Here is a 115,122-nt window from a genome sequence, read left to right as displayed (position 1 = left end):
AAATGCATCAAAGGATTTGATTCTTAATAATAATGAAAACCTGTAAAATATCTAGTCTATATTTTATAATTTCAATTTTGATAGGGGGGATTTCATTTCATTCACAATTACAATCGATCATTTTTATACCTCAAAGCATGAGTTAACGCATATTGTTCCTACATAATAAACAAAGTAAACCGACCCGTGTTAGTAGTATCGTTGAATTCAATAAAATTATTTTTTTAAACAAGAATGGCAACATTGTAACTTTTCAATTGTTCAGGAGTCAATTGAAATTTATATTCATTTATAAGACAAATTTGTACATGTCGCTAATTCGTCGATCAAGACATGGTGACGAAGTTACGTTATATCTAACCAGTTTTAAAAGAGATTATAATAACATCTTGCTTTGCATTTAATTGATATTTGAAAATATGAATCCCGAAAGAAAAATGTATGATGCTGATGATTCCATTCTCGTTTCACCCATTGGCCTAGCTGTCAGGGAATCTCTCGTCCGAACCCCTGGTCATTTTACAGACCATGCGTTATAGTAAATCACGTAGGGTTTATTTTTTAAATAAATATTGATTTAGAGATTATATTTCGTAACGATTTATTCTCAAAAGATTGGTTCTAAGTTTGTTATTTACCGAGAGACTTATGGCCCACTTATTTTTTCCCCAACATTACCTTTACTATAGTAAATGTACATTGAAAGGATGGTTGGCCCCCCACTTTTTACCAGGGTATAGTGATATGAAGGAAATGTAGGGATAAAACTTTTAAGTGAAAGTAACTTGCCTTTGAAAAAGTTGGCCACTACCCCCCCCCCCCCCCCCCCCCCCCCACGAAATAGGATTTTCTAGTTTGGGCAACTTTTTCCTTTATTTTTTCTTTTATTATTTTTCTTTTCTTTTTTTTTTGCTTGTCAACTTTTTCAGGTATGTTAGAAAAATTTTTCTCAGGTTGCCCCCCCCCCCACTTTCAAAAACGATGCTACCTGCCTGGTCCGCAAAAAAACATGCTTTATTTCATGCATTTCAAATGAGCTGCACATGGAAAAAAACAGCTTCGTTTTACAATGTCGTAGGAAAACGCATACAGGTAATACACTAAGGTAACATTCTGTGTATATAGGTAGTATACACAAGCCAGCGTCGTTCCCTCAGGGCTTCTCAGCCGCTTCAATTAAGCTCCACCAGACACCAAACTTACCTGAGGAAAACCTAGGCCTTTAAAGTCATCATTTCTTAAGTTTCATGGTCGATATATGACATTGTAAGCAAATACAATTTATCATGGAATCAATTGTTAACTAACGTTTGTTCTTACTAATTGTTAGTCCAATTATTTATAGTTACACTGAATTAACGACGTATTTTTTTCCGTTATTTCCCGATTATGACAAGAAGCATACGGCGGGATTGACCGGTCAGCGGGGGATGCTCACTCCTCTATGGCACCTGATCCCACCTCTGATGTTTCGGAGGTCCACGTTTGCTCTGCTCCTATTTTTTAAAATTGTTTTATGGACTATGGTATTGAATTCTGTTCGTTATCTCCGTATCCTACCAAACTAAAGAAGCAATATTAAAATAATTTATATCTTAAATATGATTAATCTGAAGTCACCTTTCATTTTCTAGGTCTTGACCTTAAGACGGAAATTTTATGAGCATCTTTAGCCTACTGCCTGTTCACAGTTTAAATGAGCAATTGCACTATTGGTTAAAATGCATGCTATTGACAAGCCAATGGCAAATCGATATTTGAACCAATGAAAAAAAAAATAGTGCATGCACCCACTGTGATATTACTTTTGAATCAAACCAGGTAGTAGTCATATTTGCATGTAAAGCTGCGTAGTTTTACCCAGAAAATACACAACCAATCATAATAGTTAGTATTATCTATATCCCCATCAATTTGTTTATAAATAGAAACGACTTTTTCTTCTGGACACCCATTTTGCGACGCAAAGCCACTATGAAAACATCTAAGGTAAGTTAATTTACATAGAAATATTACGTTAAGATTTTACAATTCCAGAAATAGCACTTCATGGTTAGATTTCTAATATAGTTTAGAATTTCTTGATATAATCGTTCAAGTTGAATAAAGCCGAGAGGACGCCAATGGTTAAATAGTTTTCGTTACATACCGGTATGCATATGCTTTATTATTTTGTTATAAAATTCATTAGGTTAATTTGCTTATGGATATACGCCCGCAATGCTATTATCAAACACCTCTTTATTTGACGTTTCATGTAAAACGGCTTCATATTCACCGTATAGTGTTTAAATAAAATGAATAAATAAATAGCCACTAAAATAATTTAAACCAAAACAATATTTCGTATCTAATTTTTAAGAAATTCATTTACACTTTGATAACTTACACGACCGTTGAGTTATTTATCTTATTTTATTATATGCATTATTTAATACTCTAGTACTGTAATATTACAAAAAATATATATTTAAAAATTGGTCTCCGGTGGCCATTATCTGATTTTAATTACAATTCACACTGGCCTTTGAATTATCATGTAAAGGAACAGCACAGCACGACTGCCGATTTATGTCTTTTTTAAGGCATGATCTAGCTTAGTACTCAAAGGTCACCGCATGTATTGAAAAATGGGTAAAAACGACAGCGTGTAAGAATATGAAAACACTTATAAAATATCAGTAATTGTAGTTTTCCACGTTTGTTTGAAATTCAAACAGAAAATGAGATTTGAATCTATTGCTTGAAACAATCGAAATAGAATTAACATTCAGAAGTACTTGACATAAAAAGCATATGTCTGAGAAGAGCAAATAATTGCATGAGCATAAAGACATATTTATTTGCCATTTTCTTAAATATTCGTGGTCTTTTTTATTTAAATTCGTATTCGGGGAGGCAATTTAATTTCTGCACAGAAAGCACAGAAATGGGTCATTAAATTCTGAGGCATTTTTGCATTAAACATAGAAATGTTCCAATGTAATGACGTCATAATTCCAGAACGGTCCTCCTTCATGTCATTTTTTAGCCGGGCTTATTGCTTAAAAAGCAATTACCGGCTTATGTGATCCTGTTCAAGGCAGGATGTTAACCCCATAGTCGCCATTTTAAAGTTACGTGCAAAAATATAGTTCTTACTCTCAACCCCTTTTGAGATAATACAAACGCTGAATAAAGCAACAAAAATAATCTATAGATTTATCTATATAAAATAAACATTAGTAGTAATGACTTTGAAAACTTCATAAGTCAAAGAACATAGTTCATTAGGCCGGAATTAAAAATATCTTTGTTTCCCCTAACCCGACCCTGAATTCTCAAGGTGGGTCGGTAGGTAGGTAAACAATTTTATTTTATGATAGAAGCTTTGAAAATACGTTCTAAAATTTAATAGAAAAAAACTTTTTAAGTAAGAAAAGTACAAAAGAAAGCGATTTGTGAACAAAATGCTGGGTATCAAACCTATGCTGTTTAAACATGTTAAAGGAAAATTCATGATTAATTAATTTACAACTGTTATTATGTTGAACTTCTGAGATATCTCACGCCAGAGTACATTCATATAGATCGAATAGATAAAGACAAGATTCTCAAATACGCAAAGACCGGACATCCGAGTATATTTTTTCAAACCATCCATCAGCCCCCAGAGCTTATAGACAATCAATGTACTTTTTGAGGGCCATCAGATTTGCAGTGTTTCTAGAGCATTTTGCTTTAGAGTTAAGAAGTAAGTGTCTAATTTTAAGTCGCAGGTCCAAATACCAATAAGGAACGTTGAAAGCAGTCTTTCAAAAGGGACCATAAAACTCATGTCCAGTCTCGCAAAAGATGCTGGCTCAAAAAAGATCCCTTACTGCTTAATGGCAAAAAAGTGCTGAGTACGTCTAAATTTGGAACAATGGGGAATTGTTCAAATGTCGTCGAAACAAATCTCGTCCAAACAAATCTCGAAGGGATTAAAAGCAAAGAAACAACCAATCTTCGAGGGCTTAATTAAAGAAAAATACACTGGGTGTCTTGGGAAGCTGAATCATGATTTCAAAACTATTTGTAAAGAGTATTTAAACAATATTTAATTGAACCAAACCGAATCTACAAATGATAAAAAGGCTACATGTATATACAATGTCATAGCCACGAAGTTTAACCCATAAATAAAGGCATTAAAGAAAATCTAAATTATATTGATCAGGATGAATATGCAAACATATTTACAACAACTCCTATGGTTCCGTAATGGCATATAGTAAACATAGGAACATAGATGAACTGGTTATAATCCAAGTTTGGCTTTCCAGAAAGCCTGAAATGTCATCTCTTTGGCTTCATTAATGTCACAGAATAAACAGTAAAGTGTAATATTTTCTCAACTACAGATTTTTCTATTCTTCTGGGGAAGGGGAGTGGCAGCTTACCTGAACAATTTTAGATTAGGACAAAAGACAGTGATCAAAATCATATGCTGTGGATGAGAAGGGAATATTTTGATTTTTTTTTTTCGAAAAACAAATTCATTTTGTTTAGTACATGACTATACTCGAACAAAAAGTGTGGATAAGGGAGGGGCTGGCATTGAACAATTACAGCAATAAAAAGTTAAAAGAGCTGGTACACAGATTTGTAGATCTGATTTTCTAAAATTGTTTAAATAATATCACGATTTATATGTTGCTATAGCATTTTACACTGCATGAAATATACTAAAATAATGTTTCAAAGTCTCTTTTATCTGTAAATTATCAAAACTACAAACTTTGAGACAAGTTTCATTGACATATATCCTAGCACTTTCACAAAGTAAGCTAAATCCATGATAGAGATAACTCTTTATGACAAAAGTGCCCATTATCCCTTTATAAATTTGTCAAATGGAAGATTTTTTGTGCAATTTTGCCCAGTAACGCAGTATTTGTAAAATTTGTATAAAAAAATCACAAGAATTACTCGGGTAAAATCTTAGCCTTCCTTTTGACGTTACATATTGCATGTATTTCGCAGCTCCTTACTCTATGTACTCTGACAGTGGACAGAAGCGCTAACTTAATCAACTCCAAACCTTCCCAAAGATTTCATGTTAACTAAATTCCCATTCCTTAAAGTGATATGGTCGTCAAACCCCTTTGGTTTTAAAGGGGGAGATGAACTAAACTTACATCAAAAAGTTAACTATTCAAAATCGACTTTTAACAGCACTGGTGGATTTAGAGGGTGCCCAGACTCACGTTTTTTTTTGTCCAAAATATACATAATATTTAATTAAATCATTTTTTGTGTGGCTTTGGGCCCCTACCCAACGTTCACATGCTTTTAAGCATAAGTAAGTAATAACATTTAAATGCTATCAGCTAAAATCAAGCATTTACAAATTATCAGAGAAAAGTTCTCATTTGCCAACCCTGAACTTACGGCTGTCTTCGGAATATACAGTATTGTGCCATTAGTGGCCGTGCAGTGCCTATATTTTTTTTGTGTTTTAGTAAACTTTATCTGCATACTAAACATATAACCTATTGTGTATTATAATTTGGTCTTCATTTCAATAATATTGGAGGAGTGAATTAAAGATGTTTTTGACATTTATGCAATTAAAACTGCATAAAGAAAATGATTGCAAGTTCTTTAATCATGATAAATCCTTAAAAAGAATAGATAATACATGCAAGAAAATACTCATAATAATTCTTTGTGATCTTTCATTCAATGTCTGTAGTTTTTTTTATAGACATTAATGTATCCGCTTATAACATGTATAAGTTGTGCTTTTAATTTCTCAATGCATTTGATTCTTTAATCAGACTTGTATTACCTTTTTTTAAAAAAATGACGGTGCCGCGTTATATAATGACTAATGTACCAAAACAGTGAAGTTTTCACCATCAATTCCTATTAGTCAGTAATGCGATTACTTATGTGAATGTTTTTTTTTGATGTTGTTTTTCTGTGAATTCTTGGATCCACGCCTCGGCTGCAGAGGATCTTTACACACGCGCTGACCTAGTTGGAAGATTCTATCGAGTTCTGGTCATCATTTAGGTAATAGCCAAGAAGACTTTACATATAAGAACATACAGTGTATATTTTGAAAAACCCCATTATTCAGGCGATTGTGTGTGTTGGTCTCTGTATGATTTCTTTGCAGCTTGTTTTCTTTATCAATAATAAGGCAGATCGCTCGTTGTTTACATCTCTATATTTAGAAAATCGCATCATCGCGTCAAACTGAGCAGTCGGTGATTTTCGGGTGGCCTCGAACTTTTGGAATGTAGCGTAGTGGAGTCAGCCGAGGATTGCAGACTGAAAAATAGCTGCTTACACTGGGACTTCACATCAGGAAATCAAACTTAATGTGTCATCTCTCGTGAGAGATGACAATAAGCATCGTACTGCTTTTCTAAATTTTCCTTGGCTTTCAAATTGGCCTAAACCGAAAGTAGATATCACACTTCTAAGCTAGTTCTTCTAAAAGAAAACCAGTTTACAGGCTACTTGGAACTCCTTGTGTAGATTCTCACTTGAGATATTGTAAAACATCGAGGATTCCCGAAAAATTAATGGAGGCTTACACTAGGACTTCACTTCCGGCATACAATCTTAATGTGTCATCTCCCGAGGGAGATGACAATTAGATCAAAACTCAAATTAAATAAAATGCAGTGAAATTGAATGACGTGTTCACTAGGTCGGCCCCTCATCTGCTCATTAGGCGGGCCTTACATTTACCATGTATTACGTACCTTACATTCAACAGACAGGTTTGTTTGTTGTTGACCGTCACTTTCGAAAATTTATTCACTTACATGGAGAGGCCAAGACACCTCCGAAACACTCTTAATTAGTCGCTGTAAATTTTATTATCAAATTGTTTCAAGAGTGAAGAATTCTAGTCAGCTAAAGGCATAAGATTGAGACGTCGTCGTTGTTTTATTAAGAACTTTTTCTCAGTAATCACATCTTGGCGCCATTTTCTTCAACAAATCACAGTAGAAAAATGTCGGCCGTTCTGCTAAAAACTTATTTTGATGAAATTGTATTTTATGAAACTTAATTAACAATAAAAAAAATAATTGAATTTTCTTATTTAAAAAAATCTTTTCAGTCGGTGCGATTTAATTGGGTCGGTCGCGTTAGGGGAAACAAAGGTATTTGTTATCTTGGCCTTAGCGTAAGGATTTTTGATAATCAGTGTTACCGTAGTTCTCTACACATTCGAGGTAAAGCAGGAGAGGGAACCAGAATGGCCTGTTTGTTTACAATCATTCAGCTGCGGTACCAGATTAATTCTGATTCTGACAAAATTGGACCGTGGCATTAGGATTGAAAAACTCACTGTCAATGTCTTATCATTTATATTGATAGTTTTAAAATATTTTTTTCATCAGAATATAAAATTGATTCATGTAAGAAATCCATTCTACTCTGTAAATGAGCCCGGCTCTTTGTACTTCTGAGTACTTTGATTTTAATTATTTATCATTTTCATCTACCCAACTCTTGATAAAGCCAATTTTTAAGAAAATTAAACTTAAGGGCACAATAAAGCCTAACTGTTCTTTTTTGGCGTGCTGCCTGCTCAAAGATATGCCAGATATGTTGGCTTAATTTCTGTTAGCTTACACAGGGTATTGCACATACATATAGGTATATGGATATCTGACAGTCACTTTTGTATCATATATATACCGGGTAGGTATGTGCATTAATGAAATAAACTTTAGAAATGCTGGACATCTAACTACATGTAGGTATTTGTTTAGAAGAAATGCCTTGGGATTTGTTATGAAACTCTCATAATTGGTAAAAAAATGTTTCAAATGATACCAAAAATTTCCTATATTTTAACGTGGATATTCTTAAATTTCAGATTTTCATCGTCTACGTCATTGTTGTGTGTATTGCACCTCCACCTTCATTGTCAATACGAATAAAGTCAAACAAGCCATGCAAGTCAAGTAAGTCCCCCTTGAGGGAAAAAATGAGAAAAAGGGGACTATTATTTTAATTCTTATACACATCCTTTCTTCCCCAATCTGCGAGAAACATATATCAGGGTCATTTTCTGTTGTTTTCAAGATATAAAGAGACCCAAGACTTTATGACCACACCGAAATGTAAATATTAATATGCATTACTACTTAAACAATTTCCAATCACAAATTCAAATCCAGACAAACCGATACTTTTTTCATATAACCTCGGAATTTTGACCCCACGAAAATATATGATTTACAGTTACATTGAAAAGTTTAAAGAATTCTCGAGATATTGCTTGGAAAAGTTCGTGATACAAACAAACAGAAATTGACAGGTTATTGTGTAAACATTCATCACAAAAGTTCTAAGGTTTTTCGCGTCATGGCTTGGAAGCGAAATTGTTACAGAGAAACAGAAATACAAACAGAGCGAAAAACAGACAGACAGCAATTAATATTCTCCACTTCCACCGGGAGACAAATTCTCATAAGCTTCTTGTGATATCACCTGGAAAATTTTACACTTACACAAAAGATTTCTCAAATATCGCATATTAAGAAAGTGTTTAAATAGACAGATATTTATATTATAAACTTGACCTTTAGATGTTGACCTTTAAATCAATTTGGAACTTAGTTAGTCCACTGGTGTTGTGTAAAATTTTATTGCAAAGTTCAAATGGTTCTCGAGATATCGTACAATTTATGGACAAGGGTTACAGACAAACAGAGCTATAGACAGACGGCGAAGGGACACACAGATAAAAATTCATATCCCACACTTTCAGCGGGGGACAAAAATTGTAAAAAAAAAATGTTTCTTCGCCAAACGCTTGGCAGTTTTAAGTGAAAGATGCAGATCTTAGACACTATAAATCTAATATCCGAAAGGCGTTGTACAGCTACAAATTCTTAGATTCATTTTTCTCGAATATGAATGAGGAAAATTAAACTATCAATTCTTTACATGTTAGAAAGTTGCTTGAAACTAAATATTCAAAAAAAAAATTTAATTGCATATAAGCCTTCAGTTATCATACTCACTCCTTTGTAGGATAATCCTCATGTTAGTATAAATGCTTTCGGGTACCTGCTGCTCCAATTTACTTATGTCTAAGACATTTCATAAATCTTTAAACTCTACAATATAATGAAAATCTTATTCATCAATTATCAACTAATAAAATTAATATCATCAAATAAAATTTGATGATTTCATCTACAATCATGTACAATTGAACAGTACTCTATTTTCCATTTTCAAGGCGTTGAAATACAAATGATTGAAAAAAGACCATGTGGTGTGGTACTTGTACATTAAAGAATTCCTCATATTTGAATATTTGTTTCCTTAGTGAAGGTTTGTGAGAACAATGATTGTCAGAAAGGGACCTGTAAAGTAGACAGATGTAACAAACGAGGGTACAGCTGTAGCTGTTTTCCTGGTTATGGCGGGGACAATTGTGACGGTAACTCCCTAGTTCTGATCTGAAAACATAGCTCTAGAGAACGAGCATTTCTTACAGTACAAATTGTTTATATTGCAGATAATCCTTACTCTGTCAATGAGTTGTTATACAAGTATTTTTATTATTAGTCGATGTTTTGACAGCTATGATAGTATGTTTCGTACATGTACAATTTCGGGGAAAATATCTACCTTGAAGACACACATATTTGTGTATTGCCGTTCCTCGGTACATTTTGTAGCCGGTTAAAAAGTGAAACATTTACAATCTTACTATCTCTGGCGATATTTTGTTACATATCTTCAATACAGATTACGACCCACGTATATTGGAAAATAAAGATTTTTTAAAGTATTTTTGCATATGTATTTATTGCGATAATTAACTCACCTTAGACGAAGGCTCAATGGTGCTTTTTCCTCAAAATTTTTCTGTTGTCTGTCTGTTGTTGTCGTTATTGTTGTTGTTGTAAGCTTTTAACATTTTCATCTTCTATGTTTTAAATCGATATTTTTATAACATGATTTTAATTGCCGTAAAACATTTGTATTTGTTAAAAAACGAGTGAAGTTTAAATAATTCAATTTAAAATTAATCTATCTTTATAGTAAATATGCTTAATTTTTTCACTAATAAAATAATGTGGACTTGGGAAGATAAAATTACTACTTAAAGAAATGAATCAATTACTTTGTATGCGGTTAAATCAACAAAACATGTATGTCCATGCCCCGGCGATTCTGAGTAAAATAGCCGATTTTTTATATTAACAAACGTCTGTTGACGTATTGCTTAAAACTCTCGTTTTTTTTATGTATTCTATATTTCTGCGTCTTTTGTATTCTTTATGATGAATATTTAGCTTACTTCTACATGTATCTGAAGACACTTCCCGGCCTTGATTATACTCGGTCAAGATGATGGAAAGAGGCATTTAAATTATTTGTAATAGATTAAATTTTCAAAACTAAATAAATAATGTTCTGTCATAGTTTTTATGAACAGAGAAATGTAAGAGAGAGAGAGAGAGAGAGAGAGAGAGAGAGAGAGAGAGAGAGAGAGAGAGAGAGAGAGAGAGAGATACCCCCTCAATTCTCAGATATCTGTTGCATCAAATAAAAATTCTTATTATTTTTCCTAAAGATTCCAAGTAGTAAATGGAATTCTTTTTTTAGATTGACAAATACTTTTGACGGTAATCATTGGGTTTTATTTTCCTTTATCAAGTTCACACGGTTCACAGGAAGTCCACGTGTTTTGCCCTGTCAATCAAAATAATTCGACGCAGTGGAGGTGTGGAAATCGCGTTTCACCGAACATGCCGAAGGCAAAGAGTCACTAAGTATTTCCAAGAAGTTGTAATATTTCTCCCTATCATTTATCGATCTGATTTTTGCATTACTGCAGAAAAAAAATAATTAGATTATATACATGTACTTGGAAGGATTAAGTTTTAAATTGAATTTGAAACATATTCCCTGGCAATTTAAAATTCTTCTGTCGGCACAAGTGTATTCTAAAATACTATTTTTTAATAACTGTTTGATGTTAGTTTTAAGACTAAATTTCTTATTTTCTTGTGTTACAATACACATAAAATATTAATCAAAATATACTGGAAATACTAAAGAGTTTTACTTCGGGAGAAAAGGCACGGGGGGGGGGGGTGTCTAATTATACTGGGGCCAGTTTCACAAAGCTATCTTATGACAGAAATCTGTCTTAAGACCAAAATTTGTCATAATTTTTTATCATTGCTGTTTCACAAGAGTGTCTTATCTTATGATAATCATATGATTGTTCAAAATCTTAAGACATCCAGATACTTGTCTTAAGTCTATACTAAACCTGGCGGCGGCCTATGTTTTGATGAGAAATAGGCAGGTTATCAGGTGTGAGCGTGTTTTCAGGGACAGAAACAAACCACTAGACTATATGGATGATTGTGACATCTTAGACAAGTTTCGTTTACTACGACATGTTATCTTTGATCTCTGTAATGAACTCAGTGATCGCATAGAACATCCAACCAACAGATCTCATGCCATACCAACTTCTTTGCAAGTTATGGTAACTCTTCGCTTTTATGCAAGTGGGAGTTTTCAAACTGTTTGCGCAGATCTTCATTGCATTAGTAAAGCTAGTGTGTCCAGAATCGTTAATGCAGTTTCAGCAGCTCTAGTCGCTGTAAGTCCTGCTTACATTAGATTTCCCCTTACTGACAGAGACATAAACAATACCCTACTGGGCTTTGCACAAATATGTAATTTACCAAATGTAATAGGAGCAATAGACGAGACACATATTCCTATTAAAGCACCTTCAACTGATGAGTAATTGTTTGTGAATAGAAAGAATTTTCACTCTATAAATGTAATGGCAGTGTGTAAATCCAATCTACAATTTTTGAATTTGGTAGCTAGATGACCTGGTTCATCACATGACGCCTTTGTGTGGTCCAATTCTGTCCTGTGTCAAATGTTCGAGAATGTCAATATTGCCAGAGATTGGTTACTTGGTGACAGTGCCTACCCCTTAAGGAAATATTTATTGACTACCATGTTAAATCCAAGTAACCCTCAGCAAGTGGCGTACTACGAAGCCCATGCAAAAACCAGAGCCCCCGTTGAGCGAGCGTTTGGTGTCCTAAAAATGAGATTCAGGTGCATCGATCATTCCGGAGGGACCCTTCTATTCCGACTTGAGAGAGCATGTCGGATTGTGTCGGCATTTGTTGTGCTACATAACATTTGCACAAAAACAATGTTCCTGTTCCCAGGAACAGAAATCAGCATCGGTTTCAACAACCAGACAATGTCGTGTACCAAATAATTACCAATGACGGTGCTGAAGTTAGGAGAAGATTAATTCAAACTCGATTCTGACAAAACTGCTTAAATACTATCCAACTCTATAGGCATTTTAACATTGTGTTGTTCATCCAATAAGTTATGTCAATTGTTTATAAATGTTCTGTTGTATACATATTCATTTGGTAAAAGTATTCTAAGTACAATGTATATTTAAATTGTTTTAATACCTCCAAATGCATTAGTTTATTAAATGTGAACCAATCAATAAGGGAAAAACACTTTAAGTGTTAAAAAAGCTAATTCATATAACAAGAGGCCCACGGGCTTTTTAGGGCACCTGAGTATCATGTAACAACTTTCCAGATTGTATTTTGGTTCGTGTTTTAAGCCAAAAGCCATGAAATTCACAAATTTTGAAAGGGGCACCATTGCTTATCAAAGGGCAGATTTCAAAGCATTAATTTATTTAATAAGTCAAATTACCCCCCCCCCCTGGTACCCCTGACCCAGCAGCCCTGAAATTATCTATTTTGAAAGAGGCTTTTTTCTTCATTATAAGGCCAGCATTTATTTTTTATGTTTAGGTTTAGCTATGAACATGAGAATAAAAAAGTCCTGAAGGAGAAGGAAATAATTTTTTTTTGATAAATCAATTATAAACATTTGTACATTCTTTTAAATGCTATCCTAATAGGCTCCTTACCACTGGAAACATATTGCTTACAAATAGGAAAGTAGAACATTTAATTGCTTATTTCATCATCTGTCAGTTTGGGCCAGTTATATAAATTTTGTGATGTTGCTCAAAATATATTTTAAAAAATCAATTCTTTAAAAGTATTTCAATATATCTTCATTTTTTTATATGTGTTAGGTGAATGTGTAGACATTGTTATATAATTTACTTGAAGCCTAAAATTATAATTCCCATCATAAAACAGACAGGGAGTATTGGGGAGAAGGGTGAACATTTTTTCAATTAAGTGAAAAATAATTTTTCTGGCTGATACAAATGATACTACATGCCTGTATATATTTGTATAGTATTCTTGCCTTTTAATAGTTGATTTTTTTTCTTTGGGTTATTGTTTATTTCTTCCTCAAATGGACTTCACTTCTCCCATAGTTTTATTTATTTCATCTGATGCATAAGCAACCCTTTTCTGAAGAATGGTGCTTAGACTGTAAGCTATTACAGAGACGTAAGCTATTACAGAGACGTAAACAATGTCCCTGGGAATATGCAATAGCTACCACGGGCAGTTTAAAACCTGGGGGAGGAAAATAATTTACAGTTACTTTTGAAACGAATACATAATTATCTTACCAGCATGTCATTGTGCAACAAAGTCATCAGCATTTTATTTGTCCTTGAAACGGGTTAAACGTTTTGAATGGCACTCTTATCGATGAATTTTACACTAAAACAAGCTATCTTCTCAGATCTAGCTTTATTTATTCACTGTTTCATCGTAAAACCTAGTTAGAATAATCTAACTGTAAACCGGTTCGGTAGGACAATATCATTAGTCAGCCCGCGGGCTGACTAGTTATGGTACGAAGAACTTCCAATGCGCTTGCGTGACCTGGAATTCTGGGAGTGGTTCTGCAGTAAATCACGCCTGCTAATTTTATTTCAGTAAAATCAATATAGATTGTAAACCAACAAATCCCTATTAAACACCAAAGTAAATCTGTAAATTTAACTCAAAAAGGAATTTCCCGATACTTATTTTTATAGAAAGTTTCAAACAGTGAACTGGTTCGTAGTAATTTAAGTGGTTCGCACATGATCATGTGTTCTACGCAGCGAAGCATACAGTTGCTACTGTTGGATGAATTTAGTGTTTGACGCGTAAATTGAAGCTCTTTTATAAAATATATTGAAAGTATTTTTACTTATGTATTTAAATCTACAGCACAAACATTGGTTTATTACACATTTTTTAGCTTTTCAGTTTTTACTGCTTTTACTTTCGTTTTCACTACAAATCATTTCGATCCCGATGCTAAATAGTGGACAGACTTGTTAAGTCATACAACAGATACTTCGGAAAAAAACGCAACTGGCTAAGCTTGCTCGTTTGTTGCCCCTCGCTAAAATTAGAGAATATCAATTTCAGTCTGTCTGTCCGTCCATCTATAGTTCTGTCTGTCTGTAACACGATCACTTCCCGGCAATATTGCGTGAAGTCTTTGAGCTATTGCAGTGAAATTTTACATAACTGTTTACACCTTATATGGCCTTTGGAAGACCCTCTTGATTTTGAGGCCTAAGGTCAATGTATTAAATTTAGAAATTCTGTCTGTTTAAACACTTGTTCTTGCGCGATATCTCTGTAAGCCATTGAGCTTTTGCAATGAAATTTTATACCACAACTCCATATGGCCATATATATGGCGTAAGGAACACCCCTGTTATTTTGAGGTTCAAACATCATTGTCATTAATTCATACTTCTGTGTGACTCTGTGTAAAACTTTCATTCCCAGTCAATATCTCAAGAAGGTTTTGAGTTTTTACAATTAAATGTCATAAACCATAACTCCCTATGGCCCCGCCCTTGACCCCCCCTTCTGCGCATACTTTTTATTATCCGTAAATTGGCTTGTTTTTCATAAACTACGACCTGATAATCTCGGTTGTGCCAATCATATTTATGGATATATTAATAGGTTTAATATATTATAAGAGGTCTAATAAATGAATTTGTAGGTCTTAGTAATGTTTGCTTTATTTCAATTCTACTTTTTATGAAACAATTTTAAGCCAAAATTCAGCTAGTTACTAGTAAGTCAAATGCAAGAATCTGCATGCACAAACGCTTTTGTTCCTATGCAGAAAAAATATTAAGACGATGTTTTAATTTTAGTGCCCAACTCTGCTACTGATTAAAATTTTGTTTAAAGCATTTTTTCAGTTCTCTATGATTCTTTAAAACATTATACAGAAAAGAAAAATCCACTGGCTGACTCTCTAAGCTTTTTTTAAAAGCTAAACTTGTTTTAACGATAGAATACGTAAAACCGGAAGTGTGAGTTCGTAAAATTGAACTCAAATTTGTCATCGTAGAGAAAAACATTGTTTTATTTTTTTTCTGAAAATTCAAAACCTTGAGCGGGGGGTTTGTAAAACTAAAAATAAATTAAATCCTGGCCTTAAATATGTAATTAGATCATTAGAATATTAACCAGGAGCAAAAGATAAGATGTTCAGGGAATTCATGCATTTCACTATATAATCATTAGAGCCCCACCCTAAAACAAGAACCCCTGACCCTGGGGCCATAAAATTCACAATTTTGGTAGAGGCACTCTTGATGATCATAACTATGTACTTAATTAGTTTATTTAATACCAAGGAGCAGAGAAGAAGATTTTCAGAGAATTCATGTATTTTCACTTTATAATCAATAGAGCCCCGCCCTAACACCAGAACTCCTGACCCTGGGGCCATAAAATTCACAATTTTGGTAGAGGCACTCATCATTACTATGTACTTAGTTGGTTTATTTAATACCCAGTAGCAGAGAAGAAGATTTTCAAAGAAATAATTCATTTTCATTAACTTCTTATTTAGCCCCGCCCTAGCACTAGAACCCCTGACCCCAGGGCCATGAATTTCACAATTTTGGTAGAGGACTCATTGCTGATCATAATCATGCAAACAGTTTGACTGCTTGATGTCCAGGAGTAAAGAAGAAGATTTTTTAAGATTGCACTAGTTTTAGAGGTTTTGGCCCCACCCCTGAGGCCCGAGGGGGGGGGGGGGGGGGCAGGGATCATGAAATTCACAATTTTTGTTTCCCTTCAGCCATAGATACTTTGTGCCAAATTTGGTTGAAATTGGTACAGTGGTTGCAGAGAAGAAACTGAAAATGTTCAAATGTTAACGCACGGACGAAAACAGATAACAATAGGTCACCTGAGTTTACTCAGGTGACCTTAAAAGCAAGATATGCTTAACTGCGACGGTCCAGAGGTCAAATTGGTACCGACATGTACGTGTTAACAGAAGGTTTACACATATGAAATATGAATGCTACACTTTCGAAGTTATGGAAAAGTTTAATTTTTTTTTGAAAAACAGACAGACCAGGCAAGAATGATATATTCCCGAATCTTTGATTACGGGAACATAAATATTAATGCTTCTCAGATTTCGGTTGCACGCTAAGTTGACACTGAAAATAATTCCCATTTGACATAAATACAAGTTGTGTTTTTGTTTTTGTAATCTTAAGCGTTCTTCTTCAACTTCCAGACGTTTACGTTCGACTTCCAGTCGATCTTATTCGACACGAAGACGCCGCTCTTCTAAATGTAGTCTCTCCTGCTCAATGTGTCAGTGACAAGTTTGCTGGTAGAATCTTCAGATTCAGCGTCGCAGCGTCTTTTAAGTTTTGCTGGAACTGACGTCATCATAGCAGCTTGTGCATCTATGAAAAGAAAAGACTGTTAGTTTCAGGCAAAATGATAAAATTCAAAGCAAAAATTAAACTCTCAACCCCCCTCTCTCTCTGTCCGTTTTAATATACTAAAAACATTAAATATGACATTTTGAACGCCTTAAATTGTTATCTAGTCACAAAAAAAGGATTTTGGAGTTTGGACGATTTCCCTTATTTTGGGTGGGGGTGCCATATTTATTTTTCAGGGTTTTAATTCTTTTCCTCTTTCAATCACCCCCCCCCCCCTTAAAATAAGATTTCGATGCCAATGTATCCCGTATTTACTGTGTAGTATTTATCTGAATCGAAAGATAATTAATACATGTACTGTACTACATAATGTTTATATTTTGTTGTATGGTGATAATGTAGGCTAAACTGGTAAATATAATACAATTATTTTTAACATATTTAGTGAAAATATCGTTGATATATGAATTAAATTATCGGTGACTTACCATTATCGGTATTTTCTATAAAAGATGTTTTATTTGTTGACTTTGCACTGTTTGATGTTGTTGATTTATCCAACAAGTCACCCCCCCCTCCACCCCTGTAATCGATGTTTGGCCAATGATGCCCTCAATCTTCTCGTCCATGGGGGTGATCTGGGCACAAGACGGGATTGATCCTCCACCGGTTTTTCTCTGTTCTCTTTTATTAAGGGACAATTTCTTCTCGCTCGAAATACAAGTCCACTTTTTTTTAATTTCCTCTCCGGAACATAAATAATTAGAACAGTTGACAGCATTCTTTTTTGTGCTATATGCTTCCAAGCCTTTCTTTTCATAGAAATACAGACGACAGAACTTTGTTTAGAAAATAATAATTGTTTCCTTTTTTCAACTTCTTCCGTTAAAATAGATATTTCTGACGAAGAGAAATTCGGACACCATTTGTATTTCGTGCATGCATACCAGAGCCGATACACGTTGTACTTGCACGAGATGTTCGTTGGTCAGTTTTTATAGCACGGCGAATACAATCGAACACTCGTTTTTACGGTAGCATGGATGATCTATATTCTGATATAATGATATGGGTGAAACAATTATTAATATACGTTTGTAACACCTACTCATCATGGCTGATCGTTCTTTTTATTATCAATATTTTTATGTATTAATGAAATATCAGAACTCAACTTAAATGTTATCAATGTTTTTTGGTCCCTTTTAAAAAATATATTTTTTAAAATTTATCAATACATAAAAGATGTTTAGCAATGGTTACACATATTTCATAATTAATAGTTATGACAATCCTTTATACTGTATTCAAACGAAGTTTGTTAATCAATAAGTATAAACATTGTCTTCATTATATATAAAAATTGCCGTATAAGAATATCTTAAGATAAGTCCAAGTTGTGATAATTTTGTGAAACAGCAATGACAAATCTTATGATAATCGTAAGTCAAAACCTATGACAATCTTAAGACATGTCTTAGGATAAATCTTATGATAGCTTTGTGAAACTGGCCCCAGATCTACGTGTAATTTAAAATACCTGTTACTGTAGAAAATTTTTTTTGTGTATTCTTGTCTTGTAAAAGAATTGGATTAATTATTATACATCCATTAATGATTTGTTTACAACAAAGTGTTGTCGTGCGTGAAGCACTTGTACACTATCCTTTTTAAAATTTAATATTTTAGCATCGTTCTATATACAATGTACATGTAGGTACTTAATGCATTATTTTCCAGAGAAATTTCATGAACAAAGTAACGGATGAGTAATAATGATAGATAATGGTAGTATTATTAGTGAATCTAGAACACACTGTCATCTTGGACTTCTTTTCCAAAGTGATGCCAAATGGTTATCTCATCTAAATTTATATGGAAAAGCTTGTTCTTGGCTAAATCTTTTAAGAATGTTGAAATATCTACTAGATAGAAGTGCATTGGTAAAAGTCTATTTTGCTTTTTTCCGACTCATTCTTGAATATGGTGGCATTGTTTGGGATAATTGCTCACAAGAACCTTCAAATCTTTTAGAAAATATTCAAGTGGAAGCTGCCCGATAACAGGACTTAGGAAAAACTCATCTAGAAAGGCTCTGTATTAGAATTAGGTTGGGAACCATTAAATAAGAGAAGGGAAAGACAAAAACTCTTGTTATTCTATAAAACTGTTTAGAGTATACCCCTCTCTATTTACACGAAATGGACCTTCCTTTTATACCACCAAATCTTACAATCTTAGAAATAGTAAGAATTTTAATTTTGTCATACCTCAAGCAGAGAAAGTCTCAAATTTCAACAGTTTTCTGCCTTCTAGTATTCAATTGTGGAACAATTTACCACTAGAAATAAAATGTATTGAATCTTATTCAAGTTTTAAGAATGTCCTCAAGAAAATTACTGTAGATAAAATAAAAGATGTCAAGATTTTTAATTATGGCAGTCGCAAAAAAAAAAATTACATTGTCAACTAAGAAATGAATCTAGTAATTTAAATGCTCATTTATATCATCAGTATCTAAGTGAATAGCATCTTGTACTAAGTGCGGATATCCGAACGAGAATAACTATCATTTTGTCTAAGAAGCCCTGCATAAAATAATCAGAGAAGGATACTTTTTGAAAGTCTTCAGAATGTAATTGAAATAGAAAGCATGTCTCCTGGTCAAATTTTGAATACTTTGCTATTTGGGGATAGGCAATTACCTTATAAAATTAACTGTTCAATTTTTGAAGCAGTCCAACTGTACATCAAATCTTCAAAAAGATTCTGTAGTATCTCTTAATCAAGTAAAATATAAATCCTGATATTTCTTATAATTACATTTAATTTACGTCTCAGCATTTCCATGTTCCATGTAAATGTTGTATTTATCCTTTGGTTAATTGTCTTTGCATTTTTTTTATTTTATTTTATTTATTTTTTTTATTGTTTTTTATTTTATTTTTCCTCACTCAGTGTTGTTGCTTGATTAAAATTTATTTGTCTTTTGTAAATTTTACTCTTTCTTCAGTTTGTATTTTTTTTGAGCATATTTATCCTTTGCACTTTATTATTTATTTACTTATTCTGTTTGCTGTTTGTTTGTACTTTTTTTACTTCCTTATCATTATATTTCATAGCGAGTATACAAACTTAGTTATGATTCTTCTGTATAACTTAATCTATTTTTTGTGTTTTGCTTTCCCATATATAGTTAAGAAAAGAAAATAATGTAACTTAATAAGTATTATTCCACTGTTGTAAATTATTGTCAATATTCTTAACATTTGTAACCTTGACCTTGGAGAGGACTTATATAGGCCATGCCTGATGTTTAATCAAATTATGTAATCTATCATAGATGATTTTTGCAATGAAATAATTATTCTTTAAACACGATATCTAAGTTTTTTTTAAATTAAAAACGTGTAAATCCTTACCGTCAAATAGATAAGTCCTTTCACTTAAAAGTTCCGAATGACAATGAAGATTGAACGATAAGTGAACGGTGAACGCAAGGTAAACGGAACGAAAAGCGAACGGAAAACGTTTTGTAAACGGTGAACGCGAGCGCATGGTGAATGGTTAACGCAATACTGTGAACGGAGTGCGAACGGTGAACGCACTCTGAGCGAACGTTTCAAACGAACGGTGAGCGAACGGAAAAATGGGAAAGTAGAACGTTTCAGGGACTGTAACATAAAACCAATAACCAATTATATATTCTTGCATGGAAAGAATTACACTTTGAAAATATTTGTTAATAGATCTATAGATTCACGAATATTGAAGAATCATATAAACAGATAAAAAGAAATCAAAATGTGTGCCTTATGTGTAATGTGGCGTTTGAAATTAAAATTTTTATGTGGCCTATGGTTGGGTAACTACTAAGTTATTATGTTTTATATTAATTTAAGAGACCGGAGGCTATTTATGTAATATAAAATGTTTTACAACTAAGATAATAATGTGTACACATCAGATAATTGCATCTATCCTATCTTAACCCCACTATTCTGTTCCCTGACTCATTGGATAATTTTTTGTATTCCACAACATATAATATAAATATTCGATTTAAATTGCGATATTTTAATGCAAAAATAATGGTATTTTTCCCTCAGGCTCTACCTAGTCCCTTCGAAGGTCTTCATGATTTGATTTTTTTCTAACCCTAACCCTAACCCTAACCCTAACCTAATTCCTGCAATCTTTTTTTTAATTAGTATTTCTTCCTGTGGATTGTAAGGATCTCCTCGACAAGGGGAAGGATCAATCAGGCGTGTACACAATTTATCCTTATGGCACCATTTTAAGACCCGTCAGCGCCCTCTGCGACATGGAAACACAGGGTGGGGGCTGGACAGTGAGTAGTTTATTTGTTGCTTGTAATTTTAGACATTTCTTCTGAATATAAACAATATACTAGTATATATTGACAATCGAGAGCCATTGTCAACCGAGGCACACTACATGCAATATCTAATACTGAATGTACAAAGTCATGTACTTGAGGGTAGTTTTCACAATAAAAATTGCGGCGTAAAGACGATTGATAAAAGTTTTCGAGATGTGAAAATTTTCAATCTTACCCTCTTAAACATTTATGTTTTACAGTAAACTGAATGTTTTATTCAAAAATATATTAATAAGGATATAAACAGAGAACGAACCGTATTCAATCTCAAAGTTTATTACCTTTGAAGATGATGTTTCAAGAAACACTGTGGGTAAAAGGATTGGACTGTCATAATAAATAGATAACAAATATTTTTTAAAATCATCCGTATGCATAGGTGCCTGAATATATTTCTTTTCTTTATATAAATTTAAAGGAAACACATCAGTAGTTTATCATGTAAGTTGTGTGTGTGTATTTTTTTTTTACAAATTCAACAGAGCTCGTCTTTTAAAGGTTATCCAGAAAAGAAATCGAGATGAAAACCTTAGCTTTGATAGAACATGGGAAGAATATAAAAACGGTTTCGGAACACCACCAGGAGATGTCTGGATAGGTAAATTAAAAGCATATATTTTTTGTTTTTGATCAACTCCAATGCATCCATTTCCGAAAACGTGAATGTTGCATGCGCATATATATTTAATAATCAAAAGGTAATACTTTAGGAAGTCGACATATCATACATGTTATTGTCTCTGAGTAGAAAGTTCAATTCATGTTGGTTGTTGGATTTTTATTAAGAAATTTTAGATAAATAAAAGTGAAGTAAAATCATTTTGGTTATTGTGTGATGTGATAGAACTGTTTACTTTTTAGAACAGGTACCTGAGATATCTTCACACACACAAACGATATATATGTGGATATGACTTTTGATTTTTTTCCCTATTCTATAAACAATTTCCTGTAAAACACGAAAATATGCTTTGTAATTGCAACACTTCTCACTGATTCAGAATATACTTTATAACAGGAAATGACGTTATCAATCAATTGACAAAGGGAAATGACTCATCTCTATATGTATCCATAACTCAAGAAGATAAAGGAACTGCGTATGAATTGTATGGTCGGTTCTCTGTTTCTGATGAAACAGATAAATACAGACTCTATCTCGGAGGACCGGCCACAGGAACATTAGGTAAGTAATTTTAAAATTAAAAGTTATACTCAGTACATGAAAATAACCTAGGACATAGAGTGTAAGAGAGAAAATACTATATACTTTTCATTGTACTTGTGCTAATGTAAGTTTTTTTCTTTATTTTTCTAACATGCTTTTTTCAGTTATAAAATTCTATAGATTTTTTGACAATTATACCATTGATATCTACACAGAAAGTATGTTGGTCAACATATTTCTTTTTTTGCACTATGATACATTCAATATGACCTCCTTGTTTAAATTGTGTTTAAAAGACATACAACACACTGGGTGAGGATAACTATTGCGAATTCATTTGAACGTTCTACTTGACGTCCAATTTAAGCGTCAAAATGACTAGCTGCAGATCGTTATGGTTTTATATATTTGTCTTGACCATAACCATGTTAACGCTACAGATCCTGTAATGCAAAAAAGGTGCAATTTACGGCGCAATATTTTTTTGCGCACTTTTGGGGAGAATTTCTCCACTTTCAAGCATTGGTCAATCAACTACCTTTTCACTCCCTGATTCTAGACACATTCTGTAGTCAATATGTATATTTTATACACCTCCCAACCCTTTATGTCTCTGCAAGTGATAAGCTCGCTTGATTAAAATTATTTGTTATATTGCTGAAATTTCACTTCTAGCGACTTTTTTGCCCGTAGAGACAACTATAAACGGTTGAAAGGTGGATAAAATAAACATATTGGCTACAAAATGACGAGCAATTATAGGATTCTGTTGTATTACTTATCAAAAAAAATATGGATAATTGACTTGATTGTGAATTCTTTAAGTACAATATATTCCTTTACTTCTATCACTCATTATATTACCGTAGACGTACTCTTTTCCCACGGGGTCATAATTGCTCGGAATCTCAATTTCTGTTGCGCATGTAAAAAGTTATACGCGGATTTCCTAAACTCTCACTAAAGTTATGCCTTACATTTATCACATGATTTATATTAAGTACCTTGGACAAATTTCCTTGGAAAATTTGTGACCTCGTGCATAGCGTAAATTAATACCTTGCGGAAAGTAGTACTTCTACAGTATTTTAAATTCAAGCCCATCAAACTAAATAGAAAGTAAGTCACGAAAGAGTATACCTTAAATTCATTATTTTAATATTATATGTATATCATATTAAATATCAAAGCGCAACAATTATTTTATCTGTACAATGAGCAACATACGCATTATGTTTTTTTCTTCTTTTAAGAAATAAACAACAGTGTTAAAAAGTTCTCTGGGAAAGGAATTTGTTGTTGTTTAGGTGATCAAATCCTGTGAAGCCCGAAGGGTTTCTCAGTAGATTTAATTACGTACAAATGTAAAGTTCATTTCCTCATGAACTCCGTAACATTGTTATTAATTACTAATATTTACATTTGAGACAAACAGATTTCGAGTAAAACTGCATTTATTTCACAAATGGACCGCCGTATTACTATGTTGTGATATAAAATGACCTAGTTATTTGAATGTTTACATTCATGTGTAACTGCTCAGTTCAGGAAATTTCTGTAAATAATGTCGAGCATCGCTTTGGAGCAAAGTTTTTAAAATATTTGAAGTCAAAAGCGGTGGTATCGCTTGCATAAGTTTACATTACTCCAAAGGAATGTTAGGTTAAAAAGATATGAGTAGTTCTAGGCTAATTCCTATAGTTCTCCCAATAAACAATGAACAAGTGATCAAAAAACTTTTTACAAAATTTAAATTACCGTTTTTAAAAGCTTTTTGAGCAAAGAGGAACATGCATTCTGAAAATGTAGATGTTTGTTCTCTTGCCCTTTATCGAGCCCCGAGGGGATCCTGGTTAGAAAAGGTCGATCCTCAGTACCCCCTTGCTTGTCGTAAAATGCGACTAAATAAGGTGGTCCTTCGGATGAGACCGTATAAACCGAGGCCCCGTGTTACAGCAGGTGTGGCACGATAAAGATCCCTCCCTTCTCAAGGCCGTAAGTGCCGAGTGATGTCTCCATATCAGTGAAATATTCTGGAGAGAGACGTTAAACAGTAAACAATCAATCAATCCCTTTATTCAGTGTTTTCCAAATACATAGCATGAAAAACAATTACCAGAAGGGGGGCGTAGTCAAAAGTTGCCTGAAAATCTTCATTTAAATACGCCTTCCACTTGAATACTCTAAAAATATATTAAAATGTCTTATTGAAGCAGAAGATTATTCAAGTTTGATTTTTTAATGCGTATTTGCAGGTTTATAGCTATGTTATTTTCTTAAGTCTGAAAAGGGTCCCCCTTTTTATTCAGAACAGTTGGTTTAATGAAAATACAAAAATATTAAGAAGATTGGTTTTGGTATCATCGAACTAAAGAATAATTAACCCATGACGTTTTATCTATTGACAAAATGTTTTTTCGAGGAAAATGAAAAGTAAAGTGTTTATGTAAACAATGAAACATATTGGATAGAACGAACATTATGCATGATTCATATTCAATAAAAGATTAAGTATTAAGCTCGCTGTTTCTTTCATCATTTTATTATAATAAGGCAGTTTTTTTCAGTCCCATAGAACCTTCTATCATTTTTAACAGATATGCAAAACATTAACCATATACATGTACTACTACACCCCTTTAACCGTATTTTTAAGCGGTTATAGTGTGTTCACTGGCCGCTTTATGGCATGTATCCAACAAGATTACGAAATTTCAAGAGCAACCGGAAACCTCGATCAGGCGCTACCTATGAGCAAAAATTTGCAGCTTTTGTGATCTTTGACGAAAATACCTGAAAACCTGCGCTTATTAACCTGGGGCATCTTTGCTAGCCAAGGGTTTCTGATACGCTACTCTCCTCATAAACCCTTGGCCTACGGAGTTCATAGAAATTGGGATTTTTTCCAGAGTTCTGATTGGATTTCAGTGCACCCAGGTCGACCTATCAGCGATTGTTTTTGTAAATGACGATATTTGCGTTCGGGATACATCTTCACTCTTTAATCTCGGAAATGAAAAACGCAAGTAAACAACGATAAGATAACATTTAATTCTATGAATAGCCATGGTGTCATCCCATATCTTCTAAATATGTGATTAAGAATCTATATTGAATTATAATTGTAATTTCTATATCTAAGTGCAGTGTCAAATTTACAATATATGTCTTTTTAAGTCATGTAATAGATGCCATAGTCTCTGTGGTGTTTTCATTTTCAATGTTACTTGGATATATCAAATAGGAATATGGATTGAGGTCCCTAAATTAATAATACGTCACTAATCAATATAAATGTCTTGTTGGATAAGCAAGCATTTCTTCTTCATGTGTTAAGATTTTGTATAAAGTCTGATTCATGTAAAAAGATTTTGTATAAAGTCTGATTCATGTAAAAAAAAATGGGTATGTTGATAACGGGGAACTATTTGTAACCATTTGAATTCCGAGAGATCATTTACATACATGATATAGAATGGTTGAAAACGGGTGGTTGTTCTTCCTTCTTTACTCTTGTAAATACTTTCGTAAACTATATTGGGGTAAAAAGGACTGTTATGAAATAAAATCATTTTTTCTTTATTTTGATAGGTGACAGAATATGTTAGATACAAATGATACTGATACAGACCTATCTGGGATGTACTTTACTACTTCTGATAGAGACAACGATAATAATCCGAGTCGTAACTGTGCAGTTGTTAATAAAGGAGGGTGGTGGTTTAGCAATTGCCATAACGCGTTCTTGAACGGGCACTGGGGTTCAGGGTCCCCCTGGTTCTCTGCATGGTTTCCGCCGATTGTAACTGGGCTAACTATATTAGCTACTACGATGATGGTAAAACGTGTGTAGAGACAACAAAGTGTGTAAACGGTACAGATGTGAGGGGAAGGAAGTTGCCGATTTAATTTGTTAAACATTTTTAAGTGATGTATAAGAAATTTGAAAAAAAAAACAACAATGTTAATGATTAAACATATAAATTGTTTTGTATTCTAAGAGTTTTATGTACATATGTGTGTTTGGCAATGTTGGTTAGACAAGTCTACGTACAAAGTTACTGAATTCTTGGCAAAGTATAAGTAGTTAAAAAAAAGTAAAGATTGAGAAGGAAAACATGATTCTAAATAATTTTCACTCCGATGATTTTTATATCACCAATGCATGCACATGTCAAAGAGTTTTATTAAAAGTATTTTATTAATTAATATGATTATTTAGGGTTGTGGTTCAGCGTATACACCTCTGACGTCTAGGTGTTAAAAAATAATCCTGAAATAGGTTTGAATAATTGTTTTCCTGCTCAGATACGTAGCTCGCTGCGGCCGTTGCAACCATTGTTTACAACGTTGTTCGATGTTTTGATAGTGATGTCACAATGTCGTTGCACGCGCACTGACCCTCCGGTGAATACGGCCTAAAATCCGGTGAATATGTAGTGTTATGAACTGTTTACGTTTGTATAGATTATATAGGGACTATAAAAGACTATATCATAAACTTTCTTATCTGACAACATATTTTTTTTTATATTTTGATGCATGTAACATTTACAAAAGCAGTATTACATGTAACAATAAATAATTAAATTTTGTGTTTCATCCTCTCATTTTCTAAAATAATATAAGCTAATTATTTCTGTATAATTATGGTTTGCCATGCGGGCAATCCCCTCCCAGGACAACCAGCTGATTCATCTGTATTCATGCAATCTCATAATTTCCAGTACTTTTGCTTCATGAAAAATTCCAAGATTAATAAATGTACCTTTAGCTTAAAAAAATATATCCATGTATCCGTTGTTACGTCCCCTTGCCTTCCATCATCTGTTATTTTGGTTGTATAATTTAGCGGCAAATTTGAACTTATAAAAAGTAACACAATTTTACACCCAGAGTTGTTTAGTTATACTAAAATTAAAAGAATGACTCTTATTTAAGCCTAAATTATTCGATAACAACCTGATTTGGGTCAATTTACACTTTTTCATAGTCTTTTTAATTAAATTATATTTATTCTTGTAACTTTGAATTACAAGGGGTTATCAAAAAGTTCGTGGACTGAGGCTATAAAATTAGTACAATGTAGTCTGTGCTTTCAAAATTTATATGGGACATAAAACAACAAAATATAAGGAAATGTTTTAAAACTTTAGCTTATTACATTCATTATTTATTTGCCTAATTATTATAAAACAAAAACGACATTCTATGATCACCCGGCGCTGTCGCCGTTTAATTTCCTGACGTCTGACAACGTAATTGTTTTTCAATGTCCGCTTCTTTGACCTATTACACTTTTTTATGAGAATCTCTGGCGCTATGTAAGGACTTAAACCCGCCTTGTTTATATGAATTTACAGTGTCATGAACACGGCTTTCAATGAATATAATACCGGTATTTCAAACAAAGTTATATAGTGGGAGAGATCCTCACTTGATTGTGCCAGCATATTTTGCTTTTAGTCCAGTCAATCTAGCTAAAAAACACCCAAACCTCAAACAAATTGCAACAGAAATTATTCCAGCGGAATTTTGTTATTTTTTATGTGCCTTTTGATGTATCAAAACTCTAGAAAAATATATTTGTCCAAACAACATTTTTTTTGATTATCAAAAAACCCCATAATTGTTCATAAGTGCCAATAAATTTCTCATTGAATATACATTATTTATGCTTAAAAATAGTTTTGCAAGGAATATAATTTTGAAATTTTTCGACAGTCATGCAAAAATGCGTCTGCAAACTGAAACCGTTGATTATTTCATTAGTTGCTATGGATTCCTGTTCCCATGGCAGCAGAAATAATATAGAAAAATAAAACCTTTCTAATTCTTTAGTAAGCTTTGTGCAGGGACAAAAATATGCAGCTATATAAAAATAAGAATGAATTAGTATAGTATTAATTTATTACTGAGGAACTTAGATAATTTGTATAAAGTTATAGGGAATATTATAAGCACAGATATCCAATATTTTTTTTTCAAGGTGGGGGGGGGGGGGCATCAAATCTCACAGATGTCAAGTCTCATAATATTTTGACAAGCAAAAATAAATAAACAAACAAGTAATAAGAATTTAAAATAAATGATGAATAAAAATAAATTAATTACAAGGGATAAGCGATTTTATCTATATGGTATATCGCAATCTTTTTTTGGGGGGGGGGGGGGTAATACGTATTTTGATGCAGGGACCTAAAAACTGGTATTTAGGTACATATCACAAATTCAAGAAATTTATTTATTTAACCTTTCAAATTAGAATTAAAGAAAGCCTACAAAAATAGTAAAATGATAAAAAAAGGCATCTCACCATCGAAACATGATCAATTTTATGTAGATAAAAATTTTTTAAACAGTAAAAATTTGTTTTTCTAGGTTATTTTTAAGAAAAATAATTTCATCTAAAATCATTGTAAAAATTGCTTGTAAAAATATAATGATAGTATTGTGATAATTTTGGAGGGGGGATCTTGATATATCGTGAAACGGAATTTTTGGCGATACTCATCTCTATATAAAATACCATCAAACTTCAAAACCTCTTTCAAGGGATGGGGTGATCTATTTTTATAAGGTATATGACTTCTTGACATTTTAATGAGTCCTTGTGAATGGGTTCAAGGCCATTACATACCGCAAGAATCTTTTAACTCTAAAACTTTTAGAGGGAGGGGGCTCTCCCCGACATATCTACCTTTATAGCAATGCATGGGACATTCATTTGAAATATGTTATATCAGTCTATATACATGTAGTTAAGGAATGGAATCCTTAAAAATGCATTAATGATTATCTTGAAATTGGAACTGGTTCCTTGCCTAAATGTTAACCTCAATATAGTATCCGAATTGCTTCTCACTGTATTCAATATAATGTCCATTGCTAGTTTTTATATTCTTTCGGATTTATTTTGTAATTGTGTGCGTGATGGTGGGATATCATATTATTAATTAAGCTCTTTGCACTTTGAAGTAAACGTTGCAGGTCTTCGGGATGAGAGCGTTTCATGTTACTTGTAGTCGTTGACATACTCAATGGCCCTAAGCACCGAGTAAAAGTCTAAATTTGAAGCCCTTTGGTACATGATGAAGTTTTTATTTAAGTAGAAATTTCTCAAGCGGGGCGTAAAACATCACACAATCAAGCGATCTTGGTCCTTTGGATGAGACCTATAAACCGATGTCTGAGTAGAGGAGAAAATGTGCAGCCCTCTAATTGCAAGTGCATGGTGGCGTCTCCACAGTAGTGGGAAATTCTCAAGAGGGATGTTAAACAACAATAAAACAAACAAGCGCTATAAATCGATGGCATAGAGTCTTTCTTATTCATCAATGCATACCTTAAAAAACTGTTACTATCAGACCAAATGATAAACCATGGATGGACTCTCTTCTAAAGAAAACCTTGCGTATTCGCAATAGACTAAGAAAAATAGCACAAAAAGCAAAAAGAGAATCTGATGAGGAAATCTTTCGTAAAGAAAGGAATAAGTTTAATAATATGAAAAAATATGCTATTAAAAACTATTATGACAATATAAATTCTCATCTTAAGGATGCTAGTCTGAACAATCAAAAACTATACTGGAAGTTACTGAAAGATACTTTTCACATGAAACCAACAAATGAAATTCCACCTATTCAGTTTACAGACAACAATGGCACTGAAAATTTTGCATTTTCAGATATAGAAAAAATAGAACTATTAAATGAATATTTCACATCAATTACAGAGTTAGATGACAGTAATCAAGAGCTCCCAATTATAGTGTCAAGATGTACGGATAATTTTCCACACATTGAAATACAAGAGCAAGAAATCATTGATATAATATCTATTATTCCTGTCAATAAAGCCGTTGGTCCTGATTGCATCAGCCATAAAATGTTAAAATCTTGCAAAGAAACTATCTCAAAACCTTTGTTTATACTATTCAACAAATCCCTATCACTAAAAACATTTCAAGACTGTTGGAAACTAGCACATGTTCTTCCACTTTTTAAGAAAGATGACCCTTCTATCACTTCAACTATAGACCAGTCTCTTTGCTGAGTTGTATAAGCAAAATTTTCGAAAGAATAATTTTTAAGCATGTTTACAATTTCTTGTATTCACATAATATATTTTATAAATACCAGGCAGGTTTTTTACCAGGTCATTCCACAGTTTATCAACTTTTAGAAACATACCATTCCATAGTAAAAAGTGTTGATGAAGGTAAATTCTGTTGTATGGTGTTTTGTGATTTATCAAAGGCATTTGATAGGGTCTGGCATAAAGGCTTAATTTACAAATTAAAAGTGTATGGAATTAATGGTGATATGCTAGATTGGTTTGATAGTTATTTAAGCAAAAGAACCCAACAAGTCATGTATAGAAATCATTTTTCCTCTGTAGGACAAGTAAAAGCTGGAGATCCTCAGGGCTCAGTACTTGGTCCCCTATTATTTTTATTGTATGTAAACGATGTGGCTGAAAATATGATATCTATTTGTAGACTATTTGCTGATGATAATTCTTTACAACAATGTTTAGATAATATTAATCGTATTGAACAAAATCTCAAGCACGATCTTAGAATACTAGATGAATGGTCAAAGAAATGGTTATTGAAATTCAACCTACAGAATACCAAAGCAGTATTTTTTAGTTTGAAAAATGTACAGCATTTTCCTAAATTATTTTTTGACAATTGCCAATTGGAATAAGTTACGGAACACAAACATCTTGGGATACTTCTGTCGTCTAACTTAGGATGGTCTGATCATATTGATACCATTATAAAGAAAGCATACAAAAAATTGGGGCTTCTTAAAAAATTAAAATTTACTGTGTCGAGAGATATTCTGTCCCAAATGTATATATCTTTTATTAGACCACAACTTGAATATGCTGCTGAAGTTTGGTCTGGATGCACAAAAACAGACATTGAAAATCTTGAAAAAGTACAATTATATGCTGCAAGAATAGTTACTGGGCTTACAATTATTGCTTCAAGAAATTCATTATATTTGGAAACAGGCTGGGAACCACTGGAATATAGAAGAAATAGGGCAAAACTAAAAACAATGTATAAAATGCACAATAATTTAGTCCCTACTTATTTGCAAAACTTAGTACCTGATACAAGAGGCAATATTTCAGGATACACTACCCGGAATTCTTCAAATTATTCTTTGCCAAAATATAAATTAGAACTCTACAATAAATCATTTATTCCCGATACCGTTAGAAAGTGGAATTCCCTTAGTCTAAAAACAAGAGAGGCAACTTCTATTAAAATTTTCAAAAACTATCTTCAAAATAGTAATGTTAAACCTCAGAAATATATATATATATATATATATATATATATATATATATATATATATATATATATATATATATATATATATATATATATATATATATATTATTTCAAGAAGTGACATGTAAAGTTACATAATTTTTTTAGTCACATTCACACACACATTCACACTTCCCCTCTGAATTTAAACAAGAATGAAATATAAAATATATAAAATTCGAGAAATATTTAAAGTTGGTGTTTAAATAAGTGTTTATAACTCAAAAATATTTATCCATTGTGACCATAGATTATCAAAATTGTTCATTGTAAAATTTTTAATTGATATACATTTTTCTACTTTGTACTTAAGAGTTAAATGATGTAGCAGTCCAGTAATCATAGGTATTTTATTCTGCTTTAAACAAGAAAAGATATATTGCTTTGTATACATGTATAAAATAATGAAATTTATCACCCTATTATAATAAGAAAATGGCGTTTCACCTAAAATAATATTGCATATGTTAAATCCAACTCTTTTAGAAGTTTTTGTAAATATGTGCATGCTAAGATTACTCCATAATGAAGAAATTTTTGTACAATTTAAAAATATATGTTGTATTGTTTCTATATCCTGTTTACAAAAGGTACAATGATCATCAGATAAAATACTTATTTTCTTCAAATAATATTTCACTGGGAGGATTCTATGTAGGATTCTATACTGTAACCATTGAGCAGAAGTATCCATAGTTGTTCTGAAACAAACCTTAAAAACATCTTGAACAGAAATATCAGATTCTAAAAGCATTGATAGTTCCTGGTTCCATCTAAATATTGATGTAGGAATGATGTTGTTACTATTCAAATATCTATAAATAATTTTAGTGCACTTTTCATATACAATAATATTTTCAAAATAAAAAGGAATAACAGGGGTACATTCCCTCTTAACAGATGATTTATCTACAGACATTGTTTTTAAAAACCTGGATATAGCACAAATAATACTGTTATATTGCATGATGCAAATATTAGACAAATGAAATCTATTTCCAAAATCAGTTACATTTAAAAAAATTCCTTCATTGTCTAAAAAATCACAAACACTTTTAACGCCATTTACATACCAAGTCTTTACAAAAATTATTTTGTTTTCTATTTATTTATTGGGATTATACCACACAGGTAAGTTCAGAAATGATCATCAGATAAAATACTTATTTTCTTCAAATAATATTTCACTGGAAGGATTCTATGTAGGATTCTATACTGTAACCATTGAGCAGAAGTATCCATAGTTGTTCTGAAACAAACCTTAAAAACATCTTGAACAGAAATATCAGATTCTAAAAGCATTGATAGTTCCTGGTTCCATCTAAATATTGATGTAGGAATGATGTTGTTACTATTCAAATATCTATAAATAATTTTAGTGCACTTTTCATATACAATAATATTTTCAAAATAAAAAGGAATAACAGGGGTACATTCCCTCTTAACAGATGATTTATCTACAGACATTGTTTTTAAAAACCTGGATATAGCACAAATAATACTGTTATATTGCATGATGCAAATATTAGACAAATGAAATCTATTTCCAAAATCAGTTACATTTAAAAAAATTCCTTCATTGTCTAAAAAATCACAAACACTTTTAACGCCATTTACATACCAAGTCTTTACAAAAATTATTTTGTTTTCTATTTATTTATTGGGATTATACCACACAGGTAAGTTCAGAAACTTAGTTTTCATATATGAATTGTTGTTGAGTGTTTTCATGAAATATAACCATGAATTAAACACATCTTTCCAAAAAATTTTGTTATTTTTTACAATAAAGCAAGACACATACTCTTCGCCAAAATCAAAAGCTTTATGCAATATGTCTTTACCATTAATTGCCAAAAAAATATCTAACCATGGTTGATTACTTTTTGTTAATCTTTTAATCCAGGAGCATTTAAGAGATGTAATAAAGTTATTTATATCCAACATTTTTAATCCTCCTTGTAAAAAATCCTGAGTAATAACTTTCCTTTTAATTTTATCACATTTTGATTTCCATATAAACTCAAAGACATCTCTGTTCAATAGTGATAGAGTTTCTTTACTTGGATTTGGCAAAGATATAAAAAGATGGTTAAGTTTTGGTAAAACTAATGTTTTAAGAACTGTAACTCTGCCAATAGGAGTAAGAACCCTTCTTTTTCATTGCTGAATTAATGCTTTGATCTTTGGTATTTGAACATTGTAGTTTAAATCAATAATTTTATCTAGTTCTACTGAAAAATTAATTCCAAGTAAATTGAAAGTTGTACAACCCCATTCAAGTTTCCAACGGGAATGATGGAAAACTTGATTAGAGAATTTTTTTGAACCTATCCAAACAATTTTAGTTTTTGAGCTGTTAATTTTAAGTCCTGTAAACTTTGAGAAAAAATCAATTGTATCTAATGCTGCAGAAATATTTTTCTTATGGAAAAAGGTTTTTGAACATAACTCATACAAGATTAAGACAAAATTGTATTTTAAAGTCTGATTTATATCGCTGTAACCTAATTACCAGTCCTAATTTTTCTTGTGGACTACTAGAAGATACATATCATCTGTTTTTTGTAAACATTATGTAAAAGCAAGAAATTCCTTAATGAATAAGCTACTGTCATTAAAAAAGGACATGGAAATAACGAACAGTATTCAATCTCAAAGTCCATTAAACAAATATACAAAATAAGAGCAGAGCAAACACGGACCTCCGAAGCATCAGAGGTGGGATCAGGTGCCATGGAGGAGTGAGCATCCCCTGCCGACCGGTCACACCCGCCGTGTGCTCGTTGTCATAATCAGGATATAACGGAAAAAATCCGTGGTCAATTCAGTGTATAAATAATGGACTAACAATTGGTATGAAAATTATTTACATATTATAGATGTACATTTAATGCTATGGGGCGATGATTCTTAAACTTTCGAAGAAAATGCTGAACTTTTTAAGAATATTCAAACTTTCTTCAATGAATGTGGTCGTTTTTCAAAATAAGTTTTTTCTCAACATCTCAGATTATTTTTGTATATTTAAAGAAATTATTACTGTTTATTGCTACAATGTATACAATGTATATAGTAGACCATATGTATATATGTTTGTTTTACTTTGGCAATTTTACAAAATGTTATATTAGGAGAGGCCTATCTAAGTTACAGAATTTGTGTCCGATCATTTTGACTTTGTCAATAAAATATGTTCAATTCAGGCATAAAAAATTTTCATGTCCTGGAATGTCAAAAAAAAAAAAAAAAGTTTTGAGACGGGCCATTTATGTCGGTCAGGAGAGGGTAACCAAAGATTGTTTTTTCAGATGTTCTAATCTATATTACATGTATTTTTTTTTTTTTTTTTTTTTTGAGAAGTTTATTTTAACTTTCACACAAATTACACAAATATGAAAGAGACGAATACATAAATACATATGCAAATAAAGCAAAAAACAGAAACAAAAAAAATAATAATAGAAGCTAGTGTGAAAGTTTATGTGGAAAGAGAGGGGGGGGAGGGGGAAAGAAAGAAAGTGAGCGAGAGAGAGAGAGATGAGAGGGCACACACTTTATTGAACAGCTAGCGGAAAGAAAATTTTAAAGTTTTTCAAATATTTCCTGCCAGTGTCTTTCAAATTCATCATATTTACAATTTTTTAACAAAAGAAATTTTTCTACTCTAATTCTTTCAGTAATAACATTTTTCAAAGTCTCAATGTTTAATTTTATAGTTTTGGCATACTTACTAGCAAAAATATATTGTTTTATGATCAGAATAAGTAGATTTTCTAACTTGTAGGAGTTTCTGTTTAAAAATTTACCAAATAAAATTGATTGTCTATCAAAACAAACAGACTTGTTTACTCTTTGCAAGATCCATTCTTCAATCTCTAACCATATTTCTTTTACAGCAGAACATTCAACAAAAAAGTGATCAATAGTTTCAATATCCTTCTCACAGAAGGAGCATAATGGTGAATCAATAAGTCTTAATTTAAAAAGATGGCAATTAGTAGGAATTATTCTATGTAAGATTTGGAATTGTAACCATTGAAGTTTTGATTCTTGGGTTGTTTTGAAAGGTAGCTCAAAAATTTTTTCCCAGTATTTTTCACTAAATTCTTCCCCATTTTCACTCCATTTTATAACTGAAGTTATATTGCCCTTTTTATTTTTGATAAGAACATTATACATATCGTTACACCCTTTTTTACTCTTTAAGAAAATTTCAAGGCTGGATGGAAGCATCGGTCTAGGCATTGGCTTTATTTCATAATTCTTAAAACAAGATAGTCTCTTTCTAATTGCTGTTCTTAGTCCGGCATATTCAACATAGTTTGTATTTACCTTCAAGTTATAATGAATAAAATCAAAACTGTAAAAGTTTCCATTTAAATCTAAGAAATCATTGATAAAAACAAAGCCCAAATTAAAGTAACTTTTGATGAAAATTGACTGGCCACCAATGGTAACTCCTGGATTATGCCATATGTGTTCTTGGAGAGGACTTAAATCAGCTATAGCTTTAGCCTGATTTACTTTACACCAGCTAGAGAAAACATCTTTCCAAAACTTTTTTTTCGTGGTACTACTCAGATTCTTAATAAAGTCAATTCCAAACAGCCAAAGATGATTTATACTTATTCCCAATTCTGCTTCAAGTAATTTAACCCATTTTGCACTTGAATACATAACCCGCCTTACCCAACTAGATTTCAATGAAGTAACAAAATTTTGATAGTCTATCATTTTCAAGCCCCCAAATTTATGCTTTTGAATAATTACATTTTTCTTAACTTTATGATTTTTATTATTCCATAAAAAATTATACAAGTCTTTTTCGAAAGCACTCATGACATCATCATTAGGGTTTGGTAAAGTGAGGACAAGATGATTTAGTTTAGGAATTAATAATGTTTTTATTACAGTCAGTCTTCCAAGAGGAGTAAGTTTGCGAGCTTTCCATTGTAACATGGTTTTTTTAATTTCTTCAATTTTTAATTTGTAATTAATATCTACCATCTCATGTAAATCAACAGAAAACTTAACACCTAGTAAATCAAAGGATGTAGTACTGGGATCAAACTTCCATCTTGAGTGATGAAAAACATCTTTTGAGAATTTTTTACTTCCAATCCAGACTAATTTAGTTTTAGAAAAATTTATTTTTAGACCCGAGATTGATGCAAAATAATCTAACACTCTTGTAATTCCATCCAATGAGCTTGGAGAGCCATCAGAAATAACAGATGTATCATCTGCATATTGTGACAACTTGTATTCTTCACCATCAATAGTTATACCTTTAATATCCTTATTTTTTCTAATTAAAATACCTAGAATCTCTGCACAAAGTAAAAAAAGGTACGGTGAAATAGGATCACCTTGTCTACAACCCCTTTCAGGGTAAAAGTACTGAGACACTATCCCATTTTGAATAACACAGGACTTTATATTATTATAGAAACATTTTATCCAGTTTCTAATTGACTGACCAAAATTGAAGAAACAAAGTGTTTGATTTATGAAGTTCCATGAAATGGTATCAAATGCTTTTTCAAAGTCGATAAACATTAAGAGACCAGGTATATTTCTTGACTCTGCTTGGTGCATAATATCATATATTAATCTAATATTTTCGCCAATAAATCTACCTTTAATAAATCCTGTTTGGTCCCCATGTATTAGCTTATCTAAGAATTTTTTAATTCTTTCCGCAATGCACCCTGAGGCTAATTTATATACAACATTTAAGAGGCTAATAGGCCGCCAGTTTTTTAAAAATTGTTTTGGCTTACCAGTTTTTGGAATACATGTTATTACCCCTAATTTGTTTGGTTCGGAAAAAGTTTGTTTTGAGTATGAGTCATTGATTGCTCTTGTAATAAATGTGCCAATATCCCTCCAAAAAAATTTAAAAAATTCACATGTGAAACCATCTGGACCTGGGCTTTTATCATTTTTCATCTGTTTAAGAAAGTTTAGAACCTCTGATTTTGTTATAGGACCCTCTATACTTAGAGCTTCTTCAAAAGACAGCTTTGGGATATCATTATATTCTGACAATTTTTTGCTGTAGTTTTCATCTTCAACAATTTCTCTTTTTTTATATAGATTTTCATAAAAAAGTTTTGTTTCATTTAAAATATCATATTGATCTGAAATAATAGATCCATTTTCTTTTTCTAATCTTGGTATCAGTTTACTTAAATAATTTCTAGATTCAAGTTGACTAAAATATTTTGACGGTTTTTCACCTTCATCAATCCATTTCATTCTAGAACGAATAACCTGTCCCTTTAACTTTGTCTTATGTATATCTTCAAGTTCTGTTTGTTTCATTTTAAGGGTATCTAATGTACTTTCTGTCAGATTTTTTTCTAAATGTAAAATCTCATTTTCTAAAATTAATTCTCTTTCATGCATCTTTTTCTTCTTATAACTTGAGTAAGATATAGTCTTTCCTCTAATTTCCATGAGTAAAATATCTAGGAAACATTGGTCACTAACAGTGAACATCAATAATGCATTATCGACAGAACAAAGATTATCTAAGTCATACACTGGGCATGCATACTGAACTTTTACGTCATTGATTTTTTGTTTAATTGAATCAATATAAGCCTTATCTGTTAAAAGAGAATTGTTAAATTTCCAAAATCCTTTACCTTTAATAAAGTCATTAATTTTCAAAGACATCACAACTGGAGAATGGTCGGATCTGTAACTGTTTTCATATTGAACACTACTAACAGAAGGGAGCAAAGATTCAGATATAAGAAAAAAGTCTAGTCTAGCCTGTTTTAAGGGTGTCTTTTTTCTCCACGAATAGCGCCTAACTTGAGCGTAGTTTTCCCGAAATATATCTTTTAGATTCAAATTTTCCATTAAATTTATAACTTCCAGTCTCGCTTTTGGATTGTTCAAATTTTTATAGTTCATGGAATCTAATTCCTTATCTAAAACTACGTTAAAATCGCCTGCTATGATTATTTGTTGCAACATGTAGATTTTTTCAATCTCATTCATCAAATTAGAATAAAAAACTAGTGTATCAGAATTTGGCCCATAAATATTTACAAGTATAAAGTTCATACCCTCAATAGTACAGTCCATTATTATGTAATTTCCATTTTCATCGCTTAAATGTTTGTGGATATCTATTTCACAATTATTATTAAAAAGAATAGCAACACCACGCGAATTAGACTTATACGAACTGAAAAATGCCCGATAGCCCCACTGTGTTTGGATAAATTTTTCGTCACTTTTAACGAAGTGTGTGTCTTGCAGAAAATAAACATTATAGTTCTTTTTTCTTAAAGTATTAAAAACGTCTATTCTTTTATTTTTATCTCCAAGACCCTGGCAGTTAACTGTAAGTATATTTAGATTATTATCTTTTACCGTAATCGTACAAAAACATCAATAAAGAATCGAATGAATGCCCAATGTAAAGGAAAGATAGGAAAAGGGGGATAGAAACGTGGAAGAGAGATAAGGGTGCATATTTACAAACAAGGTGAATGAAACTAATTGGCATCAGTCTATTGATCGTATTTACTGATGTAGAAAGGAAATTTGTCAATCTGCATTTACCATGTTTACAAAACTTCTGATAAGTAGTCCCAAAACAAGTACAATCGGAAATATTAATTGCTAAATAGTTTATGAGTCAGTCTTTGTAACTAATATTTTTCCGGAAAGAACTAACCAAGTATAAAAATATTCAAACTTAGAAATACTATTAGACCGTACATGTAATTGTACTTATGAATTGGAAATTTTAACAAAAATTACTTTTGCATGTAACACAGTGACATTGTTTATTGTAAGTGTTCATCTATAAAAATTCTTAATAACAAGTGTGGCTGACGGCTTTGTTTACCAGATCCTTCATAATGTCAAACCGACGGGGACCTAAATGTTTACCATTCTTCCTCGAAATGACAATCGCTACGTTCGATACTTCTCTCTCAACCAGTACCTTAAGTAGTCGACGTCCGGCCCCGTATTCCCCATTGTCGCAATAGCCGTCATGCACTCGCCCTTGGGCATCTTTGAATCGGTATACAAGGATATTATGGTTGGCACAGGCATAGTCCGGGTTGCGTAGAATATTTTTGTAAACGTTCCTAGCATGTGCATATGTGTGTATTTCGGCGATTAATGAAGTAAAGATGTTCCCATCTTCTGTTACGCTTTCGCACATGTATTTTTATTAGTAAAGTAGATCTCACTAATACACGGAAGCCCTGGAGGGACATTGACTTACTTGTTATGACTTATTTGTTATAACTTTTTGGTTTTAACTTATTTGTTATGAATCTTTCGTAATAGAGATAACTAAGTGTAAGAAAGCTATTGAAACCTGTTGCTTGGCTTAATTTACAATAAAAAAATGTTTAGTCCTATTTTAACTGTGGTTTTTGAATGAGAAATTGTCAAAGTAATTATTATTTGTGTTGTTATAGGCCTAACTTATTTCTTATTTCCTAAAAGTTATTACTTAATCTTATATGTAACTTCTAGCTTCCATAATGATTGAAGACAAGAGCATGACTTCTGTTTTATCTTGTCGTCAGCAATAAATTCAAGGACATTTTTTTTCATTTTTTTTCCCGAAACTATATGTTGCCCTCATCTTTCACGCCACTTTTTGAAGTAAACTTGTCGTTACAAATTTGAAATAACTAGAATTCAAAATTAAGTCAAAAGAAGTAAGTCAAAACACATAAGAAGTAAGTCAAAACACATAAGAAACAAGTCATTATCCTTCAAGGGCGTAAGTAATTGACAGATAAAAATTTAGTTATCACATCAGTTTTGTACGTTTAACAACAAAGCAACAATTAATCGTTCTCAATAGATTACCTACACCTAGTTAGAACTAACCCCCAAAAAATCTCAAAACAAATACGTTATAACAAATAAGTCATAACAAGTAAGTCAATGTAAATAAGTCATAACAAGTAAGTCAATGTCCCTCCAGGGCTTCCGTACTATTAGAATCAATATTCTAAAATAAAAAAAATCTTTAAACAAAGTAAAATAATAAAAGTGTAACTTTTAGATAAAAAAAAACATTTTTTTGCAACAAAACCATGAACGACTCTTCATAGATTATTACCACTAATATTTCAAACATCTAGTAAAGGAGAAGTTAACTCTACATTTAGACATATATATATAAAATTCTCAAATCTTTTATCTCCAATAAATAGGTAAAATATAAATCCGGGAATGTTTACAAATGGAATTATTAATTTTATCATGCTTGTTTAAAATGAAAAGAGGTTTGTTTACAGTGATTAAAATTGTCTCCCTTGTTACATATGGTAGCACATTACTGCAAAACATATTTTTTTCAAATTAGTAAATATTTATTTCTAAAAAAGACATCTTTCGCCTTTATATATTTTTCTAGAGTTTTTATATGTTAATTAGAATACAATTTCCTGATTATAAATAAATAAAAAAAAATTCTGTTGCAATTTGTTTCGGGTTTTTGACAGATTGACTAGACTAATAGCTTTTTCAACTGTTCGTCAAATTTGACAAATTTTGCATTTCAACACCTGAATACTTTATTCATTTATTATACTTTATTCATTGATTTATTTTCCTTCTTTTGCACTAAGCACTTTGAACGGAGTATGTTGATTTTCGGGTATTTTGTTCTTTGACCTAAATCTGATGAGATAGAAATATAAAAAGCCTTTATACAAAGACTTTTATTACAAGCTAGCATCACAATTATAAGTGCAGCAGCTTGGAAGATGTTTGTTCATAGACTATGTATTTTTTCTTCATTTTCACTAATATTTAACTAAAGGAACTTTCAACATATTGCAGCATATTGGCAACAGTCCAGGTCTGATTCACTTAACGTGAAGACACCTCAAAGAGATGGTATTGTTTGACCCTCTATTTATCCCTTTCATTATTTATTCTAACATTAGAAGTAATTTGTGTTTGCTCTACTTCTTGCTTTATAAATTTATTTTGCCTATGAAGAGGAGGTAGGTATTGACAAAAATACCTGGACCTTGTTCGGCACAAACTCTTTATCGTCAATAATCTAATCATCTTCTTCCAGAAGATCAAGGGGACCAGATAATTTTTCCAGAAGATCAAGGGGACCAGATAATTTTATTATTTCGACGTTTGCCTTAAACCCGTGTGTAAGGAGGATACAAAAGTGAGAGCTTCAAGAGAAACAGTTTTTGCAAGCACTTTACATGTGCGGGAACTCTTTAACATTACATAACATTTTAATTCAAGTGCTAGGGACGACTGACGTTCAGTTATAATCTTTAGCTTCAGGATAAAACAAGTTGAAGGATGTTCCTTACGAGGCAATATATTCACGATTTCTAAAATGTTGTCCGTTTGATATATTTTGTTTTAGAAAAACGAGAGTTGAGAACTGTTTGATAAATTATCTCAGTATAATAAAATAAACTCAGTATAAGTTACAAGACATCAACATTTTGGAAACAATCTACACAACTTTTATCCCTAAAAAATTGTATGGAAGATGCATCTAGGGAAAGGATACTTGACAAAAATAAGATCCTGTAAAACATGTAGCTAATGTGTTTAATTCAAATATCAGAAGATATAAGGTTATCTAGCTTCTGGAGAACTTAGATAACTAGTTTTAATTGTAACGGGGACCGTTACAGATGTTCTCCAAACGCTCCCCAACTCCCTTTTTGTGCCATTTTCCTGTAAGATTTTCTTAAAATATGCTCAGTATCAAAGGATTTTATCAAAGAATTATAAAAACTACAGTGATATCAACTATATTTCATATACACGCACGCAAATGCAAGCACATGCAAGATGATCATGGAATGTTGTCTAAACTATAAACATATCTCTATATCGTGAGAATCAAAAAAATATCATAAAAATATAAATGTCACTGTTTTTCAAATACATTTGTGATTTTACGTAATGCGCATGCGCACGTGCATGCTTGCATATCCTTGTATTCAATTTTGATTGTACCATAATGTAGGAATCCATTATACCTATTCATATTCTAAATTTCATCTCGTTTCGTTGAGAACTTAGCAGATTATAGTCATTTAAAGTTTCAGCCAATCAGATTGCAGCACACGTGCATGCGCATGCTTTCATGATGATTCTTATATATTATGCTGTAGATCTTCATAGTGTATGAATATGATCAAAATTTCAAAGGATTTTGTCAAAAAACAAGAAAGATATTGAGACTTTAGTTTCAGCCAATCAGAGCGAAGCGCACGTGCATGCGCGTGAGATCTTGCTATTTTGATCATGTCATCATATTTATATTACTAATATATCTTCATATTATTAGTTTCAAAGCATATCATCTAAAAATAGAAAAGTTGCATCTATATCTATTATATTGGTCATTTCACGTGTTGCACGTGCGCGCTCTTGCAAGCTGACCTTGATTCCGCAAATCTACATAACATGTCTACTGACCCTATAAAGGTTTTACCTACATCGGATGAACAGTTTACAAGATCACTCCGGGACAAAAAAAGTACCCAGGAAGAAGAAGAAAAAGAAGAAGAAGAAGAAGAAGAAGAAGAAGAAAAATAATAATAAGAAGAAGAAACAGAGTAAAAACAATATGTTCCCCAACTTTGTTTGTGGAACATAACTACCACTTCAGTCTAAAATTTCTTTTTAGTGCAATTTTATTGGAACCAACAGAAAATGATCCAAGTTTTGGGATTTTAAACTTTATTTAGCATTTAAATTGTAAATTTTGACCGAACCAGTCTCGTTTTATTTGTAGGAACAAGACCGTGTGACATGTAAAGCAAAAAAAAAAAAAATGATTTTTAAAGCGTTTTTTTTTTTGTTTTCATTTGGATCTTTGTGAACTCAAATTTAATTTCTTTTCTCAATTTCCAATTTAGGGTACATAGGTAAAAATACATTGATGTTTTTAGAATAAGAATTCAAATCCTGAAATTTATCACAAGGTTCAATATACATGTATTTAAATTTGCCCCTCTATAAACATCATAAGATTCAAATACCTATACAAAAAGCTCTACAATGCTGCCTGCCATATTACGTTTTATTTGAAAGGATTAAGGTGATGAACATAAACTTTGAACAGTATTTATTCCACACTATGAGCGAGGATATGTATCAAGTTTAGATCACGTTTGCAACATATGTCAAATATATCATCTCTTATTTCAGACGTTTAAAAACAATCTACTAGTACAGAGTTACGGAATATATAACTACTTTAAAAATTTAAAATAAAAGGATATTGATTAAATTTAAGCATTTATAATCATATGTGAAACAAAAACTTCTTGTGTGTTGAAAAATGATGCTTAGATTTACAAGTTGTTTTTTAATATTTCTACTATTTCGAGATTTAAATGGGTTTGTTACAAAGGTCTCTAGAATGCGGATGGAAAAAATGATTGCAGATATGAAGGGATTTATTGAGAAATTTGGACAGAAAATGGCTGAATTGGAATTGCAGAACAGTATACTTGATCAGAAAATTAAAAAAAACTCTCCATGGAAAATAAATTGATGAAGAGGATATTTACTGACGTAGCCAAATAAAATTCCAAACAGAGAAAAGAAACAAGTAAAATGATGTATATGGTGGCTGAAATACAGAAGTCATTGAAGAATTGTGATGTTCAAAAAAGATCAAACCTAGCTAGGCATCATAATGCAAGTTTCCAGAGAAACTGGTATAAAATCCCAACAATCAAATACACAAATTTTGACCAATCAAAAGAACTTAATTTCTCTGTAACCCGAGGGACCAGTCCGCGAATGCGCAGAAGTGCACAAAGCCTACTTATGAGAGGTATTTTAAGCTACCTTACTTCTTATTAAGGTTAAAAGTTCGAGAAAAAAAAATTCTTCATGAATGACCTTTCTCTTATTAGACACTGAAGACAAGCAAACGGATTTAAGAAGCTGAAGGAAATATTTTGAATTCTGTGTAAATGTAGTTAATTTTCAAATCTTTTGGATAAAAAGAATATTCTCTGAAGAAATTATCTTCGTTTCTTGACATATTCATGTATATAATCTCGATATAAATAATGACTTTAAGGCAAGCATCGAAGCTTTGTCGCAAATATTTTTATGTATCGTGTAGTGAAGTATTAGATTGAAGTTTGTTTGTAATTTGCAGTTTGGGTATTGCAAAATTACTTGGGTTTTAAATAAGAATTTATATGATGAATTTCACAAAATGAGATAAACGTTAACTTTAAAGTTAGATGCCATTTTGGCCATTGATTTTGGTTTCAAATTTTGTTTGTAAGCTTAGGAAAACGTTCCTTTAAAAGACAATATTTTTTTTCAGGAAATCAAATCTCAAACGATCAAGTGGCCTTCTTTGCTTACATGTCAAAATCGAGCTCTAATAATCTTCGCCAGAATCAGATTATCGTTTTTGATTACGCAGTTATACAAATATCGGGAACAATTACAACCCACATAAGGTACCTTCTCTGCTCCATCAAATGGTGTATATGTATTTACCTGGAAAATATACGTCAATGGAGGTACCTTTATCTATACAGAATTGACTGTCAACTCCCATCACGTGACTGGGCTGTTTGTTTCAGCAGAAAGCGATGGCAATAGAGTAGCATCAACAGATGTCGCTGTGGTACAGTTGAAGGAAGGGGATGAAATACACATTTGTTCATCACCAGGTGTCAATGTCAGTGCAAAAATACACAGTGCGCGCTGACATCGATCCACTTTCAGCGGTTGGAAATTATTTTGAAAAAAATAATCAAAATGTTATATAATATTACATATGTTTTATGGTTCTGTTTTCTTAGCATAGACAAGATATGGGTTTTTAGATCGACAAAAGGAAGATATGCAACTCTTCACTGCAATTAATCTGTCAACTATTGTTATTTATTAGCAACCGAATTTTTTTATTTTACGTTTTGACACTTTATTAAATAAATATGTGCAAGGAAATTAGCTTTACTTTCTTCGTTGAAGTACGAGAAATACAGATAAGCAAGCTTATAATAAACTGCAAGGAATGCTTCTGTTTTGTTATAAACATCAAACTCCTTAATACCGTTTTGTGTATTATACAGGGTGTCCGAAATTGTACACTACCCCCCCCCATCTTATTGTGCCTGTTTAGGTGAAAATTGACCCAGTGATTCTTGAGAAGTTTAAAAATGTGAAAAGTTTACAGACAGACGGACGCACAAGGGGCGATAAGAAATGATCACTTGAGCTTTCAGCTCAACTAATTAGCTTACAGATATCAAACGAGTAAGTTTATAATTTGATAAAGATAAGAAGCGTTTAGAAATTTTAAAATATATACATATATAAATCAAAGGAGTGAAAAATACAAAAAAAGTGAAATGTTGTATTGTTAGATTTATATAACGTGCAATTTTAAATTATGTACAATTATAGTATATCGTTTAAGTGACTATATATGTACATCAATGATTTTGGATCAGGTTTCTTCATGGCCTGAATTAATAAAACGCTATCATGTAGTTTTAAGTTGTCATGAATTATTAAAAAAAAAGTAATTATGGATAACATAAGTTGGGTTTGTGTGGAGGGCCCATGAATATATTTAAAATTTGAACTCCTATGAAAATGCAATCACAAAATCAATATCTCTACTCCATTAATTATGAACAATATACAACATGACACATGTATCTACTTAAGTTTGTTACCACCTTGTTTGATTCCAAAAAAACCTTTTATTGCCATTCAAAAGTTTTTTTCCATAGCTTTTAAAAATAGTTTTGATTTATATATTTAAAAAAGTACTTATTTTACCTATTGAACAAAGTTTTTGAAACTCACGTGCTTACATTGTACTTTCACATATACACATGTACTTTTAAAAAGTCAACGAATAAAAATTTATATGGAGTACAAACTGTAACTTTACTTAAATTCTTCATCCAAATAAAGGATCACTTCATTATAAATAGGGATCTGACCTATAGGACCGGGCTTGGTTTTTTTCTCTACAAAAAGATTGTCGATTTCTGTTCCGATTAATGACATTAGGCTAAATACAAATAAAAACTTGTTTTTCCTGAATTTTTATTTCAGTTAGTAGAGGTAGGAGGAATCCTTTCATTGATTTTCTGAGTTTGTTATCTCCATATGTACTAACTGATATTTGTCTTTAATTCTCATGGTTATAAAGGTAGTGTCTACTGTCTCTGAAATTCTGTTCTTCATGTCTAGGCCATCTATCCGTGGATATAATAAAACATGCCATTAATGTGTGCAAATTATATAGGCCTAAATGAAATCCAAGGGAGTGCATTTACTGAAATATGTAGCCAAAATCAATGTAATTTAATTATAAGGAATATATACAATTGAAATCCATTGCAGCTCAATGCTGCCAAGAATACCTGTATCGAATAACACAGAGTGAGTTATTCTTGTCCTCGAAGAAAGTGTGCTTATACTATGGTTCGTTCCGCCTGACTGACAACTGTACATTGGATTGTTACGATTTTATATCTCTTTAGTGTTTCTTTTATATCAAAAATGGGCATGCACAAAGGATAGATAATTGAAGGAAAAATACACAAATCTATATAAAAAAAATCTAAACAGTCTTTGAAAAGGCGAAATTTAAAAGTTTAAAAGTGTTGTACCAGGTGGATTCGAACCCCCAACTTTAAAAAGAAAGTATCCAAGGTAAAAAAATTCAGCGCTTATATCAACTGAGCTAGTCTGACTATAAGAATGAGCGGCATAAATTTCAAGCAGGTGATGAAAATCAGGTTTCCTTATTTTTTGTAGTTTTTTTTTTATGAATTTCGACCCCAGGGCAGGGGTGCCCCTAAAAAAATCTTATCTTAATTTATTCCTTACATCATAACCTATCAAAATATCACAATTTTATTTAGGGGCAGTCCTGCCCTGAAGGACTTCAAGGCCAAAATTCATGCAAAAATCAATGCTTTTATGGACAAAATGTTGTTTCAGTCAACTTTGGAGATTTTTAAAGTTGTTAATAATTAATTTGAGGTATCAAATACAAATTTGAAAAATCCAGACATATATATACGGTAGAAAACAACAAATAAAAAATGATTTTTAAATGTCTTTTTTCCGGGAAATTATTCTCTCCTATAGGTCAATTCTTTTGTTAAAGCGAATACATCCTTTAAATTGCCAGTTATAATATGCTGAAATATCACTTATTGCTATTAAGTTTAAAACAAATTATTATGCTAGACTATACTAAGGCCAAAAAATATAGTATCCTTGTTTCCTGCTACCAGCCTAAAAAAATAGGGTTGTTAGGTAGGAATATTATTTTATTTCTTTATCTTATTTTTTTTCCAACGGTATTTTTTGGATATAAATTAATACAAAACCAAATTAAATACATCATAGGTCAATATTTTTATCCTTTTAAATGAAATTCCATGTCTTTTGATGCACAACAACTCAAAAGGAATTTATGAATGAAAGTCCATATTTAAAACTTGAATAGAATATATTTTATATTATATATTTTTGTTTAATTTTAATTTTATTTTATATATTTTTGTTTAATTTTGAACATGAAAAAAAACTTGAATATATATATATATATATACATATATTTTTGTTTAATTTTGAACACGATATTCCTGAACCCCCCCCCCCCCCCCAATTAAAATAAAAATTAGGGTCAGATGCAAAAAAAGGTAGGTCGGATAACACGAAACAAGACTATTATTTTTTGGCCTAAAAGACAAACACACATAAACAATTATGTTTTAATGTGTTTTTATTCGTATTCTGCATCAATGTGATAAGATGTTTCAACTATTTCGGAACTAATTTGGCCGACCTTTTCAAGTAACCTCTCGCATGATCAGTAGTTATGACAGAATATCAATTACATGATTTGTTGAGAGGAAAATGGACAAATAAAAACTTTTAAAAGCAAATGATCCGCTAAGACAAAAGTAGATAAATTAAAATTTTTGCAAAGGAGAAAAAGGTCATTGCCAAAGCTGCATATTTTTTAGAAAGAAATTTATCGATAATTTTGTTTTTGGTACAGAGATTGAAAAAATTTAGCCATGGGGTTTATGCTTCACAACTATCTGATTCATCAGTAGAATCAGAAATTAAAACATGGCTTTGAGAAGATGTAAGAGACAAAAATTTGCTGCTGAGGGACCTTCCGTCAGAGGGAAAACCTCGTGTGTGTGATCTAGCATAGTCCTCGTTCGCTAGATTAGCTATGAACATCACATCTGGTGGTTCATACCCTTCACTCTGATAAGCCAGCACAGTTGCTCTCAGACTGTGGGGCGCGTACCTATTTATTACACCAGCATCCTTGCATATTTGAGGAAGAACTGTTCCAAACGTTCGCTTTGCTATAGGTTTTGCCGTAAACCATTCTTCATTTACGTCCATCCAAACATATTTTCTGTACTTATTGAAGAGCCGAATTGCAGTTCTGTCCGTTTTCTCGATCATTAGTTTAAGTAGTTTTACTGGACATATACCACCGTCTGACCCCATAGCATACAGCCTCCTTTTCAGATGACCCTTGGAAACTCCGTGGTTGTCTCCTAATGTCTCAGGTTTAATTATTGCATATTCACCAAATCTATCGGTTTTAAATTCAAAACTATCCATTTTCAGCTGATGAAAGAATTCCATGTAATTGGTCACATAATGAATGGTCAGAAAATACCATACTGCCTGTCGTAAGATGACGGCAGACTCGGGTGCTTGTTGAAGGTAGGTAGATATTTTCTTCAGGTCATCAGGGTCAATCAACGGTGGCTGTTTGGTTGATTTTGCTAACCCAAGTCGCTTCCTTTCCTTGAATAGCCCTTCCAGTATTCCATTAGAGGCACGAAACTCTTCTCCTTTAACAATGTCAATTTGTCTTTTCAGATCAAAAAGGTGACGGTTAATGGCGGACCGGATGCTTCTTAAAGTGTTTTTCTGATAGATGGTCTCATCTGCGTTGTTGGATTTAGGCCTGGCCTCACAGTAAAATCGAGATAGGAGATTGCATAGCGTGGAGGGATCTACATTCTCCATGTCTAACTCTTTCCCAAAACATTCTTTGTTCCAATCTGAAAACAGAAAGTAGAATGAAGACAACAGTCAAACTGACTTATAATTTAATAATAACACTTAGATACTTTAATTGATGTTGTTTTGCTCTGGAGATGATGTTCATTGTAGACAAACATTTGTAAAGATTTGCACTCTGATCTACGCTTTCAACGTAAATTCAAAATTCCTTTATCAAAAGGCAGAGGCCACAAGTTTGAGCCACAACACTCGCCTGACTCATACATATATATGGCCCTGTTATTTTTATTCACAAGATTTTCTTCTCTAAATTACTCTGAAAATATTGGATAACATATCGTGGTCTTATTCTTCACCATGGGGTAATGATTAAAACATACAATATATGAGTTTGGTAACACGGATAAAATTTTATGTATAATATCATCCCCCGCTCCTTAGGATACTAATTTCTCATTTTTACTAGCTCTGTTCAGAAATGAGTTTTCCAGCAATCAAAAGCTGTTGCCGAGTCACAAAGCAACTAGGGGTATGGTGAGGGAGGGGATTCTGCAGGTAAGGGTTTTAGGGTCCCCCCAAGAGAATTATGGAAATAGAGCGTCCCGGTTGTATTTTGGGATTAAATTACTGTAAATGTATTATATTTAGCGTGTACGATTTTTAGCGGAAAATGATTTATTAACAAGTTAGCGTAGATTTGATTTAGAGCATTTCTTGATGTTTTCATTCATTTATTATTATTTAAGACATTTAGCGATGTACTTGAATTAGCAGAAGTATCTTTCCGCCAAAAGGATATATCACCAAATGTAGTATGTTTACAGTATATGTAACTAAATAAATCAATCCGAATTAATTCCACAATTACTGTCGTTTAAGGTATTACAAATAACTTTTCACATTTTGACTGCAAACAATCAGGTTAACAAGTCTTTGATACTGGTTACTGGGTTTTTTACAAGGCAAGTTCATCATCGAAACAATGCATATAAGGTATACCTCTCCTCACAAATTTATATGTTCAAACTAGGAAAAAATCCTTTTTATTCACTGAATATATTAGTTTAAATTAACTAAAAACTCAGTTAACTAAAAGATTTATAGGTTGTCACATCTTTTAAGACGTTAGATAATATAAGATGTGCATAGTCACAATTTTGATGTAAATATCTTCTCTATAATATCACAACTTATATATTGTAATAGCATTTCGCACGAAAATATATGAAAACATTATTTTATCTGAAAGGTATTGAAACTTAAAATTTCTAGATCGGCTTGATTGACACATCCTTGCACTTTCACAAAATTTAATTTTATTATTAATTCTTTAATTTCATGGTTATTTGCATTACACCTATTATAAAAACATTCTTCCAAAAGATATTTTTCAAATGGATATGAATTTAGATTAAGGTTTTACTTAAGGTCAAGATGTCTAAAAATTAATTTTTACAATAACTTCAAAAAAGGTTAGGTATCAAGTTAAAACTTTAACAGTTAATAAATATATCATCAGTTAACAGATAGAATGTATCACTTGCAAACAAATATTTAAAAGAAGATTTATCATGTTTATCGAGAAAAAGTATAATAAAAATTGCATGTTAAAACAAGAGACCCACAAGCCTTGTAGTTCACCTGAGTATCATGTAAAAAGATGCACCGTTGCTTATCATAATTATACACTTAATAGCATGCTTAATCAAGTAACTTAATACCCAAATGTAGATCAAAATAATAAAGAGAAAATGCATTTTAACCTTGCAACCAGTTGTGCACCCGACCCCACAGGAATCACATATTTCAAAATTTTGGAAATCTTATAAATTTTATTTCATCATAAATGCTTTATTAAAGGACCCCATTGGAAATAAGCAATTTTGCTTTCATTGGTTATCCTTAGGTTTATTAATTAATGTCATGATATCACGATGATTATAATGCATATATTTTTATTCATAAAATTTAGAAATGTCATAAATTGCTTTATATTTTAAAAACATTCGGAAAAGGACACCTGTATTTAAATTTTATACTTATTTTTGAAATTTTATTACTGTGATAAGGTTTTTCATTTTATGCATTATTTATATTTGTACCAACCTGTATCATACATTGATTTTATTACCTGAATAAATCTACTACTACTACTACTACTATTAATACCAAAGAGCAAATTTCAACGCATTTATTTTCAGACTATGTAATCCCCCACCCCATCCCCCGATACCCCTGACCCAGGGGGCATTAAATTGACCACTTTGCTAGATGCACCTTTCTTCATATGCATCATAAATAGATATACTTAGATCATTGGCATAATACCCAGGAGCAAAGTAAAAGATTTTCAAAGAATACATTTTAATAATATAATCATTAGATCCCCTCCCCAACACAAGAACCCCTGACCCAGGGGCCATGAAATTGACAATTTTGGAAGAAGAACCCTTCTTATCATAACTATGTTTATAGAATGAAAATAGAATTCCTGAAAATATTGAACCGGAAATATGTCTTGTACAGAAATTTTTATCAACAAATAATGTAAAATTTTGTATCACATCTTGAAAGAAAAGGAGTTTATAGCCCCAACTTAAAAAAAAAGAAAAGTGGGAAACTTTATTAGATGTGTCAATCTCAGAAAAAGAATGGAAATTCTATTTTGTAAATGCATCATTATGCACAAAAGAGACAAAACTAATTTATTTTCAATATCGACTACTGATGAATTATATTGCTACCAACTCCTTTCTTCATAAAGTCAAGCTGTCAGAAAATATTGTATGTACATTCTGTAATATTGAAACTGAGACAATAGTTCACTCATTTTATGATTGTATATATGTGACTGAATTTTGGAATGAATTTGTAAATTGGTTGAATCTCATTGAAAAAGATTATAAAATATCCAAAAGAACTGTTTTACTTGGTAATGTAGAAGGAAGTTGCTTGGAAAATTTTCTTATATTAGTTGCAAAAAAATTTATTTACTATTCAAGATCACAAGACTAAAAGCCGTTATTTATTGATGCAATAATATTATTTAAGTATTACAGAAACACAGAAAAATATTGTGAAAACGTTTTTCAATATAAGGACAACATACTCAGTAAATGAGCCCTGTATGATAATGTGTACAACAAGTGATGAAAAATCAAATTTAGATTGTACTTTTGTTATATCTTTATACTCAATTTTGGTATATTTTGTTTATGGATGTATCATATGTATAACTGTCATATGTTTACATCTATGTACATGTATATTAATTATTTAAGTTTGGAAAGTGCACTGTGCGAGTGTGTGTAATTGTGGTGGTGAGTGGGTGGATATTGTATGTTATGATATGTATTTATGTAAATGGAAAAAAGCTTCAAAATAAAACATAAAAAAAAAAAAATGTTTATAGATCATTGGTTTAATACCGAGGAGCAGTGAAGAAAATTTTCAAAAAATCTATGTATTTTCACTATAAAATCAATCAAGCCCCGCTTTAACACCAGAACCCCATACCCAGGGGCTATAAAATTAACAAATTTGGGAGAAACACTCTTGCTTATCATAACTATATACTTAGTTTGTTTATATAATACCAAAACTAAGATTTTTAAAGAATTAATGTATTTTCACTAAATAATAAACCCACCTTTCACCAAAACCCCTGACCCAGGGGCCATGTAAATCATAAATATGGTTGGGACACTCTTTTTTCACCAAAAATATGTAGTTAATTTATTTAATACACATACCCAGGAGCAGAGGAGAATGTTTTTTTAAGAATTAATGCATTTTCAGTATATGCTCAATAAATCCTCGCCGTAACACCACAACCCCAACCTAGGGGTCATAAAATTCACAATTTTGGAAGAAGCACTCTTGCTCATCATAACTATATTCTTTGTTAGTTTGTTTAATACCCAGGAACAAAGAAAAAGATTAAGAAGTAATGTTTTTCCACTATATAATCAAAAAAGCCCCCCCCCCCCCTTTCACCAAAACCCATGACGCAGGGACCATGCAATACACAAAATTGGTAGGCACTGTAGCTCAATATGACTAAATACTAAGTGAGGTTATTTAATACTCAGGAGCAGAGGAGGAGATTTTTAAGAATTGATGCACAATCAATAGATCCCTACCCTAACAACACAATCCCTGACCCAAAGGCCATAAAATTCATAATTTTGGAAGAGGCTCTCTTGGCCACCAGAACTAGGTACTTAGTTATTTTGTTTAATACCCAGGGGCAGAGGAGAAGATTTTCAAAGAATTAATGTATTATCTCTATGTAATCAATAGAGACCCGCCCTAACACCAGAACCCCTGAACAAGGGGCCATGAAATTCACAATTTTAGAAGAGGCACTCTTGGTCTTCATAACTATGTACTTGGTTAGTTTGTTTATTACCAAAAAGCAAGGGAGAAGATTTTCAAAGAAATAATGAACTTTTACTATATGATCTATATAGCTTATTCTAACACAAGAACCCTTGACACAGAGGCGATGAAATTCACAATTTTTGAAGAGGACTCTTTGCTGATTACAATCATGCCAACAGTTGGACTGTTTAATGTCCATGTGTAAAGAGGATTGTTAAAGATTGCACTAATTTTAGTGGTTTTGGCCCCAGTCCCCAGGAGGGAAGGGACCTTGAAATTCACAAGTTTTGTCCCCTTCATAGATGATTTATACCAAATTTGGTTGAAATTGCCTAAGTGGTTCCCGAGAAGAAGCTTAAAATGTTCAAAAGTTTACGAACGACGTACGATGATGGACGAAAACAGATAGCAATAGGTCACCTGAGTTTACTCAGGTGACTTAAACAATGAACATCTGTTAAATTTTGTACTTTTTGTGATAACCATCTTTCGGAAAAACATATGACGTGAATGGACTCTGAAAGGTTGTTATTTAAAACATATGTATAAAGACCCCCATAAAATTCGCCATTTGCGGTAGTATTACTGGTAAATATACATGTATTGTGGCCACACCCTACTCCATGGGACATAACTGAACACCTTAGAATCTACACTACCCATGAGAGCTTCAACACGAGTTTGAGCTTTTTTTGCCTAGGGCTGCATCGGAAGATTATCAAAGTTTTGCCCGTACATTTCAATGTTAAATTTTGACTCACTATTGTAGCCCCTACTCGGACTTGTCATTTTATTTTAACAATTTAAACTATTCAGCCAAGGATGCTTTAAAACAATTTTTGAAAAAATTATCCCTCTAGTTCTTGAAAAAAATATGAACTGTTAAAAAGAAGGACAAACAACACACAACAGTATTTAATTTACAAAAGAACTAAAGACTAAAACAATTTTGGAAACTTGATTGTAAAAATAATGATTTTGTTTAAAACTACTGTTGTAAACATTATAAATTACTTTTAAAAAATTGATATTATTTCAATATAATGTAAACTAGAAAACTGACCAGTCAGCAAGGGCCCCGCCATGGGGTAAAATTAATAGGGTGCAGCTTACGGAATGATTAAAAAATGTATGAAGAATGAGCAACAGCAACAGTAACTGTATCCTTAAAATTTCAAGATAATTCCTGAATATTCAAAAACCTGAAAATAATATCCTTGTATTTACATTAGGCAGTAAAGAACAACTTAACATTGAATGTATCTTTAAACAATTATGAAGCTTGTGTTTTATAAAATGCCAGCCTTCAATGAATGCAAATATCATGAAGGCTTGACCTTAACTTCAAACAAACAGCAGTTGCAGACAAAGGTTTTCATTAATCTTAAAGTGACAGATAAAGAAAAGCCTACTAAATTTTCTGCAGCAGGCTAGATAATTAATCCCAAGGGATTAATTGTACCTCTCTCATCATTTTCTTCTAAAGTTACAATAAGAACTTTTTCAGTATAAATGATAGAATGGGGTTTTTATACAACTATCCTAAAAATTAATAATATTCTTGAATTAACATAAAGTGAAAAAAGTAAATAAAAAAATCTTCTTTAATCTATTTCTTGTTATTAGAATTCAATGAAATCATAACTATTAAACAAAAATAAATTATAAAAATTTATATTTAAATCCACATTTCAGAGTGTTCATAGCATTCCAAATTGACTTAACTTCAAAACAAACTTCTATTGCAAACAGAGGTGGCAATTCGTCTCAATTTGACAGATAAAGATGATGCTCTGGATTTTCTTCAGGAGGAAAGCTAATTAATCCCAAGGGACTCATAGCAGCATTCACTTTACAATGGGAACATCTTCAGCAGTTATCTCTCTTTGCCAATGCTTTCGTATATATAAGTTAAGGAATCTACCCCACCACCCCAGCTCCAAACCAGGGGACAGAGAGAACCAAACTTAGCATCAAAATATGTATTTCTGCCTACTGAACTACCATACCAAATTTGTACTTGATTGGACAACCATAAAAAAGTTGCCCATTCATTCTTATGCATAGTTAAGGAATCTACCTCAGTCCGACCCAGCTCCAAACCAGAAGACATACAGAACTAAACTTAGCGTCAAAATATGTATTTTTGCCTACTGAACTAACATATCAAATTTGAACTTGACTGGGCAACCATAAAAAAGTTATTAGAAAAAAACAGAAAATTTGTGGACGGAAGTGACAGACGGACAGACAGACAGACAGACAGACGGACAGACAGAGTGATTACTATAGGGCAGCCGCAAATCCTTGCGGGGCCCTAATTAAAGAGTTGAGAATATGCAGAATTAAATCTGGTTCTTAAACGACACGTTCTTATGTAAAACAGGCCCCAAGTGATCAGAAAAACTCACAGGAGTAATCAGCTCAGGCTTAAGATGTATAATAAATCAGAAACACGCAAACATGTACATGAAGCGGACATTTATCAGATGTTTCAAATTTCAAGGCCATTGTTTATTCAAGTATACGCTTCAGAAATAATAATCCAATTTGACGTTGCAGGTTACTTAGGACAGATGGAGAGGAGCAATTAAAATGAAAATATGTATCCGAATATGGATTTGAAATGTAAATTGCACTTGTGTCCAATCCCTTTGACAAACTGTCAAAAAAATACGTACAAAACGTAAAAAAAACCTTTTATTTCAACAGTAACTACTTATTGACATCGTAAGAAATGCCTATAATGGTTAACTATTAAAATGGATGTAAAAACTGAACATTTTAATGATAATTTTTTTACAGTTGGTAATAATCAATATTTAAATGAAACAAGTGGCCCATGGGCCTTACAGGTCACCTGAGCATCATGCAACAACTTTCCAACGATTGAATTTGGTTCATGTTTTAAACTAGCATCATGGCATTCACAATTTTGATAGAACCACCATTGTTTATCATATCTATACACTTTGAATGCTTAGTTTGGTTACTTAAAGCTGAACACGATTCGTAAAAGAAATGTATCGGCCATTTTAGTTCCCGAGACTCGCTACCCTGCAGACCCATATAAATAGGGCAAGAATTAGAAACTGTTCAGTTTAACCAGTCGACACCGGTGTAGAGGGACGTATGCTATACAGAACTTGGTAGCGAGAATAATATCGTAATACTTCGTCTAATGCAGGAAAGTAAGATACCAAATGAATTTACAGTTATAGCTGTACAAGTCAGAGCAGTATACAAACAACATAGACAAAGGTAACTTCAATAAAATATAAACAAAGGTAATGCAAGATACCAGCACGAACACGGGTCGCCATTCCACGCCGATACATGTGACAATAAAGCAGTCAGGTGTAACGAAAGCGACGAGTATACCCTAGTATTGATGTATCGTAGATAATTCTATCAAAAATGGCGTATGCCTATTTACGAGTCGTGTTCAGCTTTAATACCCATAGATAAAGTAGGGGAACAAATGCATTTCGACTAATCAATAATATTCAGCAATAATCAGTAGTGCCACACCCACACATGAACCTCTGACCCTTGGTCCAAACATTTCACAATATTGGAAAAGGCACCCTTGTTTATCAAAATGTTTGATTAATATTAAGGAGAAGATTTCAATCAATTAATTCATTTTCAGTATATAAGTTGACCCCCCCCCCTCCGTACCCTAGACCCAGGGGCCTTGAAATTCACAATTCTAAAAGAATGGCCCTTGCTCATCATAGCTATATATGTAGTTCATCTGCTCTGTATTTTCACTATATAATCAATACAGCCCCACCCTAACACCAGAATCCCTGACCCTGGGGCCATAAAATTCACAATTTTGGAAGAGGCATTCTTGCTTTTTATAACTACATGTATGTACTTCATTAGTGTATTTAATACCTAGGAGTAGAGAAGAAGATTTTCAAAGAATTCATGTATTTTTACTATATAATCAATAGAGCCCCAACCTAACACCAGAACATCTGACCCTGGGGCCATAAAATTCACAATTTTACTAGAGTCTCTCTTGCTCATCATAACTATGTAATTAGTTGGTTTATTTAATATCCATGAGCAGGAAAGAAGATTTTCAAAGAAATAATGCATTTTTACTACATACTTATTTAGCCCATCCCTAGCACTAGAACCCCTGACCCCAGGGCCATGAACTTCACAATTTTGGTAGAGGACTCAATGCTAATACAATCATGCAAACAGTTTGGCTGCTTGATGTCCAGGAGTAAAGAAGAAGATTTTTAAAGATTGCATTAATTTTAGTGGTTTTGGCCCCAACCCTCAGGCCCCAGGGGGGCAGGGATCATGAAATTCACAATTTTTGTTCCCCTTCACACGTTGATGCCTTATGCTAAATTTGGTGAAAAAGGTTCAGTGATTGCAGAGAAGAAGCTGAAAATGTTCAAATGTTTACGCACGATGCACAATGACGGATGAAAACAGATAGCAATAGGTCACCTGAGTTTATTCAGGTGACCTAAAAAGTATATATTAATTGTTATACATGATTATGAATTCGTAATTATATTTATCGAAAATCAGTTATCATAAAACTTCTTCAAATGGTTCAGGGTAGAATATTTGGGACGATTCATGTATGATCTGAGGAAGGTGTACTGTTCATTACAAATTCTCTCTCCTTAGACACAGTGTTGACCAAGGCTGAATATCCGACCTTCGTTATTTAAAACATTTTCTTGTTTTCACTTTATTCTACATCTGAAGTCCCTTCTATGCCTATGCTGTCACTGTGGTTGGATTCCTTTTCCTTTTTTAACCAGTCCTCTACATCTGAAGACCCTTCCCTATTCACCCCTCTTCTTCATCTGAAGCCCCTTCTTTGCTGTTGCTGAGGTTAGACTCCTCCCTGTGCCCGCACATAATTAGGTCTTCTTCAGTACCGCCATCCCTCACATGCTGGAGAACCGTCAGCCGGAGACACTGACCTGTGTAGCGATTACATTCAGCAAATTTGCAAAGTTTAGGCAGGAAACTCATGATTCCTTTTTGGTTCAAAGGATTATTTGAATACCAGTAATCAAGAGAAGGGTCAGTGAGGGACTCTCTTACACACTTGTTAAAAAAACTTGTAGCTTTGGATACCGTTTTTGAAAGAAAGAACTTCAGCAACTTTACAGGGCAAACTGTGGATTGTGTTTCATACATTCGTATGTCGGTTCTCACTTGAGATTTTTCTAGCTTGTTTTGCTGCGTCTTTGGCTTTATTTCATGAGAAAGACAGGCATACGTCTTTCCTTCCTCATCAGTTTTGAACTGAAACGAGTCTATTTTAAGTTGACTGTGAAACTCAAATCCATGAGATACAAAATGAACGGCTATAATGTACCACACTGCCCACCGTAGGTTAAATGGTGAGGAATATGCAGTTTCTAGAAAAGCTGAAAGTTTTTGTAGGTCCTGTTCTGAGATACGTTCCCTTTTATTTGTTGAATGTGATAACCCCTCTGCTTTCCGTTGTTTAAAGAGACCAACCAGGCAATTGTTTACTGATTTGAATGACTTGTCGTTGACAATATCGATATCTCTTCCAAGATCTGAGAGTCGTCTGTTGATTGCAGCACGTATGCCTTTAAGAGTATTTTTATGGTACTCTTCATTAGGTGTCTTACAAGGTCTTGCTTCGCAGTAGAACTTTTTAAGTTTGTCAACTAATTCTTCTGTGCTTATAGTTGAAAGGTCAATATCCTGGTTAAACGTTTCCAAATGCCATTCTACAAAAAATATGTTATGATATTTACTGTTATGGTTTTCTTTCTTTTGTTCTATTAATTACGGTTTCATTTTTAAATCATGAGCTAATCTGCCCATTTACATGCCTCAGTTTTATATATATTCATTTTTACAAGATTACCACAATACCTGAACAGGTAAATTCTAAAATAACTTTTGTTAAAAGCATATATTGTTCAACCTGCAAAATGCTTACCATTTAATATCTTAACACCTCCAACTTCACCAAGCTATGTACTATCTTAACACCCCATCTTATGCTTACCATGTAATATCTTAACACCCTATCTTGTCCTTACCATATGATATCTTAAGACCCAATCTAGTGCTTATCATGTACTGTCTTTACACCCCATCTTCTTCTTACCATGTAATATCTTAACAACCAATTTAGTGCTAACCATGTAATATCTTAACACCCCATCTAGTGCTTACCATGTAATATCTTAACACCCCATCTAATGCTTATCATGTAATATCCTAACACCCCATCTAATGCTTATCATGTAATATCTTAACACCCCATCTAGTGCTTACCATGTAACATCCTAACACCCCATCTAGTGCTTACCATGTAATATCTTAACACCCTATCTCGTCTTTACCATGTAATATCTTAACACCCTATCTCGTCCTTACCATATGATATCTTAAGACCCAATCTAGTGCTTATCATGTAATATCTTAACACCCCATCTTTTGCTTACCATGTAACATTTTAACACCCCATCAAATGCTTACCATGTTATATCTAAACATCCAATCTAGTGCTTATCATGAACTGTCTTTAAACCATCTTGTCCTTAGTACGTACTATCTTAACATCCCATCTTGTCCTTAGTACATACTATCTTGACATCCCATCTTGTCCTTAGTATGTACTATCTTGACATCCCATCTTGTTCTTAGTATGTACTATCTTGACATCCCATCTTGTTCTTAGTATGTACTATCTTGACATCCCATCTTGTCCTTAGTATGTACTATCTTGACATCCCATCTTGTTCTTAGTACGTACTATATTAACACCCCATCTTGTGCTTAGTATGTACTATCTTAACACCCCATCTTGTCCTTCCCATGTAATATATTAACATCCAATCTTGTCCTTCCATGTAATATCTTAACACCCCATCTTGTCCTTCCCATGTAATATATTAACATCCAATCTTGTCCTTGCCATGTAATATCTTAACACCCCATCTTGAGCTTACCATGTAATATCTTTACATCCCATCTACTGCTTATCATGTAATATTCTAACACCCCATCTACTTCTTATCATGTAATATCTTAACAACCCATCTACTGCTTATCATGTAATATCCTAACACCCAATCTAGTGCTTATCATGTAATATCCTAACACTCCATCTAGTGCTTACCATGTACTATTTTAACTCCCCATCTAGTGCTTACTCTATAATCTTTACACACAATCTATTCACCCAGCCAAATGCTAATAGTTAGGTGTGCTATTGTAACACCTGTACTGTTCACTGTGCCAATTGCTTAAAATATAATAATATCATAAGTTCTTAACATCAGATCAGGTGCTTACCGTGTAGTATCTTAACTCCCCACTTGGTATGTTTCTTGGTGTTTTTGGACTGCGTCATTTCCTCATATTTTTTAACCTGCTCCTCGGTTACCTTGTGAAATCTAGACTTTGTACTCGGCATTTCACTAGGAGGTGATTCAGGACTTCCTGGCTGCTGTAAATCCATTGCATGTGGTGACTGGTCTCCTGATGTCGTAACTTCTTGGGCGATCATGTGAGCAAAAATATTTAAAGATTCTTCTTCAGAGAGAGGTTCTGAATCAGGATCAGATGGCTCCTGTTGATCTGAAGAGGGGGGTTTCAATTAAAACCATGCTCCACGTATGTATATTCAGATATCAATGCACACAATTATTAATATCATCTAATTCTCCACCAACTTAACATTAAAATTCTCTCTAAGACCAATTTCGAGACACTTCAGTGTGTGTACTGTGTGGAAATGCTTGAAAGTTGTTGCATTTCATCAGATTTCAATATAGTTGTATGAATGCACTTAAATGAAAAAGTAACAAACTGATCCATCTCAAAAATATAAATCTTTGAGGAGGACATAAAGACACCTGAGAATTCAAGAGCTTGGATAAGGTGACTTAAAGGAGTAAGCAACCCCTGTTGATGTCACATTTGCTGTGAGCCCTCTGTATTCATCAGATTGATAAACATCCCATTTCTTATCTGTACATGTGACTTCAACTTATACTTGCATTTAAAGTAAGCACTTCATGTATTTTAAAGTACACTGAAACAATAATATTGAAAAAAAAATAATTTACATAACTTTCATATTTTTGTCATATAGAAAACAGTTTGAAATGTAAATATTGGAGTGAGTTTAAAAAAAAATCAATGTTAACATGGTTAAATTTAACAGTTCTAACACACTAACTTAAGACACAATGTTTTTTTGGTATGACCTAATTTTAAATTCAGTCCCTAATATCAAAAAGTTAAAGATACAAACTCCCTGATTTCTTAAAACAGAACTATGACAGGGCAAATTTAAAATTGGGGCAAAATTGTTGGCAACTGCAAAAGGCAAAAATAACATGGGGCAAAAATATCCCTGTATAGAGTATATGGACAAACTTGTTCCCCATATCCACAGACCTGCCTACTCTTTTAATTCCATGGGTGTAATTTCAGTAAATTTTTGGTGGAATTTCAGAGGTTAAAGCGTAATCATGTTTTCTAGTTTGATGTATTTACTATAATACGTTATTTTCTTTTAAAACAACCTAATTCGTACATTACTACAGAAAAATGGAAAAAAAAACTTTTTCGAATCATCTACTGGCCAAAAAAAATAGATGTAAAATACATGTGTACCAGTATTCTAAAACTCGAATCAACCGTACACTCTTAATAAAGCATGTGGTCAATTTTGTATCAAATCACTTAATTGATTGTATACTGTTTAACGTCCCTCTCCAGAATATTTCACTGATATGGAGACGTCACCATTGCCGGTGAAGGTCGACAAATTTAGGCCTTTGCTCGGCACTTACGGCTTTCGAGCAGGGAGGGATCTTTATCGTGCCACACCTGCTGTGACACGGGGCCTCGGTTTATAGGGTCTAATCCGAAGGACGACCCCATTTAGTCGCATTTTACGACAAGCAAGGGGGTACTGAGGACCTATTCTAACGCGGATCCCCAAGGGGCAATCACTTCATTGAAGGCTTGCGTTTGCATGTTTACACAAATCGTACATAACACTGTATTTTATCTTTTTATTACTCAAATTTCTCTATCTTGTTCAAAGCAATGTCTGAATAAACAAAATTGAGCATAGAAATTGCATGCTGTAATTATGCAATTATATAATTTAATAATTTATGAAAGCAGTGCCTTCTCTTGTTCTTCCAAATCTTCGCCATTAGAGTTTACATTGAACTACTAGGTATATTATGCTTGTTTACGAACTGGTCCTCTATCAATAACTTTTATTGGAACTTTTAATTTCATTTCAGCAGGTCATACCTTGACTCCAAATGTTGACGTTCAAAGTGGATTTTCAACCAAATTATCAAAAGCGTAAAATTGATGTTAGTGGCGTAATAGCGTAATTTTGTGGTAAAAAGCGGAAGAATTACGCCAAAAGCGGAAGGGTAGGCAGGTCTGTATCCATAGAATCATTAAGGGCAATCTTAATACAGTAACACAAACTTAAGTCCAAAGGACAAACAACATTCATTTATTAATCATGTTTATTATAAACATAACTTGTTTTATCTATTTAGTTAAGAACAACAGCAAGCTTTAAAACTAAAAGGAATGGAATTCACATCCCTGTATGGGTCATTCAACATGTATTTGCTGAAATTGTATTTAACCATATTTGGACTTAAATGTAAAATTATACAAAAAAAAAATAAGAAGAAAAATAAATGCTGTAGTCATTGTCATTATATGAAGATGACATGATTGAATGCCTGTGTTTTAATAATTTTATTAACATGAATTTAAAAAAAAAGCTTTTAATCTTTCTCCTTACTATAAGATAAAGAAAAAATAAAGCTGTCTTAATTTTGGAGGGAATACCAAAGAGGCTTTAATTTATAAGAAAGATTATAACAGTAAACAAGAACTCCTTCGACTTTGTGGAATATGAGCTTAAAGATAAGCTTTCTATGCAAGAAGACTCATGATGTGAGCCCAATATTACTTCTTTCATACTGTACAGTTTGTAGCTTATATAAATTTTTAAGAAAGATGAATGTGGTTCAACCCTACAGAGCAGAGGTAAACGAGGCCAAGGGGCCACATCGCACACCTGAGCAATTTGCTAGGAAAAAGCACATATCAGATCAAAACTGAAAGTTTACTGAGTTTGGGGGTGGTGTGGGGGGTTGAATTTTAACCTCCCACGAGGTCATGGTTTGAACAAACTTAAATCTACACTACCTGAGGATAATTTCACATGAGTTTTATCTTTCCTGTCTCAATGGTTCTTGAGAAGATTTTTATAGATTTTTTTCTATATATTTCTATGTAAAACTTTGATCAGCCATTTTGGCCCTGCCCTACCCCTGGGGTCATGATTTGAACAAACCTGAATCTACACTACCTGAGGATAATTCCACATGATTTTCATCTTTCCTGGCCCAGTGGTTCTTGAGAAAAAGATTTTTAAAGATTTTTCCTATATATTCCTATGTAAAACTTTGATCGGCCATTGTGGCCCCACCTTACCCCCGCGGGTCATGATTTGAAAAATCTTGAATCTACACTACCTGAAGATGATTCCACATGATTTTCATTTTTCCTGGCCCAGTGGTTCTTGAGAAGAAGATTTTTTTAAAAAATGCCATTAATTTTTCTCTAATTCATAATCATCTCCCCTTGGAAAATTTGAACAAACTTGAATCCCCTTTACCCAAGGATACTTTGTAGCAAGTTTAGTTGAAATTGGCCCAGTGGTTCTTGTGAAGAAGATGAAAATGGGAAAAGTTTACAATGACAACAACGACGACAAATTTTGATCAGAAAAGCTCACTTTAGCCTTTGGCTCAGGTGAGCTAAAAACTAATCAAACTGATAAAACTTTAGCATTGCAAACATATAAATATGCAAAATCAATGCCTTCCTGATTTTTGGAGGATTTTGATGCATGTTTCTCCCCTATTTTCCTATAAAACACCAACAACCAATAAAACTTCCATCCTTTTTCTATTGTGGTCCTTTCTCAGTCTCTAGAGACAAGACCTGAACAAATTTAATCTTCACAATGTAGTCATATTGCTTTTCAAATGTTTCAAGAAGATAAAGTTTATGAAGAAGACAACCACAGACAACAAGTAAATTTAGATCAGAAAGCTTACTCTAGCTGCAACACAGCTGAGGTTAGAAACATCTAAATAGGTACAGTGGGCCTTCAGATATCCGGACGCCAGATATCCGGATGCTTCAGTATCCAGATGATTTTTCATGGGAACAGAATTTTTTAATGTTATTTTGTCTTGTTTAACTGGTGATTCAGGTATTCGGATGTTTCACATATCTGGACAAATTGACTAGGAACCAAAGCATCCGGATTAATGAGGAGGCCACACTGTACTTTTGAAATTTTTATAGCTTTTAAAACTTCAAAAAATTTTCCAATATGTGCATTTTTCCTGCAAGAAACATACTTCTTAATACTGTTAATCACTTTTTATTTGCGAGAACTTTATTTTCGCATAATTATGCAAGACAGTGTGCTTGCGAAAATTTAATTCATACGTATAATAGCATTCCTTAAGATTATATACAGCAATAACCAGAATTCATGAAATTTTTTTCTCGCTAATCAAGAGTCAATGACTATCTTGCGAAAATAAGGTGTAGCAAAAATATCGTGATCTACAGTAATCAATAAAATTATAATAAGGTCACACCATTTAAATTTCTTGCTTGTCAGACATCTGATGAAAAAAGTATGAGTGGTTGAACCATTCAATATTTATATTATAACTGTTTTCTTGGCAACAATTTAAGGCATAAAATGGTAAAATTTGATTCAACAATTATAGTTTTTCCCTTCTGATTTGATTAGGCAGATTGAAATTTGATAAATTGGAGCAAAAATGGAACAGAAATTAGTACAAAATTTTCATATTTTGTGTATAGTTTTGTTAAATTGGAGTAGGGGGTCTGATAAGCAAAAAAAATGTAATGGGTGTAGCCTTAATATGTTAATCTTAATGTCATACCTTGAAATATCCTCATCCCCCATTGCGTGTTCACTTTAGTTGACCATGCTTGTCTGCCCTTAAATAATCTGTCCATTTCATCCTCCGTTGTTCTTTTAAATCGTTTACAGAGTGGATGCTAAAATCGAATGAAATAAAATAAAAGGATTACAAAGCAGAATCACCCCAATGGATGGTTTCTAAAATATTTTTCTATAAATAAGGACACAAGCAAAGCAGGGTATTCCCTGGTAAACAGAATATCTATAAAATTAAGACAGCATTTGATATTGACCCAGATGCAAATAATGTCAGTACCATTTCACACAGCACAAACTAAAACACAAAGCCCATTAATTTATTCCCTCCATCCTCTGTTGTGAGGGGCATACAAAATTCATATCAATATGAAATAGTGACATAGAAATGGAAAAAAAATGATCAGCATGTCAGTATAACTCATAAAAATTTGAATAACAAAGAGAAAAAAATCTTGTGTTTTCTTGATTACACAAGTAATTGAAATAACCAATTTATTGAAGTTTTCAGTTGCTTGTAATTTACACAGAAGGAAACTCTTTACACAATTTAATTCAAATAGTCTTTATTGAAAATTAAATATTTTCATGCAACAATTTTTATTATATGCCTCCCAATGAAATTCTTTGCAACCATAAATTTAATTTCATATCATGTTAATAAACATTGGTATCTAAAAATGCTTTTTCGGGATATAAATTTCTACTTGTAATTAGACCTTTCTGAAAAGTTCAAAGAACCTAAAAGCACATTGAGAGGCATATAGTTGCATGATCTTCATTTAAAGTAATTTACAGAGGGTCAGTTAATAAGTAGGCAGATAGGTAGGTAAGTACTAGTATACTCGTTTTTTCATAAAAATAAAATACAGAACACTTACAATCTGAGAGGTATTGTCGTCTGCTGTTGGTGATGATCTCTTAGCTGTCACAGAGGAGGTGGAGGGTTGATCATCAGTGTCAGAGAGTGACACATCCTCTTCATCCATCTCACATGGTGGATCAGTTTGTTCTAGAGTTTTCTCCTGCTGAGCTGATCTGGTGTCACTACTTGGAGATTCAGTCTCTGATGGATTAGATGAATTTGCTGAGGTTGACAGATCTTTCAGAGTGCTCAATACTTCCTTCTCTCTGTGAGCTGAAGTACTTTGAGTTGTTAAACATTGTCTTGCAGTTGTTTCACTTGTTGAACTTTGTATTGGTGTACTTTGACTCAAAGTACTTTGTATTGGTGTACTTTGACTCGAAGTACTTTGTATTGGTGTACTTTGACTTGAAGTACTTTGTATTGGAGTACTTTGAATTGAAGTACTTTGTATTGTAGTACTTTGAGTTGGTATACTTTGTCTTGCAGTAGTTTCAGTTGTCTTGCTTTGGCTTGAAGTGCTTACTACAGTACTTTGGCTTTTGATTACGCTTGGTCTTGCTGACTTGGTATACTGACTTGAAGTACTTTGTACAGTACTAGTTTTATCTGAAGTACTTTGGCTTGAACTACTTTGTATTGCAGTATTTTTGCTTGCTACACTTTGTACTGTAGTAGTTTGATTTGCGGTACTTAGGCTTAAACTACTTTGCATTGTAGTAGATTGATTTGCAGTACTTTGGCTTGAAGTACTTTGATTTTGTACACTTGGAGCCAAAACTGACACTTGTGAAAATGGGTTCGCTGCAAGATTCAGTTGGTTAACATTCTGACTGGGGTTTGGAACGTTTTGTGAGTACACTAACATAGGTGCTCCAGTGATTGGGTTGATCATCAGTGCTACGTTGAATGTTGGTTGTGCTACATTGAGTTGTGGTTGTGCTACATTGTGTTGCGGCTGTGCTATGTTGAGTTGTGGTTGTGCTACGCTGAGTGATGGTTGTGCTACATTTAGAGCTGGAGGTTGTGCTACATTCAGTGCTGGAGGTTGTGGTGCTTGGAAACTAGGCAACACTGAAACTGGACCCTGTGGCATAGTCTGATTATAATTAGAATGCAGGGATTGTGGGAAAACATTTCCAGTGGTCAACACATTCTGGAATCCTCCTAATGCTGGAATCCCAGTACTTGGGTTGATATTTTGTGGTAGATTCTGTGCTAATGAAGTATTTTGGTTGACACTTGTAAAAACTGTCCCTTGGGGTTGTGGGTCACTAAACTCTGCTGGTTCTGACTTCACTTGAATCGTTTGCTGTTGATCAAGAGATGGCCGGACTACACTGATACCAGAATGTTTCTGAGATTCTTTGGACTTTGTCCGACTGCTGTTACTTTGAAGGGTTATTCCCATCTGTCCTGCTACAGTCTTGTACAAAGGTTGAGCCACATTTACACCCGAGTTTGTGTCACTAATTGTCTGCAAGGAATTCAAACTATTTAAGCTGCTAACTAATGCAGTTTGATCTCCAGAATTTCGCACCGTGCCTGGCTGACTTGTCACATGACCCTTAATGTCTTTTGAATTATTTGATTGGCTGTGTGTGGACATCTGAATTCTTAATGAAAATTGATTGGTGGACTTTGGATTGTCAGTAGAATGCGGTCTGAGGGATGAGAAATCTTCCTTGTTTGCTGTAGAGGCACCTTTTAGTTTAGCTATTTCACTAGAATTCTCTTGGAAGTCATCTGGTTCTTCTTTTATCTGAACTTCCTGAAAATAGAAATAATATATAAGTATGGACAAATTTAGGATAACTTATTTTGCTATAGAGTTACTGTCTTCATTCCAAAGCCGTAATCTGGCTTAAATTCAGTCACCTCTTTACTTTCTGTTTCAGTTTAAATGGTAATTCTCCACTCACCTCCTTTCTTTCTGTTTCAGTTTAAATGGTAATTCTCCACTCACCTCCTTACTGTCTGTTTCAGTTTAAATGGTAATTCTCCACTCACCTCTCTACTTTCTGTTTCAGTTTAAATGGTAATTCTCCACTCACCTCTTCACTTTCTGTTTCAGATTAACTGGTAATTCTCCACTCACCTCTCTACTTTCTGTTTCAGTGTAACTGGTAATTCTCCACTCACCTCTTCACTTTCTATTTCTGTTTCAGATTCCATATCCGGTTCACTTTCCCCACTGCTGTCTTCATCCAGGGACTCTGCACCATCCTCCACTACAAGAACAAACAACAGAATTACCAACGGTTAGTGTTGTACAGATCAACAATCAAACAATTGCAGAGGCAGCACAAAAACAACAACCAATAGAAATCTTCAAAATCAAATGGAAATTTTTTTTAAAAATATGTTTTGCTAACTATCCTGGTTTATCACTTAACATTGTAAAATTTTGTGCCTTCATCATCCGGCTTAATGTTACTTTATTTCTTTTTTAAAATCTGTTTATATAGTATACAAACATTCTAACTGAGCATGTTTTCATGTTGATGTTGCAGATTTGTTTTTACATTCTGTGGGATATTTCAATATTAATGCACACAAGTCCAAACTATATCTATCTTAAAGCCAATATATGCATGTATGCCACTTCATTTTCATAAATAATTGAATATCTGGTCCAATTTTTCAACATTTGCAGTGGAAAATATTAAACTAGTACATTTTATTTTTGTTTTTAAGATTGAATCTTGATTTATTCCACATAAATTTTCGTTCTTAAGATTGAATCCTGATTTATTCCTTATAAATTTTAGATATTGAGTCAATTAAAAGGGCAGAAGTTTGTAGCTTAAATTTGTTTTTTTGTTTACTGTTTAATGTCCCTTATGTTAATTTTTCATTCAGACGGAGATGCCACCACTTGCTGGTGGAGGGCTGCAAATTTATACCAATAGCAGCATTTAGGGCCATTGATCAGTGAGGGATCTTTTTTTTCATGAACAATAGTTCATTGTCTTGACATGGGGCCTCAGTTATATAATTTCATTTAAGGAAGTTGGGAAGGAACCAGTCTCCACGTTCCGCAGTGGTTTTGAATCTGGGATCTAAGGATCAAATCCTTACTCCACAAATGAAGAGCAGACACTCTAACAACTATCAACCTGATGTCTGATGGCAGTAGAAAAACATTAACAAAATTTTAGCAAACACATCTGACAGTACCTTCCATTTGTAAACCAATGGATTTCTCCTGATCCTCTGATGGTGAGGGGTATTCTGAAAGGAAAGAAAGATTAAGCATATTGACTGGACTTAATTTATTGTCAGAGTCATAAGTTACATTTCAAACAGTAGTGAGTAGCTAAAAATCAGTCTGAATCTTAATTGTTCTACACTCATGCAATCATGCAACTTTAAATTCAGTGGCAGAAATAAAGGAAAGAAGTGACAATGAACAAGTAAAATACACAGCCTAATCTATAATGTCAATTGTCAAATAGGACTTGTACACAGAGTAACAAGAAAACATTGATGTATTAACCATCAATTGTTGCCCAGGAAATAAATAAAGTAAACAATGGAAATGAGTCTTGATCATCACACCGCTTCGATATGTGTGAAAAAGGCATGCGTCTAAATGATGGACACTATAGTGGAGAATATTTTGAAGACTTATAGTCGGATAAAAATCGAACAAAACCAATACCCTTTCAAACTTTATCAATTTCTCAAGTAAATGTTGGCTGCATAAAATATAAATTGAAACTAGACTCATGCCTCATCTATTTTCAAAAATGTATTTCACTTTAAGAAATCAATATAAAACACGAACTGTTTAGAGTGCGTTTTCATGCGTTAAGAAAAATTCGATGTTCTAAAAAAGGGGACCTGTCATTTTTTCAATAAAAAAGGGTACGCAACTTTATATATTAATTCAAAAACATATATATTTTTACAAATTCACTTAATGGAAGTAAATATATTATGTATCTCGTAATTTATAAAGGGAAAGAACATTCTGCTTAACCTTTTTAATGTTAAGAAAACCTTAAATTCTGAATAACATCTCCCATCTCAATCCCCATACACCAACACTTAAACTTATACATGTATGTATAGAGCAGCCCGGTCCTCCGGGCTGCAATAATACTTTAACCATACTGTCAATGACAGCAATTGGGATTTACATATTACAGTAATGCTGCATTTGTATAAAGCTGTAATGGTTTGGGCCATGAAGAGTAGCCTAGGAACTTGAAGCTCAGTAAGCAGGGGTTCAAAATTCCTCAAGCCCGACGTCCCGGACTAACAAATTCCGGATCCGGACTCGGCATTTAGAATTCACCAAAGTCCTGGGACTTGGCTATGTTTCTTGTTTATCTTTTTTTATAAATTAAAAAATGATCGTAAACTAAAATAAAGCAAATTCTCAAATGTATTAAGTTAAAATGTGGGTTTGTGGGCGTTAAAATACCCATAAAACATTACGAATGTTTCAAAAATACAATCCGTCTTTTTATTTTCTGTTGCGGTTAGACTCTTGCTTTTACGAAATTTCTCATGTTTCCTCCTAAACGGCAATGAGTTGGTTAAATTTCGGTTATAGCTGTGACTTAGGGCCTACAGAACATTCTAATCTCTATTTATTGTAACAGATGGTTTATTCAGTAGTGAGTATTTGTAAAAGTTATTGTAATGTACCAGTAATCTATCAGTCTGGTATTGTGTTGAAATACTCATTTGACATGTATGACTATATGACAGTTTATGGAGGAAAAATAAAACATATATTAATACATATACTAGTAGTCTTTATTCATTCAATCAACAAATGAAAATAAATTATAAATAACATAAATTTAATGATGTATAGGTAAATATGGACTCTGAAATTTCTTCCTCGGACTTGCCTAAAATTTACTCTTTAAGTCCTGGACTTGACCATGACAAAAAAAATTTTGAACCCCTGAGTAAGCTTATTGTTTACTGATGCAGGGGTTTGAGTTCAGCTCAAGCCATAAATTTTCTTCTTTCTTGTAACAAAGCCTTACCAGATCTTTCATCTTTCTTTGCTGTGTCTGATCTCTGTTGACTGACGATCACTTTTTCTGCTCCTGATCCCTGTCTACTGACAGCTCCTGATCCCTTGGGGCTGATAGTCCGTTTCTCTGCTCCTGATCCCTTGGGGCTGATAGTCCGTTTCTCTGCTCCTGATCCCTTGGGGCCGATAGTCAGTTTTTCTGCTCCTGATTCTTGTTGACTTCCATCACAGCTACAATTGATAGATGAAATATATATAGGTGGATATGCTAAAAAAAATTCAAAAAATTTACATCCAATCTATGACAATCAAGTTTCAGAAAAGAATAATGAAGAAATATTTAAAACATTTGAAATGTTTATCAACATAATATACAGGTACGAGGGGTGATCAAAAAGTTCGCGAACTCATTGAATAACTTCCAAAAAAGAAATGATATAGAGTTTCAGTGTTGAATATGTTTCAATATCCTCTCCGATTTTAATGTGCATGCATATGCATCTGCAATCAATCTGCCCATGCATGATATAGGCAGTCACGTGACATGCACTTAAGCACAGAAGCTTAAAATTTTTTCCGACTCTTATATTTCTAACCATGCAAGTTATTTTTTCCAAAAAAACAGTATAATTGTCATAAATGACCTAATCTCTGAAATAGTATGGGTGAATAATGATATCCTTTAGCGGAATGAGCAAATGTGACCATCAAAACCAGTCCTCTGTCTTTTGAGCGTCATTTATTTCATGTGGATAAAGTATGGGTGCCTTCACTTTATCATATCTGCGATGTTTAAAGTCTAAAGTAAACAATATTTTAGGGATTTGATAATTATAATAATGTAAATATATTCATCTATTTTTCTAACAGTAAGTTGGTGATCTTTTATATCAAACTGCTTAACAAAGAATAGGTCTCTCTCCAAGTTTGCTTTCACTGGGCAACAGAACAAACATCATTTTTAAACATCTCCCTTCCTTCACTCTAACAATCAATCCAATTAATGACAAAACTTCTAGCAAGTCTTTTATCTTCATAAACCGAATACAAATTATTATAAACTTAAACAAAGGAATTTCCAAGATATACAATTAAATTTACAGCTGTTCGTTTCTCGTATATGACTGAGTCAACCATTTTTTTCACAAGTGATCTGCCTTATGACGTCATTTTCACATTGTGACGTCACAAACACGGGGAAAAACGTTCCATTACATATGCTATTTATAGAACATTTGCATGACTTTATGTATGTCAAAGAGGTAGATTCACGTACTCCATAAAAAGGCCCTGTCAATATACTAATTAAACGACCAAGTCCTTACGTCCTATTTCGATCATCAACATAAAGTAGAGACTTAGTGCTTTCATTTCCTATAAAAAATTTTCCTCTGAGAGTCCAAGTCTGGAAACTCAGGCGTTGTGAAACTGCAATGTTCTTGATTTTTGAAGAAAATGAGTGAAATTGAGCATCTTCAACTTTTGATAAAATATGAGCCCACCCTGCAATCCAAAAATTCTTTCATGGATTAGAATCTTCTAAAACAGTTCTTTCATTATATAATTCAACATTTTAGATCAGAGGTTGGGGGTTATGCAGAATATTAAAAAACAGCTTAAATTTTGGTCATTTTTAACAAAATTTTCAAAATTTGAGGAAAATGACGAAATTCATGACGTCATAATACATAGACAAGAGAAAAAATTACGTCATTTATATTTGATATGAAGTCACCAGGGGTATAAGTGAAATATAACATATTTTCAACTAAAACTGAGTAGTTCTTATTTTTCAGAAATTCACAGGGCCAAAAATGGACCAATGTGAACTTTCTTCTTTCATTCTGATCTGAATTGTGGTTTTGAAAATATAGAGATAGTTCGTGAACTTTTTGATCACCCCTCGTACTTGCCTAACCTTCGATCTAGATAAATAGTTTTTAAATTTAATTTATGAAAAATAAAGGCAGTGTATATTTATAGCATAAAAAAATCTACATTTCAACAATGTTCCGCACAAATTTTTTTTCGAAGATAAAACTATAAATTAATTTTTTATTAATAAAATTGAAGGAATAACCGTCTTATTTTTCCATCCATGATGTGATCAATAGATTGGCTTGCTAATAATTTGCATAAATGCTGAAAGCGTTAAAGCAAAAAAAAAATCATGCAAGCAAATCGATTGATAATCATCATGAAATAGAAAAATCTGACAGTTATTCCTATATTCACATGCCATGTATTGATTCCGCCAATCCAAATGCTACAAGCCATGTATTACCTATTAAAGACTACTGTATTAGCATGATTAGGCCTAAAAAAAATTATGTTTGTTTCCTGTAACCTGCTTGACCCATTCAAATTACCCCCGGGTGGATTTTTTTTTTCCATGACAAATGGCAAAACTGCTTTGACCAATCATTATATATTACATAACATAAAATAGAGTTTTCCATAGGCCTACTATACATGAATAAGCTGCACTCTTGGTATAAACTAATGATTGATGAAGACAAAAATTGAAAATGAAACAGTTTTAATATCAAGAAAAATTGGAGAGAGAAAAATATTACAAAATGGCTAAAAAAAAGTTTGGGTCGGGTGCTTAATTAGTTTTTTTCTATAAAAAAAAATTGTATTTATATTAGATGTATAAACTTGGATTCCCTTCAGTGGGTCGGTTGGCAACTGCAAACAAACAATATTTTATTTTAGGCCCTGATTCCATTCATTAAAACAAAAAAAACTAGCTTGAGGCTTAACTTGAGACATAAAACATCAACCTAGTTTACATTTACCTTAAATACAAGTCCACTGTAAATATGACACTTGGTATATTCAGTCCGGGGATGTTTGACCATACATAAGCAAAAAAAAAAAAAAATTTCCGACCTACCGACCCTTAATTAGCCTCTTCACGATAACTGTGGTACTACGCTTTTGCAGGGCAAAATAATGTTTGGCGGTGTTTTTGTTGATAGATAATTAAATGACGTATTTTAAACAATTACTTTTACGTCATATTTCACCAAAATATATCATTTTGCCCTGCAAAAGAGTAGTACCGCAGTTACCGTGAAACGGTCTATTTTTGGGGAATGTTACAGGAAACAAACTAATTTTTTTTTTAAGCCTTAGAAGTGAATAAACCAGCCTACATGATGCACACATATTTATATCAGTTTTATTTATGAAAATAACTTTTAAGTAATTGTTTATTAAGTAAAGAGTAGCTATAGCATTTTTTTTATAATGATCAAGGATTAGGCAAGAAAACCGTTGGCTTTTGGGATTTTTTGATTATTCACTTGGCTCGAATGATAATGTTATGCATGAATGCCATCGGCATTAATGCAAATTATCACGCGAGCTAAGCAAAATGATCGATCATAGCATCAAACAAAGCAAAAACACCTCCAAAGAAGAAAAAAAATCAATGACAGTTACTCCCTAATTTGCATGTTGCAATTTCGCATAAACAGTTACATGCATATGTAGTACATTTGTACAATATATTTCTTGACAAAAACGTGTGTGGGCTGAGTTATTGTACAAGTTTATGGATCCACATTTTTAAAAATATTAGTCGGACCCATTTAGACCAAGATGCCATCGATCATCGGCTGCTTGTGTCCGTCTAACATTCGAAATATCGTACAAATATTTTCTTTAACTGTTTAAGTGATTTAATTATATTAAAACAAGCAATAAATTACAATTCAATCATCACTTACTTCTCCAAAGGACAACATTTCCCACAGAATTGCTCGTGTACTTCGATCAGATGCTTCACCACAATGTTATCGTCTGCCCAGTAATATTTACCGATAAGTTTTTTAAATGCAGTGGCTGCCTCTCCAGTTAGAATGTTCCTGTACCTATTCATAATTCATGTTATCATGAAATAAGTTAGAATAAGTCCAAAGACTCGAGAAGCTACCACACAGAGCACTCATTTACATTTTTTTTTATTGTTGAGAATGTTATCGGGATCGGGGTTCTTTGGTGGAGGCTAATACCAGGATATGTTTATTTGATAGTCTTTGAGCATCATTTAAGGTGAAATTGTATCCCTCTGCTCCAAATTTCAAAGAATTTTTCCTAATAGTAATTTTCACAAGCAACAATATATTTAGATTCAAATGGAAAAACAAAATAGTTTGAATTTTGAAGTGTTTCTTACTTTTACAGAAATGAATTATTACACTGTATGTCTTATCCATAATAAGGATAAATAGAAACCCGAAGATATATTTTTTTTCATATCACAATGAAATTAAAAAAAATAATATGTGGTTTATATTAATATAAATTTTACAATCATGACAATCGTGCTTATCTAATTCACATTAGAAAACACAACAAATCTTAGTGTGTTTGTTTTTTTTATTTAAACAGAAATTCTGAATATCACATTGTTTTCTTTGGTTGTAAAATAAAATGCTCTCTTTCCAGCGTCGCCCTTGGAAATAAATTTTAAGTAAAAAAAAATAAATAATTGATGATATAAACTCTGCATCTGAAATTTCTGTATTGGCATCAGAAGCAAATTGAAAGGAGAGGGGACTAAGAGGAGAAAAAAATCAAACCCATAAAAAAGCAAATGTAATGGTTTGGGTCGTGGATATCGGCTGGATAGCTCAGTTGGTAGAGCACCTGACTAGAGATGCAAGGGTTTTCTCATAAGTACAAAAAAATCTCCAAGGTCAAAAGGTCAAGGTTGTTGGTATCAAATAAAAGCCATAAAAAATATTTTATGAAAGTCCTTTCCTGTTACAGATTTGGTGCCGTTGACCACCAATGAAAGGTCCTGGAGTTGCAGGTGAAAGTCCTGCCAGGGGTAATAAAAATTGGGTTGTGTCTTCGAGGGCGAAATATGACCATTTAAGGAGGGAGGAATGTAATGGTTTTTGTGTTAAAGTGGATATCGGCCTGGATAGCTCAGTTGGTATGAGCATAGCTTCACTTATTCAAAAGTTATGGGCAAGGTTAAAGTTTTTGTCCCGGGTTAACGGACAGACAGACCAGCCATACATTTTCTCCTTTCCTGTTACACAAAAAAGCAAATAAAACAAGAGGCCCACGGGCCTTATAGTTCACCTGAGCATCATGCAACAACTTTCCAACGTTTGAATTTGGTTCATGTTTTAAACTAGACGTCATGGCATTCACAATTTTGAAAGAGGCACCACTACTTAACATAACTAGATCTATACACTTTGTATGCTAACTTTGGTTACTTAATACCCATAGACAAAGTATACGGGAACAAAAAAAAATGCATTTCGACTAATCAGTAATGTTCAGCAATAATCAGTAGTGCCACTACCCCCCACCCCACCCCAATGGTACCCCTGACCCAGGGGTCTTGAAATTTACAATTCAGAAAGAATGGCCCTTGCTCATCATAGCTATAAAGATAGTTCATCTACTTAATACCCTGGAGCAGAGAAGAAATTTTTCAAAGATTTAATGTATTTTCACTATATAATCATTTGAGCCCCACCCTAAAACCAGAACTCCTGACCCTGGGGCCATAAATTCACAATTAATTTTGGAAGAGGCAATCTTCCTCATCGTAACTATATACTTAACTAGTAAGTTGTTTAATACCCAGGAGTAGAGAAGAAGATTTTCAAAAAATTAATGTATTTTCACTAAATAATCAAAAGAGCCCCACCCTAACACCAGAACCCCTTACCCTGGGGCCATAAAATTCACTATTTTGGAAGATGCATTCTTGCCCATCATAGCCATATACTTACTTAGTTTATTAAATACCCAGGAGCAGAGAAGAAGATTTTCAAAGAAATAACCTGTATTTTCACTATGTAATCAATAGAGCCCCGTCCTAGCACTAGAACCCCTAACCCTGGGGCCATGAATTTCACAATTTTGGTAGAGGACTCAATGGTCATTACATTCATGCTAACAATTTGACTCCTTAAAGTTCAGGAGTAAAAAAGAAGATTTTTAAAGATTGCATTAATTTTAGTGGTTTTGGCCCCACCCCTTAGGCCCCAGGGGGGCAGGAACCATGAAATTCACAATTTTTGCTTCCCTTCACCCATAAATGCTTTATGCCAAATTTGGTGGAAATTGGTTGAGTGGTTGCAGAGAAGAAACTAAAAAATTTCAAATGTGAACACACGACGAACGACATACACCGCACAACGACGGACGAAAACAGATGGCAATAGGTCAACTGAGTTTACCCAGGTGACATAAAAAGGGGGAATGCGTTGATTGTCAAAACAGGAAGATCCTATTTGTGTGTGTGTGTGTGTGTGTGTGTGTGTGTGTGTGTGTTTGTGTGTGTGTGTGTGTGTGTGTGTGTGTGTGTGTGTGTGTGTAGGGACGGGGGTCCAAACGCGAACACTTACCCATTTTTTACCTCCACAAACAAGATGAGAAAATTACATCTATAGTAACCTTGTATTCTTTTTTCTGACATCTTTATACATATAGGAAAATCAAGTAAACAATGTTTTATCATCTTCAACAATATTTTTACAATGTAAACAAAATCTATTTCCTCTAGAAATGACAGGATTACAATATCTACCTGTTTCTACATGCAACTTATATGCACTTATTCTTCGTGTTCTTAATTTAGAAAGACAATGATGAAGTGAAGGGGGGGGGGGTAACTCCCCTTTTTCCTGCCGGTTCTGAAACCTATGTTCTGTAATAACAAGACATCTGTGAGCCAATGCTCACTAGTAATACCCCCGCTTTCATGTGAATAAACTCTATCATGTTAATATATACAGGTTCAATTACAGGCAAATACACAGAAAAAATATGAAGTTGACATCAGATTCATATCAAAATTAATCCCACCATATGGCATGCCTCAGAGAAGATTGTCTTAAAATTTCAAGCATCTGCGAGGAGTAGTTGCTGAGAAAACTACGACAAAAATTTGTTATGCATGAAACGGACAGACGCACAGACAAACAGGAAGTTGACATCGGATTTGAACAAAAATGTATCCCAACGTATGGCATGCCTCAGAAAAGATTGTTTTAAAATTTCAAGCATCTGCGATGAGAAGTTGCTGAGAAAACTGCGACAGACGGACAGACAGCTTGACGGACGGACAAACACACAGGGGTAAAAAGTATACCCCCTCTCCTTCGGAGCGGGAGTATAATTAAAATCATATACATTAAGAGATAGAATGTATAAATTTTTACAGTTTAGGGTATTTTAGTTATGTATCTCTGCCTCACATTATTATTTCTTGCATTGATTGTATGCAGGTTAAGGTTTCACCAAAGTCAACTTCTCCAAAAATTTATTTTTACAATAGCTCCAGAACTATTAGATTTATAAAGTTAAAACTTTCACAGTTTATAAATATATCATTGATTAACAGATAGAAAGTATCACTTGATAATAAATACGTTTTAAAAAATATTTATTGAGAAAAATTCTTTTAAAAAATGCATTTATTTTTTTTTAAATAGTGAAAGACATCATTGCAGAAACAATATATGTTTTTCAATGAAGGGCAAGTTGGACTTCGATAGCCTCTGGAAAGTTATTTTCTGTTTATTTTGTCCAAATGTTAAGATATGAAACCAAAAGTACATTGCAAATGGCGGATTCCATAGGGGTCTTGTCGTTATACATTTCATGCTTTAATAAGAGCCTTTCAGAGACCATTCACGTCCAACCTGCCCTTCATTGATAAGCATATATTATTTCTGCAATGATGGTTTTCACTTAAAGTACAGAATTAAGCAGGTACATTTTTTAAAAAAAATGTTTAAATTTTTAAATATTTTTTTCTTAAAAAAAATATTTATTTGAATATTTGTTTTTAAGTGATACATTCTATCTGTTAATCAATGATATATTTATAAACTGTAAAAGTTTTAACTTTATACTTTATATAGTTTTGTAGCTATTGTAAAAAGAAATTTTTAGACAAGTTGACATTTAGTGAAACCTTAATCATGCAAGTACACTGCACCCCTTGCACCATACCTCTGACCACTTCTAACGTTTTCTTATTTATTATTAATTCCGTTCCTCTGTACAATGCACATGTTTAAATGTCAAAGTAATATAGTCATCGAGTGTAAAAGACAATGCTTCTCAAAAAAGTCCAGTAATCACAAAGACAAGTCAAATATTAATTCATTTTATTTGATTGTGAATTCAATGATCATGAGTATGAAGTGATACAGAAATTATTTAAAACCTTTCCATTTCCATTATATAATAACAATTAAAGTAAATGTGCATTCTCGCTCTTAGAGATTCAGAAAGTGTTTGATAGATAGTATTTTAATGACTCTGTCTACAAGGCTTTAATATACACAACTAATCAAGCATACATTGTATGCAGTGAACTTCACATGAGACAATTAATGTTATTATCTGACATTGCCCTGTTATCATCTAACATTGTCATGTTATCATCTACATGTATATTTACCCTGTTAAACATTGCTCTGTTATCATATGACATTGCCCTGTTATAATCTGACATTGTCTTGTTATCATCTAACATTGTAATGTTATCATCTACATGTATTATTACCCTGTTAAACATTGGTCTGTTATCATATGACATTGCCCTGTTATAATCTGACATTGTCTTGTTATCATATGACATTGCCCTGTTATAATCTGACATTGTCTTGTTATCATCTAACATTGTCATGTTATCATCTAACATTGCCCTGTAAGGCTGTTATCATCTAACATTGCCCTGTTATCATCTAAGATTGCCCTATTAAAGTCTTATATTGCCCTGATATCATTAAACATTTCCATGTTATCACCTAGCATTGCCCTGTTGTCATTTAACTTTGCCCTGTTATCATCTAACATTGCCCTGATATCATCTAACATTTCCCTGTCATCATCTAACATTGCCCTGTTATCATCTTACATTGCCCTGATATCATCTAACATTTCCCTGTCATCATCTAACATTTCCCTGTCATCATCTAACATTGCCCTGTCATCATCTTACACTGCACTGTTATCATCTAACATTGCCCTGATATCATCTAACATTTCCCTGTCATCATCTAACATTTCCCTGTCATCATCTAACATTGCCCTGTCATCATTTAATATTGCCCGTTCATCATCTAACATTGCTCTAATATCATCTGACATTGCCCTCTTATAAGCTAACGTCCTACTTTCATCTAACATTGCCCTTGTTATGGAGGAGAGCTTTATTCATCAAATGTTGTGGATCAAATCCTTGATCACTTATGTATGTGATGGCAGTCTCTCTAAGGCACTGAAATGAGTACTTTGTATTGACACCTGCGTCCTTGCACAAATTATGCAGTGTTGATGACAATATTTCACTTCGAAAAGGAGAAGCTAAATACCATTTTCGTGCACCTGGCGAAGTACGTTTTCTGTACTTATTGAAGAGTAGAGTGGCATTTTTGTCTGTTTTCTTTATCATCAGTTTAAGGAGCTTCACTGGACAGAGTCCTCTATCAGTCTCCAGGGCATACATTCGCTTGTGAATATGCACCCCCAGGGCCCGATGACTGCAGTGTTCTTTCTTCATAGTTTCACTCTTGACAATTGCATATTCCCCATTTTGATCTGTTTTGAACTCGAAACTATTTATTTTTAGATGCTGATGAAGTTTCGTATTGCGTGTTACAAAATGTAAAGACAGTAAATACCACACTGCTTGAAGCAAGATCACAGGGGATTTATAGGCCCCTTGAAGGTGAATTGAAATTTTCTCCAGGTCAGCACAATCTATCAGCTTTGCATGCCCTGTTGGTTTTCTTAATCCTAGCCTTGGCTTACAAATCTCTGCCAATATTCTATTTGGTTCATCAAATTCTTCACCTCTAACAATGTCGATTTGTCTATTTAGGTCAGACAGATGATTGTTAAGGGAATATCTGATTGACATCAGCGTCGTTCTATTATAGAGGGTGTCCTGGGGGTGTTTCCTGGTCGGTTTGGCCTTGACCTCGCAGTAAAATCTACACAGAAGACTGGACAGCTTAGAAGGACTAACAAGTCTCAGGTCCAGTTTCTCACCAAAACACTCTTCATGCCAATCTGAAATTGAAAAAAAAAATGTTATAGGTAAAGCGTTTAACAGGAAAGGGGGAAATGTATGGCTGGACCAGGAATTAAACCTGGGACCCTGTATTACAAGTCAGATGCTCCAATCACTGAGCTATCCAGGCCGATGTCCTCAGTCCAGCCTAAATTCCTACACATGTAAAGTTGTACGCTTTATCTTGAACACACATTTCTTATAAACAGGGTATATGCCACATAGTGTTGACAGTCCAAACTATTACTTTATAAATTATGTTTCTTAACATTTATTATTTCAAATCCTCTGCTTTCAAAATGCTACCTTGATATAAAAAATCTTTGAGCCAATGATCACTAGCTTTTTGCTTGCTTGTAGTTTTTAATGTCCCTCTCCAAAACATTTCTCACTCAAATGGAGACTTCACCACTTGACTGTGGAAAGCTGCAAATTCTGTCCTATACTGGACACTTATGGCCCTTAGGCAGTGAGGGATTTTTTTTTCATGCCAGCACCTTCTGTGACACAGGACCTTGGTTTATATGGTCACATCCAAAAGGACAGGTCTCCATGTCTCAAACTGGGATTGGATCCTGCAACGCAAGGATTACTCCTTACTTCGCCACTCTAGAGCAGATGCTCTAACCACTGTGTCATGCAGGCGACTGCTCACTTGTACTTATTCCATCTCTGATGTAAACATAATGAATCCCACAATGCATCATGCTTATTCAGAGATTGTGCTACAATTTCAAGCAATTGCAATAAGTACATGTAGTTATGGAGAAAACTGTGTCGGGGTTCTGAAGGACCAACTGATAAACAGGAAGTTGACATCAAATTTGTACAGAACTGAATCAGATATGTCTTGTCAAAATAAAGAGTGCTAAAACTTTTAACATGTGCAATGAATGGTTACTGAGAAAACTGAAATCATTATGGAAGTTTGGTATGGACAGATGTACATATAAATTGGAAATTGACCTCAGATTTGTATCAAAATTATATCCCACCATGTAGCCTTTATATGGCAGACTGCAAAATTTTTTAAGCATATGCAAAAAGTAGTTGCTTATAACACTGGGACAAAATATGATATAAACCAACAGACAAACAAGGCTAAAACAGTACACTCCCCTCTCCTTTGGAGCTTGGGTAAATTAAAGATTGATGTTGAATTCAAGATTAAAGGGCAAAATAACATCAGCAAAAGAGTTCTGTTACAGGCATTTACTATAGCGAAAGTTTACAAGCATAACTGAGCATCTGTTCTAAAACATGAAATAAATATATTAAAGTACCTTGAAATGACTTAGTTGCCCACAGAATGCCCATTTTTCTGTTTTTTGTTGATGCTTTAAATTGTTTTGGAGGTTGATTCTAAAAGTATCAAACTGCATATTAATACATTAACAAGTTATACAAAGACATCCCATTCAAACTACATATAGTAAAGAAACTTAAACTTGTTTAATAAATGAAATATTTTGAGTATATGCAACACTTTCTGTATCAAATTTATTGTTACATGTAAGCCGATTAACTCTCCTTTTTTAAGCCAGATTAACTGTTCTTATCGTTTTGCAATACCTATCTCACCTCTCCACTTTCTATATCAGTGTACCTGGTAATTCTCCACTCATCTCTCCACTTTCTGTTTCAGTTTAACTGGTAATTCTCCACTCACCTCTCCCTTTCTATTTCTGTTTCAGTGTAACTGGTAGTTCTCCACTCATCTCTCTACTTTCTTTTTCAGTTAAACTGGTAATTCTCCACTCACCTCTCCACTTTCTGTTTCTGTTTCAGTGGTAACTTGTAATTCTCCACTCACCTCTCCACTTTCTATTCCTGTTTCAGATTCCATATCCGGATCACTTTCTCCACTGCTGTCTTCATCCACTGACTCTGTTCCATCTTCCACTAAAGTGAAAAACACAAATTTATATGGATGATTACATATGCTAACCATCTTAAAATATTTTTACTTTGTTTTAAAGGTCTTACGCAAGGAAATAGCCAATCAAAATGAACTTAGTCAATTGAAGTTCCATATATATATAGAGAATTTTTTTTTTTTTTTTTCATTTTTGGCAAATTGTTTTAGCCCTACAGTATTAAAATTAGACTCATGTACTAGGAATATCATTTCTTTAGCAGAATTATCCCACTGAATTAAAAGGAACTCTTTTTTCAGGTGCGCATGATGCAACTTCCTGGATGGTGTGTAGGCTGTTTGTCAACATGTGAATCCCACGTGCATTTCGGGGTAGGTATGTTTACTGTTGATTTTCTTTCTTAAAAGCCGCATAAGGCATATTTTTTCTGATCTCAAATTTTTGTTGAAGCATTAATCTTTATTTTCTCTTTCATGAATTCTCTGCTGAGAGTCTAATAAATTAAATAATTTAATTCAAGCTTTATAGTAATATATAGTGAAATTATTTCCTTGTGTGAGACCTAAAATAAAGATGAATTTTATATATTTTACAGCTCATTAATTTAAGGCATAGAAAATTTATTTACTGATATTCACAGGTTTTGTTTTTGTTGTTAAACGTCTCTCTTCAGAATGTTTCACTTAATATGGAGATGCCACCACTTGCTGGTGGAGAGCTGCAAATTGTGACTCTGCTACTTTGCACTTACAGCCATTGGGCAGTCAGGGATCTTTTTCTTGTCATACTGAGGCAGGGGACCTCTGTTTTTACTGTCTCATCCAAAGGTCTGGGAAAGTGGGACACAAATCTAATGACCATATCTTACTTAAAGCCAACATTGAAAAAATACTGTGCTTAATACTGTGTTTTATACAAAATGTAAGGGCTTTATTTTTAGACGTAGAATTGTCTAAAAAGGTTTTTTTTTTCATTTTCCTGATCATACATGTATCAAGGAGCATTCATTGCTTACTTCTCAGGTCAGCAGGGGATGCTCCCTTCTCCCTGGCACCTAATCCCACCTCTGATATTTTAAGCTGTTCGAGTTTGCTCTGCTCTAAACAAGTACTTCTCAAATGTACTTCTGAGCTTGATGTCTATTCATTATCTGCATTGATTTATACATTTTAAATTTTTTTATTGACAACTGAGCATACCTTCCATTTGTAAAGAAATGAACTTCTCTGGATCTTCTGTGGATGCACAGCATTCTGTAAATAAAAGGGAAGACTAATTTGAATCGGATTGTAAAACTGCAGGGATTTTCAAATTTATTTGGAGAATGGAGCCCAGGCCTTTGGAATTGGGATTTGAGATTTTTCAAAACAACATTTTCTCACTTACAGGGAAATTTTATTTCATTATGTCTTGCATATATCATGTGGAAATTATGTCTTCAGCATTATAAGCAAGTAAAATGTTAAAATTACAAATGCAGTTACTATTGACTAATGGCTGGAACAAAATTTTTGTGAAGACTTCTAGTTTCGTTGTTCAAAACTCATGCAATAATCAGAACTTGCAATTGAAAAGTTACAGAAACAGATTTATTAGATTATAATGTCATGACAAGAAGGTGCATATATAGTGCGATTTTATTGGTATACCAGTATATCGCGATTCACTGTTGCGTGATACGTATCGTAATACAGAGACCTAAATACCGGTCTTTTGGTGCATATTATAAAGTCCAGAAATTATTCATTTATTTGTTCAATCTTTCAAATAACAATTACAGAAAGTGTAGAAAAAAATGTAAAAAGTGAAAAGAACGGTATCTTACCGTCCAAACATAATTGATTTTATATAGTACATATAAATTTCAAGAAAGTAAAATTTTGTTTTTCTTGCATATTCTTTAGAAAAATAATGAGTTTTCATACAAAATCATTGTAAAAACTTCTTTTAAAAACATCATGATATCATCGTGATATTGTGGGAAAAAAATCGTGATATATCGCGATACGAAATTTTTGGCGATATCCATCCCTAATATATAGTATATATATTATTATTTTCATACCCATAATGTCATTGGCTGAAAGAGCATCACATGATATTCGTCCTTTTGTAATACTGATGCAGAGTGCATCCATGAAATATATCACTTGACTCTGCGTTTGGCTACACCAAATCTACACCGTACTTGATGTTATGTAAAAAGCATGATTTTACCATTGTGACACTGACATAATGATTCAGTTAGGACTTTGTTGGAATGTTCCTTTTTGGGTCATTATATACATGTAATATAATTATTATGGACTTAATAGTGAATGGTCAATAAAATGTGGTTACATGTATATGTATAAGGCCCCATGTCAAGCGATATTAACCTCAGACATAGACGTCTTATTACGTCGTAAACTTGGTTGCTTTCTCTTTCTGTGACTTCCGTCAATATCACTTGCCAAGGGTACTTATAACCACATATAGATAGTTTTCGATAGGCCTGAATTTAGCGAAAGTTACCTCCCGTTGGTCGACTCATTGATTTTCCCTCTTTGTCTTACCAAGTTTAAGAAAATATAGCAGAAATATTTGGTGGAAAATCTTTATCAAATAATTTTTTTTAAATAAAGGAGGCTTCCAAAAATTTATATACTTCAGAAAAATAATGATTTCTAATTCAAAATAGCAATATAAAAATTTTAAATTGGTTGAAGAATGAAGGAATATGAGCATTTGGACCTCCGGTATGGCGGCCAACGGGAAGTAACTCTTGGTCAATCGAAAACTATCTATATGTACTTATAGGCCTTATACTACAAAAATATACCTTCAGCTCTCTGTAGTGTCTCTGATCTGTGTGGACTGATTGCATCGGATTCCTCTGGACCGATACCCAGGTGTCCTTTCTCTGACTCTGTATTAGACCTGTAACAAAAGGTCAGACATGCTATAAACCGTTCTGACATTTTATACAGGTCCAGCACAATGTCTTGATTAAGCTATATAGCTTTAAATAGCTATATAGCTTTATTAAGCTATTTAAAATAGCTTATTAAAGCTATTTATCTGCAGTTTTCAACAAAAATGTTTTTAGTAAGAAATAAACAAAAAGTCGCAAGTATTTGACTATTCATATTTGTACTTTGGGCTATCAAAAATACAACCTAAATCATAGAAAGTTCTAACATTGCTGTTTTTATGCAAAAGATGAATTTCCATTGTTTGGTTAACAGCACTATCATATTGAGTGTGATGAGGCGTGGAAAAGTATGATTGCTTTTCATTGTGTTGAACTGTTACTAATCAATTATCCTGTTGGCCATAACTGACCTTCTTTATAATTTCATTCAAGAAATAACTGTGTGGTCACTCATCAATAGTCCCCAAACTTTTAAAACTTAGAGTACAAAGTCTCTCAAGGAGACGTAATTTGGTGAGTGATTTTTACATGCATTGTATTCAGAAGAGTTCAAAGTTTAATATTCCCACTGCACCAAGGGGCGACTTTTGGCGCATGCTGAAAAAATAAAACATTTGAGAAAAAAGTGTGATAAAATAGCTTAATCAAGCTATTCCGAATAGCTTAATAAAGCTATATAGCTAAATTAAGCTACATAGCTTAATCAAGACATTGTGCCGGACCTGTTATATTTCTGGTGATCAAGTCACTCATCCACTTACTTCTCTAAAGGGCAATCTTTCCCACAGAATTGCTCGTGTACTTCGATCAGATGCTTCACCACAATATTATCGTCTGCCCAGTAATATCTACCAATCAGCTTTTTAAATGCAGTTGCTGTGTCTCCAGTTAGAAAGTTCTTGTTCATCTTCGACTGAGGAAAAATGTTTGTCAACAAAGTTCTACATCGGGATCGGAATTCGAGGGTGGGGACTAATATACGATGGACGTTGCGTAGACTGGCCTGCCTGTCTGATATCCGATATACATTTTATATTTTCCTGCGTACGGTAAAGACAGGCAATACCAGTCTAGACGTTGCGTTACACTGAAGACGATGAAAGTGGATGATCCAGCCAGAGAATTTTTTAAACTTAAATGTACAATGTACCTGAAAATGTTGACAAGCAAAAAAAACAAAAACAAACATAACAAAACAAAAAAAAAAAAAAGAAAAAATTAAACAATTAAAAAATTATGGGGTAGAGTGTAAACAAAAAGAAAAAAAAAAAAAAAAAAAAAAAAAAAAAGAGGAAAATTCTATGCAGTTCCTGCTAAGCAAATAACCCCTACCCTGCTTTTTTCACTTTCTCTTCGGGGAAAGAAAAAAAAAAGGAAAATTATGCCATATATACGACAGCCAACTGCTTACTGCCAACTGCTTACTGCCAACTGTCAGCTGCTTACTGCCAACTGCCACACATATTTGAATAAATTTTCATATTTATTTTGATATATTCGTGTGTATTTTCAAAAAACAGACGCGGATCCAGGATTTTTTTTTCCAAGAGGGACACCCAGGAAGAAAAAAAAAAAAACAACCAAGAAATTTCTTGACAAGAAAAAAAGTAAACCCAGTTAAATTCCTAAATGTGAAAAATTATTTTGGCAGGGGGGGGGGGGTCTCATGCTTTAAGTCTATGAGATTTTTCAATTAAACACGGATCCGCGTTTTGGGGGGGGGGCAAGGTCCCTTTTAATTTATGCCTTATATAAATTTCAGTTTGTTTAGTTTGTACATTAAATACCTTTTCAAATTTCAAAAAGATGGTCCGGACCCCCCCCCCCCCCCCCCCACAATGCATATAAAACATAACTTATTTTGTAAAAAAACAAAAACAAAAACAAAAAACAGAGATATAAATCTTTGAGAAAAATGTTCAAAATTAACGGGAAATTGAAATTTATTTTTAAAATAACTCCCCTGTGAATCAACAACAAATCTTTTTTTTTCAGTTTTTATCCTTTCCAAAAATTTTGTTGTCTCATGTAGGGGGGGGGGGGATTAAAAACAGGAAAATAATCATTTTATAAGATAACAAATAAAAAAAATATACTTTATCAATCTCATATGTTGAATTTTACTTTGACTCAAGTCCTAATACTAATAGAACCAGTAAACAAAGTTGCGTAAAATGTATTGGCAAAACATACATCAAACGCATATACACGTAAAACATGATTAAAGAATATGAGAAAAATAATAGTTACAAAAACCCATACACACTATTACAAAAATTACCAAACATACAAAAGGCAGTGCAGCCACAAAGTAATGCTACTTTAAATGGAAGGAAAATTGGGTTGGGTGGGTGGGAGAAAAAAAAGAGCTGCTCGCCGAACAGCTTGCATATATGGCGCCAAAACTTAATTGCAAATACTACGCATGGCAATGCGTAAAGAACGATAACTCCCGCAAACCTGTGCATACAGGGACCGTGTCAAAATTTATTTTATCATAATAAAAACCACTTTGACTCAAGTCCTAATACTAATAGAACCAGTAAACAAAGTGGCGTAAAATTTATTGACAAAACATACATCAAACGCATATACACGTAAAACATGATTAAAGAATATGAGAAAAATAATACAGTGTAGTTACAAAAACCCCCAATCCCAATTTGTGGTGAATAATAAGAAAACTGATTTGTAACATATTTTGAATAGGAAAGTGATAAGTAACAATAATACCAGACTATTTAGCATTGGGAAGTGATTTACCAAAGAGGACCATGGTATCTAGTAAATTTGAAAAGTGAGGGTCAATGTATCTTAACACTGCATCACTCGAATCCGGGATGTTTCGCGCCAATTAATTCTGTTTCGCACTGGTAGGATTTCATTTGTCATACCGGCGTACGCCGAATGCGCCGCTTGACCTTTCGTAAACCGGCTTGTTACTTCATTTGACCGGGGAAGGTCCGCCGGCGTACGCCGAATGCGCCGGTCTGAAATGACCGGCGAGGAAATCGCCGGTCTTAGAAATGTGGCGGGAAAAGAAAACGACCGTGAAAATGCAGATACTTTTTACCAAATCGACATGTTCTTTATTTGTTTGCATATTTTGAGCAAATCTCTATTTGTATATTTAAAATATGTTTTTATTTTCTGAAAATAAAATTTTTCATGAGGTCCATGGTTTTTTTTTTAATTGAATTTTGAATTATTCTACAAAGACATAATATAAAAAGTGATAAAACTTAATTAGTTGATTATCATTTAGCGTAATTATTCATTTTTAAAGAATGTTTTCGCCGGTTTACTTCATTTGCCTCTCAGCCGTTTTACGCCGGTCATATGACCGGCGCAATTCGGCGTACGCCGATCAGTGACAAATGAAATTGGCCCAGTACTGAGATGGTTCGCGCCTGGATGATTCGCGCCGATTTCGGTGCGAAACATCTCCCCTCTTTTTTTGATATTTCATTTATTTAGTAATAATAATTTAAGGTCATGTATTCATGGTATTAAATCTTAGATATAAATGTGTGTTACATGCTCAAAATCATGACTTAATAATATGCGGTGACACAGGTAACGGATCGTAAATGTTAATGATATGGTGCCCGTTTGCTCAGCGTGTGTGTTCAACAATTTAATTGTGATTAGGCCCCTAGTTGGAGATCAAAAGGTGAGAATTATTTCATTACAGCAATTATAAAGTCGTACAGCAATTATCTGCGTTAACTTGAAAACATATTATTTAAGCGGACAGGTTCCCCAAGCCGGCAATAATTAGATGGCGGTATGATAAAGTACATGTAACTACTATTAACCTAATTATCAGAGCATACATTTACTGAAATATGTTCTGGGAGCGAAACATCGTGGGGCGAACCATCTCAGCGCGAAACAGAATCGGCGCGAAACATCGCGGTGCGAACCATGCATCGGTGCGAAACATCCCGTTACCCATCACTCCACCGGCACACCGATCCGACTTAACCAGGTGGCTCCACCACGTCGAAAAGAATGACCCTTGATGTTACTGTCATCTATTCCTGCTTGTACAAGTGTGGAATGTAGCTTTTGGCGGAAAATGCTATAGGTAAAAACGGAACCTTTTCCTGTGAGAAGAAGGGGCCCAAAAAGATCTGCTCCTCTTGTAAGATGAAGGTAAGCCTGCAGGGCTGATGCCGGACACATTTCCCCATTAACTTGAGGAAGGATAACATTAAGCTCTCTTTCTCGAAACTGAATTGTCTTTGTATGTCGTAAGCAAAGTAGGTAGCCCCATGAACAAGGCATCAAATCCACTCTTCTAACATGTTTTGATGTCTCAAAAGGTCCTGTAATTGCAATGGTGCCTGGACGAAGTAGACCATAAAAGGCTATTAAACAAGCACACCAAAAGCCCAAGTCTTCAACTGATGAAAAGTCCAGGAAAGATCTCATCCGGAGAAGATGCGATGGTGTTATCGAATCAACAGGAAATTGGGCGGTACCCAAATCTCGCTTGATACCCATGAGCATATTTTTTATATTTCAACTGGTAATCCTCTGAAATAGGGTCTCGTAGATGACAAAGTTTGTGCATGTGTGGTATAATATTCAAGTATTGCTGAATTGAACAAAATTTGAAACACTTCACTTTTGCCAAGTAAGTCACATATAACTGTAATGTTTTTGAAGTTGCTGGTAGTGGGGGCACACTGATATGGTCACAAAATTCCAGGTATGTCTTCATATGAGTGCGATAAGTGGAAGTTGTTGAGTTAGCCCATGCCTTTCTTTTCAAAGCGGATGCTTGGTCTTGTAGGGACTGTACAGTGAATCCACCTGGCAAAGATAAATGGTAATGACATATGAGACAACAATGCTGCAATAGAAAAGTTATCGTGTTGTAGGGAAAGCACTAAGGAATACAGCTTTATAAGTTGACCCGGCTCATGGAGACGGGAACATGCATCCCCAATGTTGTTTTGTTTGCCTGGTAAGTATTTAGCACTGATAACACAATTATACAGGGCAGATATCCAGAATAGAATGCGGCACATGAACTGTACAAGGGGAATCCTGGAAGATCCTTTGTTAATCCACGACACAGCCGAAGAATTATCACTATGTATGATCACTTTACTATTCACAAAGTACTTACTCCACCTACACACAGACAAGAAAATAGCGATAAATTCTTTATGGGCCATGGCACAAGCTGGTAGATCTAATGGCCAATTAATGTAAAAGTAGTCTCCATCATAGTATCCTCCACCTCCCTCTGAAGAAGCATCTGTCTGGAGTGAGGTGATGGGGCGTGGATCCTGTATACGACACGTGCCATTGAATATCGACATGAACGATATCCACCACTGAAGGTCTGCAAAGAAATCATCGGTGAGCAACACTTTATGATGTCTCTCAGTAACAGCATTCTTCAAATCCAACACTCTACGGAGAAAAGTACGACCACCACATATCACTTGGGAGGCCCAGTTGAGCTTTACGATAAGTGTTTCTAACTGTCTAACACTAGCTCGCTTTCTCCGAGAAAAAGCTCCCAATAAATTGTTGAAATCTTGTAGCTTTGCTGATGGCAAAGACAGAGTCATTGTCACTGAATCTACTACCACCCCCAGAAATACCAGCTGCTGGGAGGGACCTTCAACCTTGGACCAGTTAATAGCAAAACCTAGTTTTCTAAGTAGGCTAAGAAGTGTATACAATGCTCTTGAACATTCATAAAAGTTTTTCCCAAAAATCAAAAAATCATCGAGATAAGCAATTGCAGTATAACCATACACTTTCCTTAAAATTCTACAGACTGCACTACTAAGCCGTTGAAAAATCTGAGGGCTCTTAGCAGCGCCAAAGGAAGCTTAGTGTCATACAAATATGTTGGCGACGTAGCATTTACAAACTGCCATTTTAACCCAGTAGCACAATAGTTAGAGGGGTGAATGGGGACTGATCTATATGCAGACTGTAGATCTATCTTAGCAAGATAACAACCTTCACTAATGAGCTTGCTAACAACACATAAATCCATATATGAACATGAAGTATCTGACTGTACATAAGCATTAATAGACATATGCAATGGGCGACTAGCATCATGGATAAGCCTAACCTTAGAATGTGATTTAGGGATAGCTCCTAAGGCACTAATAATAGTAGGTTTGACACAAGTAGCCACATAATTTCCATTTGACAATTCATACAGTATCTGTTTCTCAACTTGTTCTGCATATTGAAAACATGACTGATAATTATCAACTTCACATGGGACAAGTCGCTGCTCAGCTCCCTCATCAATAATTCTAAAGCCCTCTTTTATCCCCTCGCATAAGAAGTTGCAATCAAAATCATCTTGTAAATAAAATTCCCAAACAGAGTATACTTTAACCCTGAGGAGGAGTCAGAGCAGCAACCCGTCCCATTCCCTAGTTTTTTGGGTGAGACAGAGCATTATGAGTTTGTGAATAACAAACAAAACAAGAATGCTGCAATTTACAGTTGGTAAAGTCACATGTTTCCATATTAAATTTCCTGCAAATCTCTTAGCCTTCACGTGTGAATGGACCACGTCGACTTCCTTTCTGCTTGGAGGTACCCTCCTTCTTAGCGTTAGTTCCCAATGATCCTTGCAGGGTCTGCATGGTAAGGCTGTTAGGTTTAGGGATCAGTTGAAAATCCTGAAGGTGAGGACGAGATACACCCCATCGAAACTTTTCCTTAAATTGCAGTTCCCTGTACTCACGGTCAAAGAGAAGGACACTACCTTTGACGTACTTGTTGAATAAGCGATTAATGTATTTGGTATACTCCAGGTAGTCACGCACTCCCTGGTCATCCAGTTCCTGATTAATGATCATTTCCTGCATAATGGCAGCATTACCATAGCCCCACTGTTCGATGGACAGTTTATAATAGTCACGATCAAGCTTTTTGTTAATCTTCATTCCAGTGTTGGTAAGTGTGAGAAGATCCTCCTTCTCTTGTTGCATAATGGGGTCAAGCCAAACGTAGTTATGAACGAGTCTTACTTTCCCCTTATTACTGGATGGGCTCTGTGTAAATGCAGTAGAAACATGAGAGGGGAACAAATTCATAAGATTACTGAGGTCAACCGTACCTTGCGGGGGTTGTACATTCGGTGTAGGTTCAACTCCAGAAGCAGTCGCCTGGTTCTCAGGTGCGTGAGTTGTACTTGGGCTTTGGCCAGGGCTGTCTTTCTCTTGCATGGCCGCTATAGTCTGTTTGCAAGCATCAATATTCTGAAGGAGTTGCATCTTTCGTTTATGTAGTTCTAAGGTCTGGAGCTCCTTCTCTAGAACGAGTATTTCACTTGATATAGTGGGGCTCTTGGGACTGCATGTATTTTCGGCGTGGTGGCCCGAACTTCCTCTGTTGATGTCGTTGTGGCCAAGCCGCCGGAGGCCACTAAATCTGCTTGGTTGTCACTCATTTCGTCAGACGAGTCGTCGCACGATCTTAAAAGGTCAAGCACAGTCCGATCTCTTGGACGAAGATCGTATGGGTGACCCTCCTGCATGGAGAGAAAAAAAGAGCTGCTCGCCGAACAGCTTGCATATGGCGCCAAAACTTAATTGCAAATACTACGCATGGCAATGTGCAAAGAACGATAACTCCCGCAAACCTGTGCATACAGGGACCGTGTCAAAATTTATTTTATCATAATAAAAACCACATTAATAAAAACATACGATGAGATTAAGGAGTCATTTATCCATTTTCATTAGTATTTGAAGATCTGATGATATGTTCAGTCTGATTTCAATTGATAAAATCTACCCCTTTTTAAAGGAGTTATACGTAAGAGCAATTAACTTTTTGTAAATGGTTTTTAGAATAAGTACTTAAAACTGACCTTGGAACATGCCCCTCCCCCCGAAAACGCGAATTTGTATGAAGTTAATTTGTATGAAAAGTCATAGATATGAAGATATGGAGCATAACCCACCCAGACCGCCAAAATAATTTTTCACGTTTAAGAAAGGAGTTTACGTTATTTTCTTGTCAAGAAATTTCCGAGTTCGATTTATTTTTACTGGGGTGGATCCCTCCTAGAAAAATCCTGGATCCATGGTTTTTTTTTGTTTTGACAATTCACATAAATATCATTGAAAATATGAAATTTTTTTCAAATATGTGTGGCAGTTGGCAGTAAGCATCTGACAGTTGGTAGTAAGCACTAAGCATCTGACAGTAAGCAGTTGGCTGTCGTATATGGCATTCCATAGAAAATTGCCCCAATTTACAAAATTCCATACATACGACAGCCAACTGCTTAGGGCCTACTGCCAACTGCTCACTACTTACTACCAACACACACACACACACACACACACACACACCCTCACCCTCACACACACACACACACACACTTGATCACACACACAACCTCACACACATGTAACGTCGCCAAAGTGTTCAAAGAGAGATACTCTAAATTTCCCATCCTCTGAATGAATTACGTAAAGTTTGTTTCAAAAGTTTATTTACACTTTTTACACATCATAATAAATCACAATAACATCCAAGGATCACACATAATTATTCCCAATATTAAAACAATAATGTTGTCAAGTTCTGCAAGCGTTATAATGGACAAGTTCTGCGCAAGTGCTACTGTCTGAGAACATCCCCCCTTTATATAACTTGAGGGCATTGCTCGCGAGGAGCAATGCGTTTTGACCATTACATTATAGTTGACCATTGCTCGCGAGGAGCAATGATACGTAAACAAAAGACTACATGTATCTATAATTATATAATAACGGAATCAAATATAAACAAACATAATGAAATAATTAAAGATCGTTACAACTTCCCCCCACTTAAGTTTTGACTCCGTTCAAAAGGAACTGACTATTTAAAAAATGTACAGATGTAATCTCCAATGTCCATAGTTAAACAAGTTAATAAACACAAAAATAAGCATGAAAAATATTATAACAGTTGGCACAATGAAACATAGCATAAAACAAAACATTCATCTTGTCTTGAAATAGTATAAACATGATAAGTTATCACATTTAGATTAAATATTTTCACAATTATTTACAAACTTTATACAGTGTATATACATCCAAATCATAAATCTCCGTTCACAAGTCTTACATTTACATGTTTATCATAAAAATGTTTTGGCACCTCACTCAAAATGTCTGTGGCTACCGACGCAAAGTCAATGTCCTCGGGGTTTAAATCCTCAGAATACACAACGTGCGAATCCCGCTTTATTTCCTCTGTCCCGCAAGGGTCACGTCTCACGATACGGTTCATCACCAGGCAAATCGTGGTCTTCGTCACAGCGCGATTGTTATTACCGTCTGTTACGGCCATCTCCGAGGAATCGTCATCACCGTCAGAATCAGTGTCATCGCACACAATCACGTGACGCGTATCGTTTCCGTCCTCCGATATAACAATCCTCTCGTCACTAACAGAGTCACTTTCTCCGAGGTCGAAATCATTACCACGAACAGCGTCACTTTCTCTGAGTAAATCATCGATAAAATCGAAGTCTGTCAAATTCACTGAGATTTCTTCTAAATCGTCACTTTCGATTAACCGATTCACGGGTTCACTTAGGCCCTCCTCATCACCGAAATGTCTTCGTAAAGGTGGCTAAGCACGTACACGGGCTTCTGGGTTTCCTCATATTGCTCGCGTTCCACTTTTCTTTTTTTCTGGCCCATGTCTTTCTCAATATCGGAAGATTTATGCACTGATAACAAATGTCTTTTTAAGTTAAATTTCCTAAGAAATAGTCTCTGGCAAAACGAACACTTGAACGGTTCTACATGGTGTTGATGCTGTTCTCTTTGGTGTTGATTCAAATTACTTCGGCTGCTAAACCAGTGTCCACAAATCTTGCAAATCATCTGGTCAGTTACTGTCTCTGAAACGAACTGGCCTTTTTATAACCCGTCCATGTCGGATAGTCCTCGTTCTGGCTTCTGATTGGTTGTCGGCGAGTGACTGATCATTTTGGTCAAGACCATGGTGCGTGTCTGCCGGCAACTTCAAACGTTTCCCTCTCGCTGTCGTGCGTCGCTCGGGTACACGGGCGTTGACTGTCTGGTCACTTGTATATTCCGTCGGGGTCATAGCAGAATGTTTATTCCCTCGGTACGGTTTTAAGTTGTCTGTATGAACAATTACGGGTTTTGAAGATTTTGAATGTCGGATTTGGTACAGCACATCACTTAAAGCCGCTTGGTCCGATTCTAATCGCTAAAAAATATATTCGATTTTCTTCTTGAAAAAAAATTGTCCATAAATTGTTTCACCTTTTGTCAAATTATATCCCCAAAGTCTTTTTCTTTTAAAAGATATCAAAATTCAAAAGTTAAAAAAATAATTTTTGTTAGGTCACACAAAAAATAATTATATGTTGATATCGCGTGAAATCCCCTTCGAAAAATTAAATTTATCGCTTACATGTATAGCTCATGAAGAACGAACCCGAGCATTTTTTTTTCATAACAAAGTACTTATACCTGTACACTGACAGTATTTTAGCCCTCGTTATTAAAATTCCTTTTAAAAAATATCTGATTTTCCGTTATTCTTTAAATATGCATATTGATATAAAAATTACTATGGATTATATATTCCATGACTTGGGCTTCTACTTATGGAAAAAAATAGTCGCGTTTGAATTATCTTCATAATAAGATAGAACCGATGAGTTTATTTTTTTCAAAGGTGACTTCACAACAGATCTTAACTTCCTGTCAGGAACTTCTGTTTGTCAATATAAGGTTTTTGATCTATGTTTTCCACGTAAGGATTGTTGTAATAAACTATTAAATCAATCTAATAATTTATTTTTATATCTTATCTATGTAATGGCGTACTTTTATTGTGTAAGATAATATGTGCCTGTTTCGGATCAAGCGGCTTTAATCGTTTCACAACATACCAAGGACCAGTCCAATTGCGTGCTAATTTTTATTTTGTCCCCTTTATCATTTGTCGTTGATTTCTTCTAACTAGATCTCCAATATCGTAGTTAACCTCTCGCACTTTTCGGTCATAATTACGTTTTTGACGACATACGTCTTTTCCTGTCACATCGCTCACAATGATGTATAATCCACAAAGGGAATTTCCCAGGGTACGCACATATTCTGAAGGTGTGGAAACACGGTCTTCTTCCCGATTAACATTTTCTGTCACTAATTCAACAGGTAATTTCATTTCACATTTTTCACAGTTCTATTAAAACGTTCAATCATTCCATCTGATTGAGGATGATAAGCGGTAGTGCTCGTTTTGTTTATCTGCAACATTTTACACAATTCCTGGAATAACTGGCTTTCAAACTGTACACCTTGGTCCGAATGTAATTTCTGGGGACAACTATATCTTTTGATCCAACCACGGAATATGATATTTTCTACTGTCTCAGCCTCAATATCACGAAGAGGGAATATTTCCATAAACTTAGTGAAACAGTCCGCAATCACTAGAATATACACAAATCCGTTGTTTGTTTTCGGGAACGGGCCAGCTATATCCACTGCTATTCGCTCGAATTTCACTCCACTTACATGTATATAGGTTTTCATGTATACGCGTTTCTTGTTACTTGGATGTTTTCGCTCCTCACAGATATCACACGAAGTCACATAATTATGTACACTATTCCTGAGATGAGGCCAATAATACTGGCTTTTATTTAACTTATCCAGTGTTCTTTTGACGCCCATATGTCCTGCTGTTTGTGAATCATGGAAATTCCACATAACATTATCCCTTAAAATTCTCGGTACACAAATCCGGAATCGCTCACAATCACTGTAAATCCATCGAATACACGATACACCTTGTTTCACAGTAATTAATTCCCAACGAGCATATAGAAACTTGCTTTCAAATCCTAATGGGGAAATTGAACTAACTGAGGGCTTCACAAATTCGAAATCTTCTTTCCATTTCAGAAATTTACACATTTCCTTATCGGTCAACTGTGCCTCCCTAATATTTTCCAAAGTTAGTGAATCCTCTGGCTGTTTCTTTTGCCTTGCCCGTAATGGTCGGTTAGCTAGTACATTGACACTACTACAATTCACAGGTGGTACTTCGTCGTCGTCGTCAAATAAACCAATAAGTGATGCTCACATTTACGGGTGCAGTTCTTAGTTGTTCTACGTGGTTATATATTGGTCCTGAATATTCCTCTGTAACATCTAGTTTACATTGTTTGCACGTAAGTCCCTGTACATTTATTCTGCTCAAGCTATCGGCATTTCCGGGTCGCTTTCCTGGTCGGTGCTGAATCTTAAACGTAAAGGCAGCTAACTGCTGTAACCATCTCGCGATCTGTCCATCCGGGTCTTTAAATTTGTGTAACCACACTAAAGATCCATGATCTGTTCTTAATGTGAATTCACGGCCAAGTAAGTATTGTTTGAAATGTTTGACGAAAAACACAAGTGCTAACATTTCCTTGCGGGTTACGCAGTAATTCCTTTCTGCTGTTGACAATGTTCGGCTACCAGTTCTCACAGTATCCATTCCTATTTCCCGTCTTCCTGAATGAATCCAGAATAAAGTAATCACAATCACAATATGGGTCACAAAATAAATAAATAAATCCAGCTTGGAAAAATTAATCCATGGCGTAAACGATTTAATAATTCACGGACTGCTCCTGAAATGCTCTTGTCCTACATCCACAAAACGGACACTTGTAGAAACAGATTTTCCTACTGTTTTTACGAATCCAGTGACGATTGTCATCCTTGGTAAACATTACGAAGCAATTCGGACACTCTTTCCGTTTACTAACGTCTATGCGCCCAGAAAGTAAAAATCGTCCATCCTCCGTAATCGAATATGTGTTCACAAACTGCGGCATTTTTCACTCAAATAATCCATGTACACGGAAAAAGAATAATCCAGATATCACAAGAAAACACAATTCAGATCACTAATGAAGTTGAATAAAATCCACACAGAATAAAATCCATCGAATAAGTTATAAAATTCACATGAATTGATTAAATCCAACCGGAATAATTAAATCCTAGAGAAATTGTTAAATCCCACCGCTGCCACCAGTTGTAACGTCGCCGAAGCGTTAAAGAGCGATAACACTAAATTTCCCATCCTTTGAATGAATTACGCAAAGTTCGTTTCAAAAGTTTATTTACACTATTTACACATCATAATAAATCACAATAACATCCAAGGATCACACATAATTATTCCCAATATTAAAACAATAATGTTGTCAAGTTCTGCAAGCGTTATAATGGACAGGTTCTGCGCAAGTGCTACTGTCTGAGAACATCCCCCCTTTATATAACTTGAGGGCATTGCTCGCGAGGAGCAATGCGTTTTGACCATTACATAATAGTTGACCATTGCTCGCGAGGAGCAATGATACGTAAACAAAAGACTACATGTATCTATAATTATATAATAACGGAATCAAATATAAACAAACATAATGAAATAATTTAAGATCGTTACACACACTCTATTAATTTAATTCGCTTTAAATATATGTAACTGAATATCTGCAGCACTGTTCACAATTCTCTGAACTAGTTCTAACATGATTTCGTGTATTTATTTTAAAAATAGTATTAGAAATTATAATTTTTTGGTATATTTGCTGCAATTGGTAAGTTAAAAGACTTATGTTATTATCCATCCACTAACATAATTAACGATTTATCGTCTTTTACATAACAAAAAAATGTTGCAGTGCTTGAAGTATTTGTACATTGCCCATATTTAAATTCAATATTTTAGCAACGTTCTACATACATGTAGGTACTTAATGTGCTTGTAACAACATTTATTTTCCAGAGAAATTTCAAGAATAAAGCAGGCACGTATCATCGATTTTAAAAGGATGACAGCCAGAGAATTTTTTTTTACCTGAAAAAAGTTGACAAACCAATTAAAAATTAAGAATAAAAAAGGCAACAAATGCCCAAACTCGAAAATCCCATCTCCATTTGTTAAAAAAATCACTGCCCGTCTTTTACATGTTTTACTTTGTTTTTTAGGAGATTACACATAAATTGTGGATTATGATCATATGCGTGTAAGTGCCCTAATAATGTTATTTTATCTGTCTAAATGTAGCACACAACACTCATAGTTGATGATATCCTTGGAATGCCATACACCGAAATTAATCTTAATGATATATTCATTCAAAGTAATCGTCATTTATCATGAAATGCCAACATAATGAGCAGAAGTTGATGTTAAATATGAAAAGAGTATTACTGTTTTTAGTTTTCCTAATTTGGTACACTGTAAGGTGTGATTTTTTTTACGGACATTAAAATGTTTGGTAAGTGAACAATAAAGAGGAGTCTCCAAAATATAATATTGTTTCATTTTAAACAAATTTAGACACATAATAAAACCCTGTTGTAAAATAAAGTTTTTGAAAGTTGTTGTATTTTGCTGGATAGTTATTTTGAGGATTAAATTTATTTGTGAATAAAAATAATAGGCTTACCGTATAATTATACTCGCCTATAAATCGGTCCGCCTATAAGTCGGTTGTATTTTTTAAAGGTTATTTTGCAGGGATTTGCCTTGACCCGCCTATAAGTCGGTACAACACTTTGTCAGAATCAGATGACAATTTCTAATAAATGTTCTGATGTTTTAATCTGATTTTACTCAATATTTTGATAAATTTAGTCGATATTTTACTTTAAATCATAAAAAATAAATAATGCATTCTTAAGATAAAAAATATAAGATATTTGTATATAAATACTTGTACTTTAATCTTAGAAAACATAAATCATACTGATATAAGTCGGACATAGACTTTTGAGCTAAAATTTTACTCCCCCAAAAAACGACTTATAGGCGAGTATATACGGTACTAAAGGTTCTCCGAGATGTTATACATTACGCGTATGCAATATATGCAATTTGTTTGTGTTTACACCTTCGATACAATGACTTTGTCAGCAAGTACAATTTATCATTGAGTCAAATGCTGACTGATATTTTTCATACTAATTGTTAATCCATTATTTATACCTGAATTGACGACCTTTTTCCCGTTATATCCCGGTCATGACAAGGAGCACACGGCGGGTGTGACCGGTCAGCAGGGGATGCTCACTTTTCCATGGCACCTGATCCCTCCTTTGATGTTTTGGAGGTCCGTGTTTGCTCTGCTTCTATTTTGTATTGTTTTATGGACTTTGAAATTGAAAACTGTCCCTTATCTCCATATTCATTTTTACGCCATTCTTCACAATATTAATTTTTGTAAACGCTAATGAAATCAAGTGTGATGATTAAGATGTCAAATCTAATATATATTTATAAAGATTATATTTTTTCCCTAGAAAATGATGCCTTTTTTTAAATAAATGTATCACCAGGGACGAGATGAACGTTAAAGAATTTTTATAATCACGATCAGAAAGAAGGCACTCTCATTAGTTTTATTCTCGTTTCATTTCCTGAAACATTATTCATTTACAAAACAAAATGAGGATTTTAAAACAGTTAAGTTGAATATGGCATTAATATTTTTCTTATGTTACGTTACACATGTGACATAACTTTTGAATCACCTTTTACATTAACTTTGCAATGTTTTTGATGTGCCATACAGATGGCTTCTATGTTATTCTCATCAATCAAGATCATTATAATTATAGTCCGGATTTAATTTCAGGGAAAAAGCATGTCATGTCATTTAAAACAGTGCGCTTAGTGCATAGAGTGACAAGTCATGTAAATTATTGTCATTTATTCTATAAATATGTACATATAAATATTATTCTTACTTTTGAATTAAACAACGACTTTGAAAGGACAGTAACACGATGAATTTGGAAATATTCCTTACTCTGGCACTTTTGTGTTTTACTTGCGTTAGTATTATCATTTTTAAAAATAATTTTTATTGTTTTAATGATTTATTCTTCCGGGAATCCCTGTTTGAAATCATTTGTAAAACTTAAAATCAATTTTGAAGGGTTGGCCGAAGGGTATAAGTTCTTCAAAAGCAGTGGAAGTTAACCAAAAGACAAGGTAAAATTTAAACTATAGATCTGTCTACTAGCAATCTGTAGAGAAATTGTAGCATTAATATTAAAATGAATTAAGAAAAATTGCTTCTTCTGCAGTGTCTATCCCAGACGGAGCTCAGGCAGAGAAAACATCCATCGTCACGATGAAAATTCAGATGAAAATTCAGATGAAAAACAGGTATTCTCTCTTAAGTTTAAAATATATATATTTCTTATTAAATTCATTAAATTCACAATTCATTCTAGTTATGCACCAGTGATTGAAGATTCGGGGGTATGTAGTGTTTAACCTGCTCGTCCGTCTGCATGTCTGTCTGTCTATCTGTTTGTCTGTTTATCCGAAAACACCTTAACATTGGCCATAACTTTTGTGTGGCTTTGTTTGGCTTTCCTATTTTACAAGTGTATTCCTTGTGACAAGACCTTTCCTTGGGCACCACCAAATTTGACCTTGTGACCTTGATCTTCGAGTTTGACCCACTTTTATAAAAAATGTCCAAACTTTAACCTTGGCTATATCTTCAGACTAGTTGGTCTTAGGGCTGTCATACTTCACATGTGTATTACTGTGGCAACACCTTTCAAGGGATATAATAATCTTTCATATTTTGAACGTTACCTATGAGTTTGAACCATGCACTTTTAAAAAACTTTGACCTTAACCAAATTTTTTGATTTGTTAGTACTAGGGCTGTCATGTAAGTTAAAAATTGTGGACCTTGGGGGTGGACAGATGCTACCATAGTAGAAAAATCTAATGATCATTGATTTTAAAATGCAAACATCTTCAGACAGCAATGATTTAATTTTCATCAAAGCAATGCACAGGAGAGTGATTAGTCCAATTTTTTAAGAGAAAAAAGTTAATGGTTCTCAGGTGAACATTTCAACCCACGCGTCTCTTGTTTTTTAAGTCAGTCTCAAGGGAATCCAAAGAAGCTGAAGAATCTGATGAAAATGATTTAAAAGAAGATAAAGCACTTGCAGTCAGTGCTGATGAAAAGAGGGGGAATGAAAAAGACACAGTATCAATGACAACACCGAATTCGCCAAGAATAAGTGAAAATACAGTAACGATGCCTGTTTCTCAGGAAAAGGATTGTCCTACGCATTCTGGGAATGATGAAATCTGCTGGAATTTTGAAAAAGAACACTGCGAGTTCCTCTCCTATGTAGGCGTGGTAAGAGTAACTTGGTCTCTCAATTTACTGCACACCCCGATTACGATTACATGTAGTACAATAGTCTCATGTAAAAATTGTGTAACCTTCCGGTTTGACCATCAAGTTAATCCTCACCAGCTACGCTGAAACCTATTGATATTGTGTAAGAATCAAAGTACTGAAACTAGTGCAGGACGGAGGAATAAATACAACGTTTTCCCATAATTTCAGTATCGTTTGTATACGTAATATTCTGTATCAAATATAACTATGAATAAATTCGTAAACCTTTTTTGTGTTAAATATAGCTTCGCCAACCTCAATTATTCGAGATTATTATTTTTAATTTTTGACTTTAAAAAAAAAAAATAATTTTTACATTATTTATCTTTTAAGACAAGGTTATCAAAATGTCGCAAAAAATAAAAAGAAAAAACTAACAGAAATAATATTATTTTGAGAAAAGGTTCATAAAGAATATACTAAAGTAAATAAACAATTTAGATCATATACGAACATGTCATATGAATGATATTCATGATCTACATATTTCGTGTTAATTTTTAATGAAAAATACATCGAAAAACTGTGAAAGTTTGTGAAGACATTTCCACATTTTGTCAATTACTTTTAACAAGTTTACCATCTACGAATTGTCGCCTTAAGCAATGATAGAAAACATTGTGTAGTCTGCTTAAATAGGGTTAAAGAATTAAGTTTTCAAGACAAACTGTAAATGAATGTTGCGCTCAACACATTTCTCTAAATATCAGCAAATACCTTTTTTTAAAAAATCAATAACAGCTTATCTGATTGTATTTTTTCGCAGTGTATATTTGTTGCAAATAGGAGTGCTATATGTATGAGCTACAAAAGTAGCACGGTGGTGAAGATTATTATACTGCAGTTATATTGAAATTGGATGCACAATCTGCAATCACCAATTTTTGCTTGCATGAATAATTTCTGTCTATTATTTGTGATATCAATACTTAAAGATTTTTTAATTTTTCTCCCTAGTTCATTATATTTTATTTTAATAATTACTTATGCCGCTGTATTATCATAATCGTTTTTTAGTTTTCCTATGGAAGGTCTTGTGAAAGTGATGATGATTGTAAGGGTAAGTTTCTTTTTATCTCTTTATGCTCATATATATGCATAGAAGTATACTTCACAGTTAAAGTGCCCAATGAAAATATTAATTTTGTTTGTATTATACAAAATATAATCATAAATGTAGTGGTAATTGTTTGTGGTACTGTACCAGATAAATGTACTTATTGTTTTAAACAACGTTTTGGGGATGTTGAGATTTTACTTTATTCCGTGTGGCAGTCACCAGGTTCTAGTTTATATACTTGTAGTATGTGACATATAAATTACAATAGTGCAAGGACATTGCCGATTTTAAATTTTTCAATCTATTTAAAAAATATAAACCCATTGTATTTTGTCAAATGTTGCAATAATTCAAAGATTCTAATAGATAGTGCAAAATCATAATTAGTAAATGGATGAAAACTTATTGATAGTCTTTTTTCGGCTTTTTAACTGCAGTAAATCTAGAAATAACCATATCATCTTTAAGATTTTAACTTGGTCGCGAAGTTTTCAAATAGCTTAAGTCTTTATTATTTCAAAAGTAAACACTTGACGTGATTATTTAAAGCTACATTGTATGCTCTTGCACATGATCCACTTCTGAGGATCCCCTTATGTACCAATAAATGGAGTCTCGTTTACACGGACGCTTTGATTTCCAGTCAAAATCGTCCGGGTGGGTGAAGCGTACAGATACATGTACTGAAATTTGCTTGATTTGAGTTATATGATCTTTAATGCTATTGGCAATAGAACTAGATACTGTATTAAAAAACTCGGATTCAACGTAACACTACAGTCTCATTAAATGCTTATTTAAAACTGGATCTTATTAGCCGGGCTTATTGCTCAAAGAGCAATTGCCGGTGTAAAGAGGAATAATGACCCCATCGAATAATGACCGGGGGGTCATTTTTCAACGACAAAAAATGACCCCCACCTGTAGAAAAAAATCATTTTTTGTAGAAAAAGAGTCCTAGGGGGTCATTATTTTATATGTTAGTCCTATAAAATAATGACCCCCATTGCAAAATGACCCCTTTTAAAGTGATACAAAATATACACTCTTTAATATCTTTTTTACAGCGAAACTAATTTTTACATTTTCTGTAACCAGAAAAATACAAAAAATCGTATGAAATAATAAAGAGATTCACGTAGTCTTTCAATGCTAAAATTGTGTTTGAAAAGAGTTTCTTTAATTATCAAGTAAATAAAATTTCTTTACAATATTCCTCCTTATAATGTTTGCTTGAAGAATGATATTCCACTTGTTTTTAGAAAAATCAGGTGTAAATGCTCTTTAATAGGAAAATTTAAATTTTTCGTCATTTCAACTTTTAGCTTGTTTAAGTTTGGCAAATCCTATCTGACAATGAAGGAGGAGGAACTTTTTATCCCCCCCCCCAAAAAAAAGAACATTACGTTAAATCAAAACAAAAATAAATAAATAAATAAATAAATGAAAAATATAAATAAAACTCTATACCTTTCAATAATTCTGAAAGAGGCTCTAGATAAAATATTGAAATGAAGTTAAGCCTTCACACAAGTACTATCATATCATAATTTACTTCGCCATGATTAAAGCATACTTTAAATGTTGGTGGAGGTATACTTGAAAGTATTGTGGCAAAGTAACAGTTAAAAATTAGTAGAATAGTAGATTATTTTAAGCTTATTTTTAATTCCTTCTTATAGAAAAATAAAGGCAGGGTGTTTTTTTTTTCTTTTGTTCAATGGGGTAAGTATAAGACCTAAAAATATGCTCTGTAAAGCTATGGGCTAGTGTAAAATACACAGTCATTCTAATGCAAAAACTATACATGTAGACATAAACTTTTGATTTAGCACACAGTATTCATTACATTTCTTTTAACGTAGAACCTACTTCGTATGACATCATAACTGGTAAATGTGTTTAACCTGTGCTAGATCCATTATGACGTCATAATTAATTCAATGCCACTTTTTCTTGTACTTGAAAGCTTCAATAGAAATGGTAGAAAATACTGTATTTTGAAATTCACAGAATTCAATCATGCCGACATAATCTTAATTCAATTCATATATTTTTTGGTTTATAATGCTTAATGGCAATATATTTCTGGAATAAGAAAAAATATGTAGGCACCTTTTATTTACTAGATCTAGACTTGAAGTTGACAAACCCAAGACTATCTAGTGTAATGAAATTACAATGTACATACAACTTTCGTAATAATTTGAATGGTATGTAACCAGTTTGAAGGAATGCATTAATCGTAAGAAATCTTTTGTTGCCAGCTATATAGTGTAATATCTTGATGAAATGTGTCTAAGTCAAAGATGTACGTGTTGTAGATCGTTTGATCGTGTGTACATTTTTGTGATATCTATAATGAAATGATGTGCATTCCGTTTAACAATTATTTGTTACCTATTCATATTCTTGGTGTTTGATTACAATTTTTCTATTAAATATGATCTTTTTAAAGTAAAAGTACAATTTCTGATAAAAAATTTAATCTGAAAGTAACCCCAAACAGTTATTTAATTAATAAATCCCGTGTAAGTGCAAAAAGGTCAAGAATATGAGTATCGGTAAATAGCCTATCTTTCATTAGTTAGAGGGGAAAGGTATATATTTTAATCACTTTTTGTAATCATTTGGCTATGTTCTTCATCATATTAAAGATTGAAAACATTGTGACAAAGACTTCTAAAAAATATTTACAAATGCAGGGTGCATAATTGACTAAAAATAATAGAGTTCATTTGACAATTTTTTTTAATGGTGGACTTATCTTTTATCTTAATTGAATAAAAAAGAAATTATTCTTGATAAAATATTGTTTAATATTATTCAGTTAATAAAGTTTATAAACGACGATGTTTGAAGAAGTATTTTTGTGATTTTTCATATTCCCTTTATGACAAGTACCCCTAAAAATATTTGAAAATGTGAAGTCGCAGTATGTAAATACCATACCAAGTTTCACAGCCTGTTCTAGATTAACAAGGAAACATATCATGATATTTTAACTGATTGATAAGAAAGTACTAATTTATCATTTTGAAAAGTTTGAAAATCTTGTGACAAAGACTTTTCCGACATAGGTTCTACCTTAATTCTTGATTTACTCCACCCTTTTACTCAGTTCTGAGTATATATTTCAGAGAATTTAAGGGGGGACCTATGTCTGAAAAGTCTTTGTGTGAAATTTTTAAAACTTTGACATTTCTTTCCTGACCACTTGCTCTTAATTTTTAGGTATTAAAAATAATACCTTTATATTCTTGTGTTTACACCGGAGCACGTGCAAAAACAGTGCGAAATGCTTAAAATAGTCTATTTTGAGACATTATTGTTTTACCCCAAATATGCTCGAAAAAGAACCAAAAATGTCAAATCACTTCAAAATCAACAGGTATTTCATTTGTATGACTTGTATCTTTAAAATCAAAGCAAATTTATTGTAATTAATCTCGCCTGAAAAATTATAATGGAGCACAATGTAAGTATCACCCCGTTTTTCTTGTCGTATTTTTTATAATTCCGACATGCATAACAGGTAATATCTTAAAAAGTCTTTGTGTGAAAATGTTGTAATTCATATTATTTGAAAGAGATGATTCCTCTCTTTCTTTTAACAGATAAAAAATTATACCTTTATGATAAAATAAACGAGAAATATGACGTTTTCTTTTATTTTCGTACGCTTGTGTCATAAATATTGACCTTTCTGCACTAAAAAAAGGTACGTACATCCGAATATAAAACTATTTTGCGAAAAACGAGTATTTTGTTTTGGTTAGGAACAATTTAAACAGATTAATTCTTTTCTTCTTCATTCCAATCATTCTGCCATTCTGCCCCCCCCCCCATTTCCCCGTCAACAACCAACACCTATTAGAACCTATGATTGACTTTATCGCAATAAAATCTACATGTACTATAAATGAATTATTAAGCAAATGTAGGTACAAGTACATTCTTTTTTTTCTTAGTTTTATCCAGAAAATACAATAAATTGTAAACATAAAATTAAACATATTTTCCTGATTTAAGCCGCTTTCTTTGCGGAATTTTATCTTATCTTTTTGCACTTATATATCAGCATATCATCGTGGTATTTATTCACAACTGAAATTGCTATTAATTATCAACCAAAAAATGAAATAATTCTAATATTAATAAACTCCATAAATCAAAACTGTTATTAATAACAAATAAATTTTCTTTTTGTAAATTGGGTACGTTATTGATTGTTAACAATGTTATGCCTATATCACAGTTGCAAAAGTCAACAGGTAAAAACAAACGTCGCTATTGTGACGTCACATAACGCTGTTTTGACGTAGAACGACATAGGTCCCCCCTTAATTTGAAAATCAGAACAAACATTTTCATTCTTGTAACGTCTTCTTTATAATGTATCATAATGTGAAAAGTTAATTGAAGACCATTTCTTTTTATGTCCCCGTAATCGAAGATTCGGGGGTATATAGTTTTATCATGTCCGTCTGTATGTCCGTCTGTCTATCTGGCGGTTTGTTTGTCCACAAAAACCCTTAACCTTGACCATAACTTTTCATTTATTAGAGCTATGACTTTCATATTTAATATGTGTATTCCTTGTGACAAGACCTTACTTTGGGTACCACCAAATTTGACCTTTTGACCTTTAACTTGGAGTTTGTCCCACTGTACACAAAAATGCCAAATTTTTACTTTGGCCATAACTTTAAAACGGTAGATACTAGTACTCTCATACTTCAAATATGTAGTTTTTTGGCATTACTTTTCATTGGATACTAAAAACTTTGACGTTTTGACCTTGGAGATTTCCGTACTTTTGATTTTTTTTACCTTGGCCATAACTTTTAAACGGTAAGGGCTAGGGTATTCATACTTCATATATGTAATCCTTGTTACATTAAACATTTTCTTAAGAAATCATCAACTTTGACCTTTGAGTTTGACCTACCTATCAAAAACTTATCCTTAGCCAATACTTTTGAACAAGTGGTGCTAGGGCTTTCCTATTTTGCAGTTGTATTTCTTGTGAGAAGACCCTAATTTGGGTAACAATATATCTAAATTGCATTTAAGAAAAGTTTAATCTTCGCTATGTTGCCATACAGGGGCATAGCTGTTTCACAAACACATCTTTTTATATATGAGGATTTGCGGATAAGAAATGGATACCTCAAAGCGTAACAGACGGACGGACGGACATCCCGATCACTATATACCCTCCCGCTTTTCAAGCGGAGGATATAATAACATATAATACTGCTGATTTTTTCTGTCAGTTCGATGATTTCCACCATCAAAAAACAATGTTTACCTAACCCTTAAGGCTTGATAAATCTTTTACTCCTTTAGATTCTGAATCATTGCATTGACCTTAAAACATAGCTATAATTGTATAATGTTATGAGATCAACATATCATCAGTTTATTCCCAATAAGCTCAGGTGAGCATTTTGGCCAATATGCTTCTTTATCTAATTTTTTTTGCCCCCCCCCTAAAAATTTTAGCTTTAATCTACAGGGGGTCATTTTTTCTACGGGGGTCATTTTTCTTCACGTGGGTTCTGCAAATTTTTAGGGAAGTGACAGTTTTTCTACGGGCAAAAGGGTCATTTTTCGACGTCGAATAATGATCGGGGGTCATTTTTCGCTGTCGAAAAATGACCCCCGGTCATTATTCGATGGGGGTCATTATTCGTCTTTACACCGGCTTATGTGATCCTGTTCAAGGCAGGATGTTGACCCCATAGTCGCCATTTTAAAGTTACGTGCAAAAAAAATATTTTTCTTACTCTCAACCGCTTTTGAGATAATACAAACGCTAAATAAAGCAACAAAAATAAAACGAATTTTTATCTATATAAAATAAACATTAGTAGTAATGACTTTGAAAACTTCATAAGTCAAAGAACATAGTTCATTAGCGTAAGGAATTTTGATAATCAGTGTTACCGTAGTTCTCTACACATACGAGGTAAAGAAGGAGATGGGACCAGACTGGCCTGTTTGTTTACATTCAGTAGCGGTACCAGATTAATTCTGATTCTGACAAAATCGGACCGTGGTATTAGGATTGAAAAACTCACTATTAGTGTCTTATCATTTATATTGATAGCTTTAAAATAATTTTTTTCATCAGAATATAAACGTGATTCATGTAGGAAATCCATTCTACTCTGTAAATGAGCCCGGCTCTCTGTACTTCTGAGTACTTTGATATATAGTTATTATCATCATCAGTAACGGAGTAATAGACTTTTCCAGGTAAGAGCGCCACAAGCTCGGACTCGTTCTCTGTACTACTTCGATACATAAGGGGTCGTATAAAAGTTTTTTAAAAGGGTTATAAAGCTATATACACTGTACTAAGTATGGCGTATCTGAAATAAAAAAAAAGTAAAACTCGAGATTAATCAAAAATTAAGATAATATTGCTATCTAAATTCAAAATAAAATCACCGATTTTGAACCCAAATATCATCCCCATATTTCTATACATGTAGGTTAAATTAACTTTAAACTGTTTTAGAAATGTTATTTTTATCCGAGTCGGAAATAAATCGACTATTGTTTTAAATCTCGGATTTCTATGTAACGCGATTGATTTAAATTATGTTATTTACAGGAAAGTCTTATCTTTATTTAAAGTAACAAAACAAAGAGAATGATCATTTTGATTTTAGTTAGTCTGAACTTATGAAAAATACGCCATATATGACTTCAGATGCTACATAATACGTTGCTTTTTCTAGGAAACAGTGTTTTTGTTTTTTGTAAGTAAATCAAATTTTGACACGCCCCCTTAAAATTTTTGAAATAACTGTCAGAGTCAGTGTGCTAGTACGGCCTCGAGATCGCGAAATCTGGAAATGTCTTTTATGAAGAGACTGACTTTTACATTCGACAGCTGACTTTTACGTTTTAGCAATTGGAGTTGGTCTTTGTTTGAATTGTAGACGTCAATCGTCGATTGTAAAAGTAAGTCTCTTCATAAAACTCCAATAGTAACATGCTTATGTTTTTTTCCTAGAGTCTGATCCGTGCCAAAGTGGAAAATGCTGTCATATTCCCTGTGATAACTTGAATAATCAGATGTGCCGGTATCCAGTAGATAATGCAGGAAATAGATATAATATAGCAAATTCTTTCTATCCAGAATGGAATCGGGATAGCTAAGGTTTTTTTTTTTTTTTTTTTTTAAAGTGTCTATGTTTATAGAAAAAAAAGAAGCAATCTTTTTGACGTAAAACAATAAAGACAATACAATACCATATCGAATGACATTTTTTTTTAAATTGGAGTTTACATATAGGTCTATAATACATTGTAATAATAAGAATGATATATAAATTCTTTTATGCCTTCCTCTTTCAACAGGACAAACAAAAATTAGACCTAGTTCATGCTAATTTACCCTGTTATGACGTAACACCAGATTATATTGCGAAATATTTAAGCTCAAAATGAGGTTTTTTTTATTAATAAACATGTAAAATACATGCATGTAAAATAAAAAAAGATTTTGATATAAGAGTACATGATGAACTATAACTAAAAAGACAAAGAAAAAAAGCATGCAAAAACCCTCAAAAGGAAATAATACATTATCTCCAAAATACAAAAATACAAAGTAAGCTTGGCCTTGCTAGGGCCACCAGGAAAGTGAACTCGTTCCTAAGTCACCGAGGCCAAGCATTGACGTACTCGCCGCACCTAAATAACGTCATATGACGGATACGCGCCGTCATACATTAAAACACGTCCCTTAGTTTCATTAATAACCAAAATTTAGATCCGTGCTTGCGTTCACAAGTTTCATTTTCTTAAAGAAAACTTTGTACCAATCCTTCACTTACTCTTTCCATAATTAATTCGTCTGTCAAAATTTTTGGTACAGAAGTATAAGACCAACTTACAATTTCACATATCGCTCTAAACGTCTGTCTTTTTTGACAACATCACACACCATTGAACGGTTCGTCCCCCCCCCATCTTTCGGTCTTCTTGTCCTTTGCTAAACATTTAATAACCTATCACTCACCCAAATCGCTAATACGTGTCTTATATACATTCTTTTCTCCGTGAATCTGGTGAATCAACGTAACTGTCTCTACTGGCGATTTTTCAATTTTAAAGCAAAATGCTTAATGATTACAGTGTTTTTTTTGTTTTTTTTTTGTCTATTTCGACATTTCTTTTTTTCAATGCACAGGAGTAAAAGAACGAAGTTTTTGATCCAAAATAGCAGTTATGCTATGTAATTTTCAACTTTAGACTACAAAATATTGTAAATTTTTATATTTTAAAATATTTTTTGATTACGCGCTTTTAAAAGATGCTTTTTAATGTGTTTGTCTATTTTATTCCAAAAGCACACTTAAATCTGTGACGTTCTGTTATGACGCGGCGATACCCCCAATGTTCTATGTTTTAAACATCTATAAAATAACATTAGTTAAACATTATTGAATGAAAATTTCAAGTTTAATTTGATTCATATCTGTGCTTCTTTTGATATATTATCTTTGATAATATGACGCCAAATATAAAAGATATGGACACTGTGACATTACTTTTGGATCAAGCCTCGTATAATGGATGAATACAGCACTGTCTTAATTCTTTCGAGTTTACAAACAATACTAGTCGTAAGAAACTGATTTGAATACAGTGGAGCCTCATTTATCCGTACACTTTGGTTCCTAGTCAATTTGTCCGGATATGTGAAGCGTCCGGATATCTGAATTACCAGTTAAACAAGACAATATAACATTAAAACATTTCCGTTCCGATTAATAATCGTCCGGATACTGAAGCATCCGGATATCTGGCGTCCAGATATCTGAAGGTCCACGTACTATACTAGTATTCAAAACAGCCTTCCGAAAGACTTGATTTGCAGAGAAAACAAGAGGCCCAGGGGCCACAGCACTCACCTGAGCACATCGGCTAGGAAAAAGTACATATCAGATCAGAACTGAAAGTTTACTAACGTTGGGGTCGGGGGGGGGGGGGGGGCTTGAATTTTAACCCCCAGGAGATCATGATTTGAACGGACTAGAATCTACACAACCTGAGGGTGATTCCATATAAATATTACTAACCATGGCTTTGAAGTATTTGAAAAGAAGATTTTAAAAGGTTTCCCTTTATATTCCTATGTAAAACTTTGAACGGCCATTATGGCCCCACCCTAGCCCCGGGGGTCATGATTAGAACAAACTTGAATTTACACTACCTGAGGATAATTTCACATGAGTTTCATCTTTCCTGTCTTAATGGTTTTTGAGAAAAAGATTTTTAAAGATTTTTCCTATATATTCCTATGTAAAATTTTGATTGGCCATTATGGCCACACCCTACCCCAAGTGGTTATGATTTGAACAAACTTGAATCTACACTACCTGAGGATGATTCCACATGAGTTTCATCTTTCCTGTTCCTATGGTTTGTGAAAAGAAGATTTTTTCCTATATATTCCTATGTAAAACTTTGATCGACCATTTTGGCCCCACCCTACCCCCAGGGGTCATGATTTGAACAAACTTGAATCTACACTACCTGAGGATGATTCCACACGAGTTTCATCTTTCCTGGCCTAGTTGTTCTTGAGAAGAAGATTTTTAAAGATTTTTCCTATATATTCCTATGTAAAACTTTGATTGGCCATTGTGGCCACACCCTACTCCCGGGGGTCATGGTTTGAACAAACCTGAATTTACACTACCTGAGGATGCTTCCATATAAGTTTCATCTTTCCTGGCACAGTGGTTCTTGAAAAGAACATTTTTAAAACATACCATCAAATTTTCACTATTTTTCAATTATCTCCCCTTGAATAAGGGCTTGGCCTTTCATTTGAACAAACTTGAATCCCCTTTACCTAAAAATGCTTTGTGCCAAGTTTGGTTGAAATTGGCCCAGTGGTTCTTGAAAAGAAGTCGAAAATATGAAAAGTTAACGACAACAACGACGAC

At 33.4% G+C, this 115,122-nt stretch overlaps 4 protein-coding genes and 1 pseudogene across 6 annotated transcripts; 2 read left to right on the top strand and 3 right to left on the bottom strand.

Annotated features, from left to right (window-relative positions):
- Positions 1-20,898: 20,898 nt before the first annotated feature.
- On the top strand, positions 20,899-45,338 carry LOC134269548 (ficolin-2-like). The gene is made up of 4 exons (XM_062751748.1): positions 20,899-21,029; positions 21,579-21,678; positions 22,099-22,266; positions 45,166-45,338. The coding sequence occupies exons 1-4, from the start codon at positions 21,003-21,005 to the stop codon at positions 45,336-45,338; spliced, it is 468 nt and encodes a 155-aa protein (XP_062607732.1). The 5' UTR covers positions 20,899-21,002.
- A 3,039-nt stretch (positions 45,339-48,377) lies between these two features.
- Positions 48,378-75,946, bottom strand: LOC134269551 (uncharacterized). 2 transcript variants are annotated; one of them, XM_062751750.1, is made up of 8 exons: positions 75,691-75,946; positions 71,964-72,184; positions 70,135-70,188; positions 69,097-69,185; positions 66,971-68,725; positions 66,073-66,190; positions 61,379-61,663; positions 58,565-59,799 (listed from the first exon to the last, which is right to left on the bottom strand). In XM_062751750.1, exons 1-8 carry the CDS (start codon positions 75,840-75,842, stop codon positions 58,877-58,879), a joined length of 3,597 nt encoding a protein of 1,198 aa, XP_062607734.1. In that variant the 5' UTR covers positions 75,843-75,946; the 3' UTR covers positions 58,565-58,876. The 2 variants fall into 2 exon arrangements, with proteins under 2 accessions (XP_062607735.1, XP_062607734.1); XM_062751751.1 differs by lacking the exons at positions 58,565-59,799; positions 61,379-61,663 and adding an exon at positions 48,378-49,704.
- Positions 75,947-80,125: 4,179 nt separating this feature from the next.
- On the bottom strand, positions 80,126-87,731 carry LOC134269550 (uncharacterized). 2 transcript variants are annotated; one of them, XR_009992602.1, is made up of 7 exons: positions 87,575-87,731; positions 86,721-86,818; positions 85,099-85,152; positions 83,836-83,924; positions 83,306-83,384; positions 80,755-82,021; positions 80,126-80,691 (listed from the first exon to the last, which is right to left on the bottom strand). XR_009992602.1 is itself a non-coding variant. In XM_062751749.1 (6 exons), the coding sequence occupies exons 1-6, from the start codon at positions 87,718-87,720 to the stop codon at positions 81,126-81,128; spliced, it is 1,362 nt and encodes a 453-aa protein (XP_062607733.1). In that variant the 5' UTR covers positions 87,721-87,731; the 3' UTR covers positions 80,706-81,125. The 2 variants fall into 2 exon arrangements, 1 of the variants encoding a protein (XP_062607733.1); XM_062751749.1 differs by lacking the exon at positions 80,126-80,691 and having other exon boundaries at positions 80,706-82,021.
- Positions 87,732-90,770: 3,039 nt separating this feature from the next.
- LOC134269547 (uncharacterized) lies at positions 90,771-94,451 on the bottom strand (annotated as a pseudogene).
- Positions 94,452-102,608: 8,157 nt separating this feature from the next.
- LOC134269541 (uncharacterized) lies at positions 102,609-112,406 on the top strand. Its single transcript, XM_062751743.1, has 6 exons — positions 102,609-102,700; positions 102,805-102,860; positions 102,956-103,037; positions 103,774-104,040; positions 105,103-105,145; positions 112,176-112,406. The coding sequence occupies exons 1-6, from the start codon at positions 102,653-102,655 to the stop codon at positions 112,319-112,321; spliced, it is 642 nt and encodes a 213-aa protein (XP_062607727.1). The 5' UTR covers positions 102,609-102,652; the 3' UTR covers positions 112,322-112,406.
- The last annotated feature ends 2,716 nt before the right edge of the window (positions 112,407-115,122 follow it).

This window comes from Saccostrea cucullata, unplaced genomic scaffold (genome assembly GCF_032062105.1).
Source record: "Saccostrea cucullata isolate Sc308-1 unplaced genomic scaffold, CSIRO_AGI_Scuc_v1 ctg3229, whole genome shotgun sequence".
NCBI lineage: Eukaryota > Metazoa > Mollusca > Bivalvia > Ostreida > Ostreidae > Saccostrea > Saccostrea cuccullata.
This window is presented reverse-complemented; position numbering and strand designations above follow the sequence as displayed.

Coding starts and splice junctions, on each gene's coding strand:
- LOC134269551 (XM_062751750.1), bottom strand. CDS start 75,842: ATGAATAGGTACAGGAACATTCTAACTGGAGAGGCAGCCACTGCATTT. Junction 70,189..71,963: donor AAAGAAAGATGAAAGATCTG/GTAAGGCTTTGT, acceptor CTTTCCTTTCAG/AATACCCCTCACCATCAGAG. Junction 61,664..66,072: donor GGGGATGAGGATATTTCAAG/GTATGACATTAA, acceptor CCCCCTCTTCAG/ATCAACAGGAGCCATCTGAT.
- LOC134269550 (XM_062751749.1), bottom strand. CDS start 87,720: ATGAACAAGAACTTTCTAACTGGAGACACAGCAACTGCATTTAAAAAG. Junction 86,819..87,574: donor AAAGATTGCCCTTTAGAGAA/GTAAGTGGATGA, acceptor CTTTTGTTACAG/GTCTAATACAGAGTCAGAGA. Junction 82,022..83,305: donor GGCAACTAAGTCATTTCAAG/GTACTTTAATAT, acceptor TTTCAATTTCAG/ATTGGCATGAAGAGTGTTTT.
- LOC134269548 (XM_062751748.1), top strand. CDS start 21,003: ATGGAAACACAGGGTGGGGGCTGGACA. Junction 21,679..22,098: donor ACCAGGAGATGTCTGGATAG/GTAAATTAAAAG, acceptor ACTTTATAACAG/GAAATGACGTTATCAATCAA. Junction 22,267..45,165: donor ACCGGCCACAGGAACATTAG/GTAAGTAATTTT, acceptor TTATCTATACAG/AATTGACTGTCAACTCCCAT.
- LOC134269541 (XM_062751743.1), top strand. CDS start 102,653: ATGAATTTGGAAATATTCCTTACTCTGGCACTTTTGTGTTTTACTTGC. Junction 102,701..102,804: donor CACTTTTGTGTTTTACTTGC/GTTAGTATTATC, acceptor TCAATTTTGAAG/GGTTGGCCGAAGGGTATAAG. Junction 102,861..102,955: donor GAAGTTAACCAAAAGACAAG/GTAAAATTTAAA, acceptor CTTCTTCTGCAG/TGTCTATCCCAGACGGAGCT.